The 122,131-nt window shown below is 41.3% G+C and overlaps 14 protein-coding genes across 22 annotated transcripts; 2 read left to right on the forward strand and 12 right to left on the reverse strand.

Moving 5' to 3' along the window:
• The first annotated feature begins 9,922 nt into the window (after positions 1-9,922).
• On the forward strand, positions 9,923-17,198 carry tescb (tescalcin b). 2 transcript variants are annotated; one of them, XM_086097409.1, is made up of 8 exons: positions 9,923-10,232; positions 11,788-11,857; positions 12,016-12,096; positions 12,861-13,000; positions 13,074-13,135; positions 14,364-14,471; positions 14,539-14,586; positions 15,729-17,198. In XM_086097409.1, the coding sequence occupies exons 1-8, from the start codon at positions 10,169-10,171 to the stop codon at positions 15,750-15,752; spliced, it is 597 nt and encodes a 198-aa protein (XP_085953535.1). In that variant the 5' UTR covers positions 9,923-10,168; the 3' UTR covers positions 15,753-17,198. The 2 variants fall into 2 exon arrangements, with proteins under 2 accessions (XP_085953535.1, XP_085953533.1); XM_086097407.1 differs by having other exon boundaries at positions 9,924-10,232; positions 14,819-17,198.
• Positions 17,199-18,796: 1,598 nt separating this feature from the next.
• Positions 18,797-21,371, reverse strand: m17 (IL-6 subfamily cytokine M17). Its single transcript, XM_086097406.1, has 3 exons — positions 21,161-21,371; positions 20,331-20,473; positions 18,797-20,248 (listed from the first exon to the last, which is right to left on the reverse strand). The coding sequence occupies exons 1-3, from the start codon at positions 21,369-21,371 to the stop codon at positions 19,790-19,792; spliced, it is 813 nt and encodes a 270-aa protein (XP_085953532.1). The 3' UTR covers positions 18,797-19,789.
• A 1,806-nt stretch (positions 21,372-23,177) lies between these two features.
• taok3b (TAO kinase 3b) lies at positions 23,178-37,761 on the reverse strand. Of its 4 annotated transcripts, XM_086097405.1 has the most exons (9): positions 37,496-37,761; positions 36,934-37,399; positions 35,709-35,945; positions 35,014-35,142; positions 33,791-33,994; positions 32,017-32,256; positions 30,285-30,497; positions 29,123-29,305; positions 23,178-29,010 (listed from the first exon to the last, which is right to left on the reverse strand). In XM_086097405.1, the coding sequence occupies exons 3-9, from the start codon at positions 35,892-35,894 to the stop codon at positions 28,846-28,848; spliced, it is 1,320 nt and encodes a 439-aa protein (XP_085953531.1). In that variant the 5' UTR covers positions 35,895-35,945; positions 36,934-37,399; positions 37,496-37,761; the 3' UTR covers positions 23,178-28,845. The 4 variants fall into 4 exon arrangements, with proteins under 4 accessions (XP_085953531.1, XP_085953529.1, XP_085953530.1 ...); XM_086097403.1 differs by lacking the exon at positions 36,934-37,399; XM_086097404.1 differs by having other exon boundaries at positions 36,934-37,761.
• Positions 37,762-38,374: 613 nt separating this feature from the next.
• susd2 (sushi domain containing 2) lies at positions 38,375-49,585 on the reverse strand. Of its 2 annotated transcripts, XM_086097400.1 has the most exons (14): positions 49,053-49,585; positions 48,344-48,495; positions 48,101-48,268; positions 47,163-47,334; positions 46,031-46,232; positions 45,047-45,132; positions 43,798-44,066; positions 42,840-42,977; positions 42,601-42,750; positions 41,552-41,803; positions 41,089-41,272; positions 40,838-40,932; positions 39,832-40,017; positions 38,375-38,909 (listed from the first exon to the last, which is right to left on the reverse strand). In XM_086097400.1, exons 1-14 carry the CDS (start codon positions 49,217-49,219, stop codon positions 38,788-38,790), a joined length of 2,343 nt encoding a protein of 780 aa, XP_085953526.1. In that variant the 5' UTR covers positions 49,220-49,585; the 3' UTR covers positions 38,375-38,787. The 2 variants fall into 2 exon arrangements, with proteins under 2 accessions (XP_085953526.1, XP_085953527.1); XM_086097401.1 differs by lacking the exons at positions 48,101-48,268; positions 48,344-48,495; positions 49,053-49,585 and adding an exon at positions 47,641-47,949.
• Positions 49,586-51,702: 2,117 nt separating this feature from the next.
• On the reverse strand, positions 51,703-66,726 carry dgcr2 (DiGeorge syndrome critical region gene 2). Its single transcript, XM_086097580.1, is given in 13 exon segments — positions 51,703-53,625; positions 53,627-53,700; positions 54,055-54,160; positions 54,162-54,292; positions 54,543-54,695; positions 55,784-55,987; positions 56,089-56,265; positions 56,445-56,521; positions 57,196-57,406; positions 57,492-57,578; positions 58,930-59,052; positions 61,529-61,561; positions 66,225-66,726. Coding segments are annotated over 13 exon segments (1,632 nt in total). The 5' UTR covers positions 66,307-66,726; the 3' UTR covers positions 51,703-53,451.
• Positions 66,727-67,490: 764 nt separating this feature from the next.
• ess2 (ess-2 spliceosome associated protein) lies at positions 67,491-75,043 on the reverse strand. Its single transcript, XM_086095882.1, has 10 exons — positions 74,647-75,043; positions 73,555-73,717; positions 72,514-72,591; positions 72,260-72,432; positions 71,083-71,200; positions 69,846-69,979; positions 69,635-69,737; positions 69,442-69,551; positions 69,251-69,366; positions 67,491-68,158 (listed from the first exon to the last, which is right to left on the reverse strand). Exons 1-10 carry the CDS (start codon positions 74,791-74,793, stop codon positions 67,879-67,881), a joined length of 1,422 nt encoding a protein of 473 aa, XP_085952008.1. The 5' UTR covers positions 74,794-75,043; the 3' UTR covers positions 67,491-67,878.
• Positions 75,044-75,768: 725 nt separating this feature from the next.
• Positions 75,769-79,881, reverse strand: LOC147161482 (homeobox protein goosecoid-2). 2 transcript variants are annotated; one of them, XM_086097363.1, is made up of 4 exons: positions 78,490-79,881; positions 78,185-78,386; positions 77,780-78,057; positions 75,769-76,910 (listed from the first exon to the last, which is right to left on the reverse strand). In XM_086097363.1, the coding sequence occupies exons 1-4, from the start codon at positions 78,496-78,498 to the stop codon at positions 76,833-76,835; spliced, it is 567 nt and encodes a 188-aa protein (XP_085953489.1). In that variant the 5' UTR covers positions 78,499-79,881; the 3' UTR covers positions 75,769-76,832. The 2 variants fall into 2 exon arrangements, with proteins under 2 accessions (XP_085953489.1, XP_085953488.1); XM_086097362.1 differs by having other exon boundaries at positions 75,769-76,655; positions 76,829-76,910; positions 78,185-79,881.
• Positions 79,882-80,037: 156 nt separating this feature from the next.
• On the reverse strand, positions 80,038-83,326 carry rnf185 (ring finger protein 185). Of its 2 annotated transcripts, none has more exons than XM_086097365.1 (6): positions 82,765-83,326; positions 82,445-82,463; positions 81,844-81,956; positions 81,690-81,744; positions 81,116-81,185; positions 80,038-80,998 (listed from the first exon to the last, which is right to left on the reverse strand). In XM_086097365.1, the coding sequence occupies exons 1-6, from the start codon at positions 82,962-82,964 to the stop codon at positions 80,901-80,903; spliced, it is 555 nt and encodes a 184-aa protein (XP_085953491.1). In that variant the 5' UTR covers positions 82,965-83,326; the 3' UTR covers positions 80,038-80,900. The 2 variants fall into 2 exon arrangements, with proteins under 2 accessions (XP_085953491.1, XP_085953490.1); XM_086097364.1 differs by having other exon boundaries at positions 81,068-81,185.
• A 572-nt stretch (positions 83,327-83,898) lies between these two features.
• LOC147161484 (chemerin-like receptor 1) lies at positions 83,899-86,413 on the reverse strand. Of its 2 annotated transcripts, none has more exons than XM_086097005.1 (3): positions 86,304-86,413; positions 85,091-85,795; positions 83,899-84,838 (listed from the first exon to the last, which is right to left on the reverse strand). In XM_086097005.1, exons 2-3 carry the CDS (start codon positions 85,780-85,782, stop codon positions 84,526-84,528), a joined length of 1,005 nt encoding a protein of 334 aa, XP_085953131.1. In that variant the 5' UTR covers positions 85,783-85,795; positions 86,304-86,413; the 3' UTR covers positions 83,899-84,525. The 2 variants fall into 2 exon arrangements, with proteins under 2 accessions (XP_085953131.1, XP_085953132.1); XM_086097006.1 differs by having other exon boundaries at positions 85,091-85,818; positions 86,304-86,320.
• Positions 86,414-87,206: 793 nt separating this feature from the next.
• On the forward strand, positions 87,207-91,739 carry LOC147161485 (uncharacterized). Its single transcript, XM_086097411.1, has 5 exons — positions 87,207-87,382; positions 88,670-88,783; positions 90,263-90,373; positions 90,451-90,529; positions 91,417-91,739. The coding sequence occupies exons 1-5, from the start codon at positions 87,281-87,283 to the stop codon at positions 91,503-91,505; spliced, it is 495 nt and encodes a 164-aa protein (XP_085953537.1). The 5' UTR covers positions 87,207-87,280; the 3' UTR covers positions 91,506-91,739.
• Positions 91,244-95,899, reverse strand: tmem119b (transmembrane protein 119b). The gene is made up of 2 exons (XM_086097410.1): positions 95,671-95,899; positions 91,244-93,941 (listed from the first exon to the last, which is right to left on the reverse strand). The coding sequence occupies exon 2, from the start codon at positions 93,926-93,928 to the stop codon at positions 93,254-93,256; it is 675 nt and encodes a 224-aa protein (XP_085953536.1). The 5' UTR covers positions 93,929-93,941; positions 95,671-95,899; the 3' UTR covers positions 91,244-93,253.
• A 1,099-nt stretch (positions 95,900-96,998) lies between these two features.
• On the reverse strand, positions 96,999-100,868 carry LOC147161487 (uncharacterized). Its single transcript, XM_086096572.1, has 2 exons — positions 100,653-100,868; positions 96,999-99,791 (listed from the first exon to the last, which is right to left on the reverse strand). The coding sequence occupies exon 2, from the start codon at positions 99,789-99,791 to the stop codon at positions 98,319-98,321; it is 1,473 nt and encodes a 490-aa protein (XP_085952698.1). The 5' UTR covers positions 100,653-100,868; the 3' UTR covers positions 96,999-98,318.
• A 2,358-nt stretch (positions 100,869-103,226) lies between these two features.
• Positions 103,227-115,314, reverse strand: LOC147161488 (coronin-1C-like). Its single transcript, XM_086096575.1, has 11 exons — positions 114,938-115,314; positions 113,095-113,294; positions 111,105-111,227; positions 109,874-110,003; positions 108,563-108,744; positions 108,331-108,450; positions 106,803-106,907; positions 106,567-106,712; positions 106,401-106,458; positions 105,154-105,432; positions 103,227-104,074 (listed from the first exon to the last, which is right to left on the reverse strand). Exons 2-11 carry the CDS (start codon positions 113,290-113,292, stop codon positions 103,952-103,954), a joined length of 1,464 nt encoding a protein of 487 aa, XP_085952701.1. The 5' UTR covers positions 113,293-113,294; positions 114,938-115,314; the 3' UTR covers positions 103,227-103,951.
• Positions 115,315-115,666: 352 nt separating this feature from the next.
• Positions 115,667-117,536, reverse strand: LOC147161489 (uncharacterized). Its single transcript, XM_086096571.1, has one exon. The coding sequence runs from the start codon at positions 117,494-117,496 to the stop codon at positions 115,667-115,669; it is 1,830 nt and encodes a 609-aa protein (XP_085952697.1). The 5' UTR covers positions 117,497-117,536.
• Between the last annotated feature and the right edge of the window lie 4,595 nt (positions 117,537-122,131).

Here is a 122,131-nt window from a genome sequence, read left to right on the forward strand (position 1 = left end):
AAAGAGTGTTTGTGCAAATATTGCAGCGATGCTTATTGCGATGCTCACGTAACGAATAAAGTAGCAACCTCTCCGTCAACCTGCTATACGTCTCCTTTAAAACCAGTTGCCGCTGCGTAACCTTTCATGTTGACATTTTTCCTCACCGCGGGTGTGCGGCACAACGCCGCCACCCTGTCAAGTTTGTCACCCCCGCGCCCTCAACCACCACTAAATCCTCATCAATCCCACTCGACATAGCGGGTGCAAGGCCCCGGGCCTGACAGTCATGAAACGGCCATCAGCAATTGGTTGACCTTGGCGATAAAGATGACGGTCGGCGGACGGCGGTCGGCGGACGGCGGCACGCAGTGGCGCGCCGGCTCGTATCCCAAGATGACACGTCGGTAAGATGGACGTTACAAAAAAAAAAAAAAAAGCCGACAGAGATAACATAATAGGGCGCATGTGTCAACACCGCACGTCATTTATTGATGGAGGGGACGCAGGACACAAAAACAAAGAGGATTTTTTTTTTTCTCCCAGACTCACGTAAGATGAGCATCCATTTTATATACGGTTTAAGCAATGAGAAAAGTGAACATATTTGAAATGCCAGAAACAAAAACTAGCGCAACTTATCGAGCTTCTTTAATGATCTCAAGTAGGGCTCGCCTGTTTCTGGTGTTTGAAGCTTTTTGAGATATTATCAAATTGGGCGTTTTTAAGAGTAGTAAGACCTGAGGACGGGCGCACACAAAGACAATCCGCTGTTTTTCGTTTTGGCTCCTTCCTGCCCAAAGACGTCAAACGCCCGACAAGCTTGTGTTACACGATAGCTGCAGATTTGAAAGGGGGCGTGTCACTGTTAAAGAAGACAGATTTTACAAAATCATATTATTTTCATCTTGTTTTTGTTCATGGACTAAAATGTCCGTAGATTTGAGTCCAGTTTTTATTATTAAGTGAATTACATGTTCGTCTTGTCTTCATTAGGTCGACGAAAATGCATACTGATTTAGTCCCAGTTATTGTTTATTAATGAGGGTTTTAGTCTAGTTTAGTGAAAAATGTGCGTTGACCAAATTATTTTTGTTTAGTTTTCGTTGACAAAATGAAATGCCGAAAATACACGCTAGCTTGTTACCGTATAACTAAATCAACCCGTTGAAGTTCTTAAGAAGAGCATAATACGCAATGATTTTTTTTTTAAATATATCTAACTTAACAGTGTTTCTGATAGATATTATTTGGAACCTTGCTTGACTTGTTACAAAATGACTTTTTATTTTGTTTGGTACGGCGTCTACTCGTTGAGGGCAAAACAAAGGCAGCAGTAATTTGGGAACATCGATTTAGTGACATTCTACTGTTGGAACACCCAAAAATGAAAAATGAATATCAACTGAGGCCAATTTGGGGAGCCGGGACAACGCGACCCCACAGGGGACAAGCGCGATCCTTAATTGCGCCGTCCTGTTCTCGGGCCAATCGTCTGGTATTCTGGCGCGTGAGGAGCCAATCACCTCGGCGACACCCCGCACATCTTTCTGGATGGCTCGAGGGCTCGAAACGGATGTTCCTGCCCAATGTATATGCGGGTCACGCTATCGTGGAGTGGAATATTTACATACTCGGTAGAAAAATCTGACATGGCTAACAACTATATTTTGCATGACATGAAGGGAACAGGGAGCAGGGGTTCGCAAAGTACGACCCACGAGCCACAGTTGGCCCGCTTCGTTCTTTAATAAAGCCCACCTAGCATTTACATTCTAGGTATAATTTTTTTTTTTATCCTATTAAATAATTGGTTGAAATAATGTAAATGTTACATTTTTATATATATATATATATATATATATATATATATAAAAAAGTCAATTTAATTTGATAGTCAAATAATATAATGAAATGTATTACAATTTGGCTATTTTATAAAAATATTTATTTAAAAAATGTATTGTCTTTAATTGATAAAAAATGCATAATAAAAAAATGCAATCCCTTAATTCATTTATAATACTTATACATTTAACATTTGACAAAAAATAATTGCTTAATTCATTAAAATTATAACAACAAAATGAACAAAAGTGAATAAAATAAAATGATCTATGTTACTAAAAAAAATCATGGTTAATTAATTTAACTATAATAGTTATGAGCTAAATGATTTTGCATATACATTCACCATTTATTTTTTTACATTGTTACAGTATTACATATATAATATATGAAACTAAATATTTTTTTAAATAAACTGTAATCATACCAAAAAAATTTAATTCAAACAAACAATTTAACATGTTTTTTTTTAGCACCAAAAGGTTTGCCACCCTTACTTTGCAATATCAAGTGAGTCATATCTGAAATAATATTCCCGTCTGGAGAAGTTTTATCGTCCTTCCCACCCGTGACCTTTGCAAAAGTCTCAATTTTTGCACAACGTGGCGCATTTAGACTTTGATTTGGACTTGGTATTTAGATAATTGTACTGAGAAATGGGACACGACGGCGGGGCAAAGTGTGGCGTGAAGCAGAACGTTCACGCCCGCCCTCCGCTTGGATCCATTTGCTTAACAAGGCCTGCGTGCCCTTCAGCGCAGGCAGTACGTCAGTCCATCTTAAGGGCAAACTAGGCGAGACTGGTGGCCAACACAAAAGTAGGCATGAGATGACTAACAATCAAAACCAAGATGTTCTTTGATCAAAATCATTTATCATTTCCCAACGTGTGCTTTAGAGATTGTGTTACGGTCCGAGAAAGAAAATAAATGGCAAGAAAAGCCTTATTAGAAAACCTGAACTTTATTTGAGGCCTCGTGCAATGAATTATGAAGCGTTTAAATAGCAGTGAGTGTTTGCGCTAAACCTCCAGGCTTTAGTTGAACTTTAGTTGCTGCACTGGTGGAGCGAGACTTTTATAAAATTGGGGGAGGGGGGTGTATACTTCAGGGTATCCAAAAATGATGCCAAATAATTTGTTTCATTAAAAAAAAAAAAATTTCAATCAGAGTCTCTAAATGTTGAAATGTATTTAAGTACATATTAAGCATGCGGGAGAAAACAAAAACGTTCAAAGTCTATGAACAATTCACCTGAATGAAATTTGCACGCATACACTTGTTTTGTTTAATTCGTTTGAGGAACAAGTCATATTTTGTCCCCTTATTTCATTTTCCACGCACCCTATGAAAAAAATAATAAATTTGCTACTCATACTACTACTTTATTTACAGCCACATAATGTTATTAATGTTAATAAAGCCCCCACTTTTAGACTTTAACGTTAGGGCATATATACTAAGTGTTAAGTATCCTTCAAGCTGTTTTTGTGTGTGAAGTTTAAATATCTTATTTTGAAATCCATGCTTTTAATTTGGAAGGCGGCTCTGAAGTTCTGTTTCCTGTTTTACGACCTCTGTTCGTCATTCAAGCTCATGCATCTATTTTTAGTTTGTGCAAACCAACCTTAACTTATTGATGTCCGTCCAAAACTATCTGAACATAAAAGTTGGGGAAACCAACATAGCATTGCCAAAAACGTGTCATCTTGATGGGACGAGGGAGATTCTTCTTCTCCAGACAGCTAGTGAGGTGGATTACAACATTTTGTGGTAAATCGCGCCGGCTACTGTGCTGGAGGGGCATAACAATTTGTAAAAAAAATTATAATAATTGCTGGCAGACTGCAGTGCACCGGTGCCGTGATATGTCAATCATTTGGCACCTGGGGGTCTAATCACATTTGAGGGGGGGGGGGGGGGGCAGTGCCAACCCGGCCTCCCCTCTGACTCCGCCAGTGATTTGGCGCCTTTCACACAGTGGAAGCAATTAAGAAGAGTTCTCCGGGCCTCCGCATGAAAACATCTACTGCAAATCTCTGCACTTAGTTTCTGATTATCGTGCGATTTTCTGCAAACTGTCTTCGGCAGTCTCCGACCGTTAGCTTGTTTACTTTGCACTCCTAGCGATTTGCTCGCCGCGGCCCGTGTGACACGCCAAGGGCAGGAAAATGAAAAAGATGCCGTTTACACGATATACTGACTAAAGATGAGCGCAGTGTAGATTTGGGCAAGAACTTGCCAATTGCTTCTGTTGTTACTTGAGAAGCGGGTGACCTCCAAAGTGATGACAGTCATTAACATCACCCCCCTAAGCCAAGTGCAACGACACCATTAAGGCTTGTAAACAGCGGATGAGCAATTCATAAATGAATAAATACACACACTCGGCTTAATTGGCGCGTAAATAAAGTTTTAACGAGTGAAAAGAGAAAAAAGTGGATATACAGACACGTTTTTCCTGGGCTTTGAAAAGCGGGCCTTGTCACATCAAACAAAGCCAGAGTGGCATTAAAAAGGCGTCACTTGTCACTCAAGTTATGGTGGAGGCGCATCATGCGGCACTTCTAATAAATAATTGCGCACAAAAGCTCAACTTTCTGTCAGCGCGACACACAACGGAGGAAGTGGCGTTTTATTGCCATTAAATGGGCCGTGATTCTTCTTCATGAGCACTTTTACCGTCTTCAAGTGGCTGATTTATGAGTGTTTTTCCTTCGCGGCGGAGACAGGCGCGCAACTCTTAATGGCAGACCCGAAACACTGAGATGCGTCTTGGACACCTCATTAGGTACAATCGATCAAAAATATAATCCGGATTTAGATTTTTCACAATCAAAAAAACATTTCAAAGAAAAATGATTCAAGTGCCGAACAGATTTTTTAAATAATTGTGATCACAATAGCAAACAAAAACAAAAATAATTGGTATTATTTATCCGTAATTGCCCAGCACTAGATACAGACGAAGCAAAATTCTGCCTTGTGCTCTTATATTCTAGAATCTAAAATTACATTTGAAATGCAGTGAACATGTGAGTATTGTTGTGTACCGTTTGTTTGTGTTGCTGCTCTAAAACGATCCTAATTTCCATTAGCCCATCGATGACGGTTAGCATTACGTTAGCATTAGGCTTGCCGATCATGTTTAACATCGTTCATGCACTTGAAAATATGGCGTTTTCCAACCAAAGCTAGTCTGCGACAAGAGCGTTTGCGAATTGCTGCTTGTTTATATCAAGCCGTTAGTTTGATAAGTGTAGAAAAAAAAATTACTGTGCTACATAGACATCATGAAAAATGATGTGATGTTTACATAGATCTGCACATGTACTGTCAGATACCGATCCGATATATGATTCTTTTTTTTTAATGAAATGTTAGAAGAGACTATTTGTGCTAATATCGGACATTTTTGAATGGAGGCCGATATAATCCGATACGGTTTAGTTTTTGGGGCCGATATCGGACCAATATCCACTATAAATATTGGACTGGGAAACCGCTACTCTCCACTAGCATCTACTCTTAAGTTTTAGACGAAAGGGTAAGAAAAGCATTTGGCCACATAGGAGCTACTTTTTGCACTGACAATCTTTCGATCATGTCGCATGTAAACAAGCTGACCAGAGATCTTCCGTTGGAAAAATCTTGTCAGATCTGTCGAAACAGCTGGCATTATGGAGGAACTCTGATTTGAAAACAGCAAACCTGAAGCTAATTGCAAATCGGGACTTGGTCCCTTATACAAACAGAGAGCATGTTTGGTGTTGTGGCCAGCGGGTTTTGTTTGTGTGCTTGTGTAAAGGATGCGACAGCGTGTCAGACATGCTTGGAGCTGGCTCGCTGCTCAGCGAAGCAGAAAGCAAGTGAATGAAATCTTGTGGAGGGGGAAAAAAAAAAAAAAGACAAAAACGAAAGACGCAGGACTCTCAGGACATCTTTTCTTCATCTACTCTTCTTCTAACGCGAGCAGATGTCGTCTGAGGCAGCACTGCGGCGCCCTGTCAACTTGTTGGCCGCCTCTTCGAAACCCCCTTGCGCATGCAAAGCAGGGCACCAGCTGCCCCCTCTCTCTCCTTGACCACCTTCTCCCGTTTAGAGGCGCAAACATCATTTTCTCCTGCCGTCTTTATTCAAATCAATTCCCCAGCCGCGGCGCGCTCACGTACGCGCTGCCGTCGGACAAACGTGCTAAGGTGAAGGCGATATGGCGACGAAGAGCGCTTCAAGGACACGGGCTCGTAAAGATGAGGCAGGGGGGGGGGGGGAGCTTTTGTTGTTTCCCCGTTTGAGGATAGATTGATAGCATGGGATCGAGTGCATCAATCCTGGCTGCGGTGGATTTTTCCTCAGCTGTCAATCCAAAGCGATCATGCGAAAAATATCACAATAGCTTGGCCAAAAATAGTATCTCAGCTTCACAATTGCATGTTTGTACACTGTACATTTGAATCTATTTAGAGTGAGACCGAATAGACTCACTTTTAGAGTAATATTTACACTTGGAAGAAAGTAAAATCAAGAATTGGAAGGAAAAAAAGTCACTCAAGGGTTGAGGAACGAACTCACGATCAGCCGATCTGCTGCCTGAGCTACGCACACGTCCTGCTGTGTGTTACTATATTGCTCGTGTCAGCTGGAATCTTCCCAACTTCAAGAGCAAAAACGATGTTTTTGCTCTCCTCTTGGAGATAAGCAAACAGTAGGAGGGGCATAACTCAGGTGCTCGTGTGGCAGTCTCTCAAGCTGAAGGTCGTGAGTTCTTTCCTCAACCATTGAATGACTTTTATTTTTCCAATTCTTTATTTTACTCTCTTCCAAATGTAAATATTAGCTTCCTCCAAAACCGAGACTATTTGGTCCCACAGTCAAATTTGCTCTACAGAATTGACTGTTTTTCATGTTGGTTACACCTGAATGCTATAAATGAAGTCCGTTTTTTTTTCTCTCATAGTCGGCTCATTTGTGTTCATGTCAGCTACACCACAAAGACACGATCAATCATGACTGAACGCGGTATCCGCAAAAGTCATTTTTCCTGCGAATCATCACGCGATACATTTTGGATTGGCCGTTACAGCTGCGACATTGCGAGGCAATTCAAATTACGTTTACGTTAGTCCGAGTAAGACCTCAATCTCAAAAACAGAGGCGCTAGATCAGTTGCGGGATGCTAATGACACCGTCACGGTCTCACGATTCACGATAGCAAGTGACAGCTGCTGGTAGAGGGCGGCGGTGGCGGCGGCGGCGGCGGTGGCGGCGGTGGCGGCGGTGGCTGCGACCGTTGCAAACGTTTGGCAGCTCCGCAAAACAGCTGTGAAGCAATCTGCCTTTTATGATTTGATTAAGACCCGCACGTCGCCTTCATTACACTCGGCAGACAAAAATAAACTCATGCGACGGGAAAGACAAAGCCAGAGTAACGAAGATGTTTCGTGGTTGACTCGATCCGCGGCTTCCTCTTCAGTTGAATGATGTCGAGTTCACTGTGCTAAGTAACAAATGAAGTGGCTAATTTGCCAATAAAAGGGTATTGAACATGCCAATCCAGGGGCGGTCAAACATTTATGCTTAAGCGGTTATATTTTATACAGAATGAATAATAGGAAGGAAGATGTTAAATATTCATGCTCATTTTTTATCTGAAGCAATTTTCTTTATACAGCTTAATGTTTTGTGACCGTTAGCGCGCATCAATTGAAGGTTAAATAAAAAAAAGAGATTGGAATATCCCTTTTCTATTAATTAGGTCATTATTATTCAGCTCCTTCACTAGCATAACGCTACTCTAATAAAAGGGATACTTGCCTCATTGAGCCATTTTCAGCAATTAAATTATTATTTTTTTGTCCAGAATGAATTTGATAACTTCATTATTTTTCTTGTACAATTAATAACTTTAAAAACCATTTTTTCCATTTGCTGTCGACTGAAGATGACATCACCTGTGCTGAAAAACTGGCTCACCAGTTTTCTGGGTTTGGTCAGCAAACTGAGCCATGATTGGTCGTTACCCACTTCCTCAGCACAGGTGATGTCATCTTCAGTCGACAGCAAGTGGAACATTTTGCATTTTAAGGTATTAATTGTACATGGAAAATAATGTAGTTACCAAATTTATTCTGGACAAAATAAGAACGTTTTTTGCTGCTAAAAATGGCTCAATGTGGGTCAAGTATCCCTTTAATTCTTTTCAACCTAGGCAACATGGGTTTTGTGTGTTTTACATGCGCAGTCGACAAAATTGAACGACAACCACATTAGCTTTAACGCAGCATGAGAAGCGTCCTGCCTAGTCAAGGTAAATTGCAGTACACCACACCAGTGAACCAAACCGTAAAAAATGTTAATTAATTTTTAATTACTGCGACAAGTTCAGCAACAAATGGGAGAGTAGTAACACATTTAAACATCAAAGTACAGATAAAGAGCCTCTGAAAATGGGGAAGGGTTTGGACTCGGGTCATGTAACGCAACGAAATGCACGGAAAACTCACACTTTGTTGCCATTGTAACGAAACACCAAACGGCCACAGGGACTGAGTGGATGCCGCCGGGGAGGCGGGCAAGGCGGGAAGAAAGTTTAAGGGCAAGTCAGGGGTGGCAACTGAAGATCAATCCAGGGAAAGGTGCTTCAGAGACTTCCATTTGGGCCGTAGCGAACAATCAGGCAATGAATCAGGAGAGCTTGAAATAAGTGCCTGCGGGCTGACAGCTAGAACGGAGTGGTAAGTAACGGGATCACACCTGCCTCAAGGAAAAATAAAACTCAAAACCATTCTGCTGCTTTTCTGTTTTCAGTTCAGTGCACCAAATTACAGCAATGGATCACAAGCAAGTAGCATCAACTACAACAAAGGCTTGATTTTATTCCCAAAACGTGCCTTCACAACAGAATTGCTAGTCAACATATAACAGCATGCACGCCAAACTACAGCAACATCTGCATTCCAACCCTCACAACAATAGTCCTTTCCTCAGCTCAGCTCTAATATGGCTGATGCTTATGTGAAATGCTTGGTGAAACACTACCACCATGTGGCGTGCACCCAACAAGTCCTCACTTGACATCACTTGCTCTCCTCGCTCTTTGTGTTGCTCTTTTTAATACACAGTTCAAGTCCACGCCCTGTTCACGGAAGGTATTTTTGCCACAGGGCCAAGAGTGGCAGATTGGGTTGCATGATTTATATTCACACACACCTTCTCTGCCTCATATTCTGGGTAATGATGGTTCATCTCTTCCTGTAGACATCAGTGCTGCCCAGCATGCCGTGGCAAAAATGTGATGCTATGCTAAAGTCCTGCAACTCCTAATTCTGATTTCCCTGTATACCGTAAAAAAAACTGTGAAAATGACACGAACCGAGGCGCGAATGAGAGTGACCTTGTCTCAATTCATCACACGTTTACTTAACTCTGATGCAATCCGTTGTATGAAGAGCCACAGGTGGATAAACAAATCAATCATGTACACATGTACAGTGCCTTCTTCCATCTTGCGAAAGACCATTTAATCGTTAGTAATATTAAATTATTTTCAGACCAATTAAATGAAACTGGATGCATAACGACTTTTCATAGCACACTGGTTGGGAATCATTATTCTACCAAACATCCCATAATTGTAACAGCGGCCATTTTACAGTAAAATACATGTATTGTGATTTGACTAACTGTGTACACCAGCCAGTCTTGTTCATATTTGACATGCTTTTTGCTTGGATTATACCGAACAAAAGGTAAGGCATGTGTGAAATGAGTACTAAACAATACGGAACCTTAGCAGCCGTAGACTTCTTTTTTTTTTTTTTTTTATCTTACCTTAGTTCCTTTTCGTCATTGCTGTCTAATTCGAAACCTTTCCTCAATTTCCGTTTTCCGGGTTATTAGCCAATTGGGAGTCTTTCTGGCACACCTGTCTCTAATCAGCTCATTACTGTACAAATGTAGAACAAATACGAAGAAAAAAATATCAGCAGAGCAAGAAAGGCATTGATGTTTTTTGCACTTGTCTAAATTTTTAAATAGTGATGAAGAAGAAAAAAGATTTTAACTGTTTAAGTAGTCGTCGTCGTCGTCGTCGTCGCCTAGACGCGTGACGTCACATGTGTTGATTGCGGAAGTAATGCGCGCTCCTCTCAAAATGAAGGTTGATCGTGTTTGTCAACAGTCAGTTGAATACTAATGCTTCACAAAGAGTTCCCATGAGGTTAGGTTCGCTTCCAGCTAGCTGACGAGGCGTCTACAGCCACGAAAACGACCACTACCACCCACCTATCCCGGTCCTGGTCTCGGTCCCGTTCAGACTTTCCAAGTACGAGTCTGTGGACGCGATGGGAATTTGGCAGTCTCTCTCTGCTCCTCCCGAGAACAGACAACTGGCGGAAAAGACAGGCTGTGAGTATTCTTGTTGCTTACGACACTAAAAAAAAACGACTTTTGAGTCAGTTTGTCGAATTATGTATGTTACATTTACAACCTCGAGGGACTAGACAATTAATTAGGTACAACCGCACTCTGTAATGAAGACAAAAATCCGCATGCGTGCGTGCCTAATATTTTGTGCATCTCATAACCAAAATATTAGAAACTGCTTTCAGTTGGATGCAATGCAGTAGGTAATACATACAGTATATAAATACATTTTAAATGCCAGTGTTGGTGAATATGTTTTTGATATATTATTAGTTTTTTTCTTTATGTTGTGTATTCATTTATTTCTAAAACAGTCCCAAGACCTTACACACCTTTTAAATTTAATAATTTTTGTGGTAAAAAATAAATAAAAATAATAATAATAAATATTGCCATTATTATGTAAATAAATAAGAATAATTTATCATGAGGATGTGTTTTATTTGAGTGAGCAAGCATATCTAATGAAGCGTCCAGTGAGTGTGTGCATGTGTGCGTGCGTGCGTGCTCGTCATATCAGCCAGCTCGGTTTACCCGTGAATAATTTAAAATTCCATGCCAAAAGCAGTGTAACTGAACTCCGCTGCATTGAATGAAACATTTGACACAACAGAAAATAACTTGTCATATAATATGTACAGGGCTGCCTTGTGCGTCATCGTTTCATACTTTAAAGAGACAGCATGTAGGATTTAGTGCAATCTAGTGGTGAACTAATATAATGAAATCATTTTGAAGCACGTGAATTACGGTGCCTCGTAGAGAGCACACTTCGCAAGCCTACCACCAATTATTGTTTGGAGTGAGCAAGGGAGCAGGAGCTAGCGTGAGTGGCTAGTGTTAGAGTAGACAATATTTGTATTCTACTCTTTGCGTGTTCAATTAACTGAATGGTGAGATTCTGGTGAAGAAGTCCCTTTGCAAAGGTATCATTATATCAGAAGCTTCTGATCACACAAATGAAGTCACCCAAGCCGTGTTCTGTTCAAATGTGTGTCCCTCCTTCTCCTGCACATCATTATTTATTGAAAAGTGGGTGAATACGAAAAGCCTCCTCCCCTTCACAAAAAGGCAGAAGTTCTCAGGAATACAAATCAGATTAGACCTAAACAATAATAAATCAGCCTGTCTCACTTCGACCGGCTGAGGCCGGTACTAGACTACACTCCCTTCTAGATAACATGGAAAAGAACTTGTTGCCCTTTTCTTCTCAGACGAGAGAGACAGATAAGAATACAATAGACAATACTATTCATTGAGCTACACAGCTATAACTAAATCCAAAACGGCTAAAATATAAATTGAAACTGAAAAACAATGTTAATATTTCAACATTAGCAAGAACAAGCTAGCGAGAGCAAAGCAGAGGGAGACAAGCGGCATATTGGGTTCTGCATTCACAATTTCACCTAATCGTAGATTTTTGGGGAGAATTATTTAATTGTTTTCTGTCAAGGCAATTAAAAGAAGAATTGTTCGCTTAAGCCAAGCCCACTACATTGTGAACTCAAACAGGCTTTTTGTTTTGCGTTTGCAGTCACTTGTGAGCAGATTGGAGTTCTCCACAAAAGGTTCAAGCAGCTGAGCCACAATGAAGACACCTTGCGGTACTTTGAATTATTTTCCGTGAGCCGTATGCCGACGGAAGTTTGAAACATGCCCGGCAAGTTGCAATTGTCACATGAGCGCCTGAGTGACAGCAGCGAGGCCTTGCGGGAAAACCTCGGCTGCCGCTCATGTGGTGTCTGTGTTTTGTCTGCTCCAGGAGAGAACACTTCAACGCCATCCACGATCTGGCCTGGAATCCCATCCGAGCGCAGATCGTAGAGGCCTTCTTTGACAGGAGGTGCCGAGCCGTGACGACTCAGCGTTTGCAATTGTTGTTCTGCAGCAGAATTCTTTACTTTTAATTCGGGGTGTCAGGCGATAAAACGTTTTTACTGTAATTAATCGCATGACTTCAATAGTTAACTCACGATTAATCGTAAATTTTATATCTGTTCTAAATGTACAATAAGTTTTGATACTCTTGTTAACAAAAGTGTGGGGGGGTGTTAAACTAATAGAAAAATGGCTGCATCTTTTAGTCATTAATACGGTAATTTCCTGAGTTAAAATTAAAAAAGTGTGCTGTACTGTAAAAAACAAGTGTTGAGATAATTTTTCTGCCACTAGATTTGTAAGACGTTGGTGACAGCTCAGTGCATCCATCTAATCTTTAACATGATGTAACTTGTGAAATTCTGCACATTTTTAAAATTGTAAAATACAGCTTGACCCCTGTCTCCACAAATGTATGGATTATTATTCCATTTATTCCTGCTGAAGTTTGACATGGACGTGTCTGTTGCATTGCGACTGGAATTCCCCCAGTACAGGCTTTACAAGTAAGGGGTGGTCATTAATCGTGTGTTTAAAAAAAAATAAATGGTGGCGTTAAAGGAACTTTAACTCAAAATTAACGTAATAATTTTGACTAATCTACTTTTAATAATAATAATAATAATAATCATCATTTCTATATTTCAGCAATTCAATGAATCCAACAGCCTTTCAACATCAGGGCCTCAGCTTAACCCCCCCCCCCCCCCCTCACTCTCATTTTTGCAGGAACCTGATCCCGCCCGGCGAGGGTTCGATGGAGGAGATCCACCTGGAGGAGTTTGTAGTGGTCATGTCCCACTTCAAGCCGCCATCACTCAGCATGACGGTTGAGGAGCGGGACAGCATCCGCAGAGAGAAACTGAGATGTGCGCCGACTGTTTTCTTTGGATTTTTCAATGCTTGCTTTTGAAATCGCCCGCTGTGTGTTTTTGTGCGCAGTTTTATTCAACATGCACGACACGGACAACGATGGAACCATAACCCTGGAGGAGTACAGACATGTGAGTCAAGTCAAGTCTAATTTATTCCCATAGCACCAGTTCACAATGATAATTATCTTCTAAATATATACGCTAGCTTGACAACAAATCTATTAACTCTCTTGGACTCAAAATGAGTGGATCTTTACTTCTTTTTTTTTTTCTTTTTTTTAAATAGCCCTCAAACTGTGGCTACAAAAAACACACTTAAATACTCAAAGGAACTTTTTTTATACTTATAAATCAAAAAAAATTTTTATAAGCTATTAAGTACGTTTATTATGCTACTGTTGCCATTACTCTGTTTTTATATGAAAAATACTGTTTTGATTTTTTTTTTTTTTTAAGTTTTAATAATTATGTTTATAGCTTTTTACTTTAATGACTGATTATTTGAATTCAACTTATTAACTTTGTTGATGAAATGACGTTGCCCATTTATGTCTTTGTATTTTGTCCTGCTTTGTGTCGAGGACCACAATGGAAATAAGCCCTCTTATCCTCAGTGATACCAGACTGAGTGATTGGAAGTTTCATTGTGTTCTCTGTCATCACCAAATAAAAATCAATCAATCAATCAATTTTAGATTTTTTTTTGGGGGGGGGGGGGACAAAAATAGATGAAAGTTGGGTGAGATCCTCTACTTAAGTCAAATTGACTCAATTTTCTGAGTTGTTTTATAGAAAATAACCCAATTTCTGACCCAGTGTAGAGGATCTGGCCGTTTTTTTTTACCCATAATTGGGTTATTTTTGACCCAGTGTGAAATTCCACTTCTCTGTCACTTTGTAGCCGTGCGATATTATGTTGCCTCAAGATTAAAAGTCTGGATGTTTTTTAGACGATAGCGAATGAAAATAGGTTAAACACATTTGACTAATCTTGTAGATGTGGACAGTTGGTGCTGGCATTTTAATCAATGACCGTGTCATGAAGTAGCCATTTTTAGTTTTTTTGCATATTACATCAGTGATTAGACATGATTTTGGGTTGGTATTGTGTTGATGGTGGTGCGCAAAAGTATATGATATACAAGATATACTCATTTGAACAATAATGTCAGGTTTAGTTATTATTATTATTATTATTATTATTATCAATAGTTCTTTGTGAGTTATTCCCTCCGCTCATGTCTTACACGCGATTCAAAACTCCCCAAAAAAAAATCCAAAGAAAAAGCGAGCTTTGTCTGTTTTGTCCTTGGGGTGTCGATTGCATTTGAATAAAAATATTCCCGTGCGGGCACAGGTGGTGGAGGAGCTCCTCTCTCGCAGCGGGCATATCGGCAAGGAAACGGCCGTAAGCATCGCGGACGCCGCCATGTTGGAGGTGGCGGGCATATCCATGGGTCACATGGTACGTTCAGGGCTGATTGCGACGCTCCTTATTTGGTCGCCCATTTGACTTGACTTGTCACTCGCAGGAGCCTGACGAGTTCTACGAGGGCATCACCTTCGAGCACTTCCTTAAGGTGGGTCCCCGCCGTGATTCTGTCATAACAATAACTTCGGCATAACAATCTGAATCGTCTTTCTTGGCTGAGTATGTTCAAACTGTGTCGCGCTAGTGCAAAAAAAAAAAAGACACTATTACAAACATAAACGCAAAAGTACAAAGTACAGAGAGTCTTAAAGCCAATATGAAGTGTCCAATAGTCATAATAATAACATTATTAATAACTGGTTGTTTGTGTCTCTTGTCAGCTGCTGAACAGCTTCGAGATTGAAGCCAAGATGAACGTTCGTTTTTTGAATATGAATGCATCCACTGTGTGCTACTAACTTCTGAACGAGGATAATAACAATAATAATGATAAAAATGCTTTGTTGATCTCACAAGAATAGATACACATTAAGAGTGAACCTCTGATGATTAGTGCACTGTATACCCTTAACCGCATTTGAATAACTATGCAAATTCATACAGAATACGCATCTTCCCACATTGTTACGGTCTCGGCTATGGTGGCGTTGGCAATAATAGGATGATACATCAGCCTCTTCAAGCAATGGTCCAATAATGCGCGTGTGATGTCTATATGCAAATGAGGAGATGATCATGAATTAAAGGGCTGCGTTCGTTCGTCTCTTCGGGGATTGCATGCTTGTCTTCAAAGAACACTCCACAGCATTAGGTACAGCGACACACACTAATGACATCCTAATAAAAGAACGGCGTGTCTGTTATGGTTTTGTATTGGCTGTCAAATATAGAATAAAATTACATAACTAAGAAAAATATCATGCGGATGTGCCTAATGTTGTGGCTGCTAATACAGCTTCAGCAGTCTGCAATAAATCCACAACAAAATACACTTTTAAGATAAGTTGTATTTTTGATAAATTATGAAATGATAACAATAACGGCAACGTTTTTCTTGTTGAACCGTTTTTGTTTTCTCTTTTTTTTTTTTTCTTCTTTTTTTTCTTCTTTTTTTTTTAAAAAAAAAAATAATAATTTTTTTTTTATTGCTGCTGTGCTTCACCTCATCTCATTAGCCATGGTCATGTGATTCATATACTGTTTATGATTTTTATGCAAATTGTTCACATTTGTTCATTATAAAGAGCGGGCCAAAAGTATATCTCCACTTCTTAAATGAAATTATTTCAGGAAGGTTTTAAGGAAAAAAGATGAGAAAGCGGAATGATGGATGCTACAAAAGGAAAGGATGGAAGAAACGACTGAATGGGAGGAAGTAGAGAGGATGATGTGAAAGGAAGAGAGGAATGATGGAAGGAAGGAAATATTGAAGGAAGTAAAGAAGGTGTATGAAAAGGAAGAAAACAAGGAAAGCGAGAAACAAGAACGTATAAAAGAAAGTGAAGAGGAAGGATACAAGAAGCTTTGAAGGGCTCACCCACACTTTAAATGTCTTCACCAGGTCAGCACACACACACACGCACACGCACGCACGCACACACACACACACAAACCAACCAAGACCCGGACGTAAAACCCTAACCCTGGCTCGAAGCCCTAACTCCAGAAATACTGTAATGACTCTTATGAATGTGAACCCATCTGGTCTGGAGTCTGGAGAAGGACTTGTCGTCTGCTGCCCTCTGCAGGACTAAACATTAAATGCATGTTGTTGCACCAAAGCCAGCAAAAATCTTATTGCAGGTTCTTTTGAATAGTAATACGCTCATTATCCAAATCATTAGCTACACCTGTAATGCAAGAACCTTAATTTTAAAAAAATGCTAATGTTGAATTGATGTGGTGATAAAAAAAAAATAATCTGCTCAAATTGGCACTTTATTCATTCAGAAAATTCACAAATAAATTTGTGCAAATTACTAAAACTAATTCAAGGTATTCTAACTTCAAAATGTTCTACATTGTAAAAAGAAGTCCTACTGTTTGAAAAAATTATTAACTTGATGGTGATATTTTGTTCCACATTTTATATAAAGCAAAGTTAACTTTAACCATTTCTAAACCAATTTCAACTATTGTTTCAAACATCAAAATGTTAATTAATTTATTTTTTGTTTTTATACCTTATTTCCCATGAGAAAAATATCAAAAGAAGCTTTTTTTCAGTTTCAGTTCAAAATCTTATCGTCTACATTTCCTCTATTTTAATTTTTAATCATTGTGAGCTCCCTCTAGTGGTACCAAAGAGTCGGTGCCTAAATACTACAAGTCCCATTTATTTGCACTTAATCATAAGGATAGGTTTCGTTTTAAACATTTTATTTAACAACAGTTTTTTATTACATTTCTGTGCAATACATTTCATTGAAATCCTTATTTAAATGCAGGTTGCAGTGTTAATATTCAAACGATGCATTCTATAAAACTGGCCTACGCTAACATCAAATCTACATTTTAGCTTTCAAACCTTTGTCCAATTTGTTATTGACATGCAGCAGTATTTGAACTCGAATCATGGTTTGAGGTGTTAAAAAGTTCAGCATTTGTGTCAACACAAATTGCATTTTTTCTGCTTTCTATTATTGCACTTCTTTGTCCAGATTCAAGTGAGAAGCAGAAACTGGCTTTTGTCCCCTTTGTTGAGTTTGTGTGTCTTTAAATAACAAAGAGTTGTTATTAAAGGGAACTTGATTCAGCCGACTTCCAGTTTCCAGACAGCTTGTGATGCGAAAGGGCCTGCCCAGGCCTGTTACGTAATGTCGACAATCTTTGACCTACATCAAAAATGGGCAACTGGCCTGCAAACTTGACTCCATTTTTAAACATTAAAAAATATATACATTTAAAATATTTTTTTAAAGGAGCGGGAATTATAATCCTGTTTCCTCTACTACAGTGTCCCCCAAATATGCACTTATTTATTTTATTTTTTTCCAGTTTTTCTTTTTTTCTTTTCTTTTCTTTTAATTAATTTTTTTACACTTTTTTGGGGGGTTTTAGGTTTTTGGCGGGAAGCATGTATATTGGCGGTTCATCTGCATTTTCTGTAGAATTTTCTTGGTTTACTAAATTATTTAGAAATTTATATTATATTAGAATTTATATGTATTTATATTTTTAAAATCAATTCATATTTTTGTGTTTACTTAAGAAAATTACAGTCTACACTTTTTAATGCATAATGTTAATTACTAGGGATGTTCATTACCACTTTTTCAGACTGACACCAGTACGAGTAATCACCGATACTGAGTAGGGCGAGTACCGATACCTTGAGTGTTTTTGCTGTATAAAATTTCATTTAACACAGTGACAACAAATTGTGAACAAAGACCTTTCATTTTGAAGCATATAATGATTCACCCATGATTTGTCAACTGCTGCAGAGGACAATTTATTCAATATCAGATTTTGGTTGCCTCAAGTATTGGTGGCTGGTATCGTCAGCCTCCACAAATACCGATACCTTAAAATATGGCTGGTATCCAAACCATCCCTAGCAATTACATTTAAATAAAAAACTGTAAACCTGGGTGACATTAAAATTACATAATTCAGCAAGCACAAACTGATGAAACACAAAATTAATTTGATGACATACATTTATTTTTTTTTAAATCACTTGCTGACCATATTAAGCAAGATGGGAGGGGCCAAATTGCATCAGCGCATGTGCTAATATTGCATTTGGTGTACTTGGAGTGTCCAGTGATGCATGAGTAGTCGTCGTCTGATTTCTGCAAAAATAATGGCGAGACGTGGCGGCGGCCAGCGAGCCAGCGAGCGTCCAGACGAGTTTCCTTGTGTGCCACGCGTGTCATCAGCACGCAGTCAGACGTCTCTCGACGCTTCCTGATTTTCTTTTGGAGAGCATCAGGTGCAACACATGATGCCTCCAACACACACACACAAAATGATTTTTATTCGGCTGCCGTGCCGCTCACAAAAAAATGCATTCATAAAAAGAATAATTACCAACAGTCAGTGTCTGAAAAATCAAACAATGACTAGCTTAATTGGCTAACCTAATAACGCGACCAGTGACGGAAATTCAGTATCTGACCCTTATAAGGTTACTACTCACTAACCCAATCAAGCGACCTCGTGGCCTGATAGTCAATACCTGACTTTTAAAAATATGAAAATTGACCCCAACAACATAAAAGCGACCAGTGACTGACAGTCAGTGTTTAATCCAATTAAAGTGACCAATGACTGACAGGCAATGTCTGACTTTAAAAAATATGACACCCCCCCCCCCCCCCCAAAAAAAGAGTATTGAGTGACCTAATAAAGCTATAAGCTAGTGACTAACACTGTGTCTCACCTAAAAAAAAGAAAAAAATGATGACTAGCTTAAGTGGCTAATCTAATAAAGCGACCAATGACTGACAGTTAATATCTGACTTTTAAAAATATGAAAACTGACTGACCCCCCAAAAATAACCAGTGAGTGACCTAATAAAGCAACCAATGACTAGCAGTCTCTCACCTATAATACTTTTTTTTTTAAACCAACCGATGACTAGTTTAAAAGGCTAATCTAATAAAGTGACCAATGACTGACAGTAACTGACCCTCGTAAAGTGAACACAGACTGACCCCCAAAAAAGTGACACATGACTGACTGTATCAGACCCTCGTAAAGTTTCACTGACTAATCTAATAAAGCGACCAATGACTGACAGTCAGTAGTTGACCTAAAGAACTGACCACTGACTATAGCAGTCAGGGTCTAACCCCCAAAAAAGCAACCAATAACTAGCACAAGTGTCTAACCTAATAAAGCAACCAACGACTGACGGTATCTGACCCTCATAAAGCGACCAACGACTAGCAGTCAACGTCTGCCCTATTTGAGAAGTTCTCTTTGTTCAACCAAACAGACCGACCAGTGACTGTTGTGAGAAAAGCGACTGCTTTAGCAAATAAAGCGACCCGCGACTGATATAATGACAAAAAGTCCGTGCTTTACCAAATAAAGTGACGAGTGACCAATACCTTTTAAAGCTGCTGGGTTAAAAATGGGGGTAACTTAGTAACCCAATATATGCTATTTTTAACCCATCAGTTTTAGCAAGTAGTCTTTTTTTTTTAAACAACCTCATAAAGTAAGCTACTGATTTTTTTCTTTCTTGATTTTTTTTATTCAGCTGCCGGGGCGACAATAAGTCCATTTCCTCGTCCCAATTGCAACATGTTGAACATTTCCCAGCATTTGCTTAATAAATATTAAATACAAATATCATAAATATCTGATGTCATGCAGTTCCTCTGACGGCTTCTTAGAGTCACAAGGAGGTGAAGCGCCTCCGGCCTCTGCACATTTTACTCTTGAGGCTCCTGAGTTCCCGGGCCACGTTGGTCAGGAACTCCTTGTAGGTCTTGACCACCACGCATCCGTAGACCTTCTGCTGGAACACGTTCTGGGCCGGCGGCTCCAGGACCGCGGGCCATTCGGCCGGTTCCTGCAGGTTGGGGAAGGCGTCCCGGTAGAAGGCCCGCACCAGGGCCCCCAAGCCCCAGCCCCGTTGGCCCACCCGGTCCAGTTGGACCAGAACCGGACTACCGGCGGCCTGGAGGTCCGCCTGCTGCTCGTAGACGCGCTTCAAGTGGGGCAGGAAGGCCCGCAGCTGGTCCAGGACGCTCTCCACACGCTCGGAAACCTCCAGGCCGGAGATGGCTGGCTCCGGGACGTCCTGGAGGGACGCCTGGCAGAAGACGTCCAACATGTCCCCCTGGGAAGCTTTCTGTAAGGAGAGACAACATTAAGAACGAGAAACACATCTTTGAGGATGACACCAGAGAGACTAACAGGAGGTCTGGACTCACATAAGTTTTGATGAGGTCCGCAGATTCCTTCTGCGCGAGTCTGGTCAGCTTCAAGATCCGCTGGAGGGAGTCGGAACACTGACGAGTCCTGATGGAGGCCGCCTGATTGGTGGACAGCAGGAGCAGCAGGAGTGCAAGCAATGCTGGAGAGACAGGTAACACACGTGACACGTCATCTACTGCATCTATGACTCGCCATTTCTGTCTGTCTGCGTCGCTCTATCTACTGTCTTGTCTGTCTCTCTTATTTACCTATGTCTGTCTGTCTGTCTGTCTCTGTCTAGCTGTCTGTCCATCTCTTATTTGTTAATGTCAGTCTGTCTCTGTCTAGCTGTTTATGTCGCTCTATCTACTGTCTTGTCGGTCTCTCTTATTTACCTATGTCTGTCTGTCTGTCTGTCTCTGTCTAGCTGTTTGTCGCTCTATCTACTGTCTTGTCTGTCTGTCTCTGTCTAGCTGTCTGTCCATCTCTTATTTGTTAATGTCAGTCTGTCTCTGTCTAGCTGTCTATGTCGCTCTATCTACTGTCTTGTCTGTCTGTCTGTCTGTCTGTCTCTGTCTAGCTGTCTGTCTGTCTGTCTCTGTCTAGCTGTCTGTCCATCTCTTATTTGTTAATGTCAGTCTGTCTCTGTCTAGCTGTTTATGTCGCTCTATCTACTGTCTTGTCTGTCTCTCTTATTTACCTATGTCTGTCTGTCTGTCTCTGTCCAGCTGTCTGTCCATCTCTTATTTGTTGATACTTTATAGCTGTCTGTCTGTCGACCTTTTCCATCTTGATGCCAAACATGATTAACAATGCCAAATGAATGGTCCCCCAAATGCTCACTTACCTGTTGGTGTGACCATCCACTGAGTCCAAAGCGGGCGACCAATCATCATCCTCCTCCAGGCAGCAGCAGGCGTCAATCTTGTCACTTCGGTCACGCTCGTCTCTCTGGTCAGTCTTGGCAAGGCGGCGAGCGTCCCTTGCGTTTCTTCATGTTGCGCCTCGGCTAACTTGTGTTTTTTTAAAGAAGTGCTGGCAAACCGCATGTTTGTCATCTCAGGAAGTGACGTGAAAGGTTTTTGTGAGGCAATCGAATTTCCAAGAATTTCCCCCTGGCTGAGGGCTGATGCGGCTTTTTTGGTGGGAGTTTGGATGTAACTTTATTGATAGAGCAGCGGGGCAATGCCCAAACATGCCCGCTGGCCGGGACAGGCTCGGGTCATGTTCAGGCGCTCGTCTGCGTGTCCCCACTTGTTGTCGTCATCAATAATAATAATAATAATAATAATAATGATCAAGGTCATTATAATTAGTGTAGTCATTTCAAATGCGGCATTTGGTTTATTATTGTATTAAAGTAACTTAAATTAGTTTGTGCATCATGATAATTCAATTGACGTGTGCAATTTTAATTTTGTATCAATTGGTTTGGGCCCCCCCCCCCCCCAAAAAAAAATACATAAAAAAAAATTATATATCACGGCATTACTGTTTAGACTTAAAATAACTAAGACTATAAAATGTGTATGTAATCAAGAATGTATTCCTTCCCTTTTGTTTTTTTGAACTGCATGAGAGCATTTTGAGCAGGAAGCAGCGGAAGCGTTCTTTCGCAATCTTCATCTTGTTTGTGCGCAAAAGCGACGTGATGGGGAGCGGGGGTGGGGGGGGGGGGCGGGGGCGGAATGGCCTGGGCTAGGGCCTGCACGGCCTGGCACAGTCAGGCCGAGGTCACGCTAGGGCGCCGCCATTTCATCGTGACTCGGCCAATGAGGAAGCACGCTGCAAAGATGGTCGATCACGCAACACTTGTTTAAAAAAAAGAAAAGAAAAACGTTGTAAATGTGTACTCATGGCGGTCAACGCCTGTTTTTGGTGGTCACTTCCGCTTGGGGGCACCCGATGACGTCAATACATGATATGATGATTATGACAGTTGCCACATCAGATTTGAAAGGAAAATAACTTGATCAATGACTCATGGGGTGCATTTTTTTGTTGCATTAGATGCAACACGTCATTGTAATTATTTTTATTTTTTTTTGTGTATTTCATATATTTTTTCTGTTTGGGTATCATTAATTCGTAGACTGCTTTCTTTTGTTGTTTGTAATTGTAATGTAAAATAAGAAATAAGGAAATAGTATATACTGTCCTATCTGGTTATATTTTATTAATTAACAAAGTAAAATAAATGTAATTGCTGTGTTAAATTTAAATGACATTTTAAATTTTAAAAAAAATTCTCTTTTCTTTCTTTTAATTTCCATTCATATTTTCTTTATTCATTTTTTATGTATAATATCAAATTATCGTTTATTACAGTGAGTTTTTTGACATTGAAAGTAAATAAAGTGAAACAGTTGTTCAATTTTTGTCACATTTTTTAATTCCGATTAAATGGAATTTAATTTTGTGTTTATATAGGGATGTTCCACTTTATTTTTTTTTCAGAGCGGTTTGAGTTTCCAACTCCTGTGTTGTCACTGATACCAAGTACAGATACTAATGCTTTTGATACATAACATTTCCCACAAAAAAACTATGATGATAATTTAAAGAAAGACCTAAGTGAAATTAATGGCAGCTATGATTCTCGTTTCTAGTTCCTGTTTGTAAAACGACTGATACCATACGGTAAGGCCTAATATTAGCCTGATATCGATACTTGGTATCGGTACTCGGCTATCCCTAATTTTTTATGTGTTTCAATTAATCCCAAAAAAAATTGAGAGAGATTTTTTTTTCTTTCATTGTAACTTTTATTTTAGGCAACAAAAAAAAATATCATCCACATGTATTTTTCTAATGTTCATTTTCTGCTTTTGTAATCAAATACGACGACCCAAAAAGAGATCCAGTTGTTTTTCAACAAAGTCTTTTTATTTGTGTTTAAACCACACAAGAAATGGTAACCAGGGTCGTTTGGGAGAGTTCCCCTTTTTATCCATCCTACCATCTTCCGTAACGCGTCACCTCATATTTATATGCCAACTAAATCCGTGTCTCTAGAAACTCACATCATCTGAATCATCTTCATCATGAAAATCATCATCATCATCATCATCCAACAATTGGCAAGGCCGGGAAAGCTTCTAAAACACTCCAACGAACCGTTTCTTATTTTGTTTTTTTCAGGATTATTATCATTTTTTTATGTGCGTGTGTTGACGTTAGTCATTTGAAGACACTGAAGGAGCCTCGTAGCACTTTTTGGACTTGTGAAGGCTTCACTTGCACACATAAAAAGGCCTTACTGCATACCAGGAACGTCATCATCATATTGTGATTTTTTTTTTTTTTTAAGTCAATCAATTTTCTATTGCCTTCAGAATTGTTAAAGGTGATTCAACTATTTCAAGTCAAGACCGCCAAGTTCCAAAAAAATGATTGTGAGACACTGAGAACCCAAGTGAGATGACTCCATTTTTTCAAATCAAGGCTGTGTTCCAATTTTGGCCTACAGGGGGCATCCCTCTCCATTAAACTCACACATTTCCTGATTCTTGAGTGCGACATTGGGCCAACATCCCAGAAAGTCTCTGTCCAGAAATAGACAGATGACTCATGCATCATCATTGTTCATGAAATCTCCATCAATTTGACGACTGTTTGGACTTGGCTCATGATTGCACTAAATCCTTCTTCTTTTTTTGTTACCAGTTTCTTTCTTTTCTTTTAGGATCTGAACTTGATAGGATCAAATTAGGGATGTGTCAAACAGTCGCAGTATAGCGCCAACTACTTCCTACTATCTTAAGTATGGTGTTCCACAGGGTTCAGTTCTGGGGCCTCTGCTCATGTCAATGTATCTGCTGCCCATCTTAAGAAAACATTTTCTTCCACTGCTATCCGATGTTCAAAAAAGACGCTCCGGCATTGAGACCACTTTTGTTCTGTCTGGAGGAAATCGAGGCCTGGATGGCACTCAATTTCTTGAATTTCGGTGATCTTTGGACTTGCACCACTATTATACTAAATATTTTTGATGAGTCTTTTTCCCGTTTGTTTCTTTTCTTTCAGGATTTTTTTTTCGACTGACCTGAAGATTGAAGACGGCATAAAAATGCAAGCGATACCATCCAATCAGAATATTCCCTATGGTCCAAGTAAGTGCTATTTAATTTGTCCAAATCTGAAGAGAGCCAAAACGATGATGCAGAAGACGCCGTCATTTTGCCACCGTATTAATTAACTGGCAAGATTCAATTGCAGATTATCAAACTGTTTTCCTGCAAAAAAAATGGAGTCAGCCCACTGCAGTTGTCAGTGGCTCATTTTGTTTGTTGGTTTCCGACTTTAAGGTGGACTCGTCAATTTGTCAGGGTGTTGTTGACTGTGAGAGGGAAAAAAAGGGGACAAGGCTAAAATTGGCGTAAGAAATGAAGCACCAAACGATTGTTTCTTCCATTTGGTCAGAAATGGAAATTGTGCAACCTGGCAAATATTGTGTCAGTCCGACCCTGAGGTCACAATTAATGCACAACGCCCACTTGACTTTCTTTTTATTCTTTCAGGGTTGCAACATCCTGCTTGGGCACTTTCCGTGGGAATAAATGAATGATGACAATTTTAAGCAAATAGATCACATTTGCACTGTGCACTTATAATGTACTTTCATTAACAGACATTTTTCAATACAGAATGTATGTGTACCTCTATTCCGTATTAAAATGTGTCTATGAATACAAATACAGGGAAGTGCACAATGTCCTTTGAGGGGTTGTATTGATGGAGTCATGTGATTGCTCCCAGTCAATCAGCAAATAAAGGACAGCAAAAAAAAAAAAAGGATAAAGTATCAGGTACTAAAAATATGTCTACGGAATATTTTTTTCAGACATTTGTATTATGCAATTTTATATATGACTGAATTATAATTTTATTTTCTAAATAAAACATATAATACAAATATATAATAATAATAATTTTCTGCCATTGTAATTCAATACAATGAATGAAAAATATTTTGGACAAAATTTTGTCAATTTTTTGGGGGGGGGGAATTCAATTTTATTGACATTTCTTACTTTGTTTTTACGCTAATATTTTTAAGAGTTTATTTTTTGCCATGCTAATTTGATATTCTAAAATGAATAAACATGAGTCATTAATAAGTACAAAGGTTGTGTATTATAAATTATTTAAATCAATACATAAAAAATGTGATATGTGAAATACGCCAAATTTGGGGAACAAATTAAAAAGCGAAAAGAAAATGTACAGTTAATAAATATATGAATTCTATATTATTACGTAATTAAATCAATAAATGAAAACTTTAATTAAAATTTGAAGGGGGGAATAATTAAAAACTATGTGTATTATAAAAAATTGAATATTTAAAATACACTAATTAAATTTGAATGCGGTTTGTAATTTGTTTAATTTATTTTACAGGCTTTATATTCTGCTATTATAATTTGACACGAGAAAGAACACATTCATGAATAATTACAGAAATTGTGTATTGTTAATTAAATATTGTCATTAAAATCAAAATAAATATAATAATTTATTTTTGTAATTTTCAAGTATATCAATGAGAGAGCTAAAAAATAGAGGTTCTCAAACTTTTTCAAAATAAAATATCAAATATCAATTATATTTTTTTCTTTTGCTGTAATCACATTTGCCATTTAAGATAAAATTGCTGACATAAAACAAATTCTGAATTTTAAAAAAATAGATATTTTGGAATGTTCTCATATTTGAACCTCAAATTTGAGTTCCCAGAAAGAGTGTCCAAGTTGTAAAATCTCATCATCCAAATTGCAACCCCAGTTAATAATCCACAAATAATCCCACGCGCCTGCGTGTGTCCTTCCGTCCACCGTTATGAGCAAATCTTTCACAACTACGCTATCCAAATAAACCAAACTTGTAAGCTCCGTCACGTGAGTAAATAGACGGACGGGTGTCGGTGGGCGTGTTCTAACTAATATGCTCAAGTACAAATATTCATATCAAAAAACAGCACAATTCTCACCATTGGTCATGTACAACAAGTTCGATGAGCAAATGGAGAAAAAAAAATAATGAAATCAAACGTAAAAAAAAACCAAAAAAGGCACGACAACTGAAAGAAAGGCATATGTGAACCTATCGTAGCTCATGGGGGTCTTTTTTTTTTTTTGAGTGGGGAGGGGCTTAAAACCTAAAATGCTGATGACCACTTTATTTACAAACAGAGCCATGCGTCATGTGTCCCTAATAAAGTGCATGCAATGAGAAAAAGCCGTGACGCCGCAACGCTTGCGTTCACATTCCGGAAAAACAAGAAGAAAAATCAAGAAAGCAGCTTGAGAAGTTTGGAACCGAAAAAGAGAAGAAGAAGAGAAAGACGGGAAGGCGTACAAGAAGAAGCGGAACAAGAAGAGCAGACAAAAGATGAGGAAGGGAGAAAAGAAGAGGGAACAGAAGAAGAACGAGAAGAAGAAAGACAAGAAGAATCAAAAGAAGAAGAAAGATGAGCCGTTTCTCAAATGATGTCAAATCTCAAGATGCATTTTTCTGTTTATATTTATTTTACGGAAGTTTAAAATACGTTCTAGCGTTCTTAGAAAGTACGCCGAGTTCACAAGTCCGAATTCTGCGTTCTTGATATTGAGAAACAGCTGTACGGGGGGGGGGGGGCTGAAGAAAGACCAGAAAAAGACGACAAAGAAGAACCATAAGAAGCAGAAGAATAAAAAAGGATGAGAAAAAAAGAAGAAGAAGAAAGACCAGAAAAAGAAGAAGACCACCGAGGGTGGGGTCGGGGGTGTCCGCAGCTCACATTCCACAATGTCCTGGACGTCGGGGTGGGCAAATGTTTTGTGCTCAAGGGCCACGTTTGCATTTTGGGACCTCACCTTCAGCGCTGAGGTCAAAAATCAAATGTGGACGTCAGATATCATTTATTTGATCGATTTTTTTACTTCCCAATTTGTATTTTTAATCGTAATTAATCGCATGACTTCAACAGTTAACTCACAATTAATTGCAAATTTTATATCTGTTCTAAATGTACAATAAAATATTTTTTTCTGAATTTTCATACTCTTGTTAACATAAAAGTAGAAAAAGTGTTAAACTGATCGAAATATGGCTGCATCTTTTCGTCATAATTCATAAAATTGCGTTAAAATGAAAAATATGTACTGTTCTGTAAAAAACGAGTGTGATGTTGATTTGTGTTGAGGTCATTAATCTGCCTCTAGATGGCATAATTGCATTTGTAAGACATTGGCGACAACGCAGTGCATTTTTCTTTTCATATTAAGAGCTGTCTCATCTTTAACATGAAGTAACTCGTGAAATTCTGCACATTTTTTAAAATTGTAAAACACAACTTGGCCCCAGTCTCCACTAATATATGCATTATTATTATAAAATGTATTACTGCTCAATTTTGATGTGGACGTGTCTGCTGCGTTTTCAAGTAAGGGGCGGTCATTAATCGCGCGTTTAAAAAATGAATGGCGTTAAAGGAACTTTAAACTAACACAAACACACACACACATATATATATATATATATTAGAGCTGTCAAACAATTACATTTTTAAATCCGATTAATCACATCTTAGAATTTTGATTAATCACGATTAATCGCTTAATAAAAAAGGCATTTTTTTTTCTACATTTTTTTCCCGCCAAATTTGAAGAGCACCGCTTATGTGTTCATTCTTTCGACATTTAACGTTATGAGGACGTCTTCCACATTTTTGGACCCACTGCACACGCGCATCCTCCTCTTTTTCTAATCAGTTCGTTACTTGCATACATTTAAAATGGGGAAAAAAATGACCCCGATATTTTGACATGAACAAATATTCTAAACGTCGCACGCAAACATTCATTTAATGCTTGACTTGAATGCATGAAATTGTGTTTATTGCTCAAACACAACCTGTGCTAGCTTAAACGTAGCCATCCGCTGTCACGCTAAAGGATCATCTCTGGTCAGAATCAATAGTGCGATTAATCCGTGTTAATGCGATCATTATTCATCAATTAACGCTTTCACTTTGACAGCACTAATATATATATATATGTATATAAAATGAGGCATGATTTAATGAGAAAAATAAATAGAAAATGTATTATAAAAATCAATCAATCAGTCAATGTTTGTCCGTTACCCAAAATGGCGAAACGAGTGCACCAAATAATCCAGCGCTGTTGCTCAGTGGGCCGGATTACGGAACAGATTTAGCCCAGGTGACCCCCAGGCCACACTTTGCCCACCCCTGCTCTACGCACACACAAACACACGCACGCACACACACACACACACGCACACACGCACACGTATGATGGAGTTCTACTGAAACATATCAAAGTGCCCATTTTAGCAAAAAATTTCCTGAATTATTCACTTCATACCAAAAATCGAGACGAGGAGGAGGAGGAATGATCCCGACAGCAGGACTGACGGGATTCCGCGTGGGATTTTTGTGGCGCCTTGTCGCCTAGAAACGAGTTCTCCGCCGCTGCCGGGAAAATCCGCAAAAAACGAAAGCGAGGGGAAAAACGTGGTCCACTTTCATCTGTTGTCGTCCTTGAGGAACAAGTCCAGAGACGCCAGACTGCCGAAGCCCAGGATGCGAGTCTCGCTGTCGAAGGACAAAATCTCTCGCTCCTGACGCTCCAGCAGAGTTTTGATCCTCTCGCTGCGATCCTTCTGCAGAGCCGAAAGCTCCTCCTCCATCTGCGCACACGCGCACGTCGATACTTTACTTTACGGGGGGGGGCCGGTCCCCGGGGGCGCCGAGTGACCAATCAGAGTGGAGAGAGAAAATGCTGAACTGTGATTGGCTTACCTTCTGCTCCAGGTGGGCCCTGCGCAGGGAGACCTTCTGCTGGAGCTTGTGCAGCTCCCGCAGGTGCTGGCTCTCCATCTGAGACCTGGTCTTGCTCTGGTAGGCGTCCAGCAGCTCCATCTCCTGCTTCAGCTGCCGCCTCAGGGCCTCGCACTCCGACTCTTGCTCCGCCTCCAACCTCATCTGCGAGGACGCGGCGGCGGCGGCGGCACACGGCAATTTTTTTTTTTCGGACAAATGCTGACGGCAACCGCAAAAAGTGCAAAAAGGTACAAACCCGATTCCCCCGAAAAGTTGGCACGCTATACAAAAAAAGGGTGCCAAATTTCCAAGATGGCAGGTCAAAAGTTTAAACTGAGAAAATGGATAATTTGAAGGAAAAAAATATGTTGATTGTAAATTTCATGGTGCCAACAAAAGTTGTGACAGGCGGCGATAAGAGGCTGGAAAAATCAATTGCACTTAAAAGGCCAGTAACCACAAACGAGGTCCATTGGCAACTTGATTATTATCATAAAACAATCAAATAAAACGGCACCTTTCAGAGTGGCCTTTTATTGTGGGCAGTCGAAGGCACACCTGTGCGCTTAAGCACGGTGTCTAATCAGCATCTTGGTATGGCACACCTGCGAGGTGGGACGGATTATCTCGGCCAAGGAGAAGTGCTCACTATCAACAATCTCGACTGGCTTGTGAACAATATTTGCGAGAAATGGTGATATCGTGCATCTGGAGGAAGTTTTCGATTATGGAGTTCATCTCGTCAAAAAATGGCCGCAAAGATGATGATATTTTTGTTTGCCACTTTTTGGCTTCAATTTAGTGACGATTGTGCTTCTCCTCCTGTTGTGCTCACTTTGGCCACCCGGGGGCGGTATAACACAAACATGGATGGATGTCAAAACAGTGATATTGGCCATTCTTCGCAGAAGATGAAGAATATGTACCCCGCGAGTATTGCTTTCATTTCTGCCTACATGTGTCACGCGTGCTGTTTTCTCACATCTGTTGTTTAACGGATTATAACAACATTCGCCGTCACGTGCCTTTCCCCGATCCAAATAACGGCGATTATCGTTTTTTTCGGTCCGAATCATGCTGATCGCGCCCGAACGAAAAGAAGGCGGTCCAAAATTCAGGAGGCGGTTTTTGGTGGGCGTACCGCTTGCGAGGCCATCATCTGGTTGATGGAGTGCTCGTACTGCTCGGCCAGCACGGCCAGCTTGCGGGTCTGCTCCTCCTTCAGCCCCTTCAGGAGACTCTTGTGCTCCCCTTTGGGCGAGACCTCCAGCTGGTGGTTGCGCAGCGCTTTGTACTGCTTGTTCTGAACCTTGCACGTGTCCTGGAACTGCTTCTTGATCTGCAGCTCCAGCGTCTGCGGAAGGAAACCAGTCACAAATGTATTATTATGATTATTCTGCGTTGGCACATTGGAAATGAAATTTAATTCGTCCCGTCTCGTTAAAGTCGAACCGTGTCGATTCAAAATGAAATGTTCCGCTCATTTGTGACGTACACATTGTGAAGGATTTTTTTCAATGTTATTTTTTATTTTGGGGAGTAGCGGGGGGGGGGGGGGGGGCAGCCCTGTTTTGAGAAAATGTTAATTTTTTGGTTTTGAAAAAAATATTCTTTTCAATGCAATTATAATTGGTGTCAATTAAAGGTCGATTTTGGGGTTTGGGGTCAGCCCCTTCCCAAATCCCCATGAAGAAGTCATATTCTCCTATTACACAGAATATTGTGTTCTATTGCTTTTTTATTTTATTTTTTTATATATTTTTTATTTTTATTTTTATTTTTTTGCTTTTTTTAAGAGCTCAGTATTGTTCATTCGGAAATGTCATCATCATTGCTCTTTATTTATTTTTTTATTATTATTATGATATATATATATTTTTTAATATATATATATATACTTTTTATTTTTTTTTGTATGTGGGTGAGTATGTGTATGTGCGTGCGTGCGTGCGTGCGTGCGTGTATTTGTTAGCTTTGTGTTCTATTGCTATAAAAACATGGAACCTACCAAAAGAAAGAGTCTCTTCTTTCGTCAGGAAAAAAAAAGCATATTTCTATCTGTTGCTCCATTTGCAGCAATTAGCGTTAGAATAGAGCTAAGTTTCTTCATTATTCACAAATCTGTTTAAAAACTGTGGGGAAATGAGCTTTTTTTGCCACATGGCCCTGGTTGATCTCTTATACTCTGCTGCCACCCGCTGGCTGTTTTTGTAATAACTACCATTGCTTCAACCGTTCTCTTCAGTTCAGAGGCTGCATCAAAGCCTTCTGTATGCTCTAGCATTTAAACCAAAAAAAAAAACGTATGAATACATTTTTGGGACACTGGTAGGATTTAAAATAGAACGTATTTATGCGTTTTTGGGAGCAAACGAGTTAACCAGGTAACTGTCAACTGCAGAGTAAAATAAGGCTAACATAAAATGACAAATGAACAAGTCAAATAAATGATGAAACATAAAACAAAACAATAAAATATGACATACATTAAGTTTTATTTTTTATGTATGTACTACATAAATTTATTTTATTTGTGAATATGACCTTTTTTTTAAATAATAGAAACGAAATAGCTCAATTTTCTTCAGTTACAGCTGAGTTATCCATACCCAAAAACTAGTATAGTTCAATTGAATCAAAAAATCATGAGTGCAAATTACAAAGTTTCACCAACTTAAAAAGTTACGTTTGCAGTTAGTAGATTATTACGAATCTATTTGATTATTTTGAAAGTTCGAGTTTACAGTGTACAACGTAAGATCAGATTTTGGGGCGTGTATTACACACAGAAGTATATTGGCAACTCTTTTTTTTTTTTTTTTTTTTTTTTTTTTTGGGGGGGGGGGGGATCTTTGAACGTGAACGCGGCTGACCTTGAGGTCTCGGGGCTGCTGCTTGTGCTCCAGGGCGTGTTTGCGCAGGAGCTCGCGCTGCCGCCGCTCGTTGTACTCCTCCTGGTTCTCCAGCTCGGTCTGGTGCTGCAGACGCATGAGCTCGGCGCGCAGCTTGTGGAGCACGTGAAGCTGCCGCTGCTCCAGGTCCTGCGTGGCCTCGTCCTGGCGGATCATCAGGGCCTGCTCCATCTCCTTCTGGTTCCGCTTCTTGTTCAGCTCCTGCGGAGAGTCGGCCGTCGGTCAGGCTGAAATATTTCTCCGCAATAATATGCGACCTCACGAGTCTCAACGCGATGAATGTTGCATTTGCGGAATATGAGTTATCAAGCAAAAATGCTGCCGTTTGTATCCATCTCAGGGGGGCGGCCATTTTGAGGCTTGCCGTCGACTGAAGATGACATCACAGTTGCTCAGGGCAGGTAACGAACCAATCGCAGTTCAGCGTCAGAAAAAAAAAGTTGAGCTGCGATTGGTCGTGGCCTGAGCTCCGAGCAACTTTGAAATGGCGGCCACGTTGCCGCTTGCTGTCGACTGAAGATGACATCACAGTTGCTCAGGGCAGGTAACGACCAATCGCAGTTCAGCGTCAGAAAAAAAAAAGTTGAGCTGAGCTGCGAGCAACTTTGAAATGGCGGCCGCGTTGCCACTTGCTGTCGACTGAAGATGACATCACAGTTGCTCAGGGCAGGTAACGACCAATCGCAGCTCAGCTTCAGAAAAAAAGTTGAGCTGAGCTCCGAGCAACTTTGAAATGGCGGCCACGTTGCCACTTGCTGTCGACTGAAGATGACATCACAGTTGCTCAGGGCATGTAACGAACCAATCGCAGTTCAGCGTCAGAAAAAAAAAGCTGAGCTGCGATTGGTCGTGGCCTGAGCTCCGAGCAACTTTGAAATGGCGGCCACGTTGCCGCTTGCTGTCGACTGAAGATGACATCACAGTTGCTCAGGGCAGGTAACGACCAATCGCAGTTCAGCGTCAGAAAAAAAAAAGTTGAGCTGAGCTGCGAGCAACTTTGAAATGGCGGCCGCGTTGCCACTTGCTGTCGACTGAAGATGACATCACAGTTGCTCAGGGCAGGTAACGACCAATCGCAGCTCAGCTTCAGAAAAAAAGTTGAGCTGAGCTCCGAGCAACTTTGAAATGGCGGCCACGTTGCCACTTGCTGTCGACTGAAGATGACATCACAGTTGCTCAGGGCATGTAACGAACCAATCGCAGTTCAGCGTCAGAAAAAAAAAGCTGAGCTGCGATTGGTCGTGGCCTGAGCTCCGAGCAACTTTGAAATGGCGGCCACGTTGCCACTTGCCGTCGACTGAAGATGACATCACAGTTGCTCAGGGCAGGTAACGACCAATCGCAGCTCAGCGTCAGAAAAAAAAAGTTGAGCTGAGCTCCGAGCAACTTTGAAATGGCGGCCATTTTGCCACTTGCTGTCATGACATCACAGGTGAGCTGTGATTGGTCGTTCCCTGAGCCCTTCGATGTCATCTTCACTCGACAGCAAGTGACAAAATGGCCGCCGTCTGATCTTGATCAAAACTGCTGGATTTTGCTGCTTAGCTCCTATTCACAATATTAACCAGAATACTGTTTTTTGACTACTGGGGCTGCATAGTCCATATATTGTCAAGAAATGTGACTTTTGGTGAGAGAAGCGGGATACACCCTGAAGCGATCACCAGTCAACCGCAGGGTCCCGTTAAGACAAAGGAGCGAGCCCCAGCGGCCGTTGCGCTCGGCGGCCTTTCACCTCTCTGAGTTGCTCTTGTTCAAAGTCGTGCTTCCTGAGCAGACTCCGCCTCTTGAGCGCGCGGCAGCTTCGCTCGTAGACGAGCCGCTGCTGCGCCAGCAGGTTGGCCTCCTCCTCCGCCTGCGAGCGCTGAATGGTCTCCTTGTGCCGCGACAGACGCTCTTGCTTCTCCTCTTTTGGGGTGCACGGGTCCTCGCTCATCTCCTGGGGGGAGACCGCACACAAAAAAGACAAGAAAATACATCAGTCACTCAAAGGCGCCCTCTTGTGGTACAGGAAAGTAGGGCTGTACTGGTTGGTTACAGACATTTGTATGTGTGTCAGTTCTATTTCCAACTGATTTAGGATGGTACGGAAGCATATTGCCTTCACTTGAAAAAAAAGGAAAAAAATACTCTTGTTTTTCGGAGTAATTTTTTGGAGGAGATGTTTTTTTTTAGGGGTTTTTTTTCTGTTTTTCTAAATATTTTTATTTTTATTTTCTGTTTTTCTGAATATTTTTTATTTTATTTTCTGTTTTACTGATTTTTTTTTTCTGTTTTTCAGATTTTTTTTTCTGTTTTACTGAATTCTTTTATTTTGTTTTCTGTTTTACTTTTTTTTTTTTCTGAAATTTTTTTTCTGTTTTTCTGATTTTTTTTGTCAAAAAACAGGAGGAAAAAATACTCAGAAAAACACAAGGGGGGGATATTCAGAAGAAACGGGGGGAAATTTTTCAAAAAATTTTTTTTTTTGTAACAGGGAAAATAATTATTTCGAAAAACGGAGCCGGTGTTCTGTTTTTCTGAGTATATATTTTTTTTTTACCTCTGAACTCCAAGTGCCTTGTTGCAAACTTGCTAATAGCGGAAGCGGACACTTTCCCGCTTACCTCCACATGCAATAAGATGGTCATGTTTACTTACTGGCTCTCAATAAAGGAATGAATGTGTTTACTGTATTGTGGTTTGTTCTCTAATCTCTGAGGGAAAACCCCTTTTAAAAAAGTATTCAGAAAAACAGAAACAAAAATATTTAGAAAAACAGGATAATCATTATTTTATAAAACTGGGAAATTACTCAGAAAAAAAATATTCAGAAAAAGAGGGAAATGTTTTTTGTTTTTTTTAAACAGGAAAAAAATTACTCAAAAAAACAAAACTCCCCCCAAAAATGTGTCAGAAAAAGACGACTTTTTTTTTTCCCAGAAATGTTTTTCTTTTGTGTGTTTGGTGTATTTTTACTTCTTTGATTTTGTCCTTGCAGAGTCGGTACTCTCTCTTCTGGCTCTCCAAGAAGGACGTCAGCTCCTTCTTCTGCTGAGCCGAGATCTGCTGCTGGATGCGCCGCTCCTCTGCGGCCACCGACTTCATCTGCGAGGGCGAGTGAGAATTGTCGTCGTCGTCATCATCATCATCATCGTCATCGTCATCGTTAGTGTCGGCGACATCGTCCTTTTCATTCTGACGATCGTCGTCATCGTCATAATTCACATCATTCTTATCGTTGTCATTGTCGTCATCGCCACTAAAATCATGATGATCATCATCGTCATTTTTGCCCTCTTCATCGTCATCGTCATCATCATCCTCATCATCGCCACATCAGCATCGCCATTGTCCTAATTATCGTCATTGTCGGTCATCATTGGCGTTCAACCCTTTCCGAGCAGGATAAAAAAGCCGCACTTCCGGCGTTTTCCACCCGATACGGGCAAGCCTGAGCTTAGCAAGAGGAGGCAGAGAAGGTCCCCAACAAACCTAGCGTGTTAGTCAATAAGAGCGGAATAAAAAACCCGTTTGCTATCTATGCAAGCAAGCTCGCCTGACGCTACTTTCAGCTGTGTTATCAAATGCAAATGTCCCACTGGCAAAAACACTAGCGTGCTAATCAAAGCACTCCACGCCGTCAGCAAGCGCGCGCGCGCTCGCGCTCGTACCTCTTTGTCGGTCTGAGCGGCGTGGCGCTTGGCCAGCCGCTCCTGCTCGGCGTAAGTGTTGTTGGCCTGCGTCTCCAGCTCCTTGTGCAGCCTCAGCCGGTGCTCGTCCATCTCGGCCTTGAGCCTGTTCTCCAGGGCAATCAGCTGCTTGTGGTGCTGCCGCCGCATGCGCTTGTAGCCAGACATCTGCTCCCGCAGCTCAAAGTTCTGCTCATGCTCCTGGATCTCCCGGATGACCTGCGCGACGACAGCAACACAACTTTTTGGAGCCCCGCAAACGTGCGGCGCGCAGCTGGGAGAAGAAAAAAAAAACACGAAAAAAGGCAGAGCGAGGACAAAACCGCCGCTTGGTCGCATAAGTGTGCACACCCTCTTACTTGGATGGGGTTGAGTGTGATCGGAATGCAGCAATCGCATTCAAGCTCGGCACACGTGCCACTGTTTACAGTTATCGGCTTTGAATAAAGTTCAGCGGTTCGTGTTAAACGCGGCCGAGTGGAGAAAATGTTCGTTGCGCTGAAAACAAGTTTGAACTTTTTGGCCCAAATCACAAACGGTTATTAATCCTCATCATGGAGAGAAAAAAAGCAGTTTTTCTTCAAAAGCGGCTCAAAGAGGCACAAATCAAAAACAAATGTCAGAAAAAGCATCTTGACTTTGTTTTGGTTATTTTTCTTCAACTGGAAATGCGATTTTAGTCAAGGCGGCGGAAATTTTTTCAAAATCTTCAGCAAAATAAAAAAAATCTGAACTGAAATCAGATGCAATTCAAGTGCAAGTCATTAGAGGGTGTGCACATTTTTGCAACCACAACTTCGGGATTAAAAAAATAATAATTTTACATCCCTTTTGAAAAAGAAAGAAATCCTTTTCAATTCAATTGTGCAGTTTAGAGGGCACATTAGCACAGGATTTTTTTTTTTCAGTATCTTTTTTTTTTTTAAACACGAAAGCATTTAAACAGACTAGAATGTTTTTTAAGGTGACGAAGAGCGAGGAGGAGGAGGAGGAGGGGAAAATGACATCCATTAACAGGATGTGGTTACCATGACGACGGATGGATGTAGTCATAGCATAGCGCGTGAGTGCGCGCCCCCTCCCTCCTCCTCCCCTTTTCACACACGCACGTGCACGCGCATTACACATTTTTTTTTTTTTTTTTTTTTTTTTTTTACTCTCTTTCTTGTTCCTCTCCATGCAATCGACGGACGAGAGCGACAAGTACCAAAGATGCTGACGATGTGACGGTGACGGTGTTGCGTTCGCGGGTCCCGCAGCGGCGTCGCCGCCGCCGGCTGTGGTGAGAAGAAGGCCGCAGCTGTGGCCCGCTGGAGTCCCCGTGCGCGGCCTCATCCCTTCTTCACGCCGGCAGCATGCTCCTGCAGCGCGGAGGAGGGACGAGGAGCGGAGGAGGAGGAGGAGGAGGAGGAGGAGGAGGCGCGCTTTCAGGCGCTGCCGGAGGTGGCGGGGCCCGCCGGCTGCTGCTGCTGCTTCCCGATCCCCGCGGCAGCGGGTCCGCGTCGCTCGTGTCCGACGTCCGCGAATGCAGCACACGTCCGCCGCGCCGCCGTTGGCCTCACGCGCATCCTGCAGCTCCGCTCAAGCTGCGCGGGCTGCGGGTCCTTTTCGGCCGGCCAAAGCGCATCCTCCAGCGAATGGGTGCGAAAAGCGAGCGCCGCTGCGGGGCGATTCTCCGGAAGCGGGCGGTGACAGATAATACAAATAATAATAAAGAGGAAGGGGGGGCGGAGGAGGGGGGGGGGGGGCGGCAATTACGCAATGCCTACCATTGATAATCGCGGAAAGATGTGATGTAATTTAGTGGCACCGGAGAGGCGGCGGGCTGAGGCTTTCCCCGGGTGACGGTTGCCGCGCTCGGCTGCAGGATGGCGGCGGGTCGCTGGCGAGAGGCGAGTCCGAACATGGTGGCCGAGTGTCCCGATGTGACGCCGCTCGGAGGCTCGGATGTGTGTCCTACATTTACAGCGCACTTGGTCATGGTAGGTGCTTCTCGTGCCTTCTATTCATTTCTTCTCCTCTCTCGCTCGCTCTCTCTCCCTTTTTCTTTTTTTTTTTTGGTACCGCTTCTTCTTACACTCCCCCTTCCCTTAAAGAGACACGGCGGTACGACACGCGCTCAACTTACTCTTACGTCACTATGTAGCAGCCCTTCTCAAATGTATTGGATTTATTCATTTGGTCATACGATAGTAAAGAGTAATTGCGCATCCACTGCAGTAGGTGGCAGTAGCACTCGCATTGTTTTTAAAAGGAGCAAAGAAAGAGTCTTAGCTACTGTGCAGAAATGTGCTTACAACAGTTTTATAGACCACCCGAGTCGCGGTGGAGAGTTTTGGGTTCGAGAAATATTTTCTACGTCCTTAGGTAACAAAAAGTAAGGAAAATGTGAAGATGGGTCATTTTGATCGACGCGTACCTGTAGGTAGGTAAAAGTGAAAATAAAATGATGTGATAAAATAAATGAATTTACATACAGTATCTATTTTTAGATAAGTCGGATAAATAGGCCTGTTCACCAATGGGACAAATTGGAGATGATGACGAAACTTCCGGTTTAGGGCGCACACAAAAACTGGGGTTTGTCTGCTCGACAATTATGGATAGATAGAAATGAACAACAAAACAACCAGTGACCTTTTGCTGCTTAAAAAAAATGTTTATTTTCACAAGTCATTATGAAACATCAGCAGAATACAATGGAACATTCTATTTTCACTCGTGGAGGCAGCACTTCATCACCAGTCCACTCAATAAACACTTTTCGTGCTTGCTTGTTTATGGGAAGCTGTTTGAGCGTTCGTTCGATAATTAGCTTAAGGTCGGACTCATCGGCCAAATGTGGCACCGGCAGTGAAAAAATGTTACCAGAAGATACAATTGTACTCGTGCTCCGAATTGTCCCGTACTCGTACGCGGAAGGACGGGGCCGCTCAAGTGCCAACTCTATTAAAGATTTGCACTTAATCTTGTCGAAGATCTCGACCTCCAAACACACAAAAACAGCAAATGGATCATTCCAGCATTTTATCCACTTGGAAAAAAAGATGACATCATCAAATCAGAACGATGCTCCCTGACCACTCTTGCGCTTTTTGACCCAGAACACGAGCCCTGTTGTTATTAACACAACGGCCAGTAGGACGCCCACAACAGAACCGGCGATGACGGCCGTGTCGTTGCCTGCACAAAAGAAAAGCAAAATCAATTTGGAATTTTGGTTAAAAAATTAAGAATGACACATATTTTTAGTGAGCAAATGTAAGAATACAGTTTACAATAACAATAAAATATAATAGAGAGTAAAAACGACTCAATTTAAGCCCACCATTTAAAAAAAAAAAGAGCATCCCCAGCTGTTTTGAGCCAGCATCATGCTAACCATGACTGATGACGTAGCTTACTAAAGCACTAAAACATTTGTTTTCAAAGTTGTCTATAATTGTTCAAACACAGCCATCAAAAAAACGTAATACCAATTATTATTTAAAAATATATATTTAATGCATAAATTATATATTTTTGGGGCTCTTGGGGGCAGTGTGGCGCCACGCATGCATGTTGTACACACTCAAAGTGAGTACAGAAGAAAAACACTCCCCAAGTCGATGCTGACTTCCTGTTAGCATTTGAATGAGATCTTCCCTTTGCTTTTAGCATTAGCGCTAGGCTAGCGACGTTTTAAAAACAAAGCAGGTTTTGTATTTAAAAATACAGTGGATGTCATTCTTGTTGTTGTGTGTTTAGTTTTACAGTTAACTCCAACTGGGGTGTCATTAAACAGCTTAAAGGACGCTTGGGGGACGACAGAATAAACAGAATAACATGCGCTACACACTTGCTAGTTGCTAATGCTACGCAAACAAAATGGTGCATTCAGGGTACTTTCACAGAGTCGGAAACTTCGGTTATCTTCGATAAGTGCTTTCCTCTAGTTTTAGTCAATGAAAAATGTGTTGACAAAATCATTTTTGCTTAGTTTTTGTTGACAAATTTGACAATAGATTGGAAGAATGGTATTGATAGTTGTGTTAGTCTTATCAGTATTGAGCGTAATAGTACTAGTAGTATTGGTGCTACTAGTTACTACTTCTCCTTGACGTACTCGGACTATGAACGTCGCAGACGGTGTCGCCTCCCGACCAGGTGCCGTCCGCCTGGCAGGTGCGCGCGTCCGATCCTCGCAGCGCAAAGCCGTCGTTGCACAGCAGGCGCACCGTCGCCCCCTGCAGGTAGGTGGTGCCCTCCTTCTTGCCGTTGGTGGGCGGTGCCAGCCAACCGCAGGAAATCACTGCACACGTACAGGAAGTCAAAATTACGCACGGGCAGCAAACTAAAAACAAAAAACGATTTTTTGGGGGGGGCCGTGACTTTGTTGGATTAGATTGTGACAATCTAATGTTTTATTTAAATCTTTATTTCAACAAAAAAACGCACATATTGTCACTGTTGTGCGTAATCCTTGGTTCTTGCATCGTTTTTTTTTACCAACATTTAGAACGTTTGTTAATAAAAATAACAATTAGCATAGCCATTAGCATCACATGCTAACATGCTAATGCTAGCGATTTAAATCATGTATTTACTGTTTTCAACATTTGATTTGAGTGGTTAATAATTTGTGAAAGAACAGACACATGTGGGGACTGACAGAATTGTGAAATTTATGAAATTGTTTAAACTTGGTCTTAGGTTTGTGCCCAACAGCGACAATATTGTGTCAACAAAAAAAAGCTTACAAGTCGGAGATACAATCAAATAAAAGGCAAGAAACTAGCTGCATATAAGAGCAGCTATTCACTTAGCAACTAGCATCACGTGCTGAAATGCTAATGGTAGCTTCATTGCTAATGTTTGGTGACAAACTACTTTTAGATATGCAGTATCGAGAAGGTTCATATTTTTTTCTAATACTAATTATCACATTAGGTAAGCCAAATTAGCGATCTTAGCTTAGCTTAGCATGTGGTTTAGCCTTCTGGATATTGTGTTTGATACAAATAACGGGTTTGTAAAATCGTAGTTATTGTATTTGATGTGCGTATAAGAAAATGACTTCAGTGATTACTTGACATTTTCCTCAAGCAAAAACCAAAACTTGAAACACTCACCGGGCTTTAAGTCCTCCATAAGAGAAACGTGACTGTGGAACGAGACTTTGGTGGCCTTTCCCAGCTCCGGACTACGACCCACCAAAATATCGTACCTGCAAAAATCGTCATATTCAGCAAAAAAAAAAATCGTTGTTTATTGTAGCCTGCGCTATTTGTATATGCTATATGTTAGCATTAAGCTAGCAGACTTCTGTGGTCTGATGAACGTCATTTTTCAAGATGCCGTGAATGCATTTAGGTCGTCCTACCGGCAGAACTGAGAGTCGTCCCCGGAGCAAACGTCCGAGGCGATGTTGTACAACGGATCGTCGGGGTTCTCCGGGACTGAAAACGTCGGAATAAAGTCGGGGTGGTGTCCTGGAGAATTGTAAAACGTGTCCAAAAGATATTCGGAATCGTATGTGAACAAGGCGGTGGTTTTGGAAACGGCCCCTGGTGGGGAAAAAAAAGAAAGAAATTATATTATTAATATATATTTTTATTCAGTCATATGGAAAATCGTTTATTCTCAGAAAAATTATTGTCCATGCAAAATGTGACTAATGTTACTACTTTATCAATCACAAAAATAATTAACAAATGATTGAATGCAAATAAATGAATAAGCTGAACAAATACATTTGAATTCACAATAAACACGTTTTTTTTTTTTTTTAAATACTATAAATAACGCTACTTAATTGAACTAAAAAAAGATGACGTCATTCTCACAGCTGGCCCCGAACTTGAAAACCTCCTCAGCGTCGCCGCCGTCCACCGGCGGCGACCTGTCGCGGGCGGGAAGCAGGTCGTCGGCGGCCACGCCGTTGCCGTTGCCCAGCAGCCCCAGCGTGGCGTTGCGGAATTGTTCCGGCAGGAGCACCGTTGCCGCCAGGGCACCGCCGCGGAGACGCACCTCCACGCCGGCGCCGCTGGCGAACATCACCGTCACGTTGGCGGCGGAAGGCGAAAACACAAACACACCTGAGTGGCACATTTGACAAAAAGTCTTGTGTCTTCATTTTTTGTGAACAGGCGAGGTTTATTTCGCTCAGCGATTCCGTCATTTCACCGAACGTTAACCAGCAGTCGCATCATTTTGGGGCTTAGCAAAAACAAAGGCGTTGGCATTCCCGCAAATGGTTCCGCTAATAGCTGCGGTATCGTCACGAATATCTGTTAGGATTATTTGTTGGTTTCAATTGACGAATTGGGCAAAACTCGGTCCACGACTTGCTTCACGTTCTAATAGTTCGCCTTTTATTTGGACGAGTTGAACGTACTGGAACGGAAGTAGCGTCGTGAACGTCCGACGTGAAACACCGATGTCGCGGTGTTGCCCCCTAGTGGCTGGAGGTTCTGTTCACATTTAGCTCAGAACAATCATCCGTCTCTGAAATCACATTTGATCGACATTAAAAATGCAAAAAAAGTGCTTTACAGAGAAAAAAAACAGGGATTGGGGGAAAAAATAAATTAAATACTCAATGTTTTACAGTTGTTGTTTTTTAACTTTAAAAAAATTAATTACTGTACAATCAATGTATCAGTAAACTAAAATATTAAAAAGATTAGATATACTATTTTATTGTACATTTTGAACAAATACAATTAATTGGCGATTAATCAAGAGTTAACTATTTAATGAAACACTTTTTTTTTTTTTTATGTATTTATTTGCAGAATTTTTGTTTTAAAACATACCAAAATGTGGAACATGTAAAAGATGTTTTTTGTTTCCGGGCACACGGAATTGTGTTTTTGCTCGGTTTTATTCTCACCCTTCAGGTCCATCCAGCTCTGCTCATTAAACAGAAGCGGCTTTTGATCTTGCAGCACTTGCAGGTTGTCGTCGCCGGCGACCAGTCGCACCTCGATGACGTCCGAGGAGGCTTCCTTCATGACCACGGACGACAGTTTGGTGGCGTTTCCTGCGGGGGGGGGGAAAAAAAGCCACGCGGTCGGCCGTGGTGGAGGACGCGCGCGTTCGATATGCGGCGGCGCAGGTTTTTGAGCTCACCGCTGCCGACTCGCTCGTTTCTGCCTTGGATCGTCAGACGCTTCCCGGGAGACGTCAGCAAATTGTACTCGCCTTTGCCGTTGAAAGAGTAGCGGACGCCGTCGAACGTGATGAAGTGCGGATCGCCAAACACCGCGGCTGAGCGGTGCAAATGGATTACGTCATTCGTTTCCATTCGATAAGTGATTGAATTTAGTATCGGCAATGATATTCGGCATTTTGGCGAATATCGGCATCGGCCATTTTGAACAATCATATGCCCCAAAATAGATCAAAGTGTTAACTTCAGGGGCACTAATTATTGACATTTTCAGAGATGCTGCGGGTCCTGCACCTTCGGTTTTTGTTTTTAAATTAAAACTAAGATGAGTAAAAATGTCGTAGATTTTGAAAACAAAGATGTTTTTCACAGTTTTTTTAAACTCCAACATTTAACGAACCCTAAAAGTTGTTCAATAAACAAATTCGTAAAAAAAAAAAAAATCGAATTAAGAGCTGGAGTTTTCATATTTTTCAAATTTTCCCTTTTAAAAAAATGAATATCGGCTCCAAATGTCGGTTATTGGCGTCTTTGACGACTCGGTGTGTGCCCAAAAAATTGATTATCATATGAATCGCGATTCTCATTTAGTATGATCAAAAATCGATTTTAAATGTCCCAAAATCGATTTTATTTCAATTATTTGATACGATCTTGCCCCTTGTTTGTGTGTGCCTTTATTGGGAGCCCCGTCCTTGTTGTACTTGATCTGGCCACTTGGGGGGCAGTGTGGTTCAGCGCGTTATATAGAGAGAGTTTGGCCAACTGGGTTTTGAGCAGGGTAACAAGATGGCGTCCATTTTGTCACGTGGCCAGCAGTTGACCAACCCGCGCCATCTTGTTACCCTGCGTCTGCATATTAAATCACGCAAACGTTGAATTTTGCTGCCGATTCTCAGCAACGTCGTGAGCGGGTACCTGAACTGGGCGGCTGGTAGCGCCTGCAGTCGCTGGACGGCCTGTGTTTGAAGTAGTAGTGGCAGTTGTCCGACCAAAGGCAGCAGTAGTAGAAGCTGAGGACGTCGTACACCCAGTGGGACTGGCCAGGCACCCGGGGGGGGCTGGCGTACGGGGGCGAGCCCCAGTCGTGGGCCCGGTCCGGGGTGCTCCCGCCGATGGAGTCGGCCGTCAGCACCTGAACGCCGCCGCTGTCGTAGCAACACTGCTGACCCGCCCCGTACCTGGGACTGAAGATCCCACATCGGTTGGTTAAGTGCATTGTCCAGTAACCAGGAGGTCGTGGGTTCGAATCCCACCTTTGACTGTGCATTGCCATGGCCAATATGCTAAGTGATATACATGTATACCATTTCGGATCAGTGGTTGGAGCAGTTGCCCTTTTCACCACGGAGAACCTGGGTTCAAACCCAGCTTGGGCCACATTTCAGTACTTAAGTAATTTATCTTTCAATTGACTTCATAAGCACACGCATTCAAATCTTAGCATTCAGCTTTTTCAGCATTCCTATGCAATTTCTGCAGAAATTGCACTTTGTCTAATTTATATTCTTGGTGAGAAGGTGGAATCTGAAAAATAATATTTTCGGATAATATTAGCGATTGGCTACTGAATAACTTTCGATATTGTGAATTTGGGAGGAATTTGTTCAATTTCTCCACATATTGGAGGATTTTAACTCATTCACTGCCATTGACGGCTATAGACGTCAAAAATTCATTTGAACTATTTCTATTAGTTTAACATTTTTTACACTTGTTAACAAGCGTGTGAAAACCTAGAAGTTGTTTTTATTGTACATTTACAACAGATATAAAATTTGTGATTAATCAGTTAACTAGTTAAGTAATTAATTACAATTAAAAAAAATACGCCCCTAATTTTTAATAATCTTTTCTTTCTTTTTTTAATTTGCGTCAGGCGATTACATTTTTTTAATTGTAATTAATCACATGACTTCAATAATTAACTCACGATTAATCACAAATTTTATATCTGTTCTAAATGTCCAATTGAAAACAATTTTTTTAGGTTTTCATACTCTTATTAACAAAAGTGGAAAAAGTGTCAAATCAATAGAAATAGTTCAAATGATTTTTTTTTTTACGTCTATAGCCGTCAATGGCAGTGAATGAGTTAAATGGAAAATGAGGAATCAGAAAGGAATGTTTATTCCTTCGAAAAAGTGAACATTTTGAATGGGCTTACCTTGCTTGTATGGCCCTCACGCAGTGAATGCTACCTGGGTGGTACGTGCACACGCTCCCTTTCTCCATATCGCAGCCGTAATCCGTCTGAATATGGAACAACAACAGAGTTTTTTCTTAAATACAATTTTGCTTGGCAAAATGTTCAACAAAACCAATTGTTTTCATCTAACGGAACTGCTAGTGCTAGCTAACATATCATGTGAAACATAATAGATGGGCTAACAGAAATTAGCATAGCTAGATTATTATTTAAAAAAGAAAAGATTATTAAAAAATGAGGGGCGTCAAGTGATTCAAACTTTTAATCGTAATTAATCGCATGACTTCACTAGTTAACTCACGATTAATCACAAATTGTATACCTGTTCTAAATGTACAATATTTTTTTCCTAGGTTTTCATACTCTTGTTAACAAAAGTGGAAAAACACGTTAAAATAATAGAAATAGTTGTAATGATTTTTTGACGTCTATGGCCGTCAATGGCAGTGAATGAGTGAAAATAGTTGTCGATTAATTTGATCATCGATTACTTGTCGATTAATTTTGACAGCTCTGACACGTGTCCAGATGCATATCAAATTGTCTTTGACTGGAAAGATGCGCACTTATAAACGAGTCAACACCAGTCATGTCCAAACCTCAGGCAACAAAGGTGAGTAGACCCCCTAGTGAAAATGCGGGAGCATTTGCTCGTCCCTCGGGTTCAATGATGACATCAGGACGGTGGGCTACGTGGATGAAAGTAACCGAGGCCATCTGTTCTAAATGTACAATATTTGCTTTTTCTAGGTTTTCACACAAAAGTGCAAAAAAAAAACGTGAATAGAAATAGTTCAAATGAATTTTTGACGTCTCTAGCCGTCAATGGCAGTGAATGAGTTAAAGACGCGTGATGACCCAGGGGCATCAACGATTCACCTTCTCTGTATGGGGGTACATTTTCTTTTCATTTTTCCGAACGCTGGACTATCGTCGGCTTACGTGGAATCTTCCCGTGTCCGCTCGGGCCTGCGCCAGCGTGCACGGGCAGTCGATGATCTCGCCGAGGAAGTCGGGCAGGTCCTTTTCCAGCAGGTCCCACGCTAAACATTTGGCCAGCGCCCAAGCCTGAGAGTCGTCACGGAACTTCTGCTCCAGGTGCCAGGCCAGGGCGTGGTCCTCCGTCCACGCCGCTTGCACGCCGCTGCCGCGGTACGAGACGCGTCGGAAACAACGGTGAGACAATGCAGCGGAAACGATAACGTTAGTTTCATGTCACATGCCGGAGTCGCTTTTAACTTACTGTCATAATATTAGTCAAATAAAAATTAAATGGAAATGTGATTATTAAAAAAAAAAAAAAATCCTTTATGTGTGGTTAGATCGTCAGTCATCCATGTTAAGGTTGAATCCAGGTAATTGGACTCCACCTTTGCAGAATTTGTTGTGAGCAGAAGCGTAGGTAAGGCAGGCAATTGCTTAACCAGCAGGGGTCCCCAGAGGGCCAACAGATTTGACACAAACGGCAAATCCTTCACATGAGCTGTGCAGCAATGACAATTGACCGTCTTAATTTCCATCAGTCAGGTGTTTAAAATAACAAAAAACGACCATGTATAAAAAAAAAATTGTATAATTTAAAGGACCATGTATAAAAAAAAATTATAATTTAAAGGACCATGTATAAAAAATATTTTGAAAAAAACGACCAGACTTTCTTTCTTTTTTTTAAAGACCATGTATAGAAAGGCTTTAAAAAATAATAATAATAAATAAAAAGACAGATTGATAGCTAGCTAGCTAGCAAGACAAACAGACAGTAGCCTAATAGTTCTACACGTTGAAACTTGAGAGGAATTCAAGATGTTATGATAATAGAAGAGGTTATGTGTTAACTTAAGTAAATATAATAATAATAATAATAATTATCATTATTATTATTATCATTAAGTTCCTACTGGGCAATATGATGGCCCAAAAAATATTTGATTTTTTTTTTTTCAGTCATTGAGGACATTACTAACATTATTGTACTTTGTCCTGTAATATGTACGTAATGTTCATAAAAAGGAATGAATAATTCAATGACACGAGAGTTTCCGAGAACGGTAACTGTAAAAAAATTGTGACGTACGTCAAGCCATTTGGGTTAACACTGGAGCTGACCCGGAGCGCTCCGAGTTCCCAGCTGGAGAACTCGGGAGAAGGCTGAGGCACAAACGTGAAGCTTCCGTTGTTTGCGACATCTTCAGCAAGAGAGTAAAGATACTTCCACTCGCCACGCCACAGGTCCGAATAGGGCCTTCCTGGATGGGACAGTAAACACGTCTCTTCATCAGACACTCGTCAAAGTAGTCACACTCTCTTCTTAAGCAGTACTGCAATCATGCACTTTTTGAGCCTGTTGCGGATTTTTGGAAAAAAATAGCAATTACCAATTAATCTGACGATTATTTAAAAATATATATTTAATGGCATAAAATGGCCTCTTGGGGGCAGTGTTGTACACACTTAAAGTGAGTACAGAAGAAAGTTGTGATTGAAATATATTAATATAAATAGTTTTTCACGCATTGGGAAGAATTTGAGCCTTTGCAAAAGTGTTCTCTTACCCGTGGCTTTGTGTTCCCACAGCATTTGTGTGTGAATATTTGTTATTTGAAGGAAAAAAGTCGTTTCAAACTTCCTGTTAGCATTCGAATGAGATCTTCCCTCCGCTTTTAGCATTAGCGCTAGGCTAGCGATGTTTTAAAAACGAATCATATTTTGTATTTAAATATACAGTGGATGTAATTCTTATCCTCATGTTTAGTTTTACAATTAACTCCAACTGGGGTGTCATTAAACGACTTAAAGGACGCTTGGGGGACGACAGAATAACCAGAATAACATACGCTAGACACTTGCTAGTTGCTAGTTGCTAATGCTACGCAAGAAAAACGGTGCATTCAGGGTACCTTCACAGTGTCGGAAAACTTCGGTTATCTTCGATAACGTTTTAAGGGAAAAATAATCGCCCAAATTGGCCGATTGTTTTGGCCGATATTTGAATGGGTCGGGCGCCGCCCTCACCCGTCTCCCTGTAGCCCCACAGCTCGATGTTGACCCTCTCGGTTGGGACCAGAGACGTGTTCCAGGTCATCTGCAGAGGGCCGCCCACTTGAGGCGTGCCGTAGTACTGCCACTTGGTGGCGTTCACCAAAACGGCCTTGAACTTGGAATCCAACTTTCCAGTATGCACTGCGCAAAAAACATTGAAAGGAGAAATATGAAATATAAAAAAGTGACTTTTGACACGGGAATGCTTCGGCGAACCTGCCAGCCACGAGCCGACTCTGTTGAACGTGACGCCGTAATCGGAGGAGATTTGCACGGAAACCCAGCCGGTTTGATACAACAGGGGCGAGATGCAGTGGCCTCGGTTGCTGTCATCCACGTAGCCCGCCGTCCTGATGTCATCGTTGAACCTGAGGCACCAGCAAATGCTCCTTTGTTACCAGAGGTTCGGACATGATTGTCATTCACTGCCACTGACGGCTATAGACGTCAAAAATTCATTTGAACTATTTATATTATTTAAAAAATAATAATAAATCCACTTTTGTTAACAACAGTTATTAATTGCATGATTTCACTAGTTCACTCACGATTAATCACAAATTTTATATCTGTTCTAAATGTGCAATATTTTTTTTCTAGGTTTTCATACTCTTGTGAACTGAATTTGAAAGCACCCGGGGAGCTAGCTCGCTAGCTAGCACCTGGGGCTAAAGCCAAACTGTGGCAGGGTTTTTACTTTCTGGACCTGGATTTGCCACCCGTGTTCACTGATGTGTGACGTGTTCACTGCATGCCGAGCCAAGATATCCTATTGGTCCTTGAATGCTCTAAACCAATGGCAGGGCAACAACTAGGTATCGGTATGGTATCGGTTTCGGCCGATACTGCAAAAATCGGAACAACACTAATTCTCATGTATGAATCCAAACACAAAAGGTACAAATGTGAAAAATAAAAGTCATACTTGCACAAAATGAGAGAAATTTGGTTGAAAGTCGCGTGGAGCAGGAGCAAGTCGGTCCCGCCCAAAATGGATCCTGACTGCGGGGAGAATTCCACGCAGAACTCCTTGTAGTCAGGACAGCATCTCTCCAGTGACGCGCACGTCGGCTGGCACGAACACGAGCTCATCGATTGGCCGCATTTGCCCTCGCACGACTCACCTCAATCACAAAAAAATATTTACAATCTGTGTTTAGGATATACTGTATTAAAAGTAGGCGTGGCAAGCGTTTACATATTGTCATCATACATTTGATCTGTTCTAAATGTACAGTAAAATGTACAATCAAGTTTTCATACTCTTAACTCATACTCTTGAGGTCATGTTTCTGCCACTAGATGGCATAATTGCATTTGTAAGACGATGGTGACGCGACGTTGGAATCAGGCTTTAGCCCCGCCCACTAACTTTGACGGGCAAACGCTGCAAACACAGGAACATGAAATAAATAAATACAGAAATAATTATATACATATTTTTTTATATGTAGCTAATTTAATGAATGAATGACAAATGTAATTATTTCATGACACATTCATTTATTTAATTTTGGCACTTTTGGTCCTCCTTAGAACCCCAGTCTCCACAAATGTATGCATTATTATTCAATTTATTACTGCAAAAATGTTGACGTGATCGTGTATGCTGCGTTGCGACTGGAATTCCCCCAGTACAGATTTTTCAAGTAAACGACGGCCAATAATCGTGAGTTAAAAAAAATTGTGGCGTTAAAGAAACTTGAAATTAACTCAAAATCAACGGTGAACTCATTTTGACACCCCTAATTTAAAGTAAAAAAAAAAAAAAAAAAAGTTCAATCAAAGGCACTTACCAAGCGTCCTGCTGATGCACGAGAGGAGGAGGAGGAGAATTACGGTGCCGGTTGTGCATCTTCCCATCATCTTGGTTTTTGCGTGTGAGCTGCGAAAGTGGCGTCCGACACTAAACCCGGACTCGCACTCGCCCTCGCCAGACGATATTCAATCATCAACTAAACCTTGTAACGATAACACTTTGTTCGAATGTAGGCCGGTTTGAGTGTTGCGCCGCTGATGGACTTTGGGCCTCCTTTTTCTTTTTCACTCTTCGCAACCTGAGCAAGAAGTGACGTGAGAAATCGGCCCTCACGTGTTTTACTGTCAAATGAGCACCTTTGACACCACTCAAAGTTATATTTGGGCTTTTAATAGGGTGGAGACGTACGTGTCATTCCGAGGCCATCGTGATAAACAAACAAGGTCATGATAAGGTATTTTAAATGGACTGAGGAATAAAACTTTATGTTCATGTAGTCCTGTGCAGGTTTTTCATTTTTTAGGTAATAGGCTGCAACAGGATCTTAGATGGTGAGAAGATGCTTGTTATGGAAAGTCCTCTTACAAATACATATATTTATTGTTATTATTATATGTTCAATTATTAAGTTAGGTTTCCATCTACCCATTTTTATTTGAATTTTCAAGAAATGCGAAAATAAAACTGAATGGAAATAACAGAAATTCTAAAAAAAAAAGGCCCAAAATTAGCAAAAAAAAAGTGTTTAAACTTAGAGGGAGTGGATTTTCAAGCGTAGTGCAAAAAGGAAAATGTTGCTGAATTTTGGCGATGGAAACCGGTTTTGCGAATAACCGCCGGCAAGACCGGATACATGTCGTACGTTCATCACACCTACGTTTGTAGTCCAAAAGAAATGGCGGACGATTAAGTAACGTATTTTGGGGGGGAAGACGAAACAGAAATCTGATCCTGATCATGAATCAGGTGTGTTAGTGGAGAGAAACATTGAAAAAACATAGGAGCTCTCGAGGACCGAACTTGGGCACCCCTGCTTTAAACCATTTTGAAAAATCCGTGTGGGCGGAGCCAAACGTTTAAGTCCACCCGACGTTGAGGCACACCTCGAACTGCATTCTGCATCCACTTGCCGCTCTCCGGCCTTCCAATTTAGCATGGCTCCATCTTGTGGACACATTTGGTACTGCGCTCTTTGCTCACTTAATTGAAATGTATTGCAGATCTCTTCTTGTACTTAAAAGTTGAATACAACTGTATTAAACTGTACTTAAAATATAATTTATTGGATTATATAGAACTTGAAACCAAGCTTAAATTACCTTTTCCTCATGAAGCACCAAATAAAAATGGGGTAACTACATTTGACATATAGTTGTCAGACCATCAGATAGAACGCAAAGCAACCACAAATAAATGATGGCTTACCTGACCGACTGTGTGGTTCAGCTTGGGATGGTCACGGTCAAGGTCAAGGTCAAGGTCAAGGTCAAATGTATTATACAGGACTCTCCTAAATTGGCGGACGGTAACTTGGCCGTAGGACGCAACCGTTGTCTTCCTCAAAGGGACGGTCGGACTGGGTTAGGTACACAAATACATTTCATGGACACTATTTATTTCTAAAAAAAACAAAAAAACATTTAGTGTCGACTAATTCATTGTCAATAAGGGTGGCAACTTCTACTTTGTAAAATCACATACGTCGCTGAAATCAATTTCAATATTGGGGGGTTTAAACTTTTTTTGAATTTTTTTTGAAATTGTGAGAATTTCTTTTGAATGCATTTTCTAAGATTAATGAGAGCCTGAGTCAACCTGCACGGTGTGTCATTTATTTGGCATTTGATTAGACGTCCAGTACATCTAGTTGAGAAAAAACACAAACGCCTCCTATACAAACAAGAGCATCGCTTCATTTCAAGGCTACCAAAGAATCAAAGAAAAACACACTAAAAAAAGGAAGAAAAAACAAAAACAAACCAAAAGGGTCGGGGGGGGGGGGGGGGACTCGCATCCAGAGACCAGGATGTTGTTGGAGAAAGGGAAAAACTATCCCAGCATGCATGCAGAAGTATGTAGCAACATACACGACATGGGAAAACAAATTTGTGGCCATAAATTATGCATCACTGTGCAATTAAAAGGTACCAGTAACGATCATTGCTGGACATTTGGGTCAGCAAAAGAAGTGCACCCTCATTTCAAATAATAGCGTCTGTGTGTAGTCAAGGCGCGCTCCATTTGCTGACCCAGATGTCTGAGTTGCTCTAATATCACATCCACAATTTTGTATTTTGGGTGCATAATTTGTGGCCACAAATTTCAATTTAGTATTGTGTGTGTGTCCCCATTTTATGTCTGGGACTTTGTACAAAAAAAAAGAAGGAAAAAAAAGAAAAAAAGACTCTTAAATGAACAAAAGGGAGAGAGAAAAAAAAGAAGCATGCACTGCAGGTCAACAAAAAAAAGAAAACTCACATGCACTCCACCGAGGGATTGTCACATCCAAAAACAAAATTGCGCAAAAACCAAGCACATCACCGGAAATGGATGCTGATGAGATGATTGTCTACAAAAAAACAAAAACAAAAACAAAAAAAAAGCGAGAGGAAGTTGGAGCAGCAAAGAAAATTTTGAAGATTTAATTTCAGTTTCCTTTCATCAACAACAACTTTCCATTTGCGGAAAAACTGAAAACATTTGGAGAATAAATTTGTGACTTGTATGAAACAATAACTTGCAATTGTCGTACAATAACTTCGGACTTTAACAGGGAACAATCTGTCATTTTACGACAAGTAAGTTGACAGATGGCGGGGAAAATGCTGTTATACTCCGCCAAAACAAAACGCCATCATTTTGTGCGAAAATGTGTGCGTTGCAATGTGGGAAAAAAAAAAAAAAAAAAAAAAGACTTATTCAAAAAAAAGTAATTTAACTTTTTACCAGTACTACTTTTTATGGGACAAAGGTTAAATGTAATTTGATGTGTAAAAAGTTGTCAATTATGCAGTTGTAATTTTAACACAAAAATAAATGTAATCATTTTTGTGGGAAACAAATTGTCAAATAGCAAAATATGTTTTTCCCACTAAAAAAATTATATATATAATTTATATATTTCCGTGGGGGGATTTTTTTTTTTTAATTTTACCGTCATAAAGTTGCTGGTCCTACGTGGGGGGGGTGGAAGGAAACGCGCCACCGTAACAAATGTCAGGGAGAGATAAGATGATTGTCGACCCAAAAGTGTCCAATGAGGTGGAAACTGATTTGGATGAAATTGAATCTTTTCATTTTTGTGATGCGTCAACGTCAACCATTCATGAGTGGAAAATGAGAAGGAAGTAAAGCAAATGTAGCGTGTCGCAGAATCAGAAAATGAAACAGAGACAGGAGCGCGACGGCGTTAGCTCAGGGTACACGTTTACCTACCCGAGAGGTTTATTTACATCCTGGAGGCGGGGCTTGTTGGGGGGTGGGAGGGGCTGTGGACCAAATATCTCAGTCAAAATGCAGCCTTAAATTAGCGTTCTTGATACACAAACTGTCTTGTCCGTCTGTTTTAGACAGCCGTGCTGAGGGAAGACGGCGATGCGCAGTCGGACGGCGTAGTGACGCCCAGAGGGGCCGGGCCATCCGTGGTGGGGGTGTCGGGTCCCACCAGGAGTGTGCTGCTGTCCACCGAGTCCTCCCGGGCCTGGGAGGCCGTCGCGGGGTTCGGGGCGGCGGGGTGCGTCAAGGCCTTGCTGGAGCCCGTCCACCGCGGTGCTCACGTGGCGGCCCGGCATTATTGGCATGCCGCCGCCGTGTCCTGTTGGGGGGGGGGGGGGGGGGGGGTCATGACAGTATTCAGGGCTGTATGTTTGTTGTTTTGTTTTGTTATACTTGAAAAGGTTACCAAAAAAAGAAAAAAAAAAGAGATGTATCTGCTTTCCCAGCTTTAAAGGTAGAAGAGCGCTACAGTGCTCCTGCCTCTAGTGGTAGAAACGCGGTAATGCACTTCGGGCCAAAATGGGCTAAACCAAAATGGCCGACTTCCTGTTCAATTTGGTGAATGCGTTCCCGAGACTTTCAAACGGAAAGTTGGTCTGTTATGCTTCCGATGAGCCGAACCCATTTAAAAATGCATGTAAAGGTGCACAATTGTTTTTGTTTGTGGTCTTACTGAGATCCACGTAGAGGAGGCTGTCGGGGTTGATGGAGGCCTCGTAGGGCGGCGGCGGGTCGTCGGGGTGCTGGATGTCCGGGTACTTGTAGGCGGCATAGGGCGGGTGGCGGCTCCTGGAAATGGAAGGCGCCTCCTTCGCCGTCGTCAGACAGGTGCAGCGGCGTGAGGCCCGTGCCAAAAGCGTCCGGGCCGTAGTCGAAGCCCGGGACGCGCCTGCCCAAGTTGAAGTGATGCACTGACACACACAAAAATCACAAAAACATTTTTGTATGCTGTTTTTTTTAATGAGTTGCTACTCTGTGAACATCAAAAGTAGCAGTTGTGTGAGGATTTTTTAATTACTGTAACCTCAATGCTAATTTCTTTAGCCCGCATAGAGTTTCACTTTATGTGTGTTAGCCTTAAGCTAGCGGACTTTTGTTAGACGATATTACACGGTTGGCCCCGCGCGAGCGTACGCGGGCAGGGCGCGTTCGAGAGCTCACAGTTTCCTCCGATGAACGTCTCGATGCGCTCCCGCCGCCGCTGCCGAAGCCGATGCACCATGAAGAGCAGCAGAGACAGGATGAGGAAGGACGAGATGCAGCTGACGATCAGACGCATGCCGCTGGCCATCGAGTCAAACAGGCTGCTTCCGTCTGAGACCAACCGGCAGGAAACAAAACATTGCAGCTTCATCAAGTTATGATATGGAAATTCTTTTTGACAAAAAAATTCCCTCAAATTAAAAAAAAAAGATTTATCGTGGGCTAATGTTTCTGAGTCAATTCGCTTAAATCATGGATTCAATTTAAAAAATAGTAATATTGAGGCCTATATTTATCATGGTCTCATTTTCCCCTTTACAATAGTCCTTTTTTCAGAAATATATATTTTTTAATATCATATTGTCAGTCTCTTCTTCGTTTAAAAAAAATATATAATTGTCATTTTTATCAGAAATATATATAATATATATATATATTAATAGCATGGTTTCATTTTTTATTAATATACCATTTTTTCCCCCTAAATTAAAACTAAATATATATCAGTGTCATTTTCCAAAATAAAAAAAACTTACCATTTTACCTGATCTGTAATCAGATTTTTTAAATCGTAATTTCCCATAATAAACACACTTACAAAACTTATTTTTTAAAATACATTTCTCCCAATTATTTATTAAGTTTAGAGTGAAACAAGATTGATTGAAGTTGACAAGATGAACGCCGTAACACAATCGCAATTATTTAATTTGAAATCATTATTTAAAATGACAGTCTTAATTAAAAAAAAAAAATCCTTATCATCAACATTTTATTCCGTATTAAAAAAATGCATAATGAGGATATCTTTTTGTTGATTTTTTTCTCTACAATTAAAAAAAATATATCAAGTCTTTTTTTCTTTTTTTTTTTATACAAAAATATTATCAGATTGTTGTAATTCTTCCCAAACTTAGGAAGTTGATCATGGCCTTGTAGTTTTCCCAAATAAAGAAAAACATTCACCCACGGGGCTGATATTGTTTTGCAAAATAATCATCGTGGTCTTTCTCATTTTGCCCCCCCCCCCCAAACCCCCCCCCCCAACCCCCCCCCCCCCCCCCCCCCCCCGCAACCCCCCCCCCCCCCCCCCCCCCCCCCCCCCCCCCCGCTGTACTGTTTGCAAAAAAACAAAAACAAAAACAAAACAATTCCAAAATAATTGCCCAAGGTCTGTTTGTCAGGGTGTGCTGCGGTACCTGGATCGAGGCATGTGAACTTGCAGCACTCCTTGGGGTCCTTGCGGAAGTGCTGGCACCCCTGCGGCCTCTCGCACAGCGCGGCCACACACATCTCGGGCTCACCATCGTGACACGTGCAGCTCAGGCACGGGTCGTCGCCTTTGGGCGTGAAGTAGTAGCCTTCGCCCACCACGTTGTCTTTGATGTCCACGCACGTTTGCTCTGGAACACAAAACAACAAAAAATGTAAACGTCACCAGCCAAGATCTTTTTAGGTTAGCATCGCCATTAGCATAGTGTTGATATTTTTGCGAAGGACGTACTGCGCTTGCAGAGGAAGGGGAACTCCTCGTTGCAGTTCTCGGCGTGCCAGCTGTGCAGGCCGCGCTCGTTCATGCTCTTCAGCTGGAAACGCTGCAGCTGCGCGCAGAAAACGTTGTCCTGGTTGGCCTCGCCCAAGTTGGGGAGGCCGTCGGGCGGCAGGAACACCTGCACGGGGCCTGCAAAAACAAAGAGTAAAAAAAAAAAAAAAAAAAAATAGACAGCTTTGTTAAAAACTGGGTGAAGAAAAGACCTTCCATTCTTTAGTCGGGCACCTTAAAAACGATGTTTTTTCTTTATTTTCTATTCAGTTACATCTTTTAGATTCAAATGTTGAACAAACGAGTGTTTCTGTTACCGTTATAAACAACTTCCCAGTGACCCTCCACAGAGTGGTTCTGGTTGGTGATCACATACTGGTAGCCCACCCAGAACCTGCGAGACAAAAACAAGCATCTTACACTTTTACAACGGACATTTATTTGATTGGACTTTTGACCAGATGAGGATTCAAAGCCAAAACCTTTCCGGCAGTGATCACTATGTCAGATCATGTTTTAGTTGTAGTGTCTACGGTGGCCACTAGAGGGCTGCCTCGAGTTGGCCCTCAATCAAAGTGCACTTCTCTGGGGGGGTTCACTCCATTCCAAATAAGGAACTTCCCATGGGAATTAAAAGTAAATTAGGGCTGCAGCTCGTGATTGTTTTAATAATACAAATAATCTGTCAATTATTTTATTGATTAATCACTGGATCGGATTGTAATTGTAACATATAAAAATAAAAATAACGAGTAAATAATAATAAATAATTTAGATAACTTTGTTGACAGTTGAGTAAATGCACAGACCTAAATTAGGATTCCGTTCCTTATTTGGTTCATAACATGTCAGAAAATCGGAAAATAATGTGGATCATTGTTTTCCAAAGTGAAAGCAGGTGTTTGCAAATGTCTTATTTTGAAAGAAAACAAAGAAGTCTGGTTTTGTAGTGGGGGATGACAGAAATCGGAGAAATTCTGAGGACAATTTTAAATGACATTTGCATTTGATGATTGATTAGTTGTCGATTAAAAAAAAAAAAAAGGTATCTTTTTTCTCTCCACTCACTTGCACTGGTCTCTGAGCTCGCACACTTGGTCGTCAAAGTCCACCTCGATCTTGAGGATGAACTGCAGCTCCTCGTCAGTGACGAAGGTGGCCAAGGAACCGTCCACCTTCTGGCACGTGTCGGCCGCCTGCCAGTAGTTCTCGCTGCGCAAGTACACCTTGTAGCAGCTGGCCGTCTTCTCGTAGTGGTGCCACCCACTCGGGCATTTTTCTGGTGGTCATATACAACAAGCGGCGCGAGTGTGACTTTTTTTTCCTTTTCTTTTTTTCCTCAGCGAAGGGTTGGGGACACTCACTGTTGAAGCGCACAGGCTGAGCCACGCCAATGACGTCCTCCACCTGGTCGTAACCTTGGCCAAAACGAAACCGTTCTTCCTTAATGGCTGCAAAAGAAATGCAAATAATAATGATGATGATAATAATAATAATAATAATAATAATAATAATAATAATAATAATAATAAAATCAAAATATATTGGAGAAAATTCCTATATATAATATAAAATATTAGTGGGTACAACAGATCATCATTGCTCCGTGGTCGGTTCGGATCAGGACCTACGGTTCGGCTAGCGCACGATCCGTGGATTGGTTCAGGTTGGTGGGAAAGAAAAAAACAAAACAAGTGCGCATTCACACAAAAGGGAGTTGAAACCCTTGCGGATCACACATAAGTCGCATGTGTGGGAGCATTTTGGCAACTTGGGGTGAAATGAGTCCTCAAACGATTGAGACAGGATTTTTTTTCCTGCCGCTTGTCTCCACACCGTTCCGACAATCAGACACGTCAAGGAAGCTGAAACATACGCAACGTAACAAGGCTAACTTCAAAATAAAGTACCAAATAATACATTGACGGCAATGCAAAAGACCTTACTAGACTTTTACTTTGAAATCCGCCCACGTCGTGGCATGATGGCGAGCTTGACTTCCCTTTTAGGAGGTTAGGGTCCCCTTTTATCGTAGTTTTGATTGACATCAAATTTGCGGCCAACTGATCAACGCAACGCAATCCCAAACTCATACTCAATCGCTTATTTAGAACTAATTAATTACGCCGTCATTGAACGATACAGCAGAAGTCTCCGACGCAAGTGGCTAGCAGCTAGCTGTTAGCATTGCAGCTGTCACCGAGCTTACTTTAATTCTTTCACAATATTCTGGACCAAGGCTACTTTGTAATTCACTCTCCGTGTTTAAAGGAAGAAAATGTGTCTTAAATTGCATTTTGAGGTCTTTTCATCATTTAAAAAAAAAAAAAAGGAGTGCTTTTTATACAGCGCTTTAACGACACCGTATGGTGCTCAAAACATACGCCAGGTCAACTTGGAGCAAATCGGGGTTCAGTGCCTTGCTCAAGGACACTTCAACATGGTCAACAGGGGTGAGGATCGAACCCACAACCTCACGGGTAGGAGACCATCACCCTACCAACTGATCCATGCCACCCCAGTTCATTTACCCCAAAAAAAAAAAAAAGAAAGGTAAAAAGAACTGTCTTCATTCATTTTATAAAACACTTTTGACCATTAAAAAAAGAAAAACATTTAACTCAAATGTCAAACATAGCCGTTTAGATTTTAGGAGCACAATTTTAAGCCACGAATGAGGGTAATTACTTATTACTATTTTTTTTTTTTTTTTAAAGGACATTGTGAAACTAACTCAGTGCGACTTGAACCTGACTTGTTCAACTGTGTCGTGAATTTAGGGGGGCGCGGGAAAGTACTCACGGGGACAGTCCAGCTCGTCGCTCTGGTCCTCGCACGCCGTCCAGCCGTCGCACTGCCAGGTCATGGGGATGCACTGCATCTTCCCACTGCGGCAGGCAAACTGCCCGGGGCTGCAGCGCTGCTCTGAAACGCACAAATAATACAACAGCTGAAGGAAATACTCCAATACTGGTGTGGAAAGTGAGACGCTGAAATCAAAGTGGAACGAAGCAATTACGGGGTCCTCCACTTCTAACGGCGAGTCATCAAACTTTGCTGCCGTGCTCCTTCGACAAGTCCGGCATTTCATAATTTCGCGTGGTCCATCCGTCTAATTTACGTGGTTCAAATTTGTTAGAAATCCAGAAAACTCTCTTTGAGTTGTTTGGCATTTTAGCACCCCTGAAGCCTTCAAACCAAAACGGCAGATTTCGTCTTTTGTGGTCTGCTCATGTTAAGCATGGCTAGCAAATGTCATGTTACTAAAGTGATCGTGGTTTCAGGGGCTGATTTTTAAAAATGTAATTTTAAAAGGAGCTGTCCCGCAATTTTTTTTAGCGCCGTGACTGCAAAATGAGCCTAAAATCGGCGCTTTGAGTCTAAAGACTTTCTGTGTTTTTTTTTTCAGGTGTGGCTTCGTCAGATTTTTTTTAAACACGTCCTTTTAAAAAAATTTGCAGGTGATGATTTTATATATTGATTACAGTAATTTCTTGAATGCGGCTAATACAAAGGTGCAGCATATCCATCTGATCACAAGGGGGCGCACTTTAAAGGAAGTGCAAGAGCGTCGGGCAGAGTAAAACAAACCATGTGAGCCCAAACACAGAAGGAGAGACAGAACGAGAGCGAGACCATTTGCGCCCTCATTATGGAACCCGGTGCGGTAACATTAAAACACCTGCGGCTTACAGTCGGGTGCGGCTTATATGTGTAACAAACTCGAAGTGTTCCCCAAATTTAGCTAACGCGGCTTATAGTCAGGTGTGCCTTATAGTCCAGAAATGACTGTATGTGTCACCGGATTAACCCGGGTTATTTGAGGTCACAACGTGTGTCCAACCTATGACCGAGACAAGACAACTTGTAGTGAACGTGTCTTTGCAAATGCTTCTCATGTTGAGCCCAAAAGAAATTACAGGAAGGACGCTTTGTTAAAGAAGCCAAACGACCAAATGGGCCCACAGAGAGCGACGCTCACGGGCACGAGGAAGAGGAAGTGCCACATGTTGCGTTTTCAGCCATGAAATGAAGTCAAGCCAGCAACTGCAGCCATTTTTCATACTATGCATTATGGCAACTTCAAAATAAAAGCCGAAACAATGACAGCGATGCTTTGTAAGGCTTTTATTTTGAAGGTGGACCTCACATCGTTGTTGGCACGGCAGCAATTTGCTGTAATGCAAGTGCATGGTTGCATATGCCACGAAGGAGGCGGGACTTCCGACTCCCCGGTTTTCACACAGCAGCTGTGTTTCCTGTTTGCGACGCGTGGGTCGCAACTTTAAAACTTTAAAAAGGCCTCATCAAACCTCCAAAAAGTTCAACACGAGCACACGTCCTTCTCTGGCAGCCCAATTAGGAGGAGGCTAACTAGCTAGCTAGCTTCAGGCCTCTCCACAGATGCGGCATAATCACTGCACAACATACCGTAGCGTGACTGATAACGACACACCGCGCGCGTCAAAAGACAAACCAGCAAAACACAACCAGTCGTTGCCATGGTAAGGAAAACCAGACTCTACGTGAACCCCCAGTAAATGGGGGACAAAGAAATAAGTCGCAACGTGGACTAGAATTGCTTATCCTTGGGATGAATCGGATACGAATACTTTTTGCATTGTTAAACAATCAAATGAGCACGCGAGAAGCAGGTCTTATCGTTGTCCCCATGAAATCCCCGTCCGCACGTTCCGCTTTATCACACCTGTGACTCTGAGTGTGTATAGCCTTACAAGGTGGGCGGGGCCCATCCCAGTGAGTGACGTGGGAGCCAGTGAATGAGAGCGGAGAGTTGGCTGTGGTGAGCTAAGGTAAGCTATTATCCAGCTAAGACGTTAGCGGGTCTGCACACTGTTGAGCGCCCGGCCGTCAGTTGCGCTCGTACCCGCTTGTCGACGAGCTTGCTGATTACGCGTCGATTGCGATGAAGGGAGCGCCGGCAGCCGTTTCTATCCTTGGCCACTTTTGGGAGGCAGTACAATCCATTCTAATTAGCGGCGGTACGCTAGTATATTAAATTAGCCAATGATGTTTGCAATACCCAAGACATGTCGTCGTTTACGTTCATTCTGCTTAATTTGAAGTAGACACTTTGCACTTTCTCTTTTCAAGCATGAAATGATAACAAAGGGAGACATCGTCTTTTACGCACTCATCCTTCATGACGTGCATTTAAATGCAACGTTGAGTCTACAGTAATAATATTATTCTGTGTAGAGAATCAGGGCAAAATCTGTGAAAATAGCGAAAAAATCGGCGATATGCAATCCGATATGCACGATTTACAAGCGAGACTACCTTGTGGCATGTCCGAGTAAATTTAGCAGATAAGCGTGAGAGCAATACAGTGCAAAACTCTCAAATGCTCATTACGCTAAGTGACGTTCTGCTTGCTTACCTGACAATAATCTTGCCAGCGCTAGCCGGGCACCTGAAACAAAATAGAAACAGTTGATCAACTAACAAGCAACTGCCTAATGCTGCGTTCAGACCAACAGTCGTGGGAGGCGTTTACGGCGGCGCGGTCGCATTGTAGTTGTAATTTTACGGCGATCATTTCGCGACTTGGCCGGCGTTGGTTGAATTGAACTTTTTTGACACCAACGCGTCAGCGACAGCCAATCGGTGTCGAGATAGTCCACGTCGCCAAAGAAGTCGCAGACAAAACGCAGGAAGCGGTTGCAGAACGTGTAGCATAGCAATGGAGGCTAGCTTGATCGTCGCGGTTTGCGGACACCCGGCGCTGTACGACAGCGACTTAGCGGGACCGGGCCAAAAAGGAGATTGCTTGCTTGGAGGTCGTCTTACCTGGTGAGTTTGTCTAACTGTCCAAGTGTGCGTGCATAACATCCATGCTAATTTCCATTAGCGCGTCTATGACTTTTTGTGTGATACGTTAACATGAAGCTAGCAAACTTTGGTTTGGTTGAACGCAGGGCGATTACGATTTTAATCTAATTTAATCTAATAAACCCAACAAATGTTTATTTAATGGTGTTCCCTCGTTTTCCGCTGGGGTAAAGTTCCAAAAAATACCCGCAATAAATGAAATCCGCAAAGCAGCTAGCTTTATGTTTTACATTTATTAGAAATGTTTTAAGGCTCTAAAACCTTCCCATCGCAAAGTTTATACACTTTTTTTTTATCAAGGCATTTACATTTTCTCACATTTCTCAAATGTTCAAACCTTCATAAATGTTATAAAATAGGTACATTACTATAAAGAAAAGGAAAGAAAAAAATGCATGCAAAATTTCACCTCGTTTTGGAGAACCGAAAACGCGGATTATCGTCTCATTCCGACAATTCGTTTCACTTCCACTGCAACCGACTTGCTCGCACCAGAAATCAGGTCATCAAAACGCCGTTTTAAAAGTGCGGGTCCAGTTACATTCTCAGCTTCACGCGCTTAAGCGGCCCGCCACACAAATCCCGCGTCTTCCACACTTGCTTGCTTAGCACTTGATGCCGACCAACACCTCCGGTCGCTGCTGCGCTAAACAGCACGCGGACGTCACGGCGTTTCGCTTAGCGCTAAGTGGATTGAGGGTGCATTAGCGAGCAGGCGTCCGTTCCCGCGGCAGAAAGATGGTCATCGTGACGAAGAACATTTTAGACCGCGGTGGCTTCATCACTGCGGAAGGATTTTTTGGGGATTTTTTGGTCAACTAAAATCCTGAGATCTGAGATTTCTGTGCAATGGCACCTCAATTTATGAATGGCCCGACGTACACGTTTTTTGTTGTGTTTTTGCTTTGACTTATGAGCTAAAATGTGTGATACACGCAGCCACTCTCCAAAAATGAACACGAGTTAAAAAAGCAGACCGTGTTTTGGATTTAACCAAACCACAAAACGTTGGGAGAACATCAAGAACAAATGGCAACACACAAAAACACACGTAATAAACACTCATAATAAACAATGGCCAACATTGACGAGCTAAGGGCTAGCCGTTTAACAGCCAGCTATTAACCCGAGCTTCACAAGCCACTCCAGATTCGTTTGCTGGCACCCACGTCACTCACCAAGCTCGCTTCCGCTTTCTATAACCATACACTCTTAACGTCACTGATAACAGAGTGTCGAACTTGAACAGCGATTCCAAGTGGACCCCGCGTGCACATTTAGTCGTTTGTATAATAATAATAAAGAAAAGTCAATTATGTGATCATATGACAGCATAAAAAAATATTCAATAGTCAGCCAAAACAAAAGGAAAAGAGCAAAACATGTCAAACAACTCATTCTAAAACAGACAAGAGCCTTTTGTACCGCAATAACTCGGACAAAATGTGCTAGCAAAGACCTAATCAATCTTCAGGGTGCACGTCCTTTAGCTTTCAAATATTCTCGAAATCCTACAAGGATGTCTCTGCCCACTGCTGGCGCTACCAGTCAGGACCTGCATTTTATGCACTTTCAGACAAAATCCAGCAAGGCGGCAACTGAGCGAGATATGAAATTAATGTGCGGAAATGACGTGTATAAACCACACCTTACCTTCCTCCGGTTAGCGATGATTGCTATCACTAATGTGGCGGTGCTAAGTGAGCAAGTTAAAGAGAGACGTTTGTTGAAATACGGTATGAATGACACTTGATTTTAAGATGTTATGAGCACTTTCTCAAATGTGATCATGCGTTTCAGGGAGATAAATTGTCATTGCAAATTTGTATTCATATTCACTGGCTTAAAGTAAACATTTAATTATTTGGAAAAAAAATCCTTAGGTCACTTTAATAGATCATGTTGGGTCTAAACGACGGACTCTCTCTCTTTGTGTTGAAGACCACGTGGTTCGGGGTCTGGCGTACGCAACCTGGCATTCAACTCAACCTGCGTCGAAGTCGCAAAACACGCTTGCGCAAGGTGGCGCGACTTTTTGGAGGGCGGGTGCGTGACCCCGATTCACGCTAACGTCCGACACAGCGCGACAAATGTTACCCAAAATACACAAAAACAGACAGCACGGAGTTGGACTCGGACTTGGTACCGAGGTCGCTGGTTCAATCAAACAGAAGCAGTTTGTGGCAATTAAACACTCACTGCAAAACATGACACAATGACGGAAACAGACTTGGCATGGACTAATCGATTAGTTGTCGTTTAATCGCTGTTAATAGCTCACTCTTATAAGTACAAATGTCTTGTTTCCATTAAAAAACTAAAGATAATCTGTCTGCTTTTATTATGAGCATAATTACTGCTGAGAGTCTAAAATGAGAGGATTTAAGACAATTTGAAGTTAAGTAAACAATTACTCGACCATGAAAATAGTCGTCAATGAATTTGATCATCAATTGTTGAATAATTTGCACACCTCTAACGGAAATAAATGATTTTTAAAAATCAATTAAGCTTGATTATTTAGTCAATCAATGGAAAATGAATGAATTGAACAAAATTTAATTCCCATCATTATTGAAAAAACAAAAAGGTCATTATTTCAAATAGTGTAGAAAATGTATTTTGAAACCTTGACCCCGATTTGAAATTTGAACGATATTGTGAAAACACAGTCCTATCCAGAAACCTTTATTTGGAACGAAACAATACCACTGGCCTTTAAACTAGGGTTGGGCGATATAAACTATATGTTCAATATAAGATATCAATTTTGCCGACGATAGTGATTCTGACTACCGTCTTACCGCGGTAGCGCATGTTGATGACGTCATATGGCGCATGTTGATGACGCCATATGGCGCATGTTGATGACGTCATCGTATCTGCGTCCCGGCTTTGCGCAAGGCAATAATAATCACAAATGGTTCATGAAGCTTCATTTTCCATCACTATTTGCAACTATTTCAGTTTCTTTGTGTTATACAAAACCTAGACTTGTGCTGCTTACAATGGCCGCGTGTGCATGCCCTTGTGATCTTCAAGTGAATACTTGCTCTAAGCCAGTTGGACTGTTTTCATTTAAAATATCAGCAATATTTTTTTTATTTGCACTATTTTGCACCGGAGTTCCGATTTTTAATTTGGATTTGAGATTTGCACAATAAATGTTGTTATCCAAAGTAAATGTATTCTTTCATTGTTTTTGTTTTTTTAAATCAATTTAGCTGTAAACCAGTAAGAAAATTATTTATTACAAAACAAAACAAACAATTCTATACCGTGATATATTCTGTTACCGTTAAGGATGCAGTTTATAACGTGATATGAATTTTGGGCCATATCGCCGAGCTCTATGTCAGATTGGCCCTAACTACTTAAAACCTTAAATTGAAACTCAAAGGAGCTTCCAACCACCGTATGAAACTAAAAGCCCCAACCATAACACAAACAAGAAATTACGTTTTAATGTTTTTTTTTTTACAGTTTGATTCTCCATACTTGCTGTCAAAAGTTTTTTTTTGTTTTTTTTTAATAAAACACATTCATATTTTTTTTATTGTTGTGAAACCCTGGCTAGTCTAAAACCCTACATTAGGAACCCTAATTCTATCTTGAGGGTTTTTTTTGACTGTCTTTTTTTTTTTTCATATCCTTGCGTGTCCTTAAAAGTGTGCTTGTGTTGCAGTTTTGTGCAAATGTGCAAAGCTTTGACAAAATGTTATGATTTTGATTTGGAGGAGGACGTTTCCAGCGTTGACCAAATTACACAGTGTTTAATAAATGCATTATAATGCTTTCCGGTTGTACACCTACATTGTTAACAGTCTTGTAATATTTGCATGGGGAATAAGATGAAATGAGATGCAGGCCTTCTGATGCAGCAACATGAATCTCCCATGCAAATTAAGAGCTAGCGCGAGGCTAACTCAGCAGATGCTAAAGTACTTCGTGACATTCGATTCGTAATTACACAAAATTCTACAGGACATATTTATAAACATATTCACAACGTCGCAATAAAACTGTTACGAAAGTTAAGAGATATACCAGAAATAAGTGGTCACGTTAAGAGAAAAGGTGTTTGCTAACATTCGTTGGCATTCCGCGCTAGCCCCGCCGCCGCCCCGCAGTAAAACACCCCTCAGCGGGCTAGAAAAAATCACTCGAGCCCGAGGCTCGAGTAGGCCTCCGCGCCGCTTCTCTCTCGTTTCCAGCCGGGTTCAATTCGACTCGAAGCCGCTTACCTGGCCGTGGCGGGTCCGTCACCGTGAGGACAAAGAGCAGAGAGAAGAGGACGAAACTGCCGCTGTCAGCTTTTCGCAACATCTATCCTCCATTCATAGTCACTCCTTTATCCAGAAATGTAAACCATATACGGGGGGGGGAAAGAAGGGAGCTGCTGCGGCGGCTGTCGTCCAACCTCGGCCGGGATTTATCCGGTTAAACGACCGCCTCGACGTTCGCCCATCTTGCTGGTTCTGCCCTCAAATGGGAGCTGGTGACGAAAGTAAACGTTTACCGAGCATTGTCCTTCAAATGGGAGCGAGTTCAGGGGCGGCTAACATTTTGTGTTTGTTCGTTTTCTTGTTGTTTGTTTTGAGCAGGACCGCTAGTGCGCGTTGCACATCCCGTCGCCGTCCTCCCCGTTTGCTGCTCATCAAGATGGCCGCCTTCTCCCATCACAACAATCCCAAACGCGCAACACAAGGCGCGCAGCACCAGGCCGAGATTCGAACTCCAAAGCTCGGCCCGGCCCAATTACGGTCACTTTTGACACAGAATTGAATGAATGCAAAAACAAAACAAAACAAACATCGACAATTTGTTGCAACCCTTTTTTTTGGAAAGAATAAAAAATAAAAAAGAGACATACATTAAATGTGGGACTGCTTGCCCAGCAGCAGTCCTATAATAATATATTTAAACTTACTTGATTGACATTGTGCTCTTTCTGTAGTGTGCGCCTTGGCCATCGGGGGCAGTCAAACACAGACATCCATAAATGCACAAAGAACCAAAACTGCCCAAAAAAAAAAAAATTGGTATAAAAATAATTGAAAAATTAAATGCAAAAAATATAAATGGTAATAAAAATAGCAAAAAATAAATTGAATTGATCAAAAAAATACACTGCTCTCATATTTATTTATTTCATTAAGCAGTCAACATGAAAGGCGTAAGGAAATGTTATTCAAATGAGGGGGGCGGTCCTAAGTGTGCCTTGGGTTGCAAACTGCCTTTCGAACGTGGGTCTCAAACCAAGCAGGTTGGCGAAGAAGGGTGCAATGAACGATGTCCAATGTCGCCACAACTTGCCGACTTGAATTTCAAGTTTCTCAACAACTTCACACAAATTCCCGTAAACAAGCGCCATCGCCATATGACATTTTTATATACACGACGTATCCCTTATTATTATTATTTCACATGTTTACTAACCCCATTGTGTCCCCTTTCAGTTTTTTCCCCCTCCCCAGATATACCGTAATACTTTTCTATTAGTTTCATTGGCACCATTTTGTGACATCTGTGTGAGTTTTAGAAAGAGCACAAAAGCATAAGCATGTTCTGCCGCGAATAAGGATATATTTAAAATAAAAAAAAATAAAAATATGTGAGTAGGCGTGGGAATTTTTTTTTATCAACCTTGGTCACCTTTTATTTTTTTTAAGAATACAGAAGTCAACATAAAAAAAAAATGGTCATACTTCAGATAGTTGTTGAAACTTTGAACATGAAATTTCCCTCCGCGACACCGAATAACACAACTACGCGCTTTTGATAACAGCGCTCGGATAAGTCTTGTCATGCATGTCGCGATGTGAAAGAACACAAATAAATACAAAAGGGTCAGCAAAAGAATTCCTGGCGTAGCATCAAGTCCACCAGAACGTCCCGCTAGAAAAAGTCCGAGGCTTTCCGTCTCTTGGGCAGCTGCAGTAGGTTGTCGGTGAGCGACGACACGTCGTGCTCGCCGGGCGTCTTGGCCTTGTCGGGCGTGGGCGTGGAGGAGGGCGTGGCCGGCCCGCCGAAGGGCGACTTGCAGCCGGCGGCGCGGTGCGAGGGCGACGGCGTGTAGCTGGCGCGCAGAGCTTTGTCCGTGTACTTGCTGGACGTGCGGTTGACCAGGCGCTGCAGGGCCGGCGTCAGGGCCGGGCTCAGGCCTTTCGGGGTCAGGCTGACAACACACAAAAAACGCAATTTCAATTCAAATTCGACCAGCTTTCGAACGCTATCGTCAAATCGAATTTCATGCTTTTTGAATGCCGTTTTTTTTCGTTAAGTTAACGTCGTGCTGCGTTTACTAGGGATAGACCGATTATCGGCGCCGAAGAATCATACGAACGATAATGGATCCAATTATTATTATTATTATTTTTTTTAAGTGTTTCAGGGGGGAAAACAAAACAAAACTTCAGGGAAGTAATTATTCAATTTCGTAGATGCTGCCGACCCTGGGAACTTTCTGCACTTTTGTGTTTATTTGAAGTTAAAACTAAGAAAAGTAACATTTTAATACTTCAGACATTTTAAAATTGTAGAAAACAATAGGAGCTATTTACTTAAGTTTTTATTTCACTTTTTGAAGACACGCCACTGCCGCTGGGAGATCCCTTAACTTTTTGTTAGATTGTTAAAACAAAGACGTCTATTGACTAAGATTTCATTTTTATAGTATTTTACAAACCCTAAAAGTTATTCAATAAACATATGCTTAAAAATTCAAAAATAGTTGAGAGCTACAGTTTGTATTTTTTCACATTTTGATTCTAATATTTTCCCTTTTAGTGAGAATGAATATCGGCTCCAAATATCGGTCCTTGACTACTAATAATCGGTATCGGTCCTTCAAAAAACATAACGGTCCATCTCTAGCATTTACATAACCCAAAAAGTATGTTTGATATTTAATTAAAAATATATACATTTAACATTTATTGAAAATATACTTTAGTAGCATACAATTACAATTTTTTCTGTAAAAACAAACAAACAATTGCATTATTGTAAGTTTAAAAATTCTACAAATATGATTTTGTGCTTCTAAAATCATAACTTAAAGAATACAAATGTATTCTTGTAGGATAACTTGCTGCTTCCGTCTCATAAAAGTATTTTTCTGGAAAACACGACGGCTTTACTTAAAAAAAAAAACCTTCAACTTTAAAAAAAATCTAAAAAATGTTCTACATAAAAATGCAGCCGAATATAAAACTTTTGAAGAAATATTAATATATTCTCTGACGATTTTCAGGTGTGCGGCGTTTACCTGGCCAGGTTTTCTGTGACTTTCCTCAAGGCCTCCTGTTTTTTAGCTCGATTTTTGGCGGCGGCTTCGTTGGCCATCTTCAAGCCCAGCCGCTCTCGTCTCCCCGGCTCGGGAATCTGCGCCAACAACACACCCATAAATATCCACACGTCCATACGGCGTTTGGAAAACGCCGCGGAACTTTCCGCCACCTTAAATGAGGGCCCGTGATTCCTCTCGGCGTACGGCGTGTCGGATCCGTCCAAGCGGAACGGGGTGCTCTCGATTTCTCCCCACGTCATGAGTGGCGACTCGGCCACACCTGAGACAAGAGAACCCATGATGAGAACCCAAAAAAAAAAAGAAAAAAAAAAAAAGTTTGAGTGCGTTTGTTGAGTTGCTCACCGGGGGCGGGGGAGGGCGTCCTTTCGAAGCCGTAACCGTTTACCGTGGGAGAATCGTGCGGGATCAACTCTTTGCCGTCTGGACCCACCTTACCCTGCTTGAACTGGACCACACAGCATCACAGGGACAATATTAGCTTAAAAAAAAAAAATTAATAAAAAAAATCCACTATTTTTTTTTTTTTTTTTGACGATGACAACGTCGATGTGACCTGCGCGTTGAGTGCTGCGGCCTGCTGAATCTGACTCTTGTTCAGCGCCTTGCTGAACGGGTCGCCGGTGAAACGCGTATTCTTGTGGACCACCTCGCGGGGTTTCTTGAAGAGCGCCTCGTCGTCTTTGACACCTGGCACGGCAAAAATGGACATTTGAATGCAAGTCAATACAAATAAAAAGTGTTCCAGTCTCACACACACACGCATTCATTTTTTTTTAATGGGAAATAATGGCAACATTCTTTTTACTTCAAGCAAATAGACATTGTGCTGCTCCTTCATGCCTTCGTTTGTGTCCGCCTTGGCCACCTGGGGGCAGTATGATTCATCCATCTTCCAAACAGACATACGAATAATACTGCACATTAGGGGTGTTTCCGAATCGAATCGCAGACCCCAAAAATCGGAATCGAATCGAATCGCGAGAGAGTCAAAGATTCCCACCCCTACTGCACATGCTGCAGTTAGCCACAGTAATGGGTCACTCGTATCTCTAGGCACCGCGTCATCGTCAAAGTGCGAAATGAATGAACCAAGTCAACATTTTGCTATCCGACGAGGCCTGAATATTTGATCCTTAACTCTTTTACCGCCAAAAACGTTTAATGACGTTTACTAAAATCCAAATGAATGCCGCCAAAAACAATAATTGACGTTTACTACGTTTTTTTTCTCAAAGGGCAGTGCAGCGCTCCTTTTGTGAATGGGTGTAAAAATCACAAAACAGCCACTAACTATGGCCAGCAGATGGCAGCACTGTATCTCTTTTCAATGTTCTGCCGGTGTATGCAATTGCAGTGGAACCGATTGATATGATCTAATAGAACGTCACTAAACAAAAAATAGTTGCGTCAAAGTCACTGCTGTGCAGAGAATGTATCTTTTCACAAAAAGCTTCTTTTCTTCTTTTCAATTTTCGCTCAAATGACCTATTTTCAAATGGTGATTACTAATGAACGGAATATGGTAGAAATGAAAGAATGGAACGCGATCTTTCATTTGGTACCCAGCATGTTTGTGTAGTCAAAGTACACAATATTCTATTTGCCTTGAAAGATGAGTTCAAATGCTCGAAATACGCTGGCACTGTCGGGGTTTTGATCTTTTGGGATAACGTGTGGCAGTCAAAGATTTCAAACGAAGATTTTTTTTCACCCCCCAAAACGATGTTAGAAATAGGACATAATGATGGACTGCAGAGGTTCAACTGCACGTCATGGATTTTCCATTGTACCTTCTGGATAATACATCAAGGCGTTCTTTGCTTTGTATTGCCACGTCTCCAGGCCGGCTTTTACACACTCAAGAGCGGCCTTCTCTGCTTGTGGTAAGGCAAGGTTCTCCTCATGACGCTAGGAAGCAAAAAGGGGACAAAAACATGGGTTAAAGCGATAATATATATATATATATATTTTTAAACAACAATAACAAAAAGACATCGGCGGTAAAACATCGGCGCTGCCCGGTGGAATCTGTGCATTTCCATGATTGAAAATCTGTGTTGTTGTTTTTTTAGGATTTGAAAATACATCCGCCAACTAGCTTGAATTTAGGGCTGCAACTAACATTTTTTTTTTTTTAAATAATTGTTTAATCTGCAAAGTAATCGACAAATTATTAAGATCAAGAATCAGATCAAACAAAAGCATGTTTTAATTAAGGAAATCATTTCAAATTGACAGCGCAGAAAATGCGCAAACAAATAAATGATGATTCAGTGACTGTTTTGGATTTATACAAATCTTTTGTTTTGATTTTTGATTCAGCACAAAAAGTCATGTAGGACAACTAAATGAAAATATGAACTGTTAAGAGGATGAAAATGACACAAATTTGGATATTTTTGTATTAAACAGTCTCTAAATAATTAATCGATGAATATAAAGCGATGGACTGATCTGATATTCAATTAGTTGTCCGTTTATTGTCGCACCTCAACTTGAGGTGCCCAACATCATCATGCATTGTACTGCCAACTATCAAATCCCGTTAATTGACGCTGAACGGCTCCTGCAGCGTGAGGGGAAAGTTTTACAACACTTCTCAGTGTTCTCAAGTGAATTTCAATATTTTAATTTGCAGCAGAACAAAAATAATTTTAAAAAAAATCAGAAATTGACCATATTTGGACATACAAGGTTTCCGCCCAACAGCTTCTTTAGGTCAAAGCCTGTCAACTGTAAATGATTAGAATTTCTGTGACATCTGTGCTAATTCCGTTAGCCAGTCTATGGGATTTTGCATTAAATGTTAGCAATAAGCTAGTGGACATTTTTACAGTAACCCTTTCCGATAAACTTCTCGAAGCAAGCATGCTCGGTCTCTTTTTCCAAGTTGTCTTTTGCCTTTCTTAAGAGTTTCCCGATTGTTGACGGCAAGAAGATGGAAAGATCAGGGTTCGACTCTTTTACCTGTTTGAACTCGGCTTCAGCCTGGTACAACCACGCGTGCTTCATCTTCTCCTTGTCCTGTGCCAGCTCTATGATCTGCTCAAACGACGCGTTGTCCTCGCTGGTGTTTTTGGCCAGGAAGCGATCCAGCGGCGGGAGCTCCTTCTCCTCGCCCTTGTCGCCCGCCACGCTTTCTGCGCGCACAGCAAACCGCCCGCAGGCGTCAAGCGCGGGTCTCGTGGAACAGCGAGCGGCGCGCGTCCGGGGCGACTTACCCGCATCTGCGCCTCTGTTGGAGATGGACGGCGATCCCGCGTGGCCCACTGGTGTCTCAAAGCTTGCCGGCGTCACATCTAACACGACAGAATGTCATTTTGCAATCACCATACGGGAGTTTCACAACAGAAGGAATATTATTTTTAGAGCCTGACCGGTTGCTTTAGGCCTTTTCAGAATAATAATAATAACAGATTCCATCAACAATAGCGGAGGGAGTTTTGTTGATGAAACGTGGATATAATCTTACTTTCTCATGAAACAGTAAATGCTGTTCAGTGGGTATGTCTTTATTCAAATTAATTTTCACTGCCATTGACGGCTATAGACGTCAAAAATTCATTTGAACTATTTCTATTAATTTAACTTTTTCCCCCCACTTTTGTTAGCAAGAGTATGAAAACTTAGAATTGTTTTTATTGTAGATTTAGAACAGATATAAAATTTGTGATTAATCGTGAGTTAACTATTGAAGTCATGGAATTAATTATAATGAAAAAAATTTAATTGCCAGAAAAAAAGAGAAAAGATTATTCAAAATTAGGGCCGTTGGGCGATTTTTTAAAATATCTAACGTAACTGCTAGTGCTAGCTAACATATCATGTGAAACATAATAGATGGGCTAACAGAAATTAGCATAGCTAGATTATTATTTTAAAAAGAAAAGATTATTAAAAAATGAGGGGCGTCAAGTGATTAAACCTTTTAATCCTAATTAATCGCATGACCTCACTAGTTAACTCACGATCAATCACAAATTTTATATCTGTTCTAAATGTACAATTAAAACAATTCTAGGTTTTACTACTCTTGCTAACAAAAGTGGGGAAAAAATGGACTTGAAAAATCATCTAAAATTTAACAAATACTAATCGACAATATATTATGAAAAAGTCAAATGTTCTACCTATAGTTCATATCAGTTGTTTTAAGCATTCACGGAACATTTTTTTTTTTTTTAATAATCGGCTTATTAATCAATTATTGGTATTTTTGTATAAAATATGCACAATGGTCGGGACCTGATTATTGTACTTACAGGGGGCAGACGATTGGGGTGTGTTTTTGGACTTCCCGTAGCGAATGGAGATTTCTCTCATGCGCTCCAGGTCTCCACTCTCCTCCGCGTCCAGATAGTCCTTCTGCGCCTGCAGTTTGGTCACGTCTGGGAAAAAGTCCCTCTGGATGATCTTCTCCAAGCTCTGTTCAAGCCCATCAAAAACGCCAATCAAAAATATCATGTCAAGCTTGTTTTGATCGGGGGCCAATTCAAAACACTTGCTTCAAATCATTTCCCCCTTTATATGAACAGAAATGCTGCTAATCTGGTTCAATGTTGTTATTTGAAATGATTAAAAAAAACACTATATTACACCCAAATATACAGGAATGACCTAATTATTAAGTTACTCATTTTCTGCCAATGACGATTAAATTAAGGTTGCTGTTGATCATTTTGTTAATTCATCCTTTCAATTTAATTGATAAATTGGATTTTTTATTTAAACATGTTCTAATTTCTAGACCTTTATTCAAAAAGAGGTAAGTTTTCATTTAACTTTTTAAGACATGCTGACCCTGGAATGTTACAATTTTAAAACAAAGATCGCTATTGCCCCCCCCCCCCAAAAAAAAAACATTATGCAAATTTGAAAAGTTGTGAAATAAACATACGCTTAAAGACATGTAATCACTAATGATTGTTTGTCAGTTCGTCTCTGTTCAGGCCGACTGCCCGAAGCCAGCCAGGATAGGCTCCAGCACCCCCGCGACCCTTGTGATGAATAAGCGGTTAAGAAAATAGATAGGTGGATGGATATTTGTTAGTCAGAGTTTGTATTTTATTGTAGTTGTAATAATTATTTTGACGGCAATATTTTTCCTTTCTAGTGAAAGTGAATATCGGCTCCAAATATCAGTTATCGGCCTCCTTGACGGTATCGTATCGTCACGAAAACCCCCCATCTCAAAACAATAATTGGAAAACGTGATAATAGATTAGTTTCTAATAAACCGCTTGGAGCCTCATTGTTGACCAGAGTATCAATAATGATTTGATCCAATTAAAATCTCGACATACGCATGCGCAACATTTGGAATGACGTCACTATTGACGTTGACGAGCAAATACCTCAATGTAATCCTCCTCGTTAAGGACTTTTTTGTGCGGCTTCTCCTCGTCCCCGTCTTTGGGCTCCGGCCTAAGGGCGACGGCGGTGAAGGCGATGGGCACCAGAGTGCCGCACAGGGCTCTCCTCACGCTGGCGCTGCCGTCCATGGCGCTGCCACTGTCCCCCTACCGGGAAAGCGAAATGCGGCTAGGCTAACGGCTAACTGTCGCTAGACAACGGCCTTACAGTCTTGTCCAATTGTATTATAAGCGTATAAATTAGTCGTTGAAATGTCCTCGTGTAATATAGTTGTATCCTTTTTTTAGATAAATGGCGCGTTTATCCAGACGTCGCGATGACGAATTTCCCAGATTAGGACCGGAAAACACAATGGCGATAAACAGACTGGTTGTGACATCACCGGAAGTAGTCTTTTTCGTAAGGAAATGCGCGATACGGACACTCGACTGCCACTAGTAGGACAATAATGGAACTACTACAGCCGTCCGTTAGGACTTGCTATTTCACAAATGAACCACCAAGTAGCAGTATTTGTCCATTTTTAATTATTCAATTTCTAAGAGAATGACTGATATGTTTTATTCAATACTGTATTTATATAAATTTAAACTAAATTATGTGCTAATGAGTAGGATTATATTAGTTGTACTTCCTGCTATTCCTTTATGTAAACTGTGCCGAATGATGGACATGTTTCTGTTTATGTATTCGAATAAAGCCATCACTCAATAATAGCTGGACTTTGGAGAAATGTAAGGCTTTTAACTTAATTTAAAAAAAAAAATCTTAAAACAACATGCTGGAAAGTAATAACTGTAATTAATAGATATTCGTATATTTAAATAATGTTTTTGTTAGTAGTTGCAGCATAGTAAGATAACTAAGCCCAAAGGGTTGAATGTTTAAGTAAACACACGTGTATATTTTTAAAAGTAAACTTTGTGTGCAACCCACCAGTATGAATATATTTGCATTCAAGGATGATGTTTGATAAAATCAGGAAAAAGACCATGTCAACTTGCAAGGTTTGCAACTCGAAGATAAGAAACACAACAATGCGTTCAGCTATTCTATACATGTATAATTATGGCCTTAATGTCTTCTCTTAATACTGTGATGCATTTTCCTTTCAACAACTTTATTTGTTGACTCTTTTTTTTTTTTTTTTTGTACAAAGTGTGTTGTGATTTGATGCTAGAGTCTCAAAAGGCATTCTTTACAGTCACTGGAACATTCAAAAGAGTCTACATTCATGGAGTAAGAATGGTACAAAGTAGTGATGCACCGAATATTCGGCCACCGAAAAATTTCGGCCGAAATTAAATTCACGCCAAAAGAATATGGCCGAAAATTGAATGTGGTGACGCAAGCAAAAAAAAAAAAAAAAAAAAAACGTTGCAAGCAAGTGTCTGCTTAAATGAAACACCAAACACGGGAGTGTGTGTCCGCCTTGTTGGCGTTTGTGATTACCGGCAGCTTCATTGTGCACACCGGAAAAGGAGCGTGTCGCTTGGTAAACTGTCAAAAAAAGAGATCGCTGCCGAATTCTGCACAACAGGTGAGCCACTCTTTCCTTTTTTTTTTCTTCTTCTTTGATGAGCCCCTCGAGCGCTTCCACTTTTTCACTTGCATTCTGGTGGCCGTGCTAAATACTTTAGCTAATGTTAGCACTATTGCTATCAACAGTTTTAAACAAGTAAACACTTACTACTGACGACCCTTGTGAGGACAAGCGGTTAAGAAGATGGATGGATGGATGGATGGATGGATGGATGGATGGATGGATGGATGGATGGATGGATGGGTTTGAACATGTCCAGAGGAGAGACAATGAGTATATTGGCAGAAGGATGCTGAGTTTCCAAATGCCAGGCAGGAGGTCGAGAGGAAGACCAACGAGGAGGTTTATGGATGTAGTAGTTAAAGAAGACATGAAGGTCGTTGGTGTGAGAGCAGAGGATGCAGAGGACAGGGTTCGATGGAGGCAACAGGTTCGCTGTGGCGACCCCTGAAGGGAAAAGCCCAAAGGAAAAGAAGAAATGCAATGATAGTAAAAATGTGCTTTTTTTTTCGGCCAAGCATTTTTCATTTTCGGTTTCAGCCAAATTATTTTCATTTCGGTGCATCTCTAGTACAAAGTGTTAATAAATGAGTTAGTGGCAAACTGATGGGGGTCCATACAATGCTATTTTTCTGTAGTCCCAGCATTAAATGAGAGTCTTCTCTGGCGCCTCCACTTGGCTCTGCGGTTTTTAAACCACACCTGAAAACAGAAAAAAATAGATCAAAGAAAATAAAAACAAGATTAATTTATACTTTTATTTTAGATATCCCCCAAAAAATTATGTAACTATTTTTCAAATAAATCTAAAAATATTTTTTGGGGGGGGGTGATTTAAAATTTTTAATTGAATCACACACTAAGAATAAATCATCTTTTTTTTTTCATTTCAAAGCATCAAAGTTGAAATCCTCCACAGTATAACATGTTTTCTTAGCAAAACGGATAAAAAAAAAAAAAGCAAAAGCATTTGGAGATAAAAAAAAAATTGTTGGCATGTTTTGTTGCAAAAACAAGAATATCTGTTGCTGATGAACAAGTCGTCTGTCTTTGTTGCACCTACAAATAAAAAAATATATCACTTGTTGGGATAAAATAATAAGCTACAAAATTTAATTTGAAAAATAATGGAATAATTAATTCATTTAAAATTATTTGCTTGAGTCCCAAAACTATTTTTTTTTTTTAATTGTGTAAAAAAAAATAGACACACTATTTAGACATTTTATTTCAACTCAAAAATATGAATTTACACTAAATTTGTGACTATTTTTTTTTATTAAATTTTTTTCTCAAGCATCACACAGGTCTGGTCAATAAAAAGCCTTTATGTTGACAAATTAAATTAAAACAGATCTTTATTTCCAGACCCATTGACTGTTGCAGGTTTTTGCGTGTATTTATTTTATTAGCAATTGTATTTTTAAACCTAAAAAACATTGTGTATGCTTTCATTGCAATATATAGAAAAAAATGGGAATTACATGCTCTTGTCAGATATTTTGTTTGGATGTTCAAGATTAAAAAAATAAATCATTTGGCCTTCGCTGGCCACCGTAGCCCCATCTTACTTCCACCCTCTCTTCTCGGAGGCGAGTGCTTTGCGCTAGTTTCTCCCGAGCGTTGACGTCCGGGTAGTGATTCTGCAGGAAGAGTTCCTCCAGCGCGTCCAGCTGCGCCTCGGTGAAGATGGTTCGGTGTCGCCGGGTCCTCCTCGGCGTCTGGGCCGCCGCCGCCGCCGCCGCCTCATCTTCTCGGACGGCGGGCTCCGACATCGCCAGCCACCCCGCTTGGGAGGGAAGCCCAGCGAGTGGTCGTGGTGTTGGCACCGCAGAGGAGCAGCTCTTACCTTGGGGGAGGTCAGTCATCATGTTTCCACGGCAGCGACATACTTCGGTTGCAATGTCACAATTTGGCAAGTTTGACATTTTTCACTCATCGCGCAGCGAATGACGACGGACGGGTCTTTTACTAACCTCGACGAGGAAGGTCAACCCTTCCGTCGCCGCAGCAGCAGCAGCAGCAGCAGCAGCAACAACACAAACACCACACCGCTGGATTATCCCGGGCCGCGTCTGGGTAATTCCTCAGGATGTCTTCGATGGTGAACGGGAACTTTTGCCTTTCCATGTCGACAGCCTCCGCAACACTGGACCCAGGCTTCTTGCCGAACGCCGCCTGGAAGATTGGAAGGAGAAAAAACAGAAAAAAGGTAAAATCCCCACTTGCAGACGTAAACCAGCTAATCTGGGCTAGTTTTTTGTGAAAAGGTTAATCTCACCTTCTTCATTCCTTTTCATCAGATTTCGGCTGCATAAAATGAGATGTGGAAAAGCGCCAAAGATCCTCATTGTTGGCGGGTTTACAGAGAAAATCTCGGTATTAGGGAGGCGGATTTAGAGGAGGAGGAGGAAGAGGAAAAAGTTTTCGCTCATCATCTCTGATTTCTTCTGTATTAACCAATAAACGTGGATTACGATACGATACAGACGGACGATGAAGCCATCTTGTTCCATGTTAGCAGTTGCCTTTTTCTTTTTTTTCTTTTCGCGTTATCAGCGCGGCACAGAGTTGATTTCATAGCAGGGCCGGCGATTAATTCCACAATGTGTCCTCGCATGCGGCCTTTTGAGAGCAGATCACAATAAACGCCATCTCATCCCTTTCACGGCGGCTTTAATAGCTTGCCAGATGCTATCGGCGCTCATTGTGCGCCTCTAACGGCTCCCATTTCATTACAGGGGGATTAGGACGGGAAGAAAAAGATGCCGTCGCAAACGCTAACGTTGCTCAAGTCATATTTGCTCAACAACGGCCCGTGAAAAAACTGAAATGCGTTGAAATGTCAAAAGGACCATCACCCTGATTACAGTTTTTGGTTTGAGGATGTGCGGAAGATGAACAATGAAAAGATGGGATTCTTTGATTTGCGGAGAATCTGAGATGCAAATGATGCCCATCTCTAAAACGACCTTGTAAGAATCTGCGCTCTCCAGCCATGACATTAGTAGGAAATAGAAATACTCTTATGTAAAGTCGTCCTTTTTTTTAAAGAACGCACAAAGTAGCAACCATATTACGTTATTATCAATATAGAAAACACCCAATGTTAATAAATGATTACTTTTGAATTGATATGCATTTGAATCCACAACAAATACAAAGATATTCATGTTCAAACCAAATATTCTCTCATTTTGAATGGAGCCCACTAATAAGAAAGTCAAGAGAAAACTCGCACTGACTCGTACTTTTTAAAATAAATCACAAAAGATTTACTGGTCAATTGAATTTCACACTTGATGGCGAGGCACACATTGATTTGTAACCCCCCACCACCATAACATTCACTTTGATGCCTCGTTTAATTTTGTTCAGATAATTATTATTATAATAAATATGTTTTATATTTAACACTCTTCATTCCATTTGGTTGCACAATGTGCAGTTTGTTTGTAAAACAACCTCAAAATAGTGTTGTTGTTTTTTTACGTCAACCTTAACTCATATAGTAGCGCATTGTAATCTTTCCACAGGCACTAGGGGGCGCTTTGGCTGAGGGTATCACTGCTTATTAAAATCTAATTGTGTCATTGATTTAATGCATTGGAATGCAATAGTCATTTAAAGCTTCTTTTTTTACATGAAATTACTCTCGTCCAATATGTAAAAATAAATGCCATCAGGTAGCAAGGATAGAAAACTGATTTTGTTTTTGTTTTAGCCCAAATTATATGACCCAAATCATAAAACAAGGAATGTTAAGAAATGATATTTCATATTGATATGAAGAGCTGAGGTTGACAAAATCGACACCCTCGGAGGGGGATTGGACTTGGAAGTACCACTTTAATATGTTTTCTTCTCATCAGAACATAAACACTTTATACTTTTTATTGACATGATTTTACATAGTGATTCAAATATTTTCATTCAGCAAATCTTCCTTTTAAATTAATCATATAATCCAAGCACACATTCTGTGAGTATTTTTCCTTGTGCTTTAGTTATATTGGGGGGGGGGAACTAAAAAAAAAAAAAAAAACAAGGAAGGTGACCAAGTATTAGTGACATACAGTAAAGGAATCAAATAAACTAATTGCGCCATTATTAACATTCTCTTAACATCATCTAAAATAAAGACAAGTGTCCTCCTTTCACAAAAATCTGTGAGTTGTTGACGTCCGCCTCCTCTAAAAAGTTTTAGAATTGGCAAGGGACGCCACAAGACGCACTGCTGTTCTTGTAGAAATGGCCTGGCTAAATGAAGCTCCTCCCCCGACTTCAACATAGTTCCTTGAGACCAAGATGGCGCCAAAGCGATACAGAAGAACAAGATCAAATTCGCAAAATCCGCGAATCCAGAATTAGCCAATCACGACACAAAGCCACTCCATTCCGCCAATCAACCGTCGACAACTGGGTGATGCTTGAAATCGGTTTAGTTTAGGGCCTGTTGGCATTATTATCGTTACGGATGTCAACGGTCACTTCATTCGATATATTAGGGACACCGTCAGAAGCCAACGCGCTCCAATACAAGAGCTATATTATCACGTGTACTGTGTTAATTCTGCAGTCAGCACTCATTTATTTTCTTTTTTTTTTATATATATAAGAAATGCTTCCGATAAAAAGGAAAACAAAACAAAGAGTCTTATCTTGTCTCTAGGAAGAAATCCCATGTTGTGTTCACGCAATAAGGAGCCAAAACATGATGACCAGCGCCACGAAGAGGAAGAGTCGGGACAGGAACTGTTCGTCCATGTGCTGCGGGGTTCCCGGGGCGGCTGAGCGGGGGGGGATCGGGGGATAAAGTTAGGATTAGGAGCCGATCAATTCAAACATACTCTGAATACCTGGTGGGGGTCTGCCATCATTTATGTTAAAGGCCGTGGCAAAAATACCAAAGGGGAAGGCGCCGATTCCAAAGGACATCTGAAAACCTCCATCCCCAAAGCCGAATCCTTGGAAGCCCTGTTGTGAATGGGAAGAATGCTCATGCAGGGCTTGCAATGACTGCCCCCTGGTGGCCAAGGTGCACACACCACAAAGAGAAGCACAACGCCCGTATCATGGTGCACAACAGTTGCAATTTTTTTTAATAATAATAATAATAATAATATTTATATATATATATATATATATATATATATATTTATATTATTTTATTTTTTAAATAAAGTCCATTACTAGAGGCACAATTGGGAAATACTGTGTGTCGTGACACAATTGGTTATCTTCTGATTGCAATCAATCAATGCAAAGGAAATGTCAGCACAGACCACTGAAATTACTCTGTGGGACAAATTAGGATTTATTAGGACTTTTTTGTTGCTTTGTCACTGTTGACGTTATTTACACGATGTAAGATGTCATCGTCAATGCAAACTCAGTCATGGAATACGTGCCACTTGATATTTACAGTGTAAACCCAGCCTGGCGGTTGCCTTCAATGATACGCTCCCGAGTGGTACTTACGCCGCGATTTTCTGGCTCCGGCCGTTGGCCTTGTGGTCGCGGGGGTGTTTTTTCTCTTAAAAACAAAACAAAACAAAACAAAACGTGCCTTTGACTTCAGTCAGGTGCCACTATGACCTTTTTGTTGCTGTCTCTGTACTGAATAGCTTCCTACCTGGGGTCCTGCTGACCGGTGCTTCCGCGCCCATATAAGGGGATGACTTTGTCCCTGCTGATGCCGGCTTTACACACTGGGCACACTTGTCTGCTCGGTCTGGTCTCCAACCACTTGAAAAACAAAAACAAATAATTGTATCCAAAAAGCTTCTAATATGCAGCTGAAACCAGAAGTTCACATCCAATTTTTCCCTATAGGACTCGGAGAGAGGCTGGAAGAGTGTAAACAGCAAATAATAACGATACATATCGTCGCTGCTATGTGGAAAAAACCCTTATGTCCATTTATCTCCTTTTTTTTTTTTTTTTTTTACATATTTGGGAAGAAACAGAATGCAGACATCCCCAAAACATAGAAATTGACAAAAACGTACATAAGTATTTTTCACATAGCAGCGACCATGTGATATATTATGTTAAATCCTGGTTGGCTGCTACCCAAACAACTTCCAAATATGACCTAGTTGTTTTGTTTTGAGTTCATGTTCCTGACAGTGATGAAAAATAGGGTACATGTCTTTTTATATAGTCAACTTCTGATTTCAACTGGAGGTGATAACCTGGACTAGTAAATGTTGGAAAATGACAGTTGTGCTTACCTGATGCAAACAAGGCCAGCTGATCACGATTGATTGAGGAGCATTGGGGGAAAGAAAGACGTCAGATTAAACATAAGGCACAAGAACAACAATATTCAAGCAAGCTTTTTGCACACTATCTCCTCATAGCGAACCAGCCAAATTATCAAACTTTGAAGCTCAGCCCACATTAGATGATCAGCAGGTTTTTTTTGTGTGTTTTTTTAGAACCAGGAACAAATCTTCAAGTCAATTGAAATGATGTTAGAAAATTTGGAACGAGAACGCTGAAAGTCCACCAGCGTCGTGGAGGTTTTTTTTTTCCTTCCCCTTCTTCTTACCAAAAGAGGTGTCCACAAAGGCTGATGACTGCATCCTTGGCGGTGTCCAGACAAATGTTGCACTCAAACGTGCTGTCCTGGTTGCCACCGTCGGCTGCGGTCGAGCCGCTGGACCCGGGGCTCGCGTTCTCGGCGGCGGCGGCTGCTCCTCCAGGGCAGCCGGTGACCGGAGGGGGTGTAGAGGGGGCCGCGGTGGCCATTTAAACGACAACTCTAGTCGGTTAAAAACAAAGTACAGCAAGGCTGGCGAAGCTCCGCCAACATCCAGCACGTCAAACGTTGCACATGAAGACACCCGGAAGTCGCACAATTCTTCGGAGTTCGGCGTCTACGGGGTCGAAGCTACACTGTTAGCTTGCTTCCTGGTGTCAAGCTGTCGTAGGCTAACAGCTAAGCTAAGCGACGGAACGAAAAGTAGTAGTCGAAAGTGACGTGAACCCACGTCAAAGTATTCAAAAGACGCCTTTTGAAAGCAAAAGTGCGAATTTATTATTGTTCGAAGTTGAGGAAGCTAGTTACGTCACATCGTCGAGAGTTGGCGTTTTTCTCCACGGATTTTTTTTGTAATACATTAAAACTAAAAGTACACAGCGCTATCTAGCGTCGGGAGGACTTAAGTGATGCCATATTTTGTGAATTCAACTCAGTGAAATATAGATAATAATAATAATATGATGATGACTGGGAAGAGGGAAAAAACATTTTTTCAAAAATGGTGTGATTAACCAAGTTATTGATATAATAGATATGATATTCAATTCTAAAAATATTTGTGACAATTTGTACGAATAATTAATGACATGTGAAGACACTGCTCACGTTGATTTCTCACAATAATTAACAGCTAAATACTAATACATTAAATAAACATATGGTTCTTCACGATCCGGCCACCCCAAGTTTAATGCCGACCGGCAACCGGTCCAGTCCAAATAAATAAATAGCTCGATAAAATCAACACATTTTTCCTTGAACGTAAAATGTTCAGTTAGGTTTTATGCTGTAAAAAAAAATCTGCAAAAAAAGAAAGTACCTACACAGAAGAAATATTTCAGTGCAAAAGAAAACCCTGAAAATGAAATAATGATTGATATATATATAGCGCTAACGTGGCCCCAAAAAGGCTTCATGTAGGACCCTGGTGGATTAATTTTTTATTTTTATTTTGGTCAGCATAACAATTACCAAAATCGGTTATAAGTCAGTCTTTTTTTAATTGTATTTTTTTTATAAATCATCAATACAGTATATGCATTTGAAACATACATTTGAAAGCAGGCAGGCATAAATTGAAATTATACTCTTATACGAAAGGCTTGAAGGGGAAATGAAAATTCCAGTGAATAAAATGAAATGCAGCAAAGGACAACGAATGGAGAAGTTATGCGGTCAATTGAAGACAAGCGCAGTTTCAAACAAGCTGTACTGGTGAGCTCAGCGTTAATGATGTTGTTGTGTTGCAGGCCGAATTGCTTCAAATGAAAACAAACCAAGTTCCTTTTCACTTTGGAGTAGGAGACTTTTTTTCCAAACGTCCTTTTAGGATAAACAGACACTCACAATTCGTGAAAATCTGTCAAAGTAGTTTTGGGGTCTGATTCTTTGTGGCACAAATGGACCAAAAAAAAGTATCAAACCAAAATGGCCGACTTTGTTTTCATCTGTTCCTGAGACTTTTTCCTGCGTCCAACCACAAGACACCTTACGCTGTTTACATACAGCACATAGCTATCGTCACCAACGTGCAAATGGAACACAGGATCAAAGGTTTTGCATGTTTTGCACCGACTGAGAACGCCCTGTCCGGAAATCCTCCGCCATCACCGACTCCAACTTTTGCGTCAGCGAGCGTCTTAAGATTTGGCTGAAGTCATTCCCGATAAAAACGTAGAGAATGGGCGACAGAAAGCTGTTTGCCGCCGCCAAAGTGGCTCCGGCTTTCATCCCGATGTGAAGACTGTCCAGGCTGAGCTTCTTCCAGTCCAACTCCAGGAGAAGAAACGTGTGGTAGGGAACCCAGCACACGAAGAAGCAGCAGATCAGCGCCACCATGATTTTGTAAGGCTTGGCGGATCTAAATGAATGAAAAGGGGAGGGGGAATGGAGGGGCGGGGTCACAATTGAGTAGAAATGAAGAATGTGCACAAGTTCGAGGACTTAATAAGTCAAACATCGCAATCAATCACAAGAACGGAGACAAAACACAACCTGGTATAGCAACGAGGCTTCGATAGCACGGCTAAGCTAATGCTTTCTACGCCTTCCTTTTTTAAATGGCCAACATCCCAACCGGAATGGATTAAGACAGATATGACTGATATTAGACCTGATGCTCATCCCTCGCAGCTTGGCAGCCAGTACCGAGCTGCACAACACGATCACCAGGAAAGGCAGCAGGAAGCCGCAGACGAAGCGGCTCAAAGCCACCGCCTTGTGCGCGGACGGCGCCATGTAGCCCGCGTAGCACTGGACCGCGTCTCCCCGGACCGCCGTTTGCCTGTAGATGAGCGAGGGCAGGGTGAGGAGCGCCGAGAGTGCCCACGTGAGCACCACGGCCGCCGAGGCCCCGCGGACCGTGCGCCGGTTCCGCGACCACACGGGGAAGGACGCCACCGCGCATCGGTCGGCGCTGATCAGAACTAAAAGGAAGACGCTGCTGTACATGTTGAGGAAGAGCGCGGAGGACGCCAGCTTGCACAGCGCCAGTCCGAAAGGCCAATGGGAGGTGAGCATGTAGACCACCTCCAGGGGCAGGAGGGCGCAGAACAACAAGTCGGAGATGGCCAGACTCAGGTACCAAGTGGTGACGACCGTTCTTTTCATCTTCCAGCCGCAGATCCAGATCACCAGGGAGTTGCCCGCCAGGCCCACCACGCACACCACGACGTTGACGGCCACGAAGAAAGGCGTCAAAGACGCGTGGCGGCCGCCAACGTTCGGCGAGCCCGAGACGCCGACGTTGGCGTCCGATTCGTTGTCCGCGGTGTAATCGCCATATTCGACGTAATCCACACTCATCTCGGATGCGCTCCTGAAATGCGACACAGGTTTGATCTGGATTGAACCCAACACAAAAGACGTCCCTTATCCCTCAATTCAGCTCAAGGGCGGTCATTTACTGGACAGGTGTCACATCATACAAATATTATTAACATGTATTTGTCAGGAGCAGACATGCATAAACTATAATACAATTAAAAAGCATGACATTTCAACAGATGCATTTCTATAGTAAAGCTTTATGAAATTTTATGTACTTTTTTTGGGGGGTTAAATAATACATGAACCCTTGACACAATCCATTCAAAACTTAACAAAAATAGATACCCCCCACCCAAAACATTAACAACGTACTATTCAGATTGTGAAATAAAAATCTTTCACTCAAAAGAAAAGCATTTTCTCTCGCGACATTTAACTTCACTTCAGTAAACTTCTCATTTATTCTTACAAATTTAAGATGAGTACAATAAATTCCCACTAATTCCCATGGAAGTTTCCAAGTTTGAAAATACCCCTTTTACAAACACAATACTCACTTTGCGTGCTGGCTTGAGTTAGAATTTAGAAGCAATCCAGACGTGAAGCATTTCTGCTGACTCTCATGCAACTATGCAACTTCCCATTTTCTTGTTTCCTGGCCAGTTCCTGAAAAAGTGACAATATGAAATGTGATTTTCTTTCCAATTTTTTTTTTTTTTTTTTTTAATGAAGCTTTCACTTTATTTTAAAGTAGGAGTCATCGGAATTGAATCAGGTAGTTACTTAGCCTCTCACAGACCATATGACTAAAATAGATGATGGGACATTGTGATTTCGTAACAATGTTGTAAAAGTGATCATTACAAAAATAAGAAGTACTTGCGGGTATTTAGAGAAATAAAATGTTGTATATTGAGGTTTGTCCATTTCTTACCTTGTTTTGATCATTGTTGATCATTGTGACAAATCACAACCAGTGTCTTCACATATCAGATATCATTAATAATATAATTAAAAGTAATTTGAGGAAATTTGTTATTTCACAAGTGTGTATGAAACTGGCAGCCGTTCACAATCAATCAGTGCGCAAGAAGTAGCTCTGAGTTGAAAAAAAAAGTTGGGGACCCCTCGTTTACGTATTCCAACGTTAACATTTTTACATAAAAGTTTCTTCACGTGGATTCGACTGGCAAAATATTTTAATTATAAATGTCATTTTACTCTAAGCTTCCAAAAGCCTCCTCTATGGAAATGCATAAGGACCATGGATCATAATTTTGGTTATTTTTCCCATTCAGTCTCAGTCAGATACATAACGCATCTTTTTTGTTGTATAATACACCATAAATGAAAACAAACAAGACATTTTGACTACGACAACCCTTCACTGCGCATAATATGCGCAGTCGTGACTGTCCCCGCCCCCCTTGTAGTGACGCGTCACCACGTGACCAGTTAGCCGTTAGCCCTTAAATATTGGTGCGTTTTGGAAGTGCGTCATTGCGATCGTGTTGTTGTTATCGTATCCAGCAGCATGGCGGCCACTTTGGCGAACAAATGCCTCAGTCCACTGACTTTACTCACCAGGAGACTTTCCGTACCAGAGTTCTTCTCTCAGTGTTGCTATCACCAGAAGGTAGAAAACTCCTTTCATGTTCTTTTTCTAACTGCGTAAGGTAACATCTGATAAGTGTCACGTTAGCTCGCCGGTGACCTCCAAATTAAGACATAAGAATGGTTTATTTTTTCGTAAAATAAATAAAATACGTTTAGCTCTGTTTAACTGATTGGTTAAATGTGAACGTGTCATGTGAAATGATCATTTTCATAATGAATCATTTGTATTTTGTTGAGCTTCACCTTTATCATCATGTATTCTAATTAACAGGGGCTTTAAATGATCAAAAGTCCTGTAATATTTGTTACATTAATAAAAAAAATGGGGGGAAAAAAAGTGTTAAGTTCCTATATTTCAATTTGTATTGTTTTTTTAAAAATGTGCTTAGCTTGTTAAATAATTGATTAATGCAATTATTGTCAATGAATAAAAATATCGAAATGTGTGATGTTAAATAATGATGTCGATTTGTCAAACCAATTAATTTATAATGTGAATAAAAAGGAGAATTATATCATTATTTAAATGTATGTTACACATTGCAGTTTGTTTGTTTTTTACATGTAAAACTGATAGCGTGGTAGGAAAAGTATGTTTTAAAGATTTTATGAAACGCAAAACAAATTCAATTGTCGTTCGTATGATTGCATGACTGAAAGTCAACATCGGCAAAGGCTTTTTTGAGCAACCTCATAAAATGTCAAATGAATGACTTGCGCAATTATGCTATTAAAATAACGATGCTTGCGTTTTTTTCAACCTCATTTATAAATGGCGCACATTTAAAAAAAAAAAAAAGGTTTTTTTTTTAGGTAAAATGTGACGCAATGTCTGCGCACTGTAAGAAACTCAAAACTAAAAAAAGTTGCCTTAGTGTTATAACTGGACTCACCCCGAGTACCTGCAACACGTTTTAAAGTCGCATGCTGTACATATATGGATAATATTTATGTTTGAACAGTCATTTTCCATGATGTAATGTTACCTTGGTCACTGTGACTTGCAGAAAGTTGAGGAGGAGGAGGAGGAGGGTGGGCGGTGGGGGGGTCAGGTGGAGTTCAGGCTGCAGTCATTGTCATGGCAAAGAAAGATATCCGGTCCTAATGTGTTTATTCCATTGTGACTCATGCGTCATGCTGGAATGGCGTCCTTGTGTAACGGTGACCAGCACGTCTCCATCACGCTCATTCATATACGGCGTTAAGAGGAAAATAATATACACATCAATTATTTGGATTGATTTTGTGTAAAATGCTGCCGTTGTACAGCATGAGCTAAACGTCAGTTGTGTTGCGGCGGATCAAGGTGGTGGATCATTACGAGAACCCGAGGAACGTGGGCACCCTGGACAAACGCTCCAAGAAGGTGGGCACTGGCCTGGTGGGCGCGCCGGCCTGCGGAGACGTCATGAAGCTTCAGGTTTGGCGTCACCATCGCACATTTGCCTGCCTGTGTGCCCGTGAGCACGGCACGTACATCAGTCGAGACCTACAATAGCGCCTTCAGCTTCGACACCATAAATGCAATTTATGTATTTATTTGCAAAACACAATGATAGCAAATCGCTTTGCAACAAAAAATTTTTTTTTTTTTTTTGAAGTGATTGCCATCTTCATACATATAATGTGTGGAAATGTTTCTGTAAGATTAAGTATACCATCGTGGATCAAATTCTCCAAGTGTTTGTTTAAAAATATATTTTTGTTCTTCTTGTGCCTCTTCCAGAATTTTTTTTTTCTTTCTTTGTTTCATATTTCGATGCCTTCTTAAAATAATCGCCCAAGTCATATTTTTCAGGAAACAAAAAAATTTAACCATTTGCATCATGACGAGATGATTTAGGCTTTTTTTTGTGTGCAAAAAAATAACTTCAGTAATTATTTTTAAGAGGGTGGCTATCGTTTTTCTAGTTATTTTCCACAATTTATTCCCCATTTTAGTAGTTATTTATTAAAAAAAAAAAAAAATCACCTTTACCAACTACTACTTTATTACTATTCATTTCAGGAAAAAAAAAAAAAAAGGTTACCTTTACCAAAAAGTGTGCTTTTTCTGAAAATGACTTTCATTGTTTAAAAAAAAAACCTTTACTGAAGATAGCTTTTTTTTTTCTCATTTTTTATGGTGTTTCTGAAATTAGCTATTTATTTTCATTTGAATACTTTTTTAAAAATGTGTATACCAAAAAATAATTTCAAAAAGATAGGGTTCCTTTTCTGAAAATAATTGTTATTAATATTACATGTTCATTAAAAAAAAAAAATCCATTTATTTCCCCTTGTCTAGAAAAGTCTTCATTTTTATCTGTATATTAAATGTTATTTTTGTTTTTATTGTAACTGTGCCTTCCTTTTTTTGTTAAATAAATTATTAATTTTGATTGTATTTATTATTATTTTTTTTTAAATTGGGGGGGGTGTATTGTTTGATATGCATTATTTTGTATCTGGTGCTGCAACAAACAATTATTTTATTAATCAAATAATCTGTACATTATTTTGTTGATTAATTGATGAATCAGTTTAATATATTTTAATTTTCATCCCTTTTTTTTCCAAAATTGGAGATTTCAAATTAACAGTGCATAAAAATAAATGAAGTATGATTCACTTATTACTGATTCAGACTGTAACAAGTTTGAAAATAGGCAAAAACTGTTGATTGTTGTTTTCCAAAATAAAAGCAAATGTTTTATTTTGATTGGACACAACGATAATCCGTCTGCTGTCATGGAGGTCAGCGGAAATGGGCGAGTATTTACTTTTTGAGAAGCTGAAATTGCCAAATTTTAATTAAAAAAGGTGCACTTATGAATAATGATTCACTATTAAATTTGACAATGGATGACTTTCTCGCACCTGTAATCTCTCGAGTCAACCCCTCTGAATGCTGTCCTAGGTCGAGGTTGGCGACGACGGCAAGATCGTGGACGCCCGCTTCAAGACGTTCGGCTGCGGCTCGGCCATCGCCTCCAGCTCGCTGGCCACCGAGTGGATCAAGGGCAAATCTGTGAGTATCGGAGGGGAAGTGATCGCATATTGCGCCAACGCCACGGGGGCTCACCGCGCAGCGTTTTCTCTCCCGAGGTGGACGAAGCGCTGAGCATCAGGAACACGGACATCGCCAAAGAGCTCAGCCTGCCACCTGTCAAACTTCACTGCTCCAGTACGTTTGACGCCGTGTTAAAACTGACGCGAAACTACCAGAGAGAGCTCACTTAGCTTAATGCTAACATAGAATGCGAAATGCCACAGACGAGCGAATGGAAGTTAGCCTCGATTTGACAGTAATCCTGAAACCGCAATCAACTGCTACAGCAACGCACGCAAATGGAATTTTATTTGTATTCGTGAGACATCTGTAATGAAATAAGAAAAATTGTTGTATCTTGTGACATTTTTAAATTACTAAATTTTATTTTTTAATTTTATAAAGTGTGCCATCTTGTAACACTCAAACACGTTAAAAAATTTAAGTAAAATTGTTACAAATTTTTACTGAGCTTTTTACATTAACTCATTCACTGCCATTGACGGCTGTAGACGTCAAAAATTCATTTGAACTATTTCTATTAGTTTCACATTTTTTTCCACTTTTGTTAACAAGAATATTTTGTTATTGTACATTTAGAACAGATATAAAATTTGTGATTAATCGTGAGTTAACTAGTGAAGTAATGCGATTAATTACGATAAAAAAAATTAATCGCCTGACGCCCCTAATTTTTAAGAATCTTTTTTTTTTTTGTCGTGTCAGGCGATTCAATTTTTTCATTGCAATTAATTGCATAACTTGACTAGTTAACTTGCGATTAATCACAAATTTTATATCTGTTCTAAATGTACACTATTTTTTTCCTAGGTTTTCATACTCTTGTTAACAAAAGTGGGAAAAAAAACAAACTAATAGAAATAGTTCAAATAAATTTTTGACGTCTATAGCCGTCAATGGCAGTGAATGAGTTAAAATAAACTAATGTCTTTCCCCCCACTTTCTCTCCGGCTCCCTTTCTCTCGCCCTCTCTCTCCCTTCCCCTCTTGCGCCCAACCTAGTGCTGGCCGAGGACGCCATTAAGGCAGCACTGGCCGACTATCGCCTGAAGCAAGACGACCAGCAGGTGGCGGCCCAGGCCTCCAATTGAGCGCCGCTTCCCGTTTGGCGAGACGCTGACGCCGACGCCGCCACTTCCTGCACCTGATAACCAACCGCAGCTTCATCCGCACGTCATGTAATTTGGCCTGTCACGCAAACGCACAATGTTGAAGCTCCGAGTTGTTGTTTATGTGTCCAGCATGGCTCTTAATATGTAATCAAAATTGATAAATGAAAGCGAAACGTTTCATGATTCAAAATAAAACGAGTAAAAAAAAAGAAAAAAAAAGTGTGAGATGTCTTGTTTGTGGTGAAGCGAGGTCATTTGGAAGCATTAACATTAAAAATACTTGATTGTGTTGTGACTCGTCAGACTCGTGTAGACACACAAATGTATTGGGATGCTCGTCTGGCCATTACGCAACAAAAAGTGTTTGAGAAGCATCGATTTGCCCCAAATGTATTGATGATTAATTAATAATGTATTGAATACAGATGGCAAAAAAAAGATATTGAAGCTGTTTCGTCCTCTGTATCGATACACAACTGATTTATTAATCTCATGACTTGACTAGTTAACTCGCTATGAATCACAAATTTTATATCTTCTAAATGTACAATAAAAAAAATATCTAGGTTTTCACACACTTAATAAAAATGGAAAAAAATGTTTTAACTAATAGAAATAGTTCAAATGAGTTTTTGACGTCTATAGCCGTCAATGGCAGTGAACGAGTTAATGCCGGAGCACACAGAAGGCTTTGATACAGCCTATGACATGAAGAGGTCGCCTAAAGCAATGGTAGTCATGACCAAAAACGGCCAGCATGTGGCATTAGAGTATAAGAGATCAGCCAGGGCCGTTTTGCAACAAGCTCTTTTCCCCAGTGTTAGCAGTGTCTTAGCTCTATTCTAATGCTAATTGCTGTAAAACGGAAACAGATAAGAAATATACTTAAAATTTTTTTTTTTTTTTTAAAGATTTTAATAGAACACAATATTGTGTGACCTTGCAAAATCAGCCGGGAGCGAAGGGGGCTGCTTCAGTGATAATGGCTTGGAGTGAATGAGTTAATAGGTTATAAGTTGCTGCAACATCGATGCTAGTTTCGTTGCGCTATTAGCACTCAGCTGTACGGACTTTCCTTAGGCAACGCTATGTGGCTGTTTTTAAACAGTTTGTTTTGTTTGACAGTCAACTTCAAGTGGGCGTGGCAATAATCAGCTTGAAGTCTTTTTGGGGCACGAACTGCCCAACTGTTGCTTGCTGGGAAGTGAGTTTATTTCAGTTCACCATTTAAAGCTGGGTTATTTCCTGTTTGAACTTTTAGCGCCACTTGTTGACCAGGAAGCAAACATGAATTGAAAGCATCAACATTAAGGCCAAAACAAAGTGAGTTCTCCGCGCCAGGATTCAAACCCAGAACCTCGGAACTGCTAGGCACAAATGCTACACAACCCGGGATGTCAAACGTGAAAAGGGGTTTGGCCGCGAAAAAGTGACGCAATATCTGAAGATTTGTAATTATTATATTTGAAATGTTGGTGGATTTTCGCAAGACATTCGCTTTTTGCGGGCCACATAAAATGACGTGGCGGGCCATATCTGGCCCCCAGGCCTCCGTTTGACACCATTAGACAGTTTATTGTCGTCAATGAATGACGTTTGTGGCGACAAGCGGATACAACCTGGAAGGGTCCGCCAGTCAATCGTTGGGCACGCACGGTTTATCAGTTTTGAAAAACTGAAAAGGTCCTTAAAGCTCCGAGGTTTGTCCCGAGTGTTTGCCGCTTGTTCTAGAAGGCTGTTTTCTCCCCGGCAATGAGCTGCAGAGTGGCGGAGTCGTTGTGAAGATGCAAAGACGGAGGCCGCAGATTCCGGCTCGTCGGCGGCTCCTGGGACTCCTCTTCAGGCTTCTCCGCCGCAGCGCCCCCTGCTGACGGTCCGATCGCATCGCCAGCCTTCCCCGCCACGGGACTCGGCGACGCCGTCTCTTTGTTGGAGGCGTCCTCCAGGGTTTTGGTCGGAGTCCTCAGACTCTTTGCCACCCTCATGATGTCGGCGTGGAGCTGCTTGTGCGAATCCGTCAGTTCGCGTTCCCGATCGCTCGCCGCCGCCGCCGTCGCCGCCGCCGTCGTCGTCTCCTTCTCCGGAATTTCGTAAAAGCCCCTGGCCCCGCCCCGCTTGTCCTGCCGGTCCACGTACATCTTGGCGGGATACGACGAAGGGAAGTAGGCGTTGAACTTACGCCGCCGCGTCAGGTAAACGGCGCCGCAGAGGGCCAGGAGCACAATCAGGACCAGGGATGCCGCCGCCAGGACCAGGACCAGGTGGTCTCGCAGGAAGTCCGCCACCTGGCTTAGCAAGTCCGGCGGCGAGGACTGCTGGTCCAAGGGGGTGCTGGAGGTCGTGATGTTGTCGGGTTCCTCGAGGTCGGCGCTGCCCTCGGCCGGGTCCAAAACTAATTTCATTTCACTCCAGGATCTGGAGACAACAACAGCCACATCTCGGACTTCGTTTCATACAAATAACAGACGACATCACGGACAGAGAAGCCGTGATGTCGCAATTATTGCGTGACATCACCTCAAAGCGGCGATTCGTCATCCAATCGGATCGCTCCGAAGCGAACCCGGAAACAAGAGTTGGAAGTACAAATACTTTGTTACTCTACTTTAAAAGGAACCCCGACTGTCATGACAAGTTTGCTTTGTATTATTCATTTGGTTGTTGCTAACATAACTATGAGATTCATTCTTTCAAAAATCATTTTCAGTTTAACTCATTCACTGCCATTGACGGCTATAGACGTTTTTTCCACTTTTGTTAACAAGAGTGTGAAAACCTAGAATTTTTTTATTGTACATTTAGAACAGATATAAAATTCGTGATTAATCGTGAGTTAACTCGTGAAGGCATGCGATTAATTAAAATTTGTAATCGCCTGACGGCCATCATTTTTAATAATCTTTTCTTTTTTTTATTAAATCGCGTTAGGCGATTAATTGTTTTAATTGTAATTAATTGCATGACTTCAATAGTTAACTCACGGTTAATCACACATTTTATATCTGTTCTAAATGTACAATAATTGTTTGTAGGTTTTCACACTCTTGTTAACAAAAGTGGAAAAAACGTAATAGTTCAAATGAATTTTTGACGTCTATAGCCGTCAATGGCAGTGAATGAGTTCATACGTTTTGTAGAAATCATATTTGGACGTACGCCGCCATTGCTATTTACGCATTGCGTGCGCAGTGACGCCGAACGGCGGCTGGCTCTCTCTCTTGCCGAGCAATGCGAAACGTCCATAAAGAAAGCTGAGTTAAGTCTCGTCGCGTTCCTAAAGAAACAACTTGCGACCGGGAGAGTCAAACAAACCTAACAGACGAATGGATGCTGCAATTAATTAAATATGTTCTGGTAGAATTACTCACCGTTTATTTGTTGAATTTGAAGAGCGAGAGGAGTTTGGTGCATTTTTTTTTTTAAATCTGGTAAAGATGTTTTTTTTTAACGATCCAGGAGGCCCTCGTGATTGAATTCACTTAAAAGGCTCCTCAAACTGCAATTACTCACTTGCTGTTCAATTTGTTGTTTTTTGTGGGTCCTGTTACGATAGACGTACCCCCCAATTTAGTGTTAATCGGTGAAAGCGGTGACGGGTGCTGACTTTCTTTTTCGTTTCTGACTTATTGGAGAATAGTAATGAGTTTATCCACCCCAAAAAGTTGCCCTTACAAGAAAATTTGTCTTTTTTTTTTATTATTTTCAAGCAGTTAAGCTTGCTTGGTTAACTTCTCTCGTTTGCTTAAATGTGACTTTATATATTTTTGGGATTTCCGCAGTCTGCGTTGAAGCCAAGTGAAACTTTATCTGGCCAAGGGGGCCGAGTTGACTTTTTTTTTTTTTTTTTTTTCCTTACCCAAACATACACACACATGCCTGTGCAGTGTCATGTGACACACACACACATTCAAATGGAAAGTTTTTCTTTTTCAATCAGTGAAATGTACTAAAACTCATCGGCACTTATTTAACTTAAAAAAAAAAAAAAAAAAAAAAAAAGCTCCAATGTCCTCACACTGGAGGCTTCCTTGAAAGCATCACTGTAAAGGAGTTCGCAGTCTCGCCACCTCTGGTGCTGCGTTCAGCGTCTCCTTTATTTTTCCATTTATCCCGAGCGCTTTATGACGGATGGAAAAATACTCACCAGCCGCCACCGACGTAGAAGAAGAAGGAGAAGATGAAGATGAAGATGAAGATGAAGATGAAGATCGGGCGTTGGTCAAGCGCGCCTACGAAAGTCCAAATTTCAACGGCGAGCGCTTCAAACTGGGTCCACACGTGCGGAATGGTCGAGACGGACGCGGTTGAAGAGACGAACTTCTTCCCCTCTCTCTCTCTCTCTCTCTTTTCCTCCCTCCTTCCTCGGCACTCCCCCCCCCGTCCGGCCGGCACAGATTGTTCTTGTTAGCCAGGAGTTTGCAGGGTTGAGCTGCCGAGGTGGAGGTAGGGGGGGGGGGGGGGGGGGGGGGCAAGTATGGGTTGGGGGGGGGGGGGGGGTTGGGGGGTCCCGTTTCGCGGACACGCGCACACGCGCGTGCTGTTTACCAATCGGGTAGCGATGAAGTGGAATAGAATTGCGACAATAATCGGCTGATTCATTCAAATGATATAACGAATAAAATAACGTATTCTTTGGTCCCTTCGTGCTTATGATGATTAAAAAAAAAATATGAATGACAAGCAGAACAAATGGGATGATTTGTTTGAATGTCATTATGATGTTTGCTGATTTTAAAAGAGCTTAATATCGGTCGATTAAATCACGTCGCTGTATAAAATACGGCCTCGGCAACATCCGAGACGACGTCACGTGTCTCATTTCTTTTTTTCAATTGTTTTCATTACTTTGTCCGCATTGCTTGACCAAATCCAGGAGACAGGCGAGCAATGCGAGCCCGAGGGCACTTTGACGCTAAATTCAGTTGACAGCAGAGGACAAAATGGCAGCACCTTCAAGATAGCTGGATTCATCTATTTTTTATTTATTTTTTTTTAATTAATTTTAACATTTTAATTTTAATGAATGTTGCTTCCTGCACCCCATTTTGCAAAAATTTGGACGCGGCACTCGTGTCACTTTGTGGTCTTGTTTGAGCAAAACACTCAAATGGTCCTCTGGGTGCAACCCCCAAAAATGAATGAATGCAGGTCAGGTCAGGCAGCGGCGGCTAATGCAGGAAGAAGTTAATGTTTCCTGTGTGGCCAACCTCCAGAATGGGGGTTGGAAAAAAGTGCGGGGGGGGGGGGTCTTAGGCAGACTATCGGAAACAATGCAGCCTGCTTTTTTCTCCAGCTGCTGAAGTCACACATTTGACACTTTATATGGTTATCGGCGAGATGCTGACGATTACGAGTCTGGCTTGTGTCGCGGACGCCTCCGAGGTTCGACAAGTCAATACGCGACGAGCGAAAGCAGCACAAACGACGGAACTCACTTTCATTGGGACTATTCAAAAATAGATTTGGAAAACTTCATCTCCTCGTATGGGATCTTTCACCCCCCATGACGTCACGAGTTCCACTTGCAAACCAACCCTTCTCTATTTGTAGTTCTGTATTAGTGACCAAATTGACTAAATATAAAACGCAACCGCATACTGTAGCGAGCTAACAAACGTCTGCTGTCCTAATCATAAATCATGGCAAATGCTAAAGATGCGCTAATGAAACTAGCATCGAAATTGTGTTTGTTATCGATGGAACCTTGAGGATTCAAAATGGCAAATTCATTTCCCCCCTCAAAATTCACAATACACCATAATGACAACATGGAGGGGGGGGCATCTTTTTGAAAATTTATTAGAAATAAAAAGCTAAGAAATTCCATCAAATGTATATGAGAAAATGGGTCTTTCCAAAGATAGTGCTTTGAAAAAAAAAATACACACTTTTTTCACATTTTGTGACCTTACAACAACAAACTGAATGTACTTTGATGAGACTTTATGTGATAGATTGACCGACACAAAGTCATGTTGTGAAGCGCAAAAAAAAAAAAAAAAAAAGATTTATGCAATTTCAAAAAGTGGATATAAATCTGAAAATTTGTATTCAGGCTCTTGAAAGCAGGCTGATTCCAAACGCGTATTGCATTTTTTAAGATTTTTAATTGCCTAAAAATTTGGAAAAATTATTTCCGTTCCACTTTATAATTATGTATATATTTTGTGTTGGTGAAAAATCTCAATCAAAAACATTAAATTTTGTGGTTGAACACATTTGAACACATTTTCAAGGCACCATATTGAGAAATGATACAAACTGAGGCTGCAATTGGCGCCAAACGTAAATCAAAGGAATGACCGAAGGCTGCAAATAACTTACGTAGCATTAGCCACTTAGCATAGCGCAGCGAAAAACATCCCAAGTGCGGCGAAGACTCGACTCGCTGTGTCTTCCTCGATCAAGCCAGGCTCGTTTCAGTCCCCTTCTGACCTACAAATATCTTTCTATGACATCATCTTTCCTCTTCGCCAGGACATTGGCGCCATCTTGTGGCATCTTAGAGCGTTGCCAAAAGAAAGACAAAACAGCTAAGTTCCGCAAACATGCAACATTCGAACGGCAAACGACGCGCTAACCGAAAGTTAGCAAGTATTTTACGTATATTGTGCTGGAATCTTTTTTTTTTTTGCTTATTTGATGATGGACACGCCTCTTAATGTCGCATCAATCGCGCGTCCGATGAAACCGCAGTCAGGCTGGATTTACCTTTTCACAAACCGAGCTTTGGGACTTTTGAGGGTTGGCAGAGTCGCCGGTTTGGGAGCATCCGGGAAAAGCCGCCCTTCCTTAAACACACCGGTCATTTTCCGGAAAGAAGCTGCTCAGGGTGAGGTTGTCGCTGATGTCGCCGTCGCTGTCCTCGCCGCCGGGGATCGCCAGGACGCCGTTGGACACCGGACTGCGCTGTCTTATGCCCGCGCGGCTCCTCTCGGGCAGAAGCGCCGACATGAACGTCATCTCCGTCTGGTCCTGGGCCTTCCTCAGCTTGTACTTCCTGACGGATAGTTTGGCGCAGAGCACGATGGTGGACGCCATGAAGGCGGTGGCTAAGGCGGCCAGGAAGGCGATGGTCGCCAGGCAGGGCTTGACCGCCCCGCGAGCGGAGCACGACGGGTCCTTCCGGACGGGGGGGGTCTTGGGGGTGGCGCAAGGCGCCGGAGGCCGAGCGCTCGCCGGGATGGAGGCTGTTGTGGCGGCGGAGGAGGCGGAGCTAGAGCTCGGGCTTCTTGCAGCGGACGCATCTTGAGATGTGACGTCGGCGTCGGTCCTTATTGTTGGTCCAAAATCCGGAAGACCGCTTTGGCTCGTTACTGGGGGAGACCTCGGTGGTTCCGGAGGTTCTTGTGTGGAGTCCAGTCTGGTAAGATCGGTGTTACTAGGCAAAGATGTCTTTTGGGTTGTCCCCAAACCTGGAGGGACTCGAGTAGACTTGGTGGTGGAGTTGGTTCTTGTTGGTTTAGCAGGATGGAAGGTACTCGTCAAAGATGCCATTGTGGGGTCTAGAGTAGATCGGATACTGGTCCTTGGTGGTTCTGCTGTGGAAATGTAACTGGTACGATTGGCATTTCTGGTCAAAGATGCGTTTCCTGTCGTCCCAAAACCTGAAAGAATGCGGCCTTGGGTCGGGACTGCAGTGGACGACTCTGGGGCGGAGCTGGAACTTGACGGTTTGAAAGGCTCTGGTGAGGAGATTGGAATTCTTGTGGTCGAAAGATTTAGAGGTTTCAAAGAGCCAGCAGTCGATCCACCAGGAGTCCCAAAACCCGGAGAACGGTCGTCTTTTTGGATGGGGATCGGAGTTGAATTTCCTTCTGACCAAGGGATGGAGCTGGTCCTTGGCGGTTCCCGAGGGTCTAGTGTGGAGGCCAGACTGGAACGACCAGAGACAACAGTAGAAGCTGTTTCTCCGAGTGGTTTTTGACTTTGAATCGGGACCAAAGTAGACCGGATGCTATTCTTGGTGGGTTCGGGAGGCCCCGCTGGCGCGGAGATCAGACCTCTTGTGGCTGATTTGACGGTAGGATCAAAACTCTCAGGGGATGAAAAACCTGCAGTACTACCGCGGTCATGGACCGGGAATGGACTCGAATCCTTTTTTGGGACAGAGCCAGGGGAAGACCCAGAAGAGTCCTCCAAGATGGTTGACAACCTGGTCTGCATTTCTACAGTGGCGGGGGCTACCAAACCGCCAGAGATCAAAATGGAAAAGCCGCCCGAGAGCCCCCATAGCAGAAACCAGTTCACGCTGAGACCCGTCATCTGAAAAAAAAAAGAAAAAAAAGTATGATTCGTTCCAAAGCAGCAGGACGCGAGACGCGCCAGGAACTTTTCTTTGCGCGAGTTGTGATGAAATGTGATTTCACCAAACACACAATTTTTGCAAACAAGGAACAACAAAAAAAGGTGACAAACTGATAAACCGTCACCCAAATTCGAGCTCACGCGATTTCTAATGTTCGAGTCACGATTACAAAATGTTGCCTCTTAGCATTTGAGGATTTTGTGCTATTTGGTTTTGAAAGGCGATTTATAGTCACCAGTTCTCTTATTTCTAAAAGTATTCATTTCTGAATTTTGATCCCCACAATGCCAAAACGCAGCCGCCCGACTGCAGGCGGCAAATTTGTGCACCGGCAAGAAGAGAAGACGTTGCAGAATGTGGGCAAAGTTTCCTGTTTGTGCTTTTTTGTGAAAAAGCTCATCTATCGCTTGTTGCTTTTTGTCACGTCGCCCTCAAGACCGGAAGACTTGTGATCATATCAAACGCGTAATCGTAAAAAAGAGCACAAAAAACATTTCACTAAACGATTGCTGTGACGCCGGTAAAACTCTAAAAAAACTTCCTCCTGACTTTCTTTTTAACCTGTGAAAATTGTTGGTCCAGCAAGTTGACGATTAAGAATTTTGACTTACAACCGACTTAACTCAAATCATGGCTTGACGCGCCGGATTTCCGGCACAATAACTTTAAAGCTTGCTACCGACTTATTGCCTTATTAACGGTATGTGACCGACTTCCTACTACCGGCACTGCCGTAGTTGAATAGTGAACCCGGCATCATCATCATCATCATCATCATCATCATCATCATCAAAAGTTCTGGATCGGAAGTGTCTTACCTGGAATCTCCCAACAAAACGATGCGTTCAAGTCATGTCAGTCTGAAAAAGTGGCAGCGACGATGATGACATGCCGCATGTCGACTGCGACGCACGGCCGACAGAAACAGGAAATGTTCACATGAGAGAGAAAAAAAAAAAAAAAAAAAAAAAGGGTTTGCGATACACGAGCCACTTCCACCGCGTGCGCCAACTTTTGGCAAGGAGGAAGTCGGATTCAAATGCGTCATGTTGCGCAAGGAAGCAGTCGCTCGGTCAGTTCTGCAAATGCAAATGCGGCGCGTTAACCGCACTCGGGCCGTGAAGTCGGCGACGACGCGCGCGCCGGCTCTTATCGAAGATGTCGAGGCACGCGCGAGCAACATGTGAAGAGGGACGCGCGCCCGTATGGAAGAAAAACAAAGTGTTTTTCCCGCACACACAAAATCCCTGCATTACATTTTCAAACAGTGCGCAACGTTATCCGGCGTGTAGCATTTATTTATTCAGTACAGTTCAACTGTAGAATACATTTGCAATTTTTCAACAAATGTCGAGCATATATAAAAAAAAAAAAACATTACGACTGTTGGGAGATTGTTCCGAAGAACATTTTGAGAACATTTGAGACCTTTAAAGAACCCCGACGTGAACATTTGCAATGAATGACTAGTTTCAAAACATTCTCCAACAGTTTTTCAACAAATGTCGAGCATATATAAAAAAAAAAAAAACATTACGACTGTTGGGAGATTGTTCCGAAGAACCTTTTGAGAACATTTGAGACCTTTAAAGAACCCCGACGTGAACATTTGCAATGAATGACTAGTTTCAAAACATTCTCCAACAGTTTTTCAACAAATGTCGAGCATATATAAAAAAAAAAAAAACATTACGACTGTTGGGAGATTGTTCCGAAGAACCTTTTGAGAACATTTGAGACCTTTAAAGAACCCCGACGTGAACATTTGCAATGAATGACTAGTTTCAAAACATTCTCCAACAGTTTTTCAACAAATGTCGAGCATATATATAAAAAAAAAAACCATTACGACTGTTGTCAGATTGTTCCGAAGAACATTTTGAGAATATTTGAGACCTTTAAAGAACCCCGACATGAACATTTGCAATGAATGACTAGTTTCAAAACATTCTCCAACAGTTTTTCAACAAATGTCGAGCATATATATAAAAAAAAAAAAACATTACGACTGTTGTCAGATTGTTCCGAAGAACATTTTGAGAACATTTGAGACCTTTAAAGAACCCCGACGTGAACATTTGCAATGAATGACTAGTTTCAAAACATTCTCCAACAGTTTTTCAACAAATGTCGAGCATATATAAAAAATAAAAAAAACATTACGACTGTTGTCAGATTGTTCCGAAGAACATTTTGAGAACATTTGAGACCTTTAAAGAACCCCGACGTGAACATTTGCAATGAATGACTAGTTTCAAAACATTCTCCAACAGTTTTTCAACAAATGTCGAGCATATATAAAAAATAAAAAAAACATTACGACTGTTGTCAGATTGTTCCGAAGAACATTTTGAGAACATTTGAGACCTTTAAAGAACCCCGACGTGAACATTTGCAATGAATGACTAGTTTCAAAACATTCTCCAACAGTTTTTCAACAAATGTCGAGCATATATAAAAAAACAAAACATTACGACTGTTGGGAGATTGTTTCCGAAGAACATTTTGAGAACATTTGAGACCTTTAAAGAACCCCGACGTGAAACCAACGTTTGCGGCCCCTCAGTGGGATGCGGGCTTTAGGATTACATTCATTCAAGTACATTTTGAATAAAATTATTTAAATACAGTTTTTATTTTCCTATCTTCAAATGTAAGAATATTTCGAGGACTTTTAAGACGTGCTTTAGTACATCAAGGATTCCTTCAGGCACATTTTAGAGAGTATTTTAGAAGATCTGAGAGTAGGTACTTTTTTTTTTATTGAGTATTTCAGTAGATTTCAGAGTATTTAGGAAGTATTTGACAACAGCTACAAGATGACTTTTAGAGAGTATTTCAGTAGTTAAAAGAGTATTTAGGCAACTTTGATTGAGTATGTCATAGATTTAAGAGGATTTATGTAACTTTTCGGGAGGATTTCAGTCGATTTAAAAGTAATTGAGGGTACTTAGGAAGTATTTGAGTATTCCTCCTCTTCTTTCTTTCGACGTTTTAGGTTGTTTTGGCGCATTTAAAAGTTCACTGGGGTCACATAAATAAATGCGCAGACATTTGCTCCTCAACTCTACAGAACTGTTATTGCAGGTAACAATAATTTAGATTTTCTTCTTTCTTTTGTCATTAAAATACAAAAAGATGACATCAAAATAAGAACATAGATTTTTTTTTTTAAAAAAGGAACGTTTTTTTTTTTTTTTTTAATAATCAATGTGTTTTGTGTAACAGGACAAAAAAACAATCCTTCCAATTTTGTGTAAAATGCGAGACAACCATAATTATTTTGTTATTAAATTTAGAAATAAACATTGAAAATAAGTAATCAGTGTTTTGCAAAACACACACACATTTTTTGTTTGTGCGTTTCAGGAAAACCCCCACAAACTTTGATGTCAGGTTTTGAGTGTAAAATCTTTATTATGTGCACAGAACTTATCATCAGCGATGGTGGGCGTGAAACACAAGCTGGGGCGTGAGCGTTTCCTCTTCTCAGCACCCAAAATGTCACTTGACAGGGCAGCATTTTGTTTTGTTTATACTTTAAAAATCCTCCACACCGAACAAGAGGCACCACTACAGTTTGCACAACATTTTACACCGGATATGCAAGCCCCGTCGCCCACCTGGCCAAAACCCCCCCAAATGTTAACATTTCTTACACATTTTAAGGAATTCTTCCACATTCATCAATTGACAAAATGGTGGGCAAGGGTTGGATTGGGGGTGGGGGGGGGCGGCGGCGAGAGAAAATAAAAAAATGCTTAAAAAAAATTCCTACCTGGAATGTACATACAACAGGACAGAAAATTTAAAAAAAAATGTGCATGAAACTGCACACAAATAAGTCGTAACGTAATATTTGGCAACACGGAAGATGATAAGAAATACTGATGCTACACTTTGAGAACAGATCACATGACTTAAAAAAAACAAAAAACGTAAGACTGTTCTTTTTTTCCCGTCTGTGTGTTGAGCGTGGAGAGAGAAGAGAAGAAAAAAGGGGCAACGTGTGGGAAAAGGGAGAAAAAAGTTCATCTTGGAATGTTGGCCTGGCGGCGCCAAATTGGGTCCAGCGAGGAAGAGGAGGAGGAGGAGGAGGAGGAGGCGGGGGCGGGACTTACATGGCAACCTTGGCGACCTGCTCTTCCAGTCTGGCGATGCGCCGGTCCTGGAGGATGACGCGGTCCCGCAGAGACTTGAACTCTCGAAGCACCTCGTCCAGTTTATCTTCCATCTTTTGCTGGAAAAAACACATCGGCTTTGAAAGCGGCGCCGCAGTCGCCAAATATGCGCTGATTCAAAAGTTTTGCAATTTGTTCCAACCACACTAATTACGGGAACCGCACTCCCCAAACGCCGTGTCAGCAGAAGAAAGAAAACAAAAGAAATGTGGATGTATACGACACACACATACTATATAATAGGGGTGTTTTTTTAAAAAAAAATCATAATTAACTCATTCACTGCCATGGACGACTATCGACGTCAAAAATTCATTTGAATTATTCCTATTAGTTAAAATTTTGTTCCCACTTATGCTAACAAGAGTATGAAAACCTAGATTTTTTTTTAAATTGTAAATTTAGAACAGATATAAAATTTGTGATTAATCGTGAGTTAACTAGTGAAGTCATGTGATTAATTACAATTAAAAATTTTAATCGCCTGACGCCCCTAATTTACAAAAATATATTAAAAATAAGGGGCGTCAGATGATTACATTTTTTAATTGTATTAAGTAATCGCATGACTTCAATAGTTGACTTACGATTAATCACAAATTTTATATCTGTTATAAATTCAAGGTTTTCATAAAAAATGAATTTATTATTATTTTTTTAAATATAAATAGTTCACATGAATTTTTGACGTCTATAGTCGTCAATGGCAGTGAATGAGTTAATCGCATGACTTCAATAGTTACGATTAATCGCAAATTTTATTACTTTTTATTTCTGCTCTAAATGTACAATAAAATCGTGTTTTTGTTTGTTTTCATACTCATTAACATAAAAGTGGAACAAAATGTTAAACTAAGAAATATGGCTGCATTCATTGATAAAGTAATTTTCTAATAATTCATAAAATTGAGTTAAAATTTAAAAAATTGTACTGTACTGTTAAAAAAACGAGTGTGATATTGATTTCTGTTGAGGTCATTTTTCTGCCACTAGATGGCATAATTGCATTTGTAATTACAGGCTTCCATTAATCACGCGTTATTTAATTTTTTTTTTTAATTAAGTCAAAATGAAGCCAGTCATTTTGACAGCCCTACTATATACATACACACACATTGGCAATTAAGCGTTGACTCACTGTTGCCGGTTGCGCGGGAGCATGAGACGAAAGGTTCTTCTGGACGTTGGAGGCATTTTCCGCCTTGGCGGCGGCGGCGGCGGCGGCGGCAGCGGCCGCTTTGGCCTCCAAGACGTTGGCTTTGACCACTTTGAGCTCTCGGCTCTTGGTGGGCACGTAGCCGTCCTTGAGCGAGATGAGGACCGGGCCGCCGTTCTTGCCGGCGAACCACTCCTCCGCCTCCAGGGCGGGGTCGGGCCCTGCCGTGTCCGGGTAAAGGTCGTCTTGGAACAGGTCCGACTGACAGGGCGACAGGCGGCAAATCAGTCACAAAGCGCTTTTCAATTTCTTTTGGCTTGCTTAATGTTTTGTTTGATTTTTTTTGTATTTATGTAATGGAGGTTATTTGGATTTTTTTATTACAATTAATTAAATGTTATTTAAATGTCATTTCATTGTTTACTTTTCTGTCTCTTGTCCTTATTTTGTTTGGATTACTAAAAAATGTTTTTTTACTGCTTTATTCTTTATGTGTTATTTGTTGTTTAAATGATATCCCTTTAGATTATTTTATTGTTTTATCCATACAGATCTCATTAGTTTTTTTTGTATTATTTATTTGACATTTTGTTAATTTTCATTTTCATTCTATTTATTTTTATTATTTTATTTCAATTAATTTTATCCCTCTATCCACTTTCTATGTTGCAAAAAAAACTGTTAAAACATTACTTTGCACATGCACTTATTTCCTTGAATTTATTTTATTTTGATTATCTATTCAAGTCTGTTGCATCTTGGTAATCCATATTTGTTTAAAGGTATCATATTAAACTTTTCAACATACTAAAATAGTTCTCAAATGTGTAAAAAACATGTCTGTGACCTGCATTCGTCTAAATTGACTTTGGATCTAATATTTTTTGCTGTCGATTAATCAGCCCAAAAACGCTCTGTTCAAAACCGCCGTCAATGGCAGTAAATTCATAAAAAATGTAAAGACAAGATTACTAAAAATTTGGGGTGATAGGCAATTCAAATGATTAATTGTAATTAATCGCATGACTTCACTAGTTAACTCACGATTAATTACAAATGTAATATATGTTGTAGATGTACAAAATCTAGGTTTTCATACTCTCGTTAACAAAAGTGGAAAAGAAATGTTAAACTCATAGAAATAGTTCAAATGAATTTTTGACGTTTATAGCCGTCAATGGCATCATAAATAACTGGCACTGCATTTGAGTCAATAAATTGTCCCTTACCTTCCGGGGGACAGTCATGATGATCGGCTCACATTTTCTCTCCTGTAATTTGTAGAATCTGACAAGAAGAAATTGAAAATGAATCCACTCTACCGCGGTTGTTATTATAACGCGTGCCGATGAGATGTGCATTTTCGATATTCGCAGTCGTCGTCGTCGTCCCTACCTGGCAATTTCGCATTTGTTGACATCGAGTCCGCGTTTGGGCATGTAGCCCATTCCCCTCTGCGGCTCCTTGGTGGAGAAGGTGTTGAGGTAGTGGACGTACGGCGCCTCGTCCGTGATCTCGAAGTAGCGAATGCTGCTGTCACCCTGCGGACGGGCCGCACCCGGACGATGAGGGAGGGAGGGGGGAGGGGCGAGGGGGGCGGAAAGGTGCGAGGGAGACGGCTCCGGGCTCACCTTCCCGCACAGGTAGACGATGCTGGTGTCTGGGTCGAAGAAGGGCAGCAGGACTCCGTTGCTGGAATCCATCTCTTGAACGCAAATGGGCTCCTCCATGTTGTCCTGCTGGCACAAGTCGGAGCGTCTTGCGTCCCGTTTTGATTGACGGTTGGATGGATGTACGACCTAATACACCTTTTCAGAACAGCCGCTTAATAAAGCAGCGCCACACCTCAAAATGGACGCTTACAACCCCCCCCCCCCCACCCACCCACCCGATGCACCCAAAATATGTTTAAAAAAAACAATCATTTGATGTCGTCTTTTGGTTTGTCCCATCAGGGATGCGTTTGACTGACTTTGCACGCCGGACGCCCTTCCTGAAGCAACACGGCCATTTCATCCGGTTCCGAGTAACTTCAAAGGCTGAAAGTTGGCGAGGACGCAGATGATTCTGGCTCAGTGAGGAACCCGTGCTGGCCACTACATTTCACCATTCAATTATGGAATCAAAATGTGGCAAAAGCGTCCTCATGTGGCAAAAAATCGAAATTGCAATTTTAACATGTTCAAATTCTACGCTTAAACAATTTCCTTTCCGACATCTGGACCATTTTGCCGGAGCGGGTCACAAATGAAATTTGCACTATTAAGCTATGTCGCTTTAGCATTTGATACCCAATGCATTTTTTTTCAGGGCCGGTACAGATATCGATAATTAGTAGTCAAGGACGCTGATAACCGATATTTGGAGCCCGTATTAATTTTCACGAAAAGGGAAAATATTGGCATCAAAATTGCTCTTAATTTTGGGGAATTTTAAAGCATATGTCTATTGAACAATTTTTAAGGTTAGTAAAATATTGGATTTTTTTTAAATCTTAATCGATAGACACTGTGGTTTTAAAAATCTAACAAAAAAATCTGAGATCTCCCAGAGACAGTCGCATGTTTTCAAAAGTTAAATAAAAATGTAAACAACTGTTTACTACAAGAAATAAAGTATTCAAAATATATCTGAAGTATTAAATTTGTACTTATCTTAGTTTTAATTTCAAACAAAAACAGAAGGTGCAGATTATTATTTTTTTTAATTAAATTAATTCCCTGAAATTAACACTTAAAAAAAAGAAGATCTATAATAAAATGTCCGATGCCAATATTCGTCAAAATGCTGAATATCGGCCCAATTAGCAAATTAAATTATTTTTTTAAATATTTTTTTATTTTATTTATGTACAACCGACTACCATCATCACCAATCATTTTATAAAAAACAAAAAAATAATCCCTTAATGTATATATCGGTGTTTACAAATTTTGAAACAAATTTTCAATAAAGTAAGCAATTATTGAAATAGAGAAAATAATAGAAAAATACATAGATTAGAAAATTAACTCATACATTTAAATGAAGCAATTTGAGGGTGTGCAAGAAATACTAAAGGACTTGTGACCATGTAAATGGCGTAAGATGCACTACGACGCCCCCCAGTGGAGACGCACAACATTACTGAGTGACATTCCAGGAAGAGCGTCGACATACGGTTTTCCACAGCGCAAGCTGGCGCTCGCTCATGCGGCTGAATCCGGTGGTGAAGATCTTTCCGTCCGCGAGGAAGATCGCTCTCATTGGCCGAGCTCCCTCGTGGGCTTTGTCCTTCTCCTGCAAACACAAAAACGCTCATCGCACTGGGCTGCTTTTCTTTTTTCTTTTCTTTTCATTTCAACCGTCGAATGTTTTCACAGACAGCTGAAGGAATCTTCCGGCCACTCACCACCACGATCTTCTTTTTGCGGGGGTCCACCACGCGGACCTTTTTGTCCTTGCAGGCGGTGCACAGGAGGCTGCCGTTGCGGCTCCAGCTGACGCTGAAGATCACGTCGGGATGCATGTCGTCCAGGCTGATCATCGCCTCGCCCGTGCCCACGTTCCAGATGATCACCTGGTTGTCGCACCCTAAAAGCGGCCGACGCAACGAGCGTTAAGCGGGGCCAATTCGGATCGAGGTCAGGAAAAGGTGCGATTATCGGACGTCCCCAAAAGCAAAGTCAAGACGTACCGATAATCGGGCCAAATTTGAGTCGCGGAGATTATTGATTATTGGAGGTCTCTAAAATATGATCCTGAGTGATTATCATGTGGTGTGTTATAATAATCAGAACACATTTCTGCCTTTTGTCCCATTTGATTAAAGATAAATGTCTCTGAAAGATGATCCTGATTATGTCTTAGTGCGCAAAATAATCATTTTTCTTCCCGATCCGCTCGGAATTAGATTTTTTTCAGATTCGATTGGACTCACCTCAGTTCAATCCAATATTATTATTATTTTTTTTTTTTTACTCCACAAACATTAAATTCCAACTCAAATTTTGCAGAGGCAGTAGTAACTGGTTAAATGATTTATTTATTATTGAGAGCAACACGTTATAATTACTTAATTGTTACACAAACGTCGACATCAGCATGGATGAGATGAAAACGTTTTCATCATTCGAATTCAGTAATTGTAAATATAAATGAAAAAGATTCTGAATCGTCATAAGGTGCAATAAGTCAAGGTCTTGCATAAATGAAAGAAAAATACTTTTAAATTCATGTGAACAGTAAATAAAAAAAACAGCAAGAAAAAAAAAATCGGCCTTTGAAATTCTATTCTCTTGTTAATTTATGAGGAAGAAAAGAGATATTAAAATAATCAATTCATAGTTTTATAAATCGATACCATGCTCGAAAATATTTTTTTTTAAACCCAGTCCTAATACCAACAATCCAAAAGTAAAAAACTTTTTTCCTCCCGTGTGATTATCAGACGCTGCCTAAATGCTTATATGACATTTTCTCTCCCCGAGTTGCACGGAAAATAATCGGCGCTGACAATCGTGTCATCTCGAGCACGCCATCCACGATAAGCGCAGCCAGAAGCAATTTCTTTCGCGCGTGGATTTTCACATTTCAACAATCAGGTAAGATGTTAAAAACGCGGGACCAAATGAAAGCAGCGCGCCTTGATTTGGGGCTTTCGATCGCAGCTGTGCAAAGCGAGCAAAAGGAGGCGGGGCAAAAGCAAAAAAGCAAAGCGTACCGGCGCTGAGGAGGACGTTGCGAGCGGTGGGGTGCCAAGACACGATGCCCACCCTCTTGGAGTGACCCTCCAGAACCACCACCGCCTCGGAGAGGGGAGAGTCCAGGCCGTTCTCGGGGACCTGCCAAACCTGCGACGGGCAAAAATACACTCAAGCAAAAGCTCCACGTGGGAAAAGTACAACAAGGTCTGTATCAAAAATAAATATATAAATAAATTTGAGGTGTCAAAATGAGTGCGTTAATTTTGAGTTCATTTAAAGTTCCGTAAACGCCACACATTTTTTAAACGTAGTTTTACGATTAAAAAGAAAAAAAGAAAAAATAAGTTATTTCATGTTAAACATGAGATAGCTCTTAATATGACAAGAAAATGCATAGAACTGTCACCAATGTCTTACATATGCAATTATGCTATCTAGTGGCAGAAAAATTACCTCAACACAAATCAATATCACACTCTTTTTTTTAACAGTACAGTACATCTTTTGAATTTTAACTTTGAATTTGATTTTTTTCGGAAATTACTTTATCAATGACTAAAACATGCACTTTTTTTTTTACAATACATATTATTTGCTCATTTAGTTAAAAAAAAAATATATACACTGTATATATCATTGTTTTAAAGTGATACAAAAAAAAAACATTTTTATTGACTAAATTCACATTTTGATGCAAACATGTTTAATAAATAATACCAAACAATCCAATTTACATTGAATGCATTAGAAATTTGGCTCATTAGGCACCCTTAAAAAGAAGAAAAAAAAATAAAAATGTTATTGACTGTACAGACATTTTTGGAGATTAAGATCTTTAAGATTTTTTTCCCATCAAATATTTATTCACAATTTAATCTTTTTTGCTTTTCGCTCCATAATTTTTATAAAATGTTTATTTATGCATCAGCAAAAATCAACATTTAAGCTTACTATTAACTTCTTTCTCCACTTCAAAGCCCATTAATAGCGCTCGCAAATAGTGTTGTCAATATCGAATATTTTTAGAATCGATTCATCAATCAATTAATCGACTAATTTGATTCATCTGAATTTTGCATTCAAGACCATTTTAATTTTAAAAAAAATGGCTCCAAACGATTATTTTTATAATTAAAATAGTTGTCGATTCATTTGATAATCGATTACGTGTCAATCAATTTTGACAGCTTTATTCACAAATGAGTAACCCCTAAAGAACAGATCACATGACGAAAAGGTCGTTCTTACCATAACGGTGCAGTCCTCGGAGCCGCTGGCGATGACGAGGTCATTGTGAGGACACCAGTCGATGTCCAGCACCGGACCCGTGTGACCGCACACCGTCGGGAACACCTTGTCGATGCGGCCCGTCTACGAGAGAGACGCCGCCACCCGCCGGGTGTTCGCGGCCGTTATTAAGTAGATCGAGTATCCATCCCATAACTTATCAATTATTAATAAAGTGGAAGCATCGTCAAATTGCTAAAGCGGAACACATTTTCATGATTTTTTTTCCCCATTTCAATTATTCATGAGTCAAAATCTAGGATTTGGGTTGGTGTTGGATTTCACTGTGTTTAGTCTTTCTTTCCTTTGATCCTTCCTCTGGTCTCCTGACAACTTCACGACTCCGGCGGGACTCTGAAGTATCCGGTTCAGGTGAAGGGTGTGGGATTTTAAAAATGATGATGACATGTTGACTCGGTAAGACTGCCGAATGAACAATATTGAGCTCTCCAAATAAAAAAGAATTATTAAAAAGGTGGAAGCATCGTCAAATTGCTAAAGCGGAACACATTTTCATGATTTTTTTTCTTCATTTCAATTATTCATGAGTCAAAATCTAGGATTTGGGTTGGTGTTGGATTTCACTGCGTTTCGTCTTTCTTTCCTTTGATCCTTCCTCTGGTCTCCTGACAACTTCACGACTCCGGCGGGACTCTGAAGTATCCGGTTCGGGTGAAGGGTGTGGGATTTTAAAAAGGATGATGACATGTTGACTCGAATAAACAATACTGAGCTCTCCAAATAAAAAAGAATTATTAAAAAGGTGGAAGCATCGTCAAATCGCTAAAGCGGAACACGTTTTCATGACTTTTAAGTGATTTTTTTCCCCTTTCAATTATTAATGAGTCAAAACTTAGGATTTGGGGCAAACCTACTCAGTAAATAGAAAATTCTAGCCATAATTGCATTTTTCGATATATTTCGAACAAACTTCTGTGTGCTGCTTTCCACGATCATGCCAAACGAAACGAGTTACGTTCAACGCAACTGTCGAAGCCAGAAGTTTAGAGAAGAATGAGATTTTTATTTGGGACAATTCTTCATTACTTTCTTCCAAGTTTTAGACACAAGATGACTTACAATGTGGCAAAGCGAATAGTGTGGGTCGGTCCACTTGCACATATTATCGGCTTTTTGCCTTTAAGTGCAAAATAATTCACCCGTTTAAAAAAAAACACTTCAAAATGTTTTGCTTTTCAAGCGCATTGGCTTCACAAATGCAGCAAAAATCCCTCCTTTTAGGTCACTTTTTTTTGGCATTGCGTTTTGTTTTATATACATGTAAATGTATTTTTGCTTTTAATTGAAAACAGTGTAAATAACTGATCATCCAATGCATTGACTTGATTTATTGATTAAAAAATGGAAAGTATAAGTCGTTGTTTTGCAATCTGCAACATACCGATTGGTCTATCATTGATTTTTGTTTTATTTGCTATTTTTAGGGCTTGGTCACGTTCTTTCATACGTTTAATGATGTCTGTATTTATCCCAGGAACTTTCTTCTTATGACGCTTATGTTTCAATTATTACCACAAATAATGGTGATGATTATTTTCCCCATAACCGAGCAGCCCTATCCCCCCCCCCCCCCCCCCCACTCTGATTATTATTCAGCTGCGAATGATGAGGCCGCCTGAGTTGGTGTCAAATTTTACAGCTCATTAAGTCCAAGTGAGGATTCGGAAACATGAAGCCGGCAGCCTAACTTGATGTCACCCCCCCCCCCCCCCCCCCCCATTGAGCGTCTCACATGATGTTCATTGATGAAACTGGAACGCAACACTGCAGCCATTGATTAGATGCTTTTTTTTATGGTTCGGGCATTGATTCAGCACATGTTCGAAAAACTATCGATCCATATTATATGATCGGGGGTTCAGGACCCGGGGTCAAGTTTTTTTGTTTTTTTTTAATCGCCGAGGAGAGGGGGGGGGGGGGGGAGGCTGACCTTGTGCAAAGGCAGGACCAGGAAGGCTCCGCCACCGCTGGCCTCGATGATGATGGCGACGAACTTGGGGTTGACGGCGCAGAAGGAGCTGTCCCATGTGACCCGGGAGACGCGGATGTCGTCGTAGCACTGGTCGTTTCTCACCGCCTGGCCGAAGACGTGGCGGAACTTGCTCTGTCGCACAACTCGCCGCAACATGTCTGCCGGGAGAGCACGCGTCAGTCGCCACGTGGACATCGTGCGCATACATTCTACTTAAGAGTATACCAGTTATCGAAAGTAGGGATGCCCAAACTCTTCCAATGACAACCACATACAGAAAAATGCAACTTGTGCTTATTTTTTAATTCAGCATCAGATTTGTTTTTTTTTCTCGAGTAGATTTCTATTATACATCGATTAAATGGGATGTTGGTCAACTTTTTTCTGTGGTATTTATTATTACACATGACAAAAAACATTGGATTCTTTAGCTGCGGAATAGCAGCTAACTCCTACCATGCTAACCACTATCAAAACCTTGAGGCTGATGTTAGGCAAAGTCGATACTGTTTTCGCTAAAGTAAGCCAAGATGGCAACTTTCCCAGATTATGTGAAACAGTCTTGGCTCTCTAATGGCAGACAAACGACGACATACCATGTGATTGAAAACTATTGAAATGCTGGAGGGCAGGGGTCAAAGCAGTGCTACACCAAGTGAGGAAAGGATGCTATGAGTAGAAAATGGGTAGAACAGGACAGGGCGAGATGGGACAGGGCAGTTTAGGACAGTGGTGGTGTTGAGGTGTGCAGCAATGCTATTCTACAAAAACCTCCAAATTCTGCATCTATGCATCTTTTTGACACACGGACTCAAACATCACCCCAAATATGTGTGATGTTTGCTTGTAATTCTTGACATTTGACTTTATTCCAATGCAGCTTGTTCCGTTTCTCTTTGTTGTTGTTGTTGTTGTTTTTTTCCAACACAACGTCCCCAGCGAAAGATGTGAAGCAAAGGAGGCAACATCTGCACTGGGCTAACTAAAACAATGGTGGTGACTAGCCGCTAACGTTAGCCACCACCGAACCGAGACTCATATTGGTCATTTTCAATCATGTTGCTTACATCTTCCAGACGTGAATAGTGTCTATGGCCTTTTAAAATCCGCGCAGCGTGTATTTGAATCCATTTAAATCACTTCCGCAACGTTTTTTTAGCGAGCTGGTTAGCCACCCAAGCTAACATTCTCGTTGAAGAGAACGGGTCAAGTGGATGTTTGGTTAACAAGATCCAGATGCTTTCCCTCAACAGTTTGCTGTTCTCTAACACGTTTTTTTTTCGTCTTGCAATTTTATAATATTCATATGAAATATAATATAACGTTAAAATCGGATAGTGGATGACGTGTTTGGTAGCCCAGCGGTGAGTCGCTTCGCTCCGACCGACCGGCTGGCGGCTGGTTCATTCGGAGCAGCCGCGGCACACTGAATAGCCATTCCACGGCAAATGCTGGGTTGTTTAAACACAAATGACAAGGTAATGAGTAACATTTCAACGTGTCGACTATAAAAGCAAACGAGTGACATTTTCTGTCGTGGTCTGTCGCCCTCAGTGTTGGACATCTGGCGGGCTAACTTCGCCTAGCTTAGCCTAGCCTAGCCTAGCTTAGCTTAGCCGCCTAGCCCGCTAGCCGCCGCGGTCGCGGTGGACCGCCGCCAGCTGACGCAAGTGCAGATATTTCCACCCAGCCCAGCCTACGAGCTATCGGATGCTGCGGAGCCCCCTCGGCCGACACGTAAAACGCCCCCAGAAAAAGCTCCAAAGCTAAGTAAAAAAACACTCATTGTTGCTCTTCTTACCTCCAAAATCGATGCAATTCTTTCCCGAGGACAATCAATCACGACACATGAATGTGTGGAGTTTTTAGGCGCGCCCTTATCCTGCAGGACGTTCTTCCAGTATCCCTTGTCTCCACACACACACATACACGCACACACACACACGCACACACAGACTTACGCACGCACACGCGGCCACAAAACGCCTTATTTTTTGTCTTGAAATTCCAACTTCCTCGTCTTATGGTTGTCCGCGCGTCAGGATGCCGGCTGGAGAATTTCGCATCCCCTTTGCGATCATCACCTTGCATGAAACTGTCGCTTGTTCTTCTGGCCCGAAAAGCACCGTTATTACATTCAATGGGCTTTGGCGATGGGCTACTGCACATGCGCACACGGAGGCGCTGGATGCCACGAATGTGTGAATGGAGACCAGAGGGGAGGGGGGAAAGCGAAAGGGTGGGGGGGGGGGGGGGGTGGGGGAGGTGTGGGGGGGGGGCTGCTCCGGGAAGGAAGATGGGTGGGATGCTGAGGGAAACTAGACCAAAAATGTAGGAACAGCAAGAAAAATAGATGGTGGACATACAGTATGTTCATTTTGATATTATCCACACACACACGTCACATTTGTAAGGCTCACATTTCGATGAGTTTTTAAAAGAGCACTTGTTTATGTAATGCTGTCATTGCAAAATACAAATGAAGGCACGCAACATCCATCCGTGAATCCGTTTTCTGCAGTGCTTGTGGTCATTTGGGTTGCGAGCAACTCGAGCCGAACCCAAACGGGATCAGGCAAGGGGGGCATCCTACACCCTGGACTGGTTGCCAGTCAGGTTTTGGAAATATTGTCGGTGGCGGCACCCGGAGGAGAACATCCCAGGAAAAAGTTCCCCACGGGGAAAATAAAAGTATATCGTATCGTATCGTATCGTATCGTATCGTATCGTATCGTATCCCATCGTATCCCAACATACCTCTCTTTGGTGACGGGTGGCTTTCTTGCAGCCTCTCTTTGGATTTCTTTGGGACGACGTCAAAGGCATTCTTCATCTGGGACACTTTGATGCTCAGATTCTGCTCTGTCACCCTGGCCAGGGTTTTGGCCCCTTCCGTTGCGACCCGGTCCTGACTTCTTTTTATGGATTCCTTGACCAGTTCGGACACTGGTTTGTAGGAATCGGCATTATCTCCAGTGCCCCGATCCGGTTTGCAGTTAGTCTCGTTGTCCTGTGGATTCGACCTTTTAGGCAGGAGCGTTCTTCTCAAAGTTTGTTGGGTTTCTTGGTCTAAATCGACCTCAGAGACAAACGGATTTCGGGACTTTTTTGCAACTGGCGGCGGCGGCGGCGGCGGCGGCGGCGGCGGCGCAGCTGCTTTTTTATATCGATTCCGTCTCTCCAGGAAGACCCTCCTCTGTAACATGTCCAAGTCTACGGGATCCTCGTCCGGAGACAACTGCGCCACTCTGGAGCAGTAGTCAAAGTCGACCAAGCCTCCATACTCGTTGTCCACGCGGTCCAGGGACAAATGTTCCCGAGGACTGAGGTCCACCGACAGACGACGTATGCCGGACTGAACGGCGCGGGCGCCCCTCTCAGCCCACAACGAGCACATGTCCTGATTGGTCGCGCCGCTCCGTAGGAAGCCTTTGTGAACGTCAACGGTGTGCCTCCTCCGGGCCCGCTCCTCGGAACGCTGATCTCTACCTCGTCTCTCATCAGACATCAACTGAGCCGTTTTGAGCTTTATGAATGGGTTTTTGGGCTTTTTGGGAACTGGTGGAGGCGGACCTTTGGCTTTTGGCTTCTCCTCTGGTGTAACATCCGGTATCATCTGCACGCTCGGTAATCCTTTCTCATGAGACGTGAGGTGAGTTAAAGGTGGAGGGGTGACCGCCGCGGGAAAACGAAGAGGATCGGTCTCCTTTGCCAGCTGTGCAAAATGTGACACGCCTTCACAGCTGTCTGGACGACACTTGATGGAATCGCATTGTTCTAGAGACGGTCTTGAACAAGGTTTCTGGGTCTCGGAGGTAGACTCTCCGGAGAAGGTTTGGCCAGCCTCCGTTGCGACTGCTTCCGCCCTCTTTGAGACTGCGCCGGCAAACCCGTCCTGACCCGTCTCAGCAACTTCCCCGTGGACTTTTTGTCCCGTACCTGGATCGTCCATAATCTCTGAGGAGGCTTCACAACTCCGCCTGGATGCCCCCTGAACTCTGTCACCGTCTGTCTTTATTGCCATCGTTGGTGCCTCGTTGCGGCGCGCGCTCACGCGCCGCACGTCTTCGCTCCCGGCTGTTTTGGTAAGACTCGGTCTACCGTCTGTCTTGTCCGGCGAACGATTACCCAGACTCCTGCCTGGCGGGCAACTCCTGGACGCTTGCGTGGCGTCTCCGTCGACTCTGTTCCTGACGAATGATTGACAGTCTTCTTCTGTCTTTGTCTCCCGACTGAAACAGACGCTAGTTCCCCCGGCAAGCGACGCACAAGCGTCGTCCCGTTCTAGAACCACAAAATCCTCCTCGTTTGGAAGTCCGCATGTATCTCCGCTGTCCGATCCGTTCCCGCTGGCCTCCATAGCCGCAGTCCTGTTGCAGGCTACAGCCTCCTTCGTAAGATCCACAGTTTGTCTGGTCTCCCAGAAGCTCAGACCAAAGTTTGAGTCCTCAGCTGTACCAGCGTCACGCCGACCCTCCCTCTCTCCGCCCACCGCCGCTTCTGAGGTAGTCACAGGCCCATCCCTCCGACCGAGACGCCTGATTGGCTGCTCAATTTGGGGATCCATATGCTTGCCTGCCTGCTCCGACAAAAGCGAACCCCCTCCGGCGGACGCGACACCCTCCTGTCCCCTTGTCTCTCTGTTCTTCTCCAAGCCCTCAGGAGACTCCTTGTCCTTGTCTTGCATCTTGTCCACCTTCTGACCCATGGTTCCAGCCCTGTCTTGCGATCAGAAAGACACCAGTCAAGACACAGCCGGCGGACGTATTAATAGCGGCGTAACAAGGGTGACATCACACAACAGGCGTCGCCGTCTATCTTTAAACCATCCTGAATCCCCTCTCCTCTATTTTTGGTGTATTCCTCGCACCCACCCCAAAGGCCTTCCTATCTATCTTCTGCCATTCTGCGCGTGGCAGGAATGTGCTGCTGGCTAAAATTAGGCGGCCCCGCACGCAGCCAGCGAGTCAGGAGGCCAATAAAGGCAAACCGGACACGTGAGATAAGAGACTGTTGACAAGGTCACTTTGAAATTTAGGGGAAGTCCGATTTATTGGAGAAGCATCAGAACCTTCTGGAGCGGCTCCGATGTCCCCTCAAAGGCATCACATTGCCATGTGAAATTGCGTGCAGTGTGTTTGTGTGCGGGGGGTTCGAACGTACTGATACTTTGCAATTGTACTTAAGTAGATGTTTCAGGTGTCTGTACTTTTGAGCATTTATTTTTCTTTAGCTTTGTTACTTTTGTCAACTTCCACGGATTGCATGTCAACATGAAAAAGAAAGTAAGTAAAAATCAGCCAAGTCAACCATGGCTGAGACCTTTATTGACTATTTCAAGAATTGAGGTCTTGGGGCCTTTTAAGGTGTACTGCATCCGCACATTTGCCACCTGTGCCGCTTTGGACGCCGGCCTTTGTTTGTTTTCCGACGATTGTTTTGGTTACGCTGCCCCACGCAAAAGGTCACGGAGAATTTGCGGGCCCGGAGTCGCAGGTGGCTTGACGCCTGCCCTCAATGGTTTTTGTTTGGGGTTTGGCAGATGATGGATGGGGAAGGATAGGAGGGATTACGGCAGAACGGCGGGGGGACAAAGCTCAGCTGACTTAAGTGCCACGTCGAGGACTGTAATGGTTATTTTTAGGCTTGGGACAAAACGGTACATACGCAAAACGACAGGGTGGATTTTCAAATGGAAGGTGGCTAAACAAAGAACAGCGAACTTTCACACTCATCACTAAACATCAGACACGTATTAATTAGGCCTACTTCAATTTTTTTTTTTGTAAATGGAAACTAAGAAATTCAAAGAAATTTGAGAAAATTCTGCTTCTAAGGTCTCACAAAATTGGCATAATAGGCTTAAAATGTCAGCATCGAACCACAAGACTTCAGTTGACTCGACATGTATTTTTCTTCAGCCTTTTCGGGGGGCAATACATGCAACTTAAAAAATTCCTTTAAAGTTAATTTCTTGGTATTCAACCTCCGATTGTCTACTGTAAGTTACTCGAAAGGGATTGGTCGCAAGAGATGCTTTTACCAACGCCTCCTTTGTTTTTTTCTTCGCTCCTCAGCTGGCAAAGTGCTTTATCAGAGACTTGTGACTTGGAGTGCACAACCTATTATCCTGATTTGAGACTTTGCGTCTTAATGATCTTTATGGAAGATTTGTGATTTATTATCTGGCGCTCGGTATGCAGTACACAAAAGGTTAAGTAAGGTGAAAAATCAAAGTTCTTAATTATTTATTTTTTTTGTATTAAAAAAAAAAAACTGCTGGCTGTATTTTTGCTATTTTCTCCTTTTTAGTCGGCATTGTAAAATGTGTAAACATCTTCCCATACATACTACATTGTATATTGACCTAGCAGGGAGACAGCGGCGAAAACCTCAGAGATGTCAATTTCTATTTTAACTGTCTTCAATGAAACGTGTTGAAATGAACAATTGAAAACAGGAGGAACAACGCGTACACAAGTACAAATAATAACATTTACTCTATGTAAACAACATATTAGGTACAAAAATGTTTACGTGAAAGTGGGAATACTCACTGTGCAGGACGCCTAAAAAAATCAGGACGCGCTTCCCGGCTGCTTTCCTGCAAGCGTCTTAAAGTGAATAACTTAATAAGAGTCTCAAGGGGGAGGCACAACAAGTGTTGTGTCTGTTTTGTTTTTCCTTTTTCGCGCCATACACTTTTCAGTATTTTTATTGTCATAATAAAAAAAACAGCTAGTTGGTAAGGGTGCCTTTGACCACCATTCATGCTTGGTGGAAGACTTGTTACTTTATCACCCTCATTTCTCTTTAATTAATATAATATTTTATAACAGTAATAATATAAGAGTGTTTTATGTCCTTAGCAGGTTATTAGTGTGATGTACAGAGTAAGACAGACCCATATATGGAAAGTTCTTTCAGCATTTCTCTACTTTGTAAACAATTTGGGTCCAAAAAAGGGTCCGACCCATTACTTGGGTCAGTTTGAGACAACTTTCTGGGTTGTTTTATACAAAAATGATTCACTTTTTTTGTGTGTTGGTTTGTGTAAAACAACACAAAAAGTTGGGTCAAATCGTTGACTGAAATTGGGTCATTTTTAGTTAGGGTTTATTTTTTGTAAACCTTGGGGGTTGTTGTGTGGGTTATTCATTTAACCTTTTTTTTTTAATGGGGTTAAATGAATAAATCCAGTAATAAAAGTTGGGTCAGTTCCATTTAAAAGCCAATTTGGGTTATTTTTTACCCAACTTTTTTTTTTTTTTAATGTGTTTCCTTGATAAGCAGCTTTAGGTCCATACTAGTACGTTGGATAATTTGTTTAAATAACAAGCACATGTCACCAAGGCTGGACTGGCCATCTGCCATACAGGGCAGATGCCCGGTGGGCCGGCATCTTTTGGGACCGACGCAGTGCTTTTGAGTTATTTTCCTCCCATTTTACCCCAAGAGACTAGCCCACAATTTAGAGGGACCAGTCCATTAATCCATTTTGAATATAGACAGCATAACTGAACTAACATCAGCCAAAATATCAGTGGCAGAACAATGTGTCAGACAGGTAAGGTCAGGAGTCGGGCCGGTGGGCATAAGTCAAAATGCCAGGGCCGATTTTTTTTTGCGATCGTCCGGCCCTCTCTGTCACACACAAATTATTTTTCAAACGCTTACGCTCTCACACGCTTATACACAATCACAATTTCTTCCACTCGCACTTCCATTCCCTCCCTCGGTCACACACAAGGGTTAAAATGAAAGCAAAATGTAATTATTGAAATCTAACTAGTGGAGCAGACCGGCAGCTCCCTGGGATCCAGTTAACATTGGATGAGGAACAAGAGGAAGTATTGTTTTCTAAAAAAAAAAAAAAAAAAAAAAAAAAAAAAAGTAACCCTCATCCAATTAAAGGAAAATCCACACAAAACAATCTCCCTCGTCGTTGGTAAACAGCACGCAGTCGTCCTCAAGAACACGTCAGCCAAACAAACACTGTAAACAAAACAAAATCTTTGGATAGCTTTCCCCGAATCCTCGAAAGAAACTTAGACGCCATGTCACGCCCGCATGAGGCAAGCAACTTAGGTTCGAAAGCTTCTAAATTTAGCATCACCATCTGTCTAGGATGTCGACTTCCAACTGCGGATCATGTGGGAAAATTTATTAGTAGGAAACCGTCAAAGTACACGGTCTGGAATTTGCACAAAATGGCTCCTCCAAACCAAAATGGCGGACTTCTTGTTCAATTCCGTGTTCTTGGGTCAAACTGGTGATGAAGGCTGTCCCCCCCCCCCCCATCTTCTAAGTCCTCCAAATAACCAAAAGTTTGTCAAAGTATACATTTTACAATTCGCCCAAAATGTCTGCTCCAATGAGTGTTCATTTTATCCACCATTTTTTAATTTAGTCTTAATTTTAGTTCAATTTCAGTCACGCTTGTTAGTTTTTAATCAGTTAGTCAACCTCATCCCGTTTTATTTAGTCCATTTTCAGTCGACTATAACTCTAGCATTTTAGTCTTTATTTTAGTCCAAGAAAACACAATCGTATGCATCTAGTTTTAGTCAACAAAAACTGTCAACGTTTTAGTCATTTTACCCCTGTAGATTTTTTTGTCAGCAGATTATGTTGAGCATTTTGGATGTCAAACTATTTCACATAAAATGTTCTCTCATCTTTTTGATGAACAACAACTTGACACAACTAACAGTATATCAACAAGTAGCTACTATGGCTCCATGGCTAAGCGCTAGTAAGTTAAACCAGCAAGTTAGCGCTCGGTTTAGCAATATTGTTGGAACGTTATAGCTGTTTGGGTTAACGTTGCATTCGAACTATAGTAGACTTCTAGTGGCCGATTTTTGTCTGGTAAACCTGCTTCCAATAAACGTGTCGTTTGCCTGGAATACGCCCAAAATGTCTGACTTCCTGTTCAATATGGCGCATCAGTGTTTGAGGCTTTTTGGTACATCCTGTTAAAAGATAGACACAT

This window comes from Leptonotus elevatus, chromosome 15 (assembly GCF_054856555.1).
Source record: "Leptonotus elevatus isolate MCC_2025b chromosome 15, RoL_Lele_1.0, whole genome shotgun sequence".
In the NCBI taxonomy this organism is placed as follows: Eukaryota; Metazoa; Chordata; class Actinopteri; order Syngnathiformes; family Syngnathidae; genus Leptonotus; species Leptonotus elevatus.

Coding starts and splice junctions, on each gene's coding strand:
- tescb (XM_086097407.1), top strand. CDS start 10,169: ATGGGAATTTGGCAGTCTCTCTCTGCTCCTCCCGAGAACAGACAACTG. Junction 14,472..14,538: donor GCATATCCATGGGTCACATG/GTACGTTCAGGG, acceptor TGTCACTCGCAG/GAGCCTGACGAGTTCTACGA. Junction 14,587..14,818: donor CCTTCGAGCACTTCCTTAAG/GTGGGTCCCCGC, acceptor GTCTCTTGTCAG/CTGCTGAACAGCTTCGAGAT.
- m17 (XM_086097406.1), bottom strand. CDS start 21,371: ATGACAAACATGCGGTTTGCCAGCACTTCTTTAAAAAAACACAAGTTA. Junction 20,474..21,160: donor GTGGATGGTCACACCAACAG/GTAAGTGAGCAT, acceptor CTGTCTCTCCAG/CATTGCTTGCACTCCTGCTG. Junction 20,249..20,330: donor CGGACCTCATCAAAACTTAT/GTGAGTCCAGAC, acceptor CTCTCCTTACAG/AAAGCTTCCCAGGGGGACAT.
- taok3b (XM_086097402.1), bottom strand. CDS start 36,125: ATGCGATTGCTGCATTCCGATCACACTCAACCCCATCCAAGTAAGAGG. Junction 35,143..35,708: donor CCGCTCAGACCGACAAAGAG/GTACGAGCGCGA, acceptor TCGCCCTCGCAG/ATGAAGTCGGTGGCCGCAGA. Junction 30,498..32,016: donor AGCAGCCCCGAGACCTCAAG/GTCAGCCGCGTT, acceptor TTCCTTCCGCAG/ACGCTGGAGCTGCAGATCAA.
- susd2 (XM_086097400.1), bottom strand. CDS start 49,219: ATGAGCTCGTGTTCGTGCCAGCCGACGTGCGCGTCACTGGAGAGATGC. Junction 46,233..47,162: donor GTTAACCCAAATGGCTTGAC/GTACGTCACAAT, acceptor GTACCGCGGCAG/CGGCGTGCAAGCGGCGTGGA. Junction 45,133..46,030: donor CGGACACGGGAAGATTCCAC/GTAAGCCGACGA, acceptor TTCCATATTCAG/ACGGATTACGGCTGCGATAT.
- ess2 (XM_086095882.1), bottom strand. CDS start 74,793: ATGGACGGCAGCGCCAGCGTGAGGAGAGCCCTGTGCGGCACTCTGGTG. Junction 72,592..73,554: donor ACCCCAATCGTCTGCCCCCT/GTAAGTACAATA, acceptor CTGTCGTGTTAG/ATGTGACGCCGGCAAGCTTT. Junction 69,980..71,082: donor CTTGATGTATTATCCAGAAG/GTACAATGGAAA, acceptor TTGCCGTGCCAG/GTGTCAAAGACGACGAGGCG.
- LOC147161482 (XM_086097363.1), bottom strand. Junction 78,058..78,184: donor GGTTGACCTTCCTCGTCGAG/GTTAGTAAAAGA, acceptor ACCTCCCCCAAG/GTAAGAGCTGCTCCTCTGCG. Junction 76,911..77,779: donor TCCGAGAAGAGAGGGTGGAA/GTAAGATGGGGC, acceptor TTCTGTTTTCAG/GTGTGGTTTAAAAACCGCAG.
- rnf185 (XM_086097364.1), bottom strand. CDS start 82,964: ATGGCCACCGCGGCCCCCTCTACACCCCCTCCGGTCACCGGCTGCCCT. Junction 81,745..81,843: donor ACCGGTCAGCAGGACCCCAG/GTAGGAAGCTAT, acceptor TTTGTTTTTAAG/AGAAAAAACACCCCCGCGAC. Junction 81,186..81,689: donor CGGAGCCAGAAAATCGCGGC/GTAAGTACCACT, acceptor CATTCACAACAG/GGCTTCCAAGGATTCGGCTT.
- LOC147161484 (XM_086097005.1), bottom strand. CDS start 85,782: ATGAGTGTGGATTACGTCGAATATGGCGATTACACCGCGGACAACGAA. Junction 84,839..85,090: donor CTGCGAGGGATGAGCATCAG/GTCTAATATCAG, acceptor TCATTCATTTAG/ATCCGCCAAGCCTTACAAAA.
- LOC147161485 (XM_086097411.1), top strand. CDS start 87,281: ATGGCGGCCACTTTGGCGAACAAATGCCTCAGTCCACTGACTTTACTC. Junction 88,784..90,262: donor GAGACGTCATGAAGCTTCAG/GTTTGGCGTCAC, acceptor ATGCTGTCCTAG/GTCGAGGTTGGCGACGACGG. Junction 90,530..91,416: donor TGTCAAACTTCACTGCTCCA/GTACGTTTGACG, acceptor CGCCCAACCTAG/TGCTGGCCGAGGACGCCATT.
- tmem119b (XM_086097410.1), bottom strand. CDS start 93,928: ATGAAATTAGTTTTGGACCCGGCCGAGGGCAGCGCCGACCTCGAGGAA.
- LOC147161487 (XM_086096572.1), bottom strand. CDS start 99,791: ATGACGGGTCTCAGCGTGAACTGGTTTCTGCTATGGGGGCTCTCGGGC.
- LOC147161488 (XM_086096575.1), bottom strand. CDS start 113,292: ATGTTGCGGCGAGTTGTGCGACAGAGCAAGTTCCGCCACGTCTTCGGC. Junction 106,908..108,330: donor AGCTTGCGCTGTGGAAAACC/GTATGTCGACGC, acceptor TTGTGCCAGCAG/GACAACATGGAGGAGCCCAT. Junction 106,459..106,566: donor AACAAATGCGAAATTGCCAG/GTAGGGACGACG, acceptor TCTTCTTGTCAG/ATTCTACAAATTACAGGAGA.
- LOC147161489 (XM_086096571.1), bottom strand. CDS start 117,496: ATGGAGGCCAGCGGGAACGGATCGGACAGCGGAGATACATGCGGACTT.